The following is a 144,179-nucleotide window of genomic DNA, read 5'->3' on the forward strand; positions in this document are numbered from 1 at the left end:
TTTAATCTTTCTTAAATCCCACAGTAATATCTGCTGGCTAAAGGATTTAGTTACCATGAAATAATATTCAGCCACTACCTAACCTAAATGCAGCTATACACTAGGGCAATGTTACCCAGGATAGTTTCACTTGGATGAAATGGGAAGATTGTTCTCATTTACTAATTCAGTTAGAAGGCTGAGGAACATGAGATACATATAAATCTAATTTCTTCAGCATAACAATTTAGAAAGACTTTTGGTCTTTGAAGTTGAAAGATCTTTCTTATATTTCCTAATGTAAGTTGGTTATTGCAACACAATTTGCTTGGTCACCTTTTTTTTTGGGAAGGTATTTTTATAAGAACAAAAAAGAGCACATTCATAACATGACTACAACAGTGAAAACGGCCCATCAGTGGGGAAGGAGCTGTCCCAGTGTGCACCAAAGAAGATTTCACTGCAATTGTGGTTCCACGCCTTCAACTTGTTCTTGAAAACACAACATAAAGTACGAGAAAGTTGCGATGGGCTGTGATTTCCAGAGTTGCTGAGCTGCCCAGTGGGTGCAGCTTTGTGATGGACAGGGTAAAGTCGCTCTTTGAGTAAAGCACTATTCAAGCCAACTCCACCACCGACGGTCAAAACCAACACCAATGGTCAACAGGAAATTCCTGCTCACTTCAGTGAGATTTCTTTAAATCTCTAACTTATTAATTAGAAAATCTATTTTGACTACAGTTAACTGGAATATCTAATCAGTTAAGATTTCCTGTACAAGGGATGACTTAAAGCTGTCATTTGACGGTACCTTTTCTTGTAGCCCTTCAGCACCATCAGGCCTTAACAACTTTTCTTATTCTCCTGTGATTAAATGCAGCCCAATTAATTTAAGAAAACCAGTGCTGTCACTCTTTTGGGTTAGAAGGTTTGGGTTTTGCAAAAGATGACTGAAATGTAAAATGCCACTCAAAGCATAGTTTCATCTATTGCTAAAAGTCAAATGGAAGTTTACATTAGACTTAAAAATATATCAAAATAAAATATGAGTAAAAAAAATCTAAATGTTTCTGAAAGATAAAAATCTTCCTGGTGAAAAATTTCACTACTGGCAAGTTCTCATTTTTTCAACTGAAGTTTTCAGTCAAAAAGAATCGGTCAGATGTAGTGGTCACACTACCGGAGTATCCAACCATACAATCAGTGACTGCACATGACCAAGCCACGCTCACATGACAATTCTGTTAGGAATCAAAGCAGCTGGTCGGTATCCATCTTCGTTACGCTGAGATCATGTATCATCACCAAATAAGTGTTTTATTAGTTTAATATAAAGAAGGGTGACATCAGGAAAATATAAATGACTGCAAAATATTTGACAGTGACCCTCTGTGAACAGCACTTTAGTCCGAGAATGACTGAACCCCCTCCCTCAGTATTACAGTGCTGAGAATCTTCATGTTCTTGGAGGAGCCTTTTTTAGGTAAGGTATAAAACTCATGGACTCATCACTTGTGATAACTGAAGATTCCCTGATAACATATCTTTTTTATAAAAAGAGGCAGAAACAAATAGAGGAAAGCCCAAAAGAGTTTTTCTTAAAATTCCATGTTAAAAAAAAAAAACAAAAACAAACCCAAAAAATTTCCTTGGAAATCTTATTTGAAAACAAAACAGTGGCTGCCCATAGCTGTCTTCTAGAATGAGTAGGTGTAGTAGATAAAAAAAAGTGTATATTGGTAAATATACAACACATGATATATTTTGCAAAAGCAGTGATTTGAACCACATTCAGGTAAAAAAATAAAAGTTTGAATCAAAACATTAAGTGGCTTATAGCTACTGATTTTTTTCTTTTTACATTTTTCTATCATCTAGCATCGAGTAAAGCAGCCCATACATATCTCTTCGTTCTAGTACGTGTTGCCTTAGTGGATGTTTTTGAATCATTTTAGTGAGCTCTGGCATAAGACACTAAAGAAGTACAAAGAAAATATATTCCACACACAGTTCTATAACAAGAGTCCATATGCTGTGTCAGAAATGATGTTGGAGATAATGCCGACAGTCTTTTGGGTAATCTAAGAGAAAAGGTGAATGTGTACAGAGGTTAAATGGAATTAATAAAATGGACTAAGCTATTTCTGTCACATTAAAAATTGAATCTAGCTCATCTCAAAATGCCTTTTGGGCTATTGGATATAGATCTCCTGACAGCTGCAGATGTAGTCACAGCAGTATTAGAAAAATAGAGATTTTTTTCTTCCGAAGTTCAAGACCTGAGCACTGCCTAAAAAGGGAGACATGCCTTCGAGCACTGAACTTTTGATATTTTTCTGAGTTTAATGCATACCAACACTTGGAGTTCAAAGCATGGATTTAGTAACACAAGGAAAAAAATACATTAATTCCAACAGTGATTACATAACAATGCACAGTGCAATATAACTTTTACTTGGGAAACCTTGAAAATGCCTGGCTGCTGTTTTGTTTTTCTTTTCCTTTTGAGGTGGAAGTGGAGCAGGGAAAGAAAACGGTGTTATTCACAATCGTCTGAGACATTTCAAAGTTAGTAAACTTTTCTGATATGTGTAAAAATGGAGAAGGTAGCAACGTGAATGCCTTCAATAACAATATTCTGTGCTTCCACACTGAGATAGACGGCTATCCACCCAGCAATCCAGACAAACAGCCATCCATTTCATTTGGGCCCTCGTAGTGGTGCTCTGTGCAAGCTGGATGTTTTCTGGCTGGTGGCAGGTTCGACCTCAGACTATTTTAAGAAAGTTTCAAGGGTTCCCTACATTTCCCTCACCACCAGCTCACCTATGAATCCAGTTACTTTCACGCAGCTTTAGTGCATGTCGCTGGATTTGTTTTGTCTTTGCTTTCATCAGCTCAATCTTCAAGCAGACCGAACCCCTGGTCTAGTTCCCGGAGCAGCCACCTGAAGACTAGAGCTAGCAAGGAGAAAGGCATCAGCCCTCCTTTTCTTTCAATGGTGGTGCAGATTGTTAACAAATCGATAAGGCTTCATAAAAAAAAGTAACTGTTCCTTCAAACAAGAATTTGAGAAGATGCCGAGGGACCAAGGATAGACCCCTTCTTTCAAGAAAAAATGTCAGACGAAGGGCTGCTATGTCTGACTGCAGCCATCAGGTATTTCTATAGAAAAGAAAAGAATATGTACCAAAATTTTCATGTTCTTTACCCAGCCTGACCACCAACAAAGTTAGGTGTAGAGAACGGTGTTATAAGATAATGATAGCACCCTAATGGCCATCATGTGCTTAACATATCTAAAACATATGAGCAACTAACTAACAAATGTCATGTCATTACCGTTGTATCTGTAAATTGTCTTTAACTCGGAAAATTTTCATTAGCTTAGAATACAATAAACACATTCTTTTGTATTTTTAAGTTGAGCTTACAGTACTTGATGCTTGGAAAGCAGAAAAAACCCAAGGATTCTTTCTAGCGATAACTGAAGGAAAGTTTCACAACAGGGGTGTGCTATTCAGCCTTCCTTCTGGGCCTGGAAATATTATTGAGAAGACTCAGAAGAATGCAGTCTCTTCTTCCAGAAGTACTAGACTCAGTATTCTTTTTTCTATGGGTACAAATCCCTTCCTTCAGAAGAAATCAGTGAGAAAAGTTTACAAGTAACCTGGGATCAAACAGAGTCCTTATCTAAGGTAAGAAATGTTCTCAGGTCCTGGATTGCAGTCAAGTCCTGGTCTAGCTGAAGTTGATAGAAGTTTTATTGTTGATTTCAAGTGAACCTGTTAAAACTTAAAATTGTGTTAAGAAACAGTTACCATCTAAAATACGCTTAACATTTGACACAGGGGAGCTTCAAGGGAACTTGAACATGAAACAAACAGACCTTGGCTTCCAGCTGGACCACTGACCCTGCTGGCCACATTCACAGTTATAATCAGGTTCCTTTTTGCTTGTTTGGCAATGTAATGGGTCTTTGAAGTCTATATTTCCTCCCTGCATTTCTCTCCAAGTCACTAAAGACACAGGGCTCTGCTCCAACCTTGCCTCCAAGTGTCTCACATAAGGCCATTGCTGATGTTCCACATTCCTCTGGTTGTCAGCACCCACCTAGCAGAGGCCCCAGGGACCCAGATGTTGCAGCCAAAGGCTGACTGAGAGCCACTGGCTCTCCATTCTTCCCTTGGGATCTTTAATCTACTTTGGGGCTGGGAAAATAACCTCTCTTTGCCTCAGTTTCCTGACAAGTTAAAGGAGTACACTAGTGCGTGCAGTAGACCATGGGAAGACGAGCTGTGTGGAGCAAGATGTTCTGCATCAGCACCTTGGAAGTGGACTCCAGCTTCAGTCATTGGCCCTTACCTAGCCAACTATGCATTGCAGTGAAAAAGCCAGTAAAAAATATTTTCTGGCCCCAAAAAGAGACTATATTGTGCCCTGAAGAATATAACTTGATCTTCTAACTCTTTCTCACACTGTGGAGAGTCTAACAAATGTTAAGCCTAAAAGATATTTTTTTGTTGTTTATTATCTATCTACTCTTGCTTATTACCTTATCACTTATGGACTTATCATTATTTATTTTTCTCATTTATTATGCTTTTTATCTCAAGTGGATTTAAACTCCAAAAAAGATAGGAGATTCATATTTTCTCAGATAAAAACCCTGAATGCAAAAGTAGGCATTGAAACCTTTTGTTGAAATCTCTTCCTAGTTACTTATGTGTATGTACAGATATGATTACAAGCAAATTTTATCCGCACAGTTTTGGGAAGACTGAAATAAATAACCCTGGTCTTCACATGACCCTCATATTTCTATTTTCATATATTTAACAGTTACAAATGTGTACAGATTCTTATTAAAATGCAATTAGCTTTTCTAAATACCCATACATTTAGATATATTTACTTTCATATTGCAAAAAGGTATTGTACAATATGGTATCAAAAAGAAAACAATACATAGAATAGGAATATACTCCATCTCGATACTTCCTGTACTACAGAATTATTCTTTCCACAGGTTCTAGGCTTTGACAGTAATTTCAGGAACTTTTAATTTTTAATTCTTGAGCAATGAAACAAACTATAAACAGGGTTTTTTCCACTTATTTTCTAATTGTTTTTGACAAACTAAACCAAAACACTGTAACCTTAATGAATTCCTAGAACATGTTACTCATGGTTATTTTGAACCATAGCAGGGTTTTTGCCTCAGAATATTTTCTTATTAAGTTCCTATCTTATTATAGCCTCGATGTTAGAGGAACATTGTACATGATTTTAAGTAGCTAGAACAATGAGTGCTAAGACTTTGCTTGGAGTTAAGAATGTAAATGCTTTGCTGGACCAAAGCCACCATGTTTAACACTGAATCAGGTTTGCCATTACTTCTTCCTGGCAAAATGCAACTTAGTAGAAATGAAAAAATTTTGGTTTAGCAAATATAAATTAAAAAATGGTTGAGAAGAAGAAAAATTTCTAGTGTAAATATGCCACTGAGCATAGATACACACGGAGAGTAGGTTTTACTCTGTTGGTAGAAGACACGGGTTTAAATTATTTTTCTAGTTGGCTTGAATAAAAGATTTTGTTTCAAGTCACTCTGATTTGAAAAAAGTATGGGCTTTCAGTGTAGAATTTCTAAACTCCATGTTTAGAATAAGTGCCCTTCCCAGCAGGGTGCGGATTCTTCTCCCTCTCCCATGTTTTCCCTGAATTCCTTCTGTGCTGATACGAAAAGGTATTTCAAGGCCAATTTTCTGTGTGTGACAATGCAGATCTAGCCAGCAATTTGCAAAACCCAGCCCTCAGTAAGAGCACGATCCCTAGCAGGCAAACCACTCAAGAAACCTTGCAATACTATGGTAAGGTAAATAGTACAGTACGTAAGATAAACTTATTTTATTGTTTATTAAGAAACTGTTTCTCTTCAACCGTTCTTTTTCTTCTGTGGTGATAGACAGAGACCTGTCTGAAGGCAGCAAAGGAGGTCACTGAGTGATTCCATAGGTCAATGGGACTGTAAAAATATGAAGTACATGTGGAACCTTCTAAAGAATTTTGAAATCATTTCAGCTAAACTCATTTAAAAGTCAGAAAGTATGGGACAAGTCTAAAATATCTTTATCATACCAGGCTGTAAAATCTTCAGCACCATGTTTTCTTTGGACATCAGTTATTTGAGCCTAAAAATTTTCAGTTAAAATATATTGGATAACACTTCAGTTCCCTATCCTCAGAGCAGACACATCTGGTGACAAGAATGCCAGTCTCACTGGCAGTGGATAAGATAAGTGAAGTTTGCAGCTCACTGAAAATGTTGAAAAGGATTGATTTAATCTATTTTAGATGTAAAACACATTACAAATACAAAACCAAAAAACATTTTTTACGAACCAGAAAACCACTTTCAAGTACCTCCAATTTTAGCTTATTTCTAGTTGAAATGGTTTCAGAAGTCAAGAAAATATTTCAGTAAAAAGCCATCAACCCCCTTACACAATTCAAGATTCAGGGTGTACTATAGTTCAAAGCACGCTGCGGAACCAATTTAACAGCTTCGCAGAAGACACATTGGAAGCTGCAGATCGTATCGTCCTTTTCCGGTGTGAATCCTAACTGGCCACTGCTGATAGCTCTAAGCCATGGAACTTAATGATGGTATTCAGAAAACCTATTTTACGCAGTTATTTTTTACAAGATGTTGGCATTTAGCACTCAAAAACAGCAGCAAAGCAATATTGTGGCTTGACACTGTTTTGGTGGTAGCGATGATGTGGTAGGAAGTGGGTGTCAAGTTCCCTTGGTAACAAATAGAGGATAAATGACACACTCTGAATCACCAATGAATCATTAACAGAGTTCTGCTTCTGGTTTTTGGCTTTTATTTCCAGATTCTAAAATTACGAAAGTTTTAAGATGATGGATGAAGGTGAACACTTCACAGCATTCACCAGTGTGAGGTAAGGGTTAGACTGTTATTAGATCTCCTAACGCTGTGAAAACAGGAAGCTTTAACAACCAGCACTTACTTTTTCTTTCAGTTAATGTCATTTAGAGTCAAAGGGTGTCCAGGTTCTTTGTAGAACAACAGAGAGGATGAGGGTAGAAACATGAACTCTCAGTGGTCAGCAGCAGAACCACGAAGTTCAGCAGCGTCCAGGGAGGTCTGGATTTCGCTTAGAAAGTTTACAAGAACTCACACCCAGTAAGCACATGCTGTACTACACATTGTGCCGGAAAATGAACCACGGTACCTTGTACTGAGAATAAACGTACGGATTTTTGAAAACCAATCAAAATAAAGTGATAACAAATGCTAATTTGAGGAGCTCCCTCAAACTTAAGACATGATGCCACAAGTGAAAGTAAGCAACAGCAGGCTGTTAAAGGGAACAAGATTATCTACTTAGAGTATGTGTGTGTGCGTGTGAGTATACACATCCATATACAGGTTCCTTATGTGCATGTATAGTCATTATCATCAATATTACTGTTGAAATTGTTTTAAACAGAAGTTGTAAGAGCAATACCAGAGTTCAGACTGTCACTTCAGCATAGGTCTAATTACGTAAATTGAAATATTTACTACAAAGATATACATAAAGTTTATTCTGCATTGATTCTTAATTCCTGTGGGAGTTCATTCAGTATGACCTGGACCAGCTGAAGGTCTAGGCTCTGGTGCCTTGACAGACCGGTTGGAATTGGACAATGACTAGATCCACCTTGTCAGCAGCTTTACTCTCCACTGGTTTTGTCCGTTCAGTGTTATGTGACAAACTGCACTCATTGACTAAGCAGGACCAGAAAGAGCCTGGGAAAGTTTTAGTGCAGCAAGTGGAGAAATCTATTCTGCATGTTTTCCATCTGAACATTTCTAGATGTGGACATTTACAGCAATGTTTGGATATCTATTGCCAACTGTATTGGCTGTAGTTTTGTTTTCTGTTATTAAATAATTGCATTGAATCAGCAATATTCCAGCAAAACAACCTACCCAGACATCTGTGATGGTTGTTGCATACATTCCAATACTCCTGAGTTTATAGTACGATAAACAAATGATCCTGATAGAAAATTGCTTTAGGACTATCTAAAGCTATGACATAGTAACAGTGTAATGGCTATGGTGAAAACGAAGTGCACCTTATAGACTCATGATACTATATGCTCTGTATTAATGCTTGCATTTCTACTGAGAAAAATTTCCTCAGAAGAGAAGCACCATGCTGCATGTTGCACTGATTTATCTTTTTTGTCATCTAAGCTCTAATAACCCCTTTGTGAGATACTTAACTCTGGTTAAAAGAAAATTAACAAATTCAGAACTGGTTCTGGCTGCCATCCCAGGGCCCAATAAAGAGTAGGTTTAAATTAGTGCGTAGGCTATTATCTTGGGAGCAACACCACCACTACTTTTCTTGACTTTTGACTTTTCTGGTGCATGTTTTAAATTATAGAAACACATTCAACTGTGAAAGATCTTGTTGGGTCATTCCATATCGTTTTCTTTCTGAGCTGAATTCAATCATAAAAGTTTGCTTCCAGCAAAAGCTTTCAAAGCAAGGACATAATGTTCTTAACTATTACTCTCCTCTGTCTTATGAAATCATACATATATCCTGCCAACTTGGAAAACAATGTTTTTAAGAAAATTAGAGGCTTTTGATGTTTTTGCTGGAGCTAAGTAGCTGCTTCTTCCATACCTGTTACATTGAGTGGTGGTGAATAAATCTCTCCATAGAACCAGAGGTGAAAATTGAAGCCAAAAGCTTTAAAAATTTCTCCCACCTGTAAATGTGTGCTTGAATGTTGAGCTTGTGCAGTCAAAAGTATGATGTAATCCACATCACACCAGTTTGTGCTGCTGTCAGTAGTGATTAGTGAATCTTAACATGAGAACATGGTAAACTAGTGGCCCAGTTAGACCAAGATTGACTCTGACTCTGACTTGATACAAGTTTCTTGTCCACTCTGATTATTGTGGTATCAGACTTTAGCATAAAGCCTCCATAACCATAAAGGAAACCGAAGCCCATAGTTCTCTCTTGGCAAAGGCCCAGACATCTCTGTGCTTCAAATGACTGGACGTAAGTGCAGTTGTGTGTACTCAAAGGTTGAGCAAGGAAGGCTGACTATGGTCAGCTGATTATATTTTCACTGATTCCTGATACATGCCGCCAGCTACTCAGCGTAGCTTTATGTATGTCATGGGCTTCAGCCACCCTGGAGATTACACCAACGCAGCTTCATCAGGTGCTTTTCGTGGACTGCTGAGCTTAGTTGTCCCAAACGCAGGTAATTCCTCCATGTGTTACTAAATCTTCACAGAGCAGAACCCTGATAAAAAGGTGAATGATTTGTCCAACATTTTTTCAGTTCCTTATACCCTCGGTAGAAGAGCTAGATACCTGCCTAAAATTAAATGGAGAAGATTTCATAAATTGCCTGTGCATCCAAAAAGGTGGAAAGCATCTATGGTAGATGGACTGGGTTTTCCTCTCTTGGTCTCCAAAGATGTCTGTTGATTGTACGGGAATGAAGCGCCTGTATTGGTGGATTCCCCTTTCCTGCGGCAAGGTAAATAAAACTATGGCAAGGTAGCACTAAGATGAGACTTCAAGTTAGGAGACTGATTCACCGTAAAGATTTTTGCTGAAGCTGCACACAGTTAGTGGGAGTGATTGGCACCATCTTCCTCACCATGCTGGTAGCTCATCTGAACAAAGTTGGGGTGCACAGGTTTGCCCCAGTCTGTACCAAAGAAAAGTTTCACTGACTCTGGATCAATGGTGAGAAAAATTCTGTAAGTTTTGATGAACAATCCCAAACATACGTTTTCAGCATTTATGTGTTTTCAAATATAGTAAGTGCTTATACTGACATTTAAATTTCACAAGTACAAAGTTTCTGCTTTTACAGACTAATCTGATCCATTGCTAAAACAGACATAGTCTTCCTTTGTGATATTGTGCAATATTTTTTCTCAGATTTTTGGCTTCTACTTCCTTAGTTAAGGAACAAAATAAAAAGTATACCTTGGGAGTTCAGGAAGTTATTAAGAAGAGAAACTTATTCAGAAAAAGAACTTCTTGTTTCTTATAGATGCCAGACTCAGACAGAAGACTTTTTTTTTTTTTTTTTTTCCAGCCACAACATGCACCCTGGTTATTTGACTCATTATATTCCACTACAGAAATCATAACTGAACATTGTCCTTTTGTTTCTCTTCAAACAAAGTCCTGCCTCTGAATATACAGCCTTTTCCAGACAGACGATATTATTTTACAGTTGCAACCTCTACAGCGTCATCTGGACAGCTTCCCCTCAGGATTTCATCCATGTCACAGGTGGAGATCATTTGCTATGACTTCAAGGTTATTATTCTTTCTCTTTGCAGATTAGAGATAACAGATAAGCTATTATTGTCCCTGAGGTGAAATTATTCTCTCTTGTACTAGCAATGAGTCAGCAATGATGTGATGTATGTGATCATCTCACTGCATGAATTTTCAGGCAATTGTACACAGGGTGTTACCTTGTTTGCTGTGCATTATCTATTTCTTATTGAGTATGAGAATCTTCCTGGGTTGAACCACAACATAAATAAGGTAGTTTGGGAAGACAAAAAAAAAGATCAGCTTTTATGCACAGCAGGAAATAGTGTAATTCATTTTACCCAGGCTCTGTCGTATCCTTACCTTCTAGATTTGTTTTTTTTTGTAGGTATAGGATGCATGTCTGCTGTGCGTTTGACTCCCATCACTTTTTTAATATTCTTGATTCCTGGAAGCACCTGTACTCAGAAGGGTCCCACGGAGGCAAGCACAGCCCCCATGCCCAGCAACAACAGCGAGCAATCCAGTGCCTAAGAGGCTCCAGCTCTGGAGCCACTGAGATCTACGAGGCACCCTTCCTCTCTGTACTTGAATTTTTAGGGAAAATCACAGAGGAATATGTAACGGATCACCCAACTTTCAGATGTATCCATGAAAACCACATCATATGCTTTGTCATCCAGATAATGTTCCCTGATTTGGCTACACTTACTCTGCCCTGAGATGACTGGCTCTCTACCATCCTGTTTTTTTTCTCTGCTTCATTTTACACTTCAATTCTTACCCTCTTTCCTTCAACATCCTTCTATACTCTTTTATTTGATCTATTTTAGTTCTTTGTAGTCAATGAGGGAAACTAACATGAAAGTGCTGCCTTCACACAGCTCAAATATATAATTATCTTACCACTTCCTCTACCTTTGGTCTTCCCTTTCTATTTTCTTGATAAGATTTACAGGAAATCTATGTCTCTATTTGTATAGATGCTAGGCAAAATGATGCAGGGCTTTGTTCTTTATTGGCCCTGAGGCACTACCAAATAGTACTATAATATATGTTCTTAAATTAAGACCTATACTTTGATGACAGAGAAACTCACCAGCAGAAGACTTACTTTCTTCTTTCTGATTTCTACTTTCCTCCCAGATCAACATGCAAACTTTTAAACTAAGATTCTTCATCGAAACCATGGAGTTACATGTTTCACAGGCTGATCCTTAAACTTCATTTCAAGGCTGTTTTAGATCACCCATGTAATAAACCAAAACAGGAATCATCTGTTTTATCTTCATTTTGTAACATTGTTCACTGAAGAAAGAAGACAAGTGTGTTCAGCCAACGCTTTTTAAAGTATACTTATGTTTTAAAAAGTTGTGAATATAATAAATCAACACAGATGTCAGAGACAACTGTATTTCACATAGCTGCAACAGAATTTATCAGGGAAATAATAGCTAATAAGGGTTAGTTTTGTATTGTAAATGTAGCCCTTGAACGACACACTGCAATACTCCACTAAACCTTGGAAAAACTATAGTGCGTGCTGGCAGCAGTGGGAGGTTAGGGTGTTACATGAGAGAACGGGGAAGAAAATATAGCTGGAAGAAGAGCTGCAGGAAGGGGTGAAGGCGATCTCTGAGAAGTCACTTGTTGATTACACTGTGCAGGTGTTATATTGCCTGGCATACTAAAATCACAAGAAATGTTAGAGAGAAAAAAAAATAAAGAGGAGGAATGGCATTTCCACCAATCCTATGAAACAGCATAAGCACAGCTATTTAGGCCACGCTTTAATCTGAGTTATTTCAGTGTGAACAGAATTACCTGAGTTGACCGGTTTTCTCTGGAGTGAAAGAGCACAAAGGCAAAAAAAAAGACAGGCAGCAGCTGTGCCCAGCCGGTGCCTGCACTGAGCTGTCAGTGGGAAAGTCCTGGGCTTCACCAGGAGCTTCACTGAAAGTCTCAGACTGGTTTGCATAGTGAAATGGTAAAGTTTAGTTTCTCCTAATTTTCTCTTTACCCACCTGTTGAGTTATATCTCAGGTTCCCTTCTGAGATGTAAAAGAAAACAGAGGAACTGGAAAGATTTTTCTTAAGTCAGAGGGGTTTGGGGGTTTGTTGAGGGAGGAGATTAAGTTAAAACAATGTCACCTCTTACTGAGAGACTGTCATTGCTGATAATTTAGAAATAGCTGGAAAAAAAAAAATTCTTTTTTTTCATTCCCCCCCCTTAAGGTATCGTGCACTCGTGTCCCTTGGATACACTTGTAAAGCTTGTTGTCTTTTGTTATCAGTTCCCATTCTTTGTATTTCCCCTTCAGGGAAGAAAACTTCTCTTCACGTGAAGAGTCAGTCTTAAAACAACAGAAACAAAAAGCAGGTGGACTACTTATTTTAGATAAAAAGATATATCCCTGAAAGCAATTTGGTTTGTCTGTTTCTGTTGCTCATGTCAGGACCTATTTACTTCACCTGCAGGAGTAATCTGATCAGTTATTTCCACACTTTGGGCTGAAATTCTATCAAAAGATAAAAGCACAGATGTGTCTACTACAACTTGCACCTCAAACTTTGTAGTAGACTCAATAAAGCAGTGTGTGGATGTGTTCAGCTTTAAAAAGTAAATGTTTATCTCTTTGAGGACAAAAGTTCCAAATTTTCTTCCTAAATTAGGAAGAACATATTTACAAAATAGCTAATTAAAACCAAAATATACTCATAAAATTTCCTCTTAAGGATGAGGATTGATTAATTCTATTCCGGAAGACTGTAAAGACATAATCGTTATTTTCAGGTTCTTACTCCCAAGTAATTTTTTTTTGCCTTCAGTGAAAACATTCTCCTTTAATGTAAAATATAGACTGCTACTTTCTCATCGCAATACCTTAAATATATGACCTGATCAATGACTCGTTCCAAGCAGTACTTTTGTCACTGAGAAACACATTTCTGCGATGTTTTCTTTTTGTGCGCAGAACTTCCTGTGTGCGCAGAATCTCCTGCTTCTCATCATTCTGGAGACTCTGCAGACAAATTACCTGCCTTTCATCTTTCTGCTGGGGGGGGGGGGGGGGGGGACGGGGGGAGGAAAGATTGCTAGAGGAAAAAAAAAGGCTTAGTAAGAGTGTTTGTGTAACAGAGTTGGAATGTGAGACAAAGATAACAATTTCGGGAAGAAAGACTTTTAGAAGAGTAGAATGGAAAAGAAAGATGAGAAGATAAGTTACACTTTCTTTTACATTTACCTTTAAATTTTCTCCCCTACTTTATAAAATGCCCTCATTTTTATTTAATAAAATATACCATTTATTAAATGTGCATTTATTTAATATACTGTTGTTACTATTGACCTTCTGATGGATGAACAAGTCTTAGGGAAGAATTTTAATTTGGTTGGAGAAGAAGGAAGGGAACATACTAGTCTGTTTTTCCTTTCTTTTGAAGCAATGTTAGGAAGTAATGCTCAAGTAAATTAGAGAAGCGTGAAAATATGGCATAGGATCTAGTTCCTCTTCCTTGATACAAACAGGACTAGCCTTCTTATCAGACAGGATTATATAAGGAATTTCATAATAAAGTAGAGCAGATTCTGCCTGAATGATGCCCAAAAGAAGATCCAGGAACTTTAATTTCGCTTCATCCATCTCAGGGACTGCCAGACCTTGAACGTGACATTCTTAGACTAAAAGTTTCAGAGCGTTTCAGAATTTTCAGATCTCTGTCCCCCAACATTTTCAGAACATTTGCTTACAGTGGCTGTCCTGGAGTGAGAGAGAGAAATCCATCTCCTCTTCGGTGTTCCTGTGGATGGAATGCTGCTTCGTCAGTCTTGCAGGAAAATCTGTGAAGTTCGATACGCTCAAGTGTGCAGTGGAGTCTGATGGAGATTGATACTGCCATAGGAAGTGGATAATACTGGATGCTTCAAACTGGAGAGAATTGAACATGAGGTCCAGTATCTGTGTCCTAACCACAAGGCTGGGTAGTAGGCTGAGTGAGGTGGTGCTCTGGAGGTTGAAGGTGACTTACCTGTGCTGCCGAGAACCGAGGTGTCATGGGGTAAAAAGGAAAGCAGGTAAAAGACAGCCTAGTCTAATTGTTGGAGTATCCTGCTAAGGGACACAACTAAAATGCTGCAGCCAGGATTATGTATGCATTTATATTAGATCATCAATGAATAAATTCAAAACCAGTCCTGGAAGTAGGGGCTACAACACCAACCTTTTGCTGAAGCTACATCTGAAATAAGCACGTGAATTACACAGAATGATTTCCATCACTGTGTGTTTCTTAACAACTGTGTTATTTGAAATCTTAAACAAATGCTATAAACGTGTAAATATACATGTAAACACACATGAATGCAAACCCAGTGATTTTCTAACCAGTATCACCTGCTAAACCATTAAGTCTTCATTGGTTAAAAGAGGAGACAGTCTGATCGCTCTGTGCTTTATATTGCTGTAACTACTTCAAGTTTTCTTGATAAAACACTTGCCAGAAGCTTGTGGTTTGCTTCTATCTTAGAACTATATTGCTAGTTACTCATATTATTTGGTGATGTTTCCTTTTGACTGTCAGATTCCAGCATCCCTTACTTCTGTGATTCATTTTTACTAGAAGAAATCATCAACCCCCCTACAAAGTTGTTTAAAATCACTTGCCTGCATTATTAAGAAACACAGTTCCACAATATCACAGGACTTCCCAAATTCTTTCTTCAAATACTATGTCCTGAAGTTCCTTTAATGCTGTTCCCAGAAAGTGACTCATGATTCTTTATTAATTATGAAAGATGTTAACTTAATGACTGCACTAAAAATGTGTTTTTCTCTTCTCACCATAGCTTGAAGGAAATATCATTGCCAAGGCACTATCTCTAACACTGATCTCGTACTAGTAGTATACATGTAACCTTTTCATGATTGATTCTTCAGAGCATAGCCAAATGGGGTTTTTTAACATGTTAATGTAGACCTGATTTCGTTTCAATAGACTACATCTTTAATGGCATGAATAATGGTAGACATTTAAGGTTAAATATTAATTTAATTAAAAATGAAAACCTTCCTGATTGTAGGGTGGCCAGCATTTTGTTCTGTTCATGCATAAGTTTACTGCTGATATGGCACATTAGGCTTTTTATTATTATTGTTTTTACACTCTTATAATCTGAATAATGCTACACTGGAAGTAACCTGCTTTTGTGACTTTGATGGATAGGTTATGCCAGTGTCAGGAGGTAAATGGGAATATTCCAGTGTTAGCTTCAGATACATTCTCCTGGTATCATCAACGGCATGTCGGGAGAAAAATCTTGTGTTTGTATAGAGATGGTAAGTGGAGCAGTTCATATTCTTAGTTATGTTGTGCCCTCTGGCAAGCCTGCCAGGAGAGTGCTGTGCTTGTTTTGTGAAGAGAAACCTCCTCCACATTCCAGCTTGAGCATATCTATTGTTTTCAGACACAAACAGATGTGTTCCTTACCTAAGGGAAGCTCTCAAAAATATGGAAGTAAAACAGAAGAAACTGATGTGAAACCACAACAGTATTTGACCTGTCTGCATGCATTAATAATCCCAACTTTAGCTGAAGGCAGAGGTCTGTTGCATTCAGTGTTATTTATTTTCTTGGTTGCTGCCCTGCAGTATGTAAGAATAATAAAGGATACAAGTATTAACTTCATGTTTTTAATTTTAATTAGGATTTTGGTAAATGCACACATGCTTATTATATCATTCCTAGTCATTATAGGCAGGATAATTCATATTTGCTTCACAGGAGCTGGGGAAAGGAGGGTAAACATATGCTTTGCTCTGCCAAACCACCGTCTCTTCCACAGGCCAAAATCTCAAAACTTATGATGAGACCAAACTATAGATCCAGAACAGGCCTTTTTCTAATAATTCTGATAGGGTGGATGAATTTTATTCGCATGTATCTCTGCTGACTGCTAACAAAAAATATATATTTGTCAGCACTTGGATTTTTTTACTTCTGTACATTTACTTTCTGCAACATGCTGATCTGTCTTTTCTAACCTTAAACCAATGTCCGTAGGACGTTCAGAGATGTGTTAGACTTTAGCTGTCCGTGGGAGGCAAAATGATAACCCACAAGTGGGTCAGGTTTACAATGCCTTCAGGAAGGCAAGGCACGCCAAACTTGTGTAGCTACTGGGCGTGCACCTTCTCCCTTGAGTGCTACGTCTCTCTGCTCTCTCACCACCCTATGCCACGGTTACAACACGGACTGTATGATGAAATTAAAAAATGCTGATATTGAGTAACTACTACTAGTGCTGAGAAACAGTACCGTGTGTTGGAGAAGGACGGCAGGATGAGCGTATCAGCTAAGAGGAAAGAAGAGAAGTGTTGAACACAATGCTGGTACGAAGATAGAGATGAAATATCGGAGCGAGGGGCAGCACCGCCAGCACAGCACCGTACTGGAGCCAGCTCTAGGCACACTGGGAGAGCAGCACGTCACAGCAGTGCACTGGCCAACCCAGCATCTCTCCAGTACACCATGCTGCGCTGATGCTGGTGCTGCCTTCACTATCTGTGTCGTATTGCAGAGCAGATGCAGCTAGCCTGGGTTAGACACCTCCCTGCGAGGTAACATCCATTTTCAGAATTAACAGCTTGGATTGTAACAAGCCTTATTTAAAATCAAAGATGCCCAGAAACTCAGATTTTTAATTATTGTTTTTTAGTCCACAGATACCAGATGGTCAGAATAAAAGCTGGTTGTGATTCCCCACTCCTGGATGATGAAACTAGTGCTACAAGAAGTGAAAAATAAGAATCTAGAAAACAGTATGGCAAAAAGTGATGGAAGCATTCAAGAAATGGAAATTAATTTTATTTTTAAATCTTGTAAATTGCAAAGTATTCAATTTTAAAATTTAAGTGCAAGTAGCATCTCACTGCCAGAAAACTCAGTGAGACATAATTTAAAACATGAGACTAAATATAAACTAGAACTACCTGCAAAAAAGGATGACTAATGATTCAAACCCCTTTTACTCAGAGACAGAAGAATTTAATCAGTCTCATTCATAAGTAAACTGTAAAGTTTAATTTGTTCATAGAGCAAACAAGATTTCCTGTAGAAATTCTTAAGAATTATAGTTATCATGATAGACTGCTATCTTTGTTCTTTATTTGTTATTTCTGAATGTGCATTGTATTAAAACCTTGGTTTCCATGCTACTGCAGTGTGATTCATATCTTGTGGTTAAAAAGGCTGGCTTTTGTTTCCAAAATTTCTGCTGTGAGAAAACATCTGCTGAAATGTAGATAGTCTGTGGTGTGTGGATGAAATATGTATTCTTCATAACCTCCTCCAGTAAGAATAGACTCATCACAAGACATGTGACAACCCTATTCACACAGTTTCAGTTGAGTTGGCACATCACCCGCTAATTGTATGATCAAACATTTTTTCTATTTAGAGAGAATGTTTTCATGTGATATTTGCATGTGTATGATTTACATAATTTCCAGGTTGTTGATGTACACAGTGGTCTTGTTGCAGGACAGATTATTTCTATCATTTAAAATGATATAATCAAAATTATAATTCCATAAAATATAATAATTTCTATTACATAGAGCAAAAGCTCCTTACAATACCAAGAAACACTTGTTCAACTGGAAATCCAGCTTTAGACCCTAAGAGCAGAGAGTTTTTCCTATTCAGTTGCAGTTTATTGGGCTGTAATGGAAACCATCTAACATGTTACTACATGAGTACTCATTGACGTGAGTTACCTATTGCCGGTGGCATCCCCCAAGCTTCCAAATAGAGTTTGTATGTCTAGATCAGAAATCACATTTTTACATCCCTGTGCTTCTCTACCCCCTTTCTCAACTGAGGACAACTCCCAGAAGGAGTAGAAGATCCCCAGCCTTTGTTACATGCTCCATGATGTCTTCCAAGCAGACAACTTACCCTTCTCAATATTTGATGGCTTGGGCAATTCTCTCAGATAAGAAATGCAACCTCTTTCTCACCAAATTGGAGCCCCACCTCGTATTTCAAATCTCAAAGCAGCCTTGGACTGCACCACTTGCAGATCTCCTGGAAGTGCACCTGGGGGCAGACAGAAGCAGCTCTTCCTTGCTCTCTATGTAGATAAAAATGAGTTGTTTCCTTTGCAACCAGTAGAATTAGTACCACAGTTCAACACTATCTTTCTGGAGAAATGGTATTACTGTTCATACCACAGAGTGCTGGATACAGATGGGCTTCCTGGAACCCCTCTGTGGCTGAGACAACACTGTCATCGTGTATCGTAATGTGGAAGGGAACTGGAATCCCATAAAGTTTTGGTGTGAGAATTTTCATAGAATCATAGAATCATTTAGGTAGGAAAAGACCTTTAAGATCATTGAGTCCAGCTGCAAACCTAATACCACCAAACCCACCATTAAACCATATCCCTGAAAAAATAATATTCTGTGGTGGACAAGCAACTTGTGAGGATTTTGAAATTCAGGCTGCCTTCATTGGATCACTGTATATTTACGTATCTTCAGCAATTTCAAAATGTGTATATTTGGTGCAAACATAGGTAATGAAATCATTAATACACTGTTTTCTAGCATTTTTTAGCAGTTGTGTGAGGAAGGATTTTAAAGGGCCAAAACTTGCAGGGTTTTTTTATATGTCACAGTGTTTGATACCATCAACTGCTCAAACAGCTTCTATTACATTGTCAGTTAAGGGCTTTGCCAGACTTTTGGCTGAGTCAAGAATACCTCCAAAATGGTTTTATTCTCTATTTCAGTACTAATTTTGAGTTGCCAGTAAAATTTTGCCTAACAACAGCTATCACATAAGGAATAGTTTATATTTCACTCCTGTTTTCAGTGCATAAACAGTTCAGTACACTGACAGACCTACAGACAAAACTACCCCTCCAACGTGTTTTTTAGTTGTCATGTTGCAGCAAAATATCAACAAACAGGGAAGGATGAACTATCTGTTCACCCACAAAAAGCACAAGCACCATGTAGGAGCTCGTACCGCTGCTTTCTGTGTAACACCTGTTTTACAGAGGAATCCGAGCCTCCAGCTTTCACTGCGGTCAAGCAGTACTGCTGGAGCACACTCACCCTGCCAGAAATCCTGACTGCAGTGGTGCTGAAGAGGGTTGTTAATCTGGCAAAGAGAAAACTAGAAACTCGTTACAGAATGCCAGTGTGACTGTAAGACTTCTTACCAATAGAATTCTTCTTCTACATATGCATACAGTCTTTGGGGACGTACATTGCATCCTCTAAAGTATCGACACTTTATTTTAATGGCACAGATACAAATGGATTGCCTGGCTATCACATGGGAGGGTGGAAAACATAATGAATTGCTTTAAGATTCTCATTTGTTCCAGTGAAACCTGAGTGTTGTGGTTTTGATGATATTTTTAACTGCATTAAGGAAAGCACCAGGTATGCAGACTGGTAATGGGGGGCAGAAGAGGTTTGCTTCTCTGAAGTGGTTATAGTCTACAAAAACCTGTCAAGAATTTTCTGGTATTCTATACCTTCATTGGCTGTAGCTATTTAAGCTGTTAAATAACTATTAAGCTCTTTAGTTTACTTATTTAATCAAAAGGCATACAAAAAAAAATGTGATTCTTGCACAGAGAAAGTGAAAAGAAAGACAGGAGAAATGTGAAAATTTCTATTTAAAGACCATTATCTTCCTGCCACAAATTTTTCATTGGAAAACCAGCTGGCAGACGCTTAACTATTCCCTGACCATCTCTAAGAGTAAAATACCTCTCTGCAGCCTTGAGGAAAGACAATAACAAGATGAGCTATTTGCTGGAGATTGTGATAGTCCCAGTCAGTAACAGCCAGTACTGTATAAATCAACCCTTCTGCTGTGTCCATGCACTTTCTAAGTTTAAACAATACAAAGGCAGATCTTCGTGAACTCCATCCTTGTATTTAAGTGGTCCCTTCAAATTCTTCATGTGATCGAGGCTGAATGGATTCTCAGAAGGAAATAGAGTGCGTTAGCTCCTAGCACAGTTACAGATTCCCCTCTGTGTAAGAATTCCTCAGTAGTCGCTAAGGCTGGCATTTCATCTGCTTTGTTGGGTATCCCAAGCAACTCCCCTGCAACTGTCAAGAACAGAGGGATAATGCAGCAATGTTTGCATCAGACTTGACTCTAGATAACTAAGTACTTATCCAGTCAATATACATACGTAATTTCATACTTGACTTTCTGGTTTTCCTGTTTCTTCAGCCTCACACATTTAGTAGAAATTTCCCAGATACTTTTCACAATTGTCACCAAAACAACTGAGGCACATGCTCTCCCTGCTCCACATACCCTATAAAATACAATTGAAACTAGTATTTTCCCCAATATTATGTTAATGTCTTGCAACACAGGAAAAAGTTACACTTCTTTCACAAGAAAAGAGAAAAAATAGAGTGGCTGAAAACAGGCTTTTACTCATATTTAAATAAGATTTTAAAATCAGTGTTACAGACAGAGGTGACACATAGCATGCTCACTTGTCCACAGGAAAGCTCAACTTCATTGCTTAATTATTAAAACTAAACTGCAAACTGCACTCTAGATTTTAGGAAATAAAATATGTGCTCGTATATCCTGGCTGGTTCTTTAAAACACGTGAAAATGTAACCCCGCACCTAAGCAGTTAATGTAACAGATGTCTTATCTCCTCCTACACTGATTTTTTTCTTTGTCTGCTTCCTACTACTAAAAAGCAGAAATATGTATTATGTTTGGTAAGCAACGTGGTATTCAAAGACTGATGTAAGAACTATTTCATCATTGGTTACAACTTTCCCCGGTAGTGTTGTGCCATGATTTTCTCTATTTTTCTTTAGATTTCTCTCTTTTTTAGAGTTTGAAATGGAGCTCCCTTTCACGTAGCGTGCAGTAACATCATATAAGATTTCTTGATATTAGCCAGCACTAAAGGAGAGCTTTTAATTTGAGATGCTCGAAGAAAGCAGTCATGGATTGAAGTGGGTGTTCCCCTATTCTCTAACATTTTAATAAGCTGAGGTAAACTTTAGGATCATATATGCCTGTTACCTCAATGGGGTTGCTCTTGCATGGAAGTGATCAGATGCTCTCAAGAGGGAGCTTCCCTTGGACAGGAAAGGGACAGTCTGATTTGCAGAACATACACTGACTCTATGTGCAACTGTGACCTCATTCAAAGTCCTTTATGGAAATTGTGGCATTGGTGACATTTTAAGAACTCCTGTTTCCTTGATTGTCTCTCGTTTTTATACAGGACTGCTAACAGGCTGGTTATTCAGTTTTAAAATGTTCGGGTTTTTTTGGTAGACATGGGGGAAGTCATGGAGGAAAATGATTCATTCAGTTGCTCTGTGTGGGTGTGTGAGCCTATGGATTAAAAAAGCCACAGGAGTACAGAAAGATATAGTGGGAGGAGAAATTGCACTGAAGATTTTGTCAGCATCAGACGCAACGGGTGTAGTTTCAGATCCATATTTCTCTGTTTGGCTGTATCAGTGAGAACTTGGTATCAGAATAAAAACATGTTTTTTCAGTAGTGGTTTGATTTCTGTCATTTTATCTGATTAACAAATATAGTAACGTCCTGTCTATCAAGTGGTTTAACATCTCTGTGATATAAATGTCAAGATATGGCAGAAATTTTCACTTCTGAGCTGATATGCCTGAGTATTTAACTCTGCCAAAAATGGTAAGGGTACAACCCCTGTCTAAATTAGATAGATGAACAGATCAGGGGAGTAAGCCTTAAAGCATTATAGGCTGCCTTGGTCTGAAATATATCCAGCCAAATGCACACTGTGCAATGGCAGGGGTTGTATAAAAGCAAAAGTCATGTGTAGGGGGGTGTCAGACATCCTTTTAGAGATTCTTTAGAGCCCCCCCCAAAAATGTTTTGCTGCAGTATAGCAGATCTCAGTGTCAACACAGCAGCACTGAATGCAAATCTGCCTTAAAAGACTAAGGTTTGTGCTCACTATGCCTCCACTCAAGTATAAATTTTAAATTAACAATAATAACTCCACCACCCCCCTCTCCTGAATGCTGGTAGCACATGGGTTTTTAAACACAGTTTTAAAGGACATTTTAGAGACAAATGCTGCTCTTTCCTGCCAAGTCTGGCTAAATTGGGGGGGTGTGAATGTGAGCTATTCCTGATCCCTGACTCTGACAGAAGACAAGGGAAGAATTCCCTCGATACTGAGGTAAGCTTCTGGCTTATGAAGTGAGGTCTGAACTTGTCCTTCCCGAAGCCGATGAAGTCCCCAGCAGAGGGAGCTTGCCTGGGTGCTAGGGGAGAGAAACCAGGTTTCTGGACTGTGAAGGGTTCTGGCTGCAGGAAATATCTCGCAAACATCAGCTAAGGGTAGTTTCTTCTCTTTGTGAGGTGTGAACAGCCTCTTCACTTTCACCGGGGACTACAGTGGCTTTTGGTGCAAGCTAAATCTGACAACTTGAAAGCAGCAAAAAGCTTTGCTCTCTGAATCCTTTGACCTGGCTCTTAAGCTGCAATGTCCCAAGGCAAAATGCATTATTTCTTTGCCACTAGGAAATATTTACATCTCAAAGGTAGCTTGGAGGGCCTTCAACCTGGACAGAAGCTGTGGGTTTGGAAAATGGCTGAAGAAGACTGTCCTCCCACACTTGCCTTTTCATTTTTATGTTTCTTGCGTATGTGAAGCCACAGACTTATAGTCTGACAAAACAGAAACACCACCTTCTCTTTTTGTCAGATAGGTGGAATTCTGAGCTGAACATTAACACCCATTCAGTACAAACATGCAGGAGAACGTTAATGTGCTAATGCGCAGTGCCTGCTGATGAATGTGGTAGACCTTTCCATGAGAAGCTGACCAGACAGAGAAAACATGAGTGATTGTTTGGTTAAAACGCTAACACTAAAACCAGAGGCTAAGCTGAAGAAAGAACTGGAAGGCAAGAGGGTAAAGAACTTGCTCTTGCTAAAGGCCAAAGGAGCCTTACAGACTCCTTTGGCAGGCCACAGTTACATGTGCATCACCCTGTACAGAATGGCTGGGGAAGAAACCCAAAACCACTGTGGCCACAGGGTTTACAAAAGGGAGTCATGGACCTAGTCTCGTGCCCCAGGTCAAAGGTTCTCCAACAGAGATTAAGGAGCTCACAATTAAAAGCAGGTCAGAGTCCGTAAACTTTCAGTGCCTGCAGTTAGGGAAAATACAAGGTCATGTTTTCAATTTACAATTTGTTCCTTTGCAGTCTGGCATTGCTGATGATACTTAAGTAATGGTTCTTACAATAATTTACTCATCATGCTCAGATTTGGCTCAAGACTTCTTTGGTATTTGTATACATTTAGAGTCGCCCATGTCTAGAGTTTGTTAATTGCAGCTTTTGAATCTGTTCTCCTCAGCATTGCAGAGATCCTTTTATTTAAAATAACAGTAGGAATATAATAAACAAAGAGAGGGAAATAATCAAACACAACTGCCTTTAAGCTGGTCCACATCAAGTTCTATTGGATAACCCATCAAAATAAAAAACATTTAGAAAAGAGTGATTCTTTTATGGCAGTGAAAAGCAAATGTGTCCAACTTCTTATTGGAAAGATTAATCAAATTGCATCATGGTGCTGCCTTAATCCCATTAGCAGTTAAAGAACAATCATTTATTCACAGCTTTCTTTCATCTAACACTAGAAAAAGCCCTATATTAAACCATTATTCAGAGTCGCTATAATATTTTAGATCCCAATTCCATATTTCTCACTCGCACTGAAAATGGCGCATTTTAAGAACTGACAGGTTAACATTCATATTTCTAGCAAATTAAAAGCAATTTTTTTACTACTTGTCATGTAATTAATAATGTATTAATCATCTCAGTTGTTGTCTTTACTGAGAGAGATGTGTTTGTATCTTATCCGCACACTAAGGTTTTGGAAAATGATATTTAATTCTGCTCAGTCATATTCCTAGCAATGCCTCTTTTGTGGTTCACCCTTTTCCCAGGAGCCTCATAGTTTAGCTTTTCCATATTGTTATCAACACAGAATCTTTCTCAGTCCCCAGAAGGCTTGGTATTAAGCCACTTGTTTCCAGCTTGTTTCAAATCTTTGCCCACAATATCATTCTGTGCCATACAGAGCAGCTATTCACCAGATGCCAGATGCATGAAGTGCTCCTCAGTTGGCTCCTTTCCTCAAAATTACTGATTTCTATGCCAAACTAATTTCTAATTTTTGGACTTCATAGCTGCTGATTGTGCTGTTTCCTCAGGGCAGTTGTTACTGGAAACAGTCCCAGATGTCAGAGACGACTGTCACAAAACTTCTGAAAAAGTCTCGATATATTCTCTTTCTCATGTCTCATGGAACTTCTAAGGGTGAGCAACCAAACCTCAGCAGCAGTAGGTAATTGTGGAACCCAGAACTTGCTGAAGTGTCACTTTCATAATCTATGAGAGCATTTTTCCTCCAGACATTATTTAAACACATATGACAATGTAGGTATATTCCATGGGAATTAATTTTGCTTGCGTGACCTATTAGGCCTCTTGGCATTTTTTCTCAGAAGATGAAAACATGCATAAAACTACATCACAGTTTCAAAGTTGCTCCACGGCATGAGGTGTCTTACAGCTCAGTCTGAGGGCTATCCCCAGTTTTGTGAGCTGTAGAACTGAAGCGTACGAAGACAGGACTGCCTAGTTTAAAATGCTATACACTATTGAGTTTGGAGGACAAGTTTTATCGTGCAGGAAAAGATACGTTGCATATACCTGCTACAATACTGCCTCCAATCACATGGTTGTATGCTGTCTTCTTCCATAGCACTGTATGTTCATTCTGACCTCTCAAGAATTACGTAAGAAGGAAGATTTAAATTTTCTCAGACTATTGTAAATCCTAGAATTTTTTTTTTTTTTGCTTTGGAGTGAGTTAATTTTATTATATTTTTATATGTAATAATGACAGAAGTATCTTTGGTAGTGTACAGAACCACCTTCAAGCAGCGTGTTAATACTGCTTATCCATTCTCTAGGATTCGCCTTCTCTCTCGTTCTTCTTTAGGCCTATCGGAAGCCACTGTTTCTAACTACCTCATACCCTACAGCAGATGTTTTGCTGATCCTTTTCTCAGAGAAAGAAGAGAATGTAAAGAGAACTGTACTCCCCAGGAGCACAGTCTGATCCTTTTAAGGGCTTACTTTAAGCCTCCCATCTGAAAGATTCTGTGGGAAAGCACCTGAGTGGAGTGAATACTGATTTGCAGGGAGCTGCTTTCTCTGGAGAAGTGATGATTACAGCGAGACGGTGGGAAGCTAGTCGTCCCTCCCACTGTTCCAGTCACAGGAACAACATAGAAGCACAAAATAAAGGCCAGAATATCATATTTGACCACATTTATGTAGCGAAAAGCACACACAGAAGCCCCATAGGTGATTTACACACACACACCTGTGCTGCTATATCATAGAACAATCCCTAAAATAAAGATCAAGGTACAGGTTGTCAGGATAACCATTGTTCATTTTCCTTTCTGCATTTCATTTTACAGGAGATACTCTTCCTGTACTAAACATAGTTTAGATTATCTCAGATATCTTTTTTTTTTTTACTCTGCTGCAACCTCTGTCTGGTGACTATACCATACATTAGCATAGGGTTGGATTCTCTAATCTATAATCAGCCCTTCCTCTTTCTAACTACTACAATCAAATAAAGGTCCTTTAGTTTACACGCTGGCTATTCTGCTTTAGGGCCTGGCTTCCTCAATGCTAATGGGATGGTTACAGCAGTCCAGCCCTGCAAGATTAACTACATCCAACTGCTTTGGACACAGACGAGGAGAAAGAAAATTCAGCTTCCTCTTTGTATTGTTTCTTATCAAAAGACAGAATGCGCTTGGGTGGTGGTTCAAGAAATAATGTTGTCTGTTTTACACATCCCCTGGCATGACAGACAACTTAAATGACACACTAACTGAGACATTGCATCTGCTGGAGAAACTCCTGAGAGACTTCTGAAATCCATCCCAGTTTAGAAAAGTACAGGTCAAAATGTGGGTGTTGGGTTTTTTTTACTATTTTTCTTTTTTCCCCAAGGTAAATGCACATATGATCGGTGTTCCTGAGCGGAGATGCTGTCCTCATTCAGAGCTTTAGAAGGGTCTCCTGCAAAGCAAAAGCATTAAAGTTTTAGATTCTCAAAACTATAATAAAGATCATTAAACACAGATAGGCCTTAGCCATCGTTCTCGTTTTGTGTACCAGCTTCTTTGGTGCGAGTGTTTAGGTTAGGGTCAGTAGACATACAGGGATTTTCATATCTGGATTTGAATGTGCGCTGATCCCGAGTGTCTTTGAATAGCAGGTTTGGATCTCAGTCTTCCATCTTTTCCCATCTTTCCTATTTCTAAGCAGCTGTTTCATATTCCTGCACCAAAAAGAAAAAGGCCTTCTGGAACTGCTTAAGTTATAGTAGAAATCTTTTCAAAGTTAGGGAAAGACTGTGACCATAACTTAAAAGTGTATTGCTCACTTTCTATTTTGTACACACCAGCCACAGATATTTGTTGAGTTTCCTGTGAAACTAGTGGACTGGAATATCTTTGTTACTGGTTTTAACATTTTTATTTTATGTTAAGGAAAAAGGGAAGTAAACCTGAACTGAGAGGACTTCTCAGCACTACCAGTGTGTTTCTGTGTGGATTCTGTGTGAAAAAAGACAGAGAAATTCTGAGAATAAAGAAGTCTGACAAAGTCCAGGAAACACTTTACCTCACTACTCTTCCTCTTTTTTTTTTTTAAATCTTTGATTGGTTTCCCTTGTTTTGGTAAAAACATTAAAATGAACAAATGTATCAAGTTGAATGAAGGAATGACTGTTTATAACCACTTTTTTGTTTTTTTCTTTTCCACTCTCCTTTGCTAAGCAAAGCAGTTAAGACTAGCAGCATTTGTTCGACACTACAGCCTCTTCAGCTGAAATACAGAAGTATTATGATGGATATTAAAGAGAGGCAGGCAAAATTTTCCCTTTGAAGAAGAGATAATTCCACAGCATGATGGAAGCCTTTGCTTCTTTTGCTTTAATCCTCAAGAGAGCTGACGCCTTTATGTGTGCCATTACCCTTACACCCTTTCGTTGGCCTTAGGACTATATTCTGGTTCATGCCTTCATACAACATCTTCCCAACTGTCTGATGCAAAGAGGGATCCATCTCTCTGCTGCTCTGTCTAGAACAACCTTTAAGCTCAGTATTTCCCCCGTATGTTAGATTTAGTGGCCAGTTGCTATACAGGCAGCAAAAGGAGAGACAACTGGTGTCTTGCCTGGCGATGGGAAGTGGTTGAACTTGGTCACTCTGCCTAGTCAACTCAAAAGTTCTGCATGGGTTTCTTCTCTTGTGAAATGTGAGACTCCAGAAGTTTTCCTCAAAATAAGAGGTGATATAAGCCAAAAGTATTTTTCAAATGGCAATTCAGCAAGTTGCATAACCATGAAAACCATACGAAAGTATTTCACTTTTCTGCAGAATAATTCACACACACACGAAACTGTACAACTAGATCATGACACAAAATCCTGAAATGTCTAGGTCTGTTCACAGCTCTGGTATTTTCTATTGTATAAGACAAAGAAAGCAGGTTTTGTTGGTTGGGGTTTTTTTTAAAAAAAAAAAAAGAAAGCAAATGCCGCAGAAGATGCACTGGAATATAAAATATACCTTCATTTCTAATAAGCCAAAGTACTATGGCTACCTAGCATAAGGCAGCAAATTTTGTAACTGGTAATTGAAATAGTCCTACTGGAACTAATCTTTCGTAGTACGAGAGGAGATGGGACTCTCAATTTAAGTAAATTTAAGAAAACCTTTGAGGAAAAGAAATACAGATTCAAAAGATATTGTGAACGTATCTTAATAACAGCAGCTATACTCCAAAATAGGTGGCTAATTTAACCGCATGATATCAATGAAAATATTGACCCTCATGATTATACAAGGTTTAAAAATGTATTTATACATATAAGATCTTTCTTTGTTTTACATAAAAGGCTGGCTGCTTTTCACAGGAGATTTGCCAATATACACAGAAATCACCTTGGGTTTAAAAAAAAAAGGTAAACACACTTAATGATACTTTGTCTTTTTATATGCTGCATACCAGCTACAGATACAGCCTTCAGCATTACAATGAAAAGTATTGATGAGCTTTCTTCCTTCCCCCACCTCCCTCCCAGAAAGCATTATTACTGAGAAATTTTTACAGGTGGGAAGAGGGTAAGGAACTGCTTGAGGGTTTTTATTTTCAAGTCATAGATAACGTATTTTAATTAAAATATTTCTGAAACTGCATCGGAGTGTTCAGTGTGTGCAGAGTGCAGTACATACTGCGCTATGCTGTGGAGGCTTGCAAATGCATCCAGGCTTTGCAAATGTATTTTTAGTGCCTGGAAAGTTCTCTTGCACAAATAGTTTTGTGTCATGCCATGTGCTGACACCTTTGAAATCTTGCTTGGAGTAGTTTATAGCTTTGTCTAAATTGGGGTATTTGCGCATGACGGTTTATACGATGACGAATTGCTCTTCGCATGTACAGGACTCCATACAGTTGTTAGGTTTAGCACTGCTATATAAAGCATTAAGCTTATTACGCCCAAAAGAATTAAATTATGCTGAGGCAATTTGATTAGTTGTGTCCAAAGGAAGACACAACTGTAACGAGCGCAAACCTGGAAGTGAACATTGTTAACAGTAATAGCCTTAATTAAAGAAAAATATTTGCGTAACTATTTTCGTTAAATTTATTTTCCCTTTTATTTGGTCCATGTACTGTTCTAAAAACGTTATTTGACTTCCAGGTGATTCAAAGCATGAAAGTTGATTCAGCTTTCCAACCTTATTTCAGTGTTTATATGGAACACACACAAACTTGTGTTCAAGATCTGTATCAGAAATTCTGGATTTGTTGGATTTTTTTTCAAAATGCTGAATTATAGGCATTAATTTAAATATTCTTAATTTAAAAAAAAAAATTAAAAAATATTTAAATTAATTTAAATTTTCTTGAAACATCCAGGTCTGTGAATGAGTTGGTATATGAAAATTAAATAGCACCTACTCATTTCAGTCTGGCAAACAGACCATCATGAACAGAAGCTGGTTGATATTTCACAGAATCACAGAATCACAGAATGGTAGGAGTTGGCAGGGACCTCTGGAGATCACCTAGTCCAACTCCCCTGCCGAAGCAGGTCAGCCTTTCATTAGCATTATTTTCAATTGAAGAAAATAGAAAACCTAGATGCCTCGTGGTGGTCTGCTAAACACCGAAGAAGAGAGGAGACTACTGAAGCAGTGAGGCAACACACTGGGCATTTCGATAGATTCCTGCAGAAGCAGGTTGTTCAAAATCAGCACCTTGCCTTCAGAAGCAGGTAGGGATGCAGTGATGGCAAGCGATGTCTCATGGGCAGCCTCCACAGCACAGCTATTTTCAGCAAAACAGAATCTGATAAGCATTTTCATCTCAGCACAATTTAGCATATATATTCCTCCGTAAGTTTTAATTCCTCTTAAGAGGAATGATCCTATCAACATAAAGGGGTCATAAGGATTGCTGCATGATCAGATTAACCTCTCTTCTACTTCATTGCCTCCAAGCTTTAGATCAGTTCTGCTTGATTTTGGAAACAGCTTGTGTGCTGTTTCCAGGTTACTCTTTCCATTTTATTGTCATGATACTATATTTATTTATTACTATCTATTGCTTTATCTATTTATGTCAATAATTATTGGCCCATTCCTACCATACAGCCTGGTTCTCTGAGGATTACATATCAGCACTGTATTTTAAGGCTTTTCTATCTCTTCATTTTTGTAACTTTTCCTGTAACTAGCTGGTTGTACCATATACGTAACATGGATTTGCATTGGTATTAATAACAATCACTTTTCTCTTCACAAATCGAGGTGAATGAGCACCTGTTAATAATAGGGCTGTTTGCAGCATTTATGTTGAAAACTCAGAGCTGTCCGAACTTCACCTTAGGACTCAGGTTATATGGATTTATGAATCTTAGCTCACCCCTATAGAAGTCTTTTAATTCTTGCTATGGTGGTTGATAGGGTAGATGTGGATTTTGTACTGTGGTGGCCTTCTGAAGTCGCTTACAACAGCCCCTAAAATCCCGTGCTTTCTCACTGCCCCTGTTGAGCTTGAAATACCCAATTCCTGGGGAGAACTGAGAGGAGGTTGACTTTGTTTCCCTCCAAGGTGAAAATGCAGAATGAAAGTGAATAGACATGACTTAGGGTTTTGCCTAGTCAGGGTTTGTGCAGTGCGTTTATGGTTCAGGAGCTATTTATTAGTTATTTAAATTAACGTTGTTACTATTATCCATATGCTTGCTTGTGGCATAACAACTTTAGAGCAATGATTCTTTAAAAACATTTCCCTAGGAACCCTTCTCTTGCTTTGCATCGCTTTCCCACCCAGTCACAATAGCTCTTCAGGAGCAATTTGGCAGCTGGGCATCAATGTATTGCTACTCGGTGTCGGTTTTGGTTTTGTTATTACCTGTATTGTGTGTTCATGGTTTTATTCGTAATTGTAACATGATGTGTTAAGGAATGTAATGTATTCCATATTTGTTAGATTTAAGGCAGGATGTTCAGTTTAATTCTGGATTTTCAAGACTCAACTTCTCCAGATAATTCAAAGTTATTTATTGATTATTATGCAGAATATAAACTGATGCCTATTTATTTCAGCTTGACAGCTTCAAATGCAGTAGGTAACACATGAGAAGTGTGCCTGAGATTCCATTCAAAATCTGAGCCTGAATTGTGTTGGATTCATTGTGCATGGTGCTGTATGAACCCACAGTAAAAAGCAAACTCGCATCTAGTTGGAGTAGAGCTGGATCCAAGTAGTTTATTTATCATGTGTACAAGATTCACTTACTTCAGCAGATCTGCTGAGCACTAATCCTGACATTTTTTCAACTGACATTGGAAAAAAAAAAAAAAGATCGCAGTGCTTTTTAAAGTGTTTACTTTGGAAACTTTAACCCATGCCTAAATGAAAGTATTTTCTTTTGAAAAAGAAACTTGGAGATAAGGAAGTGTTCTTTTTTCTAGCCAGTCTGAATTATTGCTGTTTCACTTCAACACAAATCAATCATTTTTCTGATTCTCTCCCACTTATTTTTCCCCCTTAGAAAAAAAAATGTCTACATTATAAGAATAGGTCTCAACTTACACACTAAATCTGTAGTTTTCCATTGTGTTTACTAGTCAGTAATATTGATATGTTCTAATTTCAGCCTCTGCATTTGTTTACTAGCACAATAACAGTCACAGTAGGTAAAGCAGCATGTAAGCATTGCCATAAGAACTATTAAAAATAAAAGTATTTATTTTAATTATGTCTGATAGCGCTTTCCTTGTATTTAATTTAGACATCTTAAGCATTCATTCTTGAAGAATACAGTTTAATTTCAGTAAGAAAGTGATTAACGAGAATATTTCTACTTCTGGATTTTTTGCTTGTTTTGCTCTTCTTGCTTGTTTTCCCCGTGCCTTCAAAATAACCAAAGTTTTGTGTGCTTTCATGAATGTGTCTTTGTGCAGCGTACAGCTGCAGAAGAAACAAAGCACATTCTGATGAAGGGTGATTCAAAGGTATTTTCAATGACTAATTTGTTTAGCTTTGTACTGTTGCCTGCCTGTTCAAGAGCTAAGAGGTAGATAAAAGAAAGCGATAAAGGAAGAGTTAAAAAAGTGAGAAAGAAAGGTGAAATAATGGTACTGGTACAACCTCCCTATATCTCTTCACAGCTATAAAGAAAAGTGCTTGCACAGTGGGTATAGTGGGATACGAGTGCTTGGGAGGAATACAACATAGAAAAGTCAGTAATCCTCAGATCAGGGGAAACCAAAAACCTTAAGAATCCTTCAAACAGGAGGAAGTTTGAAAAGAAAGGAGAAACTATCAAAAATGTGTCATTGATATCTGTCCAAAACAACAAGGTGATTTTTTTGTTTGTTTTCTTTTCAGTGGTGGGATTTGCTCACAAAGAGGATTTATTTATTTATTTATTACTTTTCCCAAAGGCTTTTTACATTGCAAAAAGTAACATAAATTACTCTGTTTCTAAAGCCCTCTGTCAGCGCAAACATGCCATGACAGGTTCCCCCGAGGAAAGTCCTGCAGGGTCCAAATCCCAGCTGAAATTCCTGAGCGAGCCACGCTGAATGTTTGAGACTGTTACCTGATTGCTGGTCGGAGTGACGGGATTGCAGAATACCGACTTGAAAGGTACAAAAGCCTGAGGATCTGTACATCTGGCAGTACAGGTGGCTGCTCATCAAACCAAAGAGCACCACCGGGTTTTTTTTTCTGAATCTTATCACTCCTTAGAAAGGTATGATGAAATTGCAAAAGGACTCATCCTTGGTTAACTTTGGTTGACTTTCTATTCAGTCACATCTCTTCCTGGAGTGCTTTTAGACTACTGAGCTGGAGTAGTTTGTTTGAACCCTGCAGTTCAGCTACCCTGAGGCACAGCACATTGGCTTTGCTTCCTGTTGGTGTTTCTTCTTCCAGTGTAAACTCGAGTATAGGAAACAAGGGAAGAGAGAAAGTGACATTCAATTGCAGCTCACCTCATGCCACCGTAGGATGCAGCCACCACCTGCACTTGGGCTCAGGGACTAACAGCACCTGCAGTTTGGTTGAACTATTCATTTCAACAGAAGCCCTTGCAAAGCAGCATGCTGCTCAGAGTTGATGAGGAGAGCCACTTCTCTTGAATTGCAGTGATTTCTGGGAATAAGAGAGGCTGGCTATTAGATAACTCACATGGAAGCAGCAGTTTTCTAGAAATTAATATGGTTTTTCTTCCTGTATCACCATTGCAATAGTTTCAGTTACCAGAGAAGACAGGAATAGTATCACCAGCTTGCTGTCCTCATTATTTTCTCGAACAACAAGCTTGAAAAGAACTGATTTGTTTCCATCTGTGTGCCCCTCTACGTCTGTTAAGCTAAATAGATTGAAAGGATTGGGAAATACTACCAGAATAAACACTGTGATTTCTGTGCTTTTTATAGATGGAAATGACTTAGCTACTCAAAAATCATGTTTTCTTTCATAAAGAAAACACAGGTGAGCAAAAATATGGAGTACTGTTCAAAGCTTACTCTGTAAGTTATGTCATTCTTATCAAGTATTTCTGAAAACATTCAGTATCTCTGCTGTTTGGATACTCACAAATATATTATCAGTGTGAAAGAGGCTCAATCACATGAGCACAATATATCAAATATTACCAATATTGGCTGTTCTTACACCATGTGAATATCAAGAAACACCATTAAATATCTATTATTACAAATAGTAATTCAACAGCAAAAAGGCTATCACGTTCTTTCTTTTCCCTCCCCTGTGACATATTGTGGCTTAAACCAGAATTGCTTGTTCATTTGCAGAAAATTCTTCTGCTCTAAGTCTGCATATAGCTTGATGTTAGAAATTGCTGGTTTTCTGACTGTATGTTAGGCATATATAAATCTCTGTAGGATAGTTTGATGCATATATATATATATGTGTGTGTGTGTGTGTATCCTGCAGCTTATACTGCTTACGGACTGCAGTTGGAATAAACTTGGAGAGGATCACTGTAGGTTGTTCTAGCCACCATAAGCCTAAGCTATCCACAGCACCATCATCACGTTTAATGTCATTAATTATGTCTGTGTGAAATTACGTTATGATAGCAACTATTCATCTGCTTATGTGCATAGATGCTGAAGGAACAAACTCAGCAAAGTCAGAGCATCAATAACCATAGCACAAATAGAATGGCACAAACATACCTGAAATTACTGGACTTACTGTTATTTTCACCTGATAAAAGCAGTTCAGGTGACCCGCAGCCACGATTTTAAGGTAGCCGTATTTCCAACCATCAGGAACTGTAACATTTTAGGCCCAAATTTCTAAACTAGCAGTTTTCTTTATTCTGCTCTGCCTACAATGGAAAAACTTGAGATGAAAGGCAAAAAAAAACCCTCCACTGAGCTGTGTTTCTTCCATCTGTGTAGCTACAAAGGGAAGGAAAACAAGGGAAAACGCACGTAAGGTAACTACCAGGTTCTGCCCTGATCAAGATAACTGCCTCATTGTGTCCATTATACATGTTGTCATGACTTTAGTTCAAACCTTGGCGTTAAACAATGGAGACCACGAAATACGTATTTGCTGCATATTGAGAATGTTATGGGAATGACCTAAATATTTTATACAAGGGTAGCAATACATCTTGAACAAACATTATCTAGCCATAACATTCTGAAACATGGACTGCTGAAACAATTGTGGCTGGGGAGAGGCTCCTACAGGAAGACTAATATCCCAAAGTAAATTTGTTTTCAAGTCTCCTTTTAGAAAGGCTTTCTTTTTTCAGTTTACTGCAGAAGGACTGTGTGGTGGGAGAGGTGGAGGTTTCCCTGTGTATGCCCTTCCTGAAGGTTTCACTGAGGAAGAATTATTGTAAATTCACAAGATGCTCTGCAGAGCCAGAAGGCCACCAGAATACTCTACGGGAACAAGCTGAAGATGATTCCTGTATCTTTCCCTTTCTTTGTCCGTTTCTTGGACTGGCTAATTCTAGAACATGGGCGTAAAAGGCAACATCTACCTAGAAAATTAAGTAGAGACTAGATGTTTGCAATGACCCAGATACTGCAGCTTATACACACCTACACTGTTAAATTTGTAGAATTCCCTGTATGGCTCTCTGCCACTGTAACTACTGCCATGAAGAACTCTAAGAAAGTTCATTTAATGTAACAATATATTAATCATTATATCCTACAGTGACTTTCCTAAACGAACTATTAGGAAATAATAGCTTCCATGGTTCTATGAGCTACTAGTGGAACTCTGTGATTTCCCCTTTTGTCTTTTTTTTTTTCAGACTTTTTTTAATCACTTTTTTTTTGCTCACAAGTTTCTCCTTAGCCATTGACAGTTATCTCTTCAATAACCACCTCTTTTAACTATTGGCTTGTTTTTATTTCTGGATTTCCTTGTCTGCTCTGCTTATTCTCTCTCCTTTTCATCAGTTTTATCTTCCTGTTCAATTCTGGTTGCATTTCTTGGAATATAGTCTATGAATCCCACTTTTAGAGAGTAAGACATTAAAAGATCTATGACTCTGATAAAATGCCACAAGACTTTTTTGTTATTAAATGTCCCAAGATTGTATAGAGATGCTTAATTACTTTTAGCAGATAACAAATGCATAATTGCACCAAGAACAACATCATGTTCTCTTATTACTTAGCGTGCACAAGGCTATTTGCCAGATTTTCTGATCTGATGGAATTAAGGAACTGGATGAACTATTTATAACTATTTATATTTTTTTATATTTTTAGTAGGGATAGTAGTAATGTTTACTAGAAAACAGAAAATAGAAAAAAGAAAATGTAATAGAGTTGTTGCATTTCATTTAATAAGATAACTTCAATAACTGTAGTAAACTTCAGTAACTCCTGATTCTTTTAGGCTCGAGGTAGCAACAAGATCAGAAATTATTTCTTCCACCTTTGGAAAAATGCTTAAAACAAATGACAAATGTCTTGGGCCATTACACAGACCACAGGCCACCTTAAGCCAAGCCTGAAGATCAGCTGAAAGGTTCAGATAGACCAACTTGCAGCTGTTTCTTTCTTAACATAGACGAGATCACCTCACTCAATTTCTGTGCTTACTGTTTGGTTTCTTTTCAAATCCCATTCTACTTCAAAATACTGTCATGTGTTCCTTGAAAGGATTATCAACTACTTTTGAAGGACCATCTATTTAACATTTTTGTCAGTGACGTGGACAGTGGGATCAGTGCACCCTCAGCAAGTTCGCTGACAACATCAAGCTGTGTGGTGCGGTCGACATGCTGGAGGGAAGGGCTGTCCAGAGGGACCTTGAGGGCCTTGAGACATGGACCCATGCAAACTTCATGAAGTTCAACAAGGCCAAGTGCAAGGTCCTGCCCCTGGGTCGGGGCAATCCCAAGTGCAGATATAGGCTGGGAGATGAGTGGATTGAGAGCAGTCCTGTGGAGAAGGACTTGGGAGTGCTCGTGGATGAAAAGCTGAACATGAGCCAGCAGTGTGCGCTTGCAGCACGAAAGGCCAATCACGTCCTGGGCTGCATCAAGAGCAGCGTGGCCAGCGGTTCAAGGGAAGTGATTCTGTCCCTCTGTCTGCTCTGGTGAGACCCCACCTGCAGTTTTGTGTTCAGCTCTGGGGACCCTGGTCCAAGAAGGATGTGGACCTGCTCGAGCGGGTCCAGAGGAGGCCATGAAGATGCTCAGGGGGCTGGAGCACCTCCCCTATGAGGACAGGCTGAGAGAGTTGGGGTTGTTCAGCCTGGGGAAGAGAAGGCTCCAGGGAGACCTTACAGCGGCTTCCAGTGCTGAAACAGGGTTGCAGGAGAGATGAGGAGGGACTCTTCATCAGGGGGTGTGGGGATAGAATGAGGGGTAACGGTTTCAAACTGAGGGAGGGGAGATTCAAATTAGGTATTAGGCAGAAGCTCTTCCTTGTGAGGGCGGTGAGGCACAGGCTGCCCAGAGCAGCTCTGGCTGCCCCCTCCCTGGCAGTGCTCAAGGCCAGGCTGGATGGGGCTTGGAGCAACCTGCTCTGGTGGGAGGTGTCCTTGCCCATGGCAGGGGGGTTGGACTAGATGATCTTTATGGTCCCTTCCAGCCCAAACCATTCTGATTCCATGAACATGCTGCCCATTATTACAGAAATGTCGCCCTTAATTCTGTAACCTGAAAGAGCCCAGATCCGAACTTACCAAGTGTAGAGTCAGGGAATTCTTATAAGAGAAATTCTGGATGAAAAATCTGTGCTTGCTGGAGTCTTGCTGCCTCCAGGATGTCTCTTTTAGTAAGCCCTTCTTATGAAAGAAGCTGTGAACTGGCTCCAGATATACGCCCTCAGAAATAAACCAACAATATTTTATACTTCCAAAACGAGCAACTTCTAATCTCTGGCAGATCAACTAGATAGCAATTCAATTGACTATTTAGGGGAAATGATAAACTAAAGCTCCATGGTATCTTGGTGATGCAACCTATTGTAGCTATAGGGACGCAGGAAGAATGTTTGTGTGAAACACTCAAGAAGCCGTTCTGAACACTGTTGTGCTGAGATCACTGGAATTGCTAAGAGCACTGATGGTCATAAAAACTGGCACTGTGCCAGTTTTGAAGCTGTTTTTATCTACTGTTTTCTAGAAGATTAAAGACATACACTAAATTAAGCACTTTTTAAAAAAAATATCTTTTATTACAAAGAATGCTCATGGTAGTGGTTTTTTCCCACTTCAATGTTTTATTTGTTGGGGACATTACAAAATTACATATATAATATAGAATACACACTATAAATAAGGCAACTTCCTTTAGGAGAAACAGAAGAACAGCTCTTTTCACCAGATAGATAGTTTTCTAATTCAGTGTCTTCAATGATATTAGTGTAAACAGCAAAATATTTAAAGGACATTCTGAACTGAAAAAAAACCCACTCTAGACATTGGTCTGGGTTTCTTTGGGTATCTATAATACACAAACCTTTAAGAGACAGCTTCTGCATAGCTGAGATTGTTAAAACCTTACTTTTCAGACAGCACCTGAGGCTCTACATTGAAGCTGATGCTACAGAGCTAGTTGTGAAAATTAACGGGCAAGTCACTATAATTGAGGAGCTAAACGTTTATCTTGTGTACAGGGCACATTGGTTAGAAGGTTTGTAGAAGACTCATTACCAGCAAGTGTTAAATACTACAAGATACTCTGTGGGCCAGACTGAATTCAGAGAACCGGAGATAATGGGACTATAAAGATGATATGTAGCTAGCAACAGTTGTGGCTTGCTTAGGGAGACATGTAAACACAGTCTGGTTAGGACACTTAACAGGATAAATGTGGAAAAAAAAAGAAAGGATAAAGCAAATGGTGTGTGGGCAGCTTTCAGTACATGCATGTTCTTCTGTAATGCAGAGAAGAAATAACACACCGTGACTACTATTCGTAGCATGAAAGTGTCCAAGTGCTTCCTATAGCAAAGATACCCGCTCCTGTTACCCTTTCTCTGGTGTTACTATTTGCTCTATGTAATGTGGTAGCTCTCCAGATTCATGCTGGCTTTAATTCTCCAGAGACATTTGTTCCCCTACTTTCCTGCCCTAACAGACTCACTGTCCTCTCTCCTCTCTTCACTTCCTCAAGTGTCTCAGTCACAGCTGAAATCAAAGAAAACTTACTGTTGGAATGATGGAAAGTTGTGGTCACTCTGGATGCGAAAAGTTGTTACAGAAATTACAAAACCTACAAAAATTACAGTTGCTTGTTGAGAAACCATCTCTAGGAGTAAGCCCTGGATGGGTTACCCAGGCAGGCTGTAGTCTCCTTGTGACAGGATGCTGTAAACGACGGGTAAGGCAATTAGCCATTAGGAGTGACGGAGGTACAGCTCACTATGCTTTCGAGAACTATGGACTCAAAGCACAACCGCATTTTGTATCACGGCAATGAAAACATTTTGAATGGAACTCACACATACCGCATTTTTGTTCTCAGGCAGGCTGTTTCCTGAGTAGGTATTAAAATCGTGGTGTTTGGGCTTTTGTGGTTGTTTGTGCTTGTTTATTATTAAATACACACTATGTTCATGGAGATGTCTGTTTAATTATACAGATTTCATGCGGGTTTTAGCCTTGGCCTTTGGCATTCAGACATCTGTGTACCTATTTGCTATTTTTTCGTATTCTTCTCTATCTACACTTACTAAATTTGATAGGAAGTCCCATTAAAAAGAGAGAGAATCAAATGCCATTAATACCACACCTGCAGCTTGTCTTAGTCATGGAAATGTTTTATAAGGTTAAAATCAAAATTTATGACAACTAGCTATATTTATTCAAATTAGCTCAGGTTTGTTGGTACAGAAATTAAACTCTGGCATGGCAACTGCATTGTCACTTCTAATCTAGATAATTTTTTTTACTCATTAGTCTTACTTTGTGTATACCCTTTCCTCTTAATGAGAGCAGAAAGAGAATTTGCAGCCTACTGAGTTAGCCATCGTAATTGTAAGCTTGTTTCAGGCCCTCTCAAACCACAGGTTTTGTTAATATTATGAGCCAATTTAGCAACAAAGTCCTGTTAATAAATATAGTTCAGTAGTGTTTTTAAAGCAGAAGTAAAACGATCAGTTCTTTATGTGGTTGTTCTGTGTATAACAGCACAGGACAGAAGGTCTTGGTGCAGCAAGATCATATGTTGGTGCAGCTGGATCATATGCTGCCCACATTTGCTGATTGTCATGGTGATTTACTGTTGTGACCAAAACTTTCCTGCTTCTGCATACGAGTAATTGTAGGCTATTCGTAACATTTACGGCCAAAAGCATTGGAAATATACTCTAAGGTTATATAGTAAATTTAACGAGCTCCATGGAACTTCCTGGACATTAAAACTCAATCATCAGTAGTTTTAAATGGTTAGAATCATCCTTTACACGGTTTTGGCATGTTCCCACATCATTCCCAGGGGCAGGTCAGTGGCCATTTGGAGTCTGCATGCAGCCACCTTAGTTTGGAAACTAAGAAAACGTAATAGTATGGATCTGTTTCATTTTGTGCCAGTGAGCCTTGGTGGCAGGGAAGGATCCTGGGAACAGAAGGTATTTGTTGATCCCGATAGTTTGACTGTTAGAAACATTGTACAATATACGCAGAAACAGTATTTTTCTTTAAATAGGTTTGTAGCTGCAGACATAACTCTTTGCATATTCATGTAAGAAACACAAACTTACCCCTTCAACAAGGAAGGAGAGGAGAAGGAAGGAGTGGCAGTCGGTCATACAGGTGTCCAACTGCTGGTGTCCTGGTGAAGAGGCTCTACCAGCTGTTCCTGGCTTACCCTTGGGAAGGGCTGACTTGTTACCACAGATCACTTTATGGCTCTCAGTACTTGATTGGGAGTGGATTACATTGGATTAAAATAACAAGCGGCTCTTTTCAGGATGAAAACATGCTCATTGGGAATGATAATTTAAGACTATTTTAGCTATACAATAAAATTTACTTTTAATCCTTGTGCGGGAAGAGGGTTGCTGAATGTTTTAGGCAGTGAAGGTTAATTTAAGTTGCTTGCTGTACCTGTATAACTCTTCAGAACTCTTTTGGTTTAGATTAAGAGGAGAGTCCTGTAGAAATTCGTTCTCTTCTGCTCATTTATGTATGTGAGAGAAAACCTGAGAATAGTAAGAAATGTACAGATTTTTATACTTACTCTATAACGATATTGTTCTTTTATTCCTGTGCTTACAGGTGAAACATGCTTTTCATTTTAAATATCATAGGGATCTTTGCAGAATCATGTTCCTGCCTCACAGATGATGCTTATTAAGTTCTCAAATTTTCTCAGAGTGGAAAACTCTTGTCTCTAAATGTGGTTTTTTTGTCTACTCAGGTTTTGTTTCTGTCCCCTACTGGAACAATTAAGGCTTTAGATTTCATTTGATTAGTGCAATTCAATGAATTTAAAATAATTAAAATGCCATTATTAACAAAGACCATTCAGCACTAACCATTATGTGAGGATCATAGTCTACTTGCCCAAATATTAATTACATTTCATATTTTTCATCCTTTATATGGCTCTTCAACTCCTGGAAATGTTTCCCAAGTTAAATACTCAATAGAACACCAGATGTAATTTTAAACATTGGCATATCAGAAGCACCTGCAAGGGTAGTGGGAGCGGGGAGCCAGGTGTGGGGACAGGATAAGAGAAAAAGAATGTGCTGGCTCTGTTCTATATTGACAAAAATACAAATAGTAGGGGGAAAAAAAAGTTTCTTGTCAATCTAATTCTCACTAAAACTGTGTATGGTCTAACTAGTACCTGCAAATGGGGCTCCTGTAAGAAAAGTCATCATAAAGCCGTGTATTATTAGTTACATTACTGAGTTTCTTTTTTCTAGGTATAATTGTTTCTGTTTAAGTTTTAACAAGTGGGGCAGAATTTCCCTTAATATTCCTGGTGCCTCACAGTAAAATATTTTTGTGACCTTCCCAGTCGCTGAAGATTCAGTATATAGGCTGCTCACTGACTCTAATTCAAATTCCCTAGATGATTAGTTCCCTGAAATGAGTACGAAGAGAGTCACCTGAGTTACCATAGATCTTCTTTCGTAGCTGATCAAAGGTGCACGGAAAATAATGCCTAAATCAGTGGTGGTTCTGTATATCCCCCAAATTTGAGCTGGATAAATCACAATTTTAAATCACAATCCACTTTTCTCATCTGCAAGGAGGCAGAAAAGATTTCACAGATAACCAAACCAGTTTTCTTCTGTGTTATTTGCACTGGAAACAGCTAGAACAAGTCAGCACACAGAATTAAGTTGAGGGAAGTCAAATTTTGGCCATGGACAGAAAGAGTAGGATAAAGGCTAGAAATGAGTCAGAGATGACCCTAAGATAACAAGCAGTGTTTATCATTCCTATAAATTCCTCCCAAATTACAAGATTTGTGTTGGTCTCGTGGTGATCCTGTGAAACTCCAGCCCACTCAGGAATTTCTGTCTGTTTAATAAAAGTCCTTCTTCCAAACAGCTCCCACCTCGTGAAATGAGTGAGGGACCAGGAGATAGAGCTGTGGAGGGAACTGTGCAGGGCGGGAGAAGCAGAAATGGGGCAGAACGGATGCATGGGGCAAAAGAATATCGCTCATTTTGGAGTCAGGACAGCAGATGTGACTGCTGACAAGCAAGAGCTCTGGAAGCTTCAGATGATAACCCCAAAGCATGCCGGATAGAGAAGAAAGTGTTCATTAATACGGCACCTCACACGCGTCAGGGATAGGGAAAGGCACGGTTCACCAGATGCACAAACACATTTTTCTTAAAAACCTCGTCATTGGATGGCATCATGATTCATGACTAGAAAGGCAAAAGTGCTGGATTTGAGCAATGAGGAGAAAAGTGATTGCCAATTGTTCAAGGTAATTTATTAAGGGAAGGTGTGCTCTTTAGTTTAGAGCTAGTAATCCACCTGGGTAGTAGCCTAGAGATAAAATGAGAAGAGACTAGTTAGAGCTGTACAATACATATGAAAGTGATAAGTGATCTGCGTAGGAATGAAATCCTTTCAATTGTCCACATGGCATCAGCCACGGTTGTCTTTTGCAAGACCAAACACGTTGTTAAACCTGACAAAATATTACTTTAAGAAAGAATAATAATAAGCAGAAAATCCCAACAAAAAAAAAATTGGCTGTAAAGAAGACTCTAAGATTGCTGAATCACAGTTGTATAGTTTTTGTTTGTTTTACGCTGAATATGAAGCAAGATCTCTACTGTACCCAAATAATCAAATAGAAAACAAAATACTGAGACAATGGATTAGGCAAAGAGACAGGAAGAACATCAGGATAGGACAGACTTGCAAAAGCTGTGGATAATGTGATATAGAAATTTGTAGGTAACCGTCCGTAAAAGGCCCCAGTGACACTAAGAATCAAGGAAGTTCTTCGAGCAATCTGTGATTCTCTGTGTGCTGAGCATCTGAAATCTCTCATTTGTTGTTAAATAGGCGGCTGACCCATAGGAGTGTATTTCCAATAGCGGGCAGTGGATTACAAATATCCAGAAGATGTGGTTTCCGCCTAGCAGCATGAGCTTTCCTTACTCTCTATGTCCAAATTTGGGAGTTGAAGAGTAACCACAGTACCTCACTGGTGCCATGCAAGTTCTCACGGGGAACTGGGAGTTGAAGTCCACTATGGGAGGCTAAAGCCTACTTCCTTCTTCATGTAGCCCCCAGTAGATTTGGAGCTGGCGGATGGGACAGCGTAAGAATGGGTGTCTCTGACAGTATCTAAGTAACACAAGAAGTCAATAAATAGTTGAGAACTTGAGGTCCAGTGAAGAATAAGAATTGCTAGAGACTTTGTTCAATCTCAGCGAGGAAATAAAAGACAGACTGAAAGAAATTAAATTAAAAATTAGAAGAAGAGGAGCCTTAAACAATGCCTATAAGCTTTCAACACAAAGATAATGTAGCTGAAGAGAAGAATGAAAGCAGAGCAGCAATTTATGTTGTGTGTGGAGTGATCACAGCACACTTGTGTTAACTGAGGAAGAAGACAGCGACCAGGGAGAGGCTAGGGATGAAAAGAGTACTGAAAAGGGCTGGGAAGTTTAGGCTAGAAGAAACTGTGTGCTTGGATAGATGGATGGGTTCGGAGTGAAGAAACGCATTCATTTTCAGTCTCAGCCCTAAAATTTAAAGAAGAAATGGGCTGGAAAAGAGAAGGAAGTAAGACATGGTGCACAGTACCACACACTTTTTTTTCCAGAATGCTGGTAAGATCGTGTGAAGACAGAAGAGAGCGAAGAGGAAAGGGACCGAGGAGAGATAGAAGCTGGGGAACAGCTGACGTCCTCTACAAAGGTGTTTGGCCAGGAATGTGGCAGGAACGTGACTGCAAGGAACTGACCTCGTAAGGCATGAGGGTTTTTTACTCTATTTTTTCAAAAATTTTGTGGGCTGAAGACACATTTTTCAGCACGCCATTTGACCCCCTCCTGGCGTACTAACAAACACGCTAGCATCGTTAAGGTTTAGTCAAACTAATTTTCTCTGCATATTGCGGCTCCAGCGTACTTTGCATCTGGGATAGCTTCCCAGGCAATTAAACCCGAGCAATTAAGCTGGTAAACAAGCGCGCGTTATACTGCCTCATCCCAGCTGCGAGCGCCCGCGGAGGAGGCCCGGGCGGCGGGACGGCCCGTCCGCGGGAGGCGGCGGTGGCTGCCGGAGCGGGGCCGCGGCCCCTGCCCCGGGGGAAGCCGCTGTGCCGCGGGGGCCGGGCTCTGCACTATCCCGGGTTTTTACCGTGGGGTGATACCTGGGCCACCGCTCACCACCCGCGTCGGCGGAGCGGAGCAGGAGCCGGGGGCTCGGTAACCGAGCGAGGGAAGGGGCGAGCTCGCAGCCGGCGGCGCGGCCCGACGGGCCGGCCCCTGCGGACGGGCGGGCGGACACCAGCACCACGGACACTGCCTCAGCCCGCCGGCGGCCGGGAGCCCGCCCAGGGCGGGGGAGCGGAGCGAGGGGCCGGGGCTGAGCCCGCCGCTGTGGTCGCTCTCCGGCGGCGGGGGCTCGGCCGGGACGGGGAGAGAGGGGGAGAGCGGGGAGCTCTGCCGGGCTCTGGTCTCAGTCCTGACCCGTGTTTACACGGGGCGACTCCCGAGTTCAGTGTTGAGGCAAAATTTATTGCGGTTATTCCGGGGGAAGAGCTCTGCTGGGGCTGCTGCTGCTGCTGCGAAAGGAAGCGGAGGGAGAAAATGGGCGGGAGAGGCGGCGGGTCGGAAAGGCACCGGGGCTGCTCGGAAAGGCACCGGGGCTGCTCTTGGATCGTTTTATTTGTCAGCAGTTTGGTATCACCTCTTACTTTTTTTTTTTTTTTTTTTTTTTTGATGCTGCTCCTTTCCTTTAAAATACCAGTGTAATAAACTCAGGTATTTATCCCCAACGAGGTATGAACCCCGTCCTCGCCCGGTAAGCCCCCTCGGTGCTCAGCGAGCGGCAGCCTCGCCCCCCAGTGACCGACCTCCCTCCCGCCTCCCCGCAGCTGTCCCGCTGCCCTCGTCCTGGCTGGAGCCCGGTGCCTTCCCACTCCTCCCCCCGCGGGGGCTCCGACCCAGGGCTCACCCCCCACCCCGCCTATTATTTCTGGTGTCTTTTCGTGTCATTTTTCTTTCAAAACTGAACTCTGTGATTTTTCTTTTTCCCGCCCCCCCCCCCCCCCCCCCCCCCCGTTATTTTTTGTTATTCGGGCGCTTGGAGCTGATCTTCCTTCTCACTCGCCGCAGGAGCACCCCGCGCACCCCTCTCCAGCCACCACAGGCTCTGTGTGTGTGCGTGGGGGGGGGGTTTCCCCCCTCCGACCCCATCCCCGAGCCCCTCCGTCGCCGTCCCTCTCCCCCACCGCGGCGCCCCCTCCGCTGCCGCGCCGGTTCTCCCTCTCCTCGCGTGACCTTCCCAACATGGCGGCACGGCCGCCCCCCTCCTCCTCCTCCTCCTCCTCCCTCCGCCCCGCCGCCGCGAGGGGCCTCCTCAGCGAGGGGGCGGTGGCGGCTGTCAGCCGGGCGGGGCGGGACCCGGCCGGGGGAGCGCAGCGGCGGGAGGAGCGGGCGCGGGGCTGGGCCGGGCGGGGCGGTGCGGGCCGGCCCGGCGCCGCTCACACTGACAGGCGCTCGGCCAGCAGACGGCGGCCGCGCCGGGGTGCAGAGGCCGACGCGCACCCTCCCGCCGCCGCTGAGGGAACCGGCCGGGAGACGCGGGGTTGAGCGGCGCTGGAAAACCCCGGCCGCCCCCTTCTTCTCCCCCCACACCTGTGCCCTCTGGGGGGCGGCGAGTGGGTGTAGCCGCCGCCGATCACCTGGGATCCCCGCCCCGTAGCGCCTCCGCCTCCCGTCCTCGCCCGGCCGGGGAAGGCGCCACCGCCGCTGCGAGCGAGGGAGCGCGCTCCGGGCGGCCGCAGGCAGCAGGGCCGGGGCCCGCGGGCGAAGCGAGGGTCTGCGGCGCCGGTGGGGCTCGCTCCTTCCCGACAGCCGGGGCGAAGGCGGGCAGGAGGGCGGCGGCGGCGGCGGCCGCCGGCCGGTGAAGCCTGAGGCGCGGGGCGCTGGAGCCGCGGCAGGATGAACCCCAATGTCACCTACGCCAGTCGCAAGCGGCGGAAACCTGTGCAGAAAATGTAAGCGGCCCCGCGGGGCGGGAGGGGAGAGAGAGAGGCAGGGAGGGAGAGACCGACCGACCGATCGGCTTCCCGGCGGCTCGCCGTCCTGCCGCGCACCGCGCCGGGGAGGCCCGGCGGGGGCGGCCGGTGGCGCGGTGCGGTGCAGGGTCGCCCGGGAGAGGTGGTGCTTGGGGGTGCCGGCAGGATTTTTATTGGTTTTAGCTTTTTTTTAAAAAAAAGAAAAAAAAAGAAGGGGAGTGTCGGGGCGCGGAGGGTCGAGGCGGTGGCAGGAGGGAGCGGTGCCGGCAGCGCGGCGCAGCCGGCTGACCTAGATTGGGAGGCATCTGAGGTGACGGCTCCCGAGCGGTGGCTGCGCTCGCCCCGCCGCCGCCGCAGCGGGTCCCGCCGGTGGGTGCCGCACCGTCCCGGGCGGGCTCCATGGCTGCCGCGCTCCCGCCTGCGCGCAGGGCGCGCCCGCTCCGCGCCGCTCCGCACCGCGCTCAGGTGTCTCTGCGGGGAGCGCGGGGTCGGAGCTGGGAAAGGCTCGGCCGGTTCCCACCGTTTAGGGCTATTTTTAGGCCATCTGGGAGGGCTGAAACCAGCTTTAACCCTCCGGTGTTACGTTAGATGTTGTTATTTGTTCAGCTCCCAGCAAACCCAAATGCTGCGGACCTGTCGAAAGAGGGAAAAAACAAACAAACAAACAAGTCTGGCCGTATGGTGGCTTTTTGTTTATTAATTTATCTTTTTGAAACTCTGAGACCGGTTTAGTACCTGAGTAGTTTTGTATTGTGCACCTGCTGCAGGTTTGAGCCCTAGGCTTTGCATGCTCCGCCAAAAGGCCGGTCTCATCACAGTGACTTTTCAGGCTAGAGGAGATGCTTTACTTGCACTTTCAACTGAAAGTCAAGAATCTATAGGTCATAAAAAGTAGCAAAGCTAAACTACTGAGTTGCGAGAAAAATAAGCAAAACTCAAGAAATCCCCGCGTGTTTCTGCAGGGTACTTCTGTAGGCGTAAAATAACTGCCAAGCCTGCAGAGCATAAAAGGGGAGAATGACAAATATTTAATGAAATTCTATTGCGAATTTTATGTTTTTAGATTTGTAGCAGACAACTATCTTGGGGGCAGGGGAATTAGGTTGAGCACTCGCTTCTTTGTGGTTGGAGTTGGTAGAATGAGTATGTGTACATAGCTGGGTTTTCACCGTACAAATTAACACAGAAAGTCTAAAAATGCATTTTCTTTAAAAATTCCCTTGCTGTAAGATGCATTTGTTATGAAAAAAGCAGTGTTTGCTTTTTTGGCCATTCATTTCCAAATAAAAATGTAAAGGTACCTGATTAAATCACGCTGTGGATCTAGATTTTGAGAATGAAATGGAAGTATTCGTAGACTATTACTACCTAAAGGCAAATAATTCTGAAGTTGTGACTGTGAAAGGGCAAGGTGGTCTGCCTTGCTGGTAAGCTAGCTTGATGTCTGGCTTACTATTAAATGCTGGTTAGCCTTGGTTAGAGGATGTGAACCCTTCTCTTTTACACTGCTGTAGTATCTACATAACTAATCCTTTTCCATGTATCTCCTCTTTATGTAAGTTGGCTGAGCTCCTCTGATTAATTGAACTCAAAGCCTTTTTTTTTTTTTTTTAATTATTATTACTAATGGGAACCATTTACCTGTTGAGGGACTTTGCCCTTTAGGACCAAAGGGAGAAGTAAGTGTTTCTTCTTAAAATAGAAGTATTGATATTAAAGTAGTTTGCTAACCCATAATTTGAAGTGGAGGCTGGTTATTAACCCACTTTACTTGCATTGCTAGAAATTATTTTTATACGAGACAAACTTGTAAGTGTTCCACACGAGATGTGTTTCTTTTCTCCTCAAAATGGCTATGCTCTTTGATTACCCACCTCACAGAACATTGCTTGTGGGTCAGGGGGCTCCGATTTCTCACATAACTAATTACAGACCATACCTTTAGGCCAAAAAAAAAGTGAGAGAGGCAATAAGCTTTTGTAACTAATGGGAGGAGGGAGGGAAGATGTACTTGCTGCTGGTTAATAAAGATTTGACATTACTTTGATTTAAATCTGTTTGAAGCTGATATTTCCTCCCTCCAGTAGAATTCACAGCTAAAAAAAAAAAAAAAAAAAAGGGAGGGGGAGAAGTTTGGAACTAGTATCTTTTATAGAAAAGATTGTTTCTGTAGATAGTTCTTCTAATGTTTTATTTGCCATATATGTTACTCTGAATGGAGGATGACAACTGGTCACCTGTGGCATCAGGCAGCTAGTTTATAGAAATGGAAGAAGCCACTCGTATAGTGCCGTAGTTGCCATGGAAAAAAGATGAAGTAGAAAATATACTTCTTTCTTCAGGTGCAAATAACTCATTAAAACCATGATGGTAACTCAAAACTAGCTTAAGAAACATCCCCACTGCAACTCCCTGTTTTTATTATGTGCCGTGTAAAGAACTGAACTTGAGAGGGAATCTCAGGCTGTCGCCTGACAGTGCCGAGTGTTGATTTGTGCTTTTTTTGATTCAGTAGCGAATTTACCACAGCTGAAAAAGAAAAGCAATCGTGGGGGAACTTAATAGGCAACTGTTCCTGCCGTTCATCTTGTTATCTTGCCATCTGAAAAAGGAAAAGTCCACTAAACCGTGTGTGCTCCAGTCGCATGTAAGATGCTGCAGAAATTGCTTTCTTAAAACCTTGGAGCCTTTACGTTTCCTCCCCGTGTCGTGTTTGAACACTGTGAGTCCCCCTGGTGGCAGTGCGGCTGTGGGGGGCAATGGGTGGCCCCTGCTTTTTGTGTTTCTGGTTTTTAAAGTCTTGTCTCTACTGAGCTGCTGAGTTAACATACTAGTATTGTAGTAGGAAGGATAAAATGCAAATTTTACGGAAGGGGGGTTTACTGTAGATGGATTCTAGCACTAGGTGAAGGATATTCTATAAATGTAATTCTGCCTTGTAGTTTTTTTCTGCCTACTATCTCTGATTTGCCTTATTTTTCTTCTTTTTCTTTTTTTAGTTTTTGGATAGGAATTATTTTGCATAACTGTATAAATCTAATAGACAAGGAATGGGGTGGAGGGGGTGTCTAAATATTTCATAGTATGCAGGTGCAAAAAGCGTAATGGCATGTTTCTTTAGCAGATGAAATAAGAAATGGTATGGTGTTGTTCTGCGTTAGCTTAAATGTGTTTATGATATTAAGATGTTTGGTTGATCCTTAATTATGAGTAGACATAGTCATTTCAGAACGCAGTGCAGAGATATTTTAATTTAAAGAATGAAATGATTTATGTATTCTTTCAAGGCAAACAAACAAGAAGTGCTGGAACAAGCTTTCAAAATGGAAGTTCATCAGAAAAGAAAACTAATCATTAAAAGATTCCTTTGTGTAAAGCAGTATCTGCTACAAACAGCAGTTTGCACCTCTTATTTGAAATTGAGGCAATAAAACTGTTACACAGGTAGAATAAACTTATGTATAAATGATAACCTTGCCAGTCTTGGGGTACCTGTATGTTAAATGTAGACTGCTACTTAAAATTCACTGTGGGTTTTGTTGGTTGGGTTTTGGTCAATGGTTCTTGCACGAATATACTTTTTAGAAAGAGAATCTGCAGCAAATGGAGATAGACAAATGTAGGTAACATGGTCAGTAGGTAGGAACATACCTTTTTTTTCTCTTTCCAAAGAGCTTTGGCTTGTCATCTTAAACAGTAAGGAAATATTTTAAAACTGCATGTGAAACTCATTCCTGGTTGGTGTTCTGGCTGTGTCTGTTGCTCTGTTGGAGTCCTCCATACACCAAAACAACCTGAGCAAACTAAAACTGTTTACTACTGGAGTAAACTACAGTTTAACTACAGTTAAACTACAGTTTTTAAACTACAAGTACAACAAACAGTTGCCCAGCATCAGTCAAATAGCACGCCGCTGATTGAGGGTTTTTAGTAAAACCAATTTTATCCCTTCAGCAGCCTAAATCTTTGCTGGTTTCATTGCCTGCTGAAGGAGCCACTGGAAAGGGCTTCTCCCCCTTCTTCAAAATAGGCTGGCAACAACTTGTGATCGCAGAGGTTGATAGTCTGTGTTGTCATATCTGTTGCTTCCCAAGGAATCATCAGCTGAATTTTCAGTAGTCATAAATTTGGTGTGGGTAATAAAAGAGTAAATGCTTAGAAGTACTTTTCAATTGCTAAAGAAAATAGAGAATTTTGGAAGATGCCACCTACTGTAATGCTTGCTTAGTGGTAACTGATGTGTTTCATATCTTTGACCTACATTGGATTCAATAATCTATATAAGAATAATATATGTTATTGCATGTGCTATTAAATACAAGATGGAAAATGTACATAGCTGAAAAGATTAATTCCATTAACTAGGTGACACGTATGTTCTTCCTTATGTCTTTTTTTCTTAATCAATAAAACAGTTCTGATGAACTTCTAATTAGTTTTTTTAACAGAACTGGTTTTTTTTTTAATACGTTGCTGTATCTTTAATGCTGCTCTTGCACATTCTTTTATTTCCTGATTTCATTTCACACTTCAGCCTTGTTAAGAAGGTACCATGCTTTTCAGTGCTTGGTTGTTGGGTTTTTTCCTTCTCTTCAAAGTTTTTATTGTCGTATTATGAACAAAATAAATTTGTGCTTTCTTTTCATTTTCTCAAAGAACCACTTCAATTTCCCTTTAAAAAAATACAAATTAGCATGTAAATATTAAAACTTATTTTGGCCTTTTGATAATAATTAAGACTCAGGTACTGGTGCACTTTCTTTTTAATAATTTTGTGTGGTTAATGTCTGAAGGCACGCATGGTAAGCATGTGTAATGAAAACTTCTGATTAAGTAGTCTGTAGCAGACCTGTGAAAATAGCAGTCAGTTAATGTTATGATGGCAAATCCTTTAGAATTGTTAAAAAAAAATTAAGAGTGCTTGCTTGTCTTGCAGCTGTTGGGTGATAAGGATTGTAGCTCAGTTTGGAAGCACTGAGTGTACAGAGACCTCTGGCCTTTGATTAGGGAATTCAAATTTCCTGTGAAAGGTAAAAGATCAAGAACTGAAAGATCAGCTTAAAATCCATCCCCTCCTTTAGTCTTCTTCTTTTTTTTTTTTTCTCCTTTTAAATAAAACACATGCATGGATTTAATCTTGACATAGCGTGTAGTTTTCCTTGAAGATAATTTTCTACAACACAGCTCGGGCTGTCTTTAGCATCAAGGGTTTACGTAAGTGGATGGAAAATGGTTTAGCTAGCTACTTATGCCCCTGGCATTTCCGCCCTTGTTCCCTTCATCACTGAAGGATTCGTTTTTATATAACAGAATTTAGTTAGGTGACAAAGGGGAAAAATAGGGGAAAATCAGTATTTGATTTGGAGGAGGAGAACATGGTAAGAGTTATGCTGCAAATGCCGGTAACTTAATATCCAGAAATGTTGTATACTGCACTTAGAAAATCCTTATCCTTTGAACTAGTTCAAAGTAAGAAAAAGAAATCGTTAGGAGGTAAAGCAAAACCACTTAGATCCAGCTAACAACTTGACAAGGTAGCTGCACAGTTGCATATAGTTTCAACTAACTTGTCAAAATGCTTGTAGGAGTTATAAGCAGAGCAGAGGACAATTGTGAAAATAGAAAAGTCTGGTATTTACTACTCATTTATTTGGAAAAGATTGCGTGTTTTGGATGGTTTCCATGGAGACCTCCACTTTTCGGAAGCAGACCTCTTTGATTTGATAGTAGTGAGCTGTTCACTGATTGTTATAGAACTGTTACCTGCTTAAAATTTGGAATTTATTATTCTGTATCTACATTTATGGCAGTTTAATACATTAAAAATATTTATGAAGAAACTTTTAACGTTACTGGTAAAGTTTGGTGATTTTGAACTTTATTTTGTTAGGGTTATATTGAAATTGTGTGGATCGTATGGCTTGTACAAGTGAATATTCTGCCAGAACAAGAGAATGTGAATAAAGCTTTACTAAATTATTTTAAATTTAATATTCACTTGGGGATATGGTGAGCTGCAGGATCAAAGTCAGGGCTTGTGACCGAAGCACACACTTAACCAAATATTTAATTTGTCGTCCATGGCAGTTGATAATGAACCTATGTTTTTTTTTCAAGAGATAGTATTTTCATGTTTCTTGGTTGATCTGTTTTCCCCACTTTTCCAATATTTTTAGGATAAAACTCCATTAGAACTATGTGCTGGATAATCTTTACCCTGCAGAAAGCTTAACTTTATCCATCTGGGGAGTAAGTGGTTGCTGCTGATACATTATATTTCTGTGTGTTAACAACAGTTTTGTATTACAGCATCTTCAAGTTTCCAGGCTCCCTGTAAGGAACATGCCTCTTTAGTGTGCAAAAGGGCAGCCGTAGTGCTAGGGAACAGGCAGCCAGACTTAAGTGCAAGTTTTTGACAAGTGACACTTGAATAAGTAATGCCTGTAAAAAGAAGGGTTTGAATTTAAGCTAACATGAAGTGTAATTGAAACATAAAGTAAAAACAAGCTAAAAATAGGAACATCCACTCTATCACACTTATTTGACTGGAAATACAAAATTAAATTATTTTTCAATATGGTTTACTCAGAGCTTTTGCAATTTCTCGTTGTAAAATCAATATAAGGATGAAGCTTGGAAGCAGACTAAATGAAATACTGAAAAAATTAACTGCTGAAAGTCTTTATGCTCAGTATTTTTGTGAGTGATACATCTTGCAGAACCATCGTTCCTGTGAGAGCAGCGCAAATTGATAACTGCTGCAGGTCTCCAGTAGAATTGCAATACTGGAAAAGTGAGAATGAATCACTCTTTAATTAGAAAACTGCTTAATAAATATCATAAAATCTACTATGGCTTGTGCAGATAAATTCTTTGGTTTCAGTATTGGCTTGTAATGACGAATTGTAATTTAAATGAGTAGGGATTTAAACCTGTTCCTAGACTTCTCCGTAGGTGGGAAGGTGTGAATATCCAAGTATCTGGAATGGGAGCTCAGGGTGGATGTGAATGGAAAACAGCAAGTTTACAAAAACTTCATTATGTAATTCACAACAGAAGGCTTTTTGAATTGTACTTTGTAAGGTATAAAGGCATGCCTTGGTCATGCCGTACTCAAATGAAATGCCTTCAGCTGAGAGGTGACTTAAAGGGTGAGCTCAATCGTGTTTGCTACAGAGATATTACCTGCTGAGTGAGCTGTATCCATTGTTTTCTTGTGCAGTTTTGGATGGCTTGTTGTCTAGCAAGTTACTAAAACTTCTGTTGTATTCAGTTGACAGTAGCCTGTTCCAAACATTGACAAAAATTAAGTACAGTTGTGAAAAATTGTAATTAAAGTGAAAAAATGTATTCTCAAATGCGTCTGTACACAAATATTACTAAAAGTTACTGGATGATTTGTAATATGAACATTTGGGAGAATTCAAATGACATTTGAGTGAAAGTATTGGAAGCTTTTTCTAAAAAATGCAGAATCTCAAAGGTTTCGAGTGTTCATTATGTGTTCAAATAGCCATTGTAGCTCTAACTGCCTCATTTAACAGTGCGTGTGTTGGAGGGGGGGTTTAAACCATCTTGGATTATTTTTTTTCCAGTGGGGAACAGAAGTCACTTGGGAAAAACATTTTGCTTGTTAAAAGACAATTTGTACTGTTGGGTTTGGCAAATATTTACCTTCGTTTTGGGAAGGAACTTACACTTACATTGTGTTTGTTTTTTGCCACAGAGTAAAGCCATCTCCAGCTGAAGGAGTCAAGTCCAATCCATCCAAGAGACACAGGGACCGCTTGAATGCGGAGCTGGACCGCTTGGCTAGCCTTCTGCCTTTCCCTCAAGACGTTATCGCCAAATTGGATAAGCTGTCTGTGCTTAGGCTTAGCGTCAGTTACCTGAGAGCCAAAAGTTTTTTTGACGGTAAGGGTTGGGAATTCCTTTGTTTCTGGACTGCTTGTAAAATTCTGTTCATGCTGTATTTTCATTTCAACTGTTTAAGTGCTTAAAAGTGTGAAACTTATCTATATTTTAATGGAACATCCAGTTAGGTGGGTATATACAATGCAACTGTTTAAAGTAAGCTTTCCAGTTTATTGAAAACCAAATGTAACTACTTCTACATCACTTAAATCACCAGTCTTTCAAAGCTTTGCATTTGGAAGTAATATTGCCCTTAATGAGTCTTCCAGTCCTTTTCCTTAGACTTTCAAAGATACTTGAGAGATTTTATTTTTTTTTCCCCTCTGAAAATCGCCTTCATAAAACTATTACTGTTCAAAACAGGTCATAGGAGTTCCCGTCAGCTGTATGTTTTGCTTAACGATGCATCAAAAATGACTTTGTTTTGATATAAAGTGATTGCTAGTGTCCCTTCCTGTAGTTTATTGCGAAGGTGACTTGTAGAGAAATAGGGGCAAAGCTTTTCCTGTGTTCAAGCCCTGATTAAAGCAGGGCGTGAGGCATTAAGATGACAGCTACGGTTGTCCAGTTGTATGGGCAGGTTTTCACCGACCCCAGCCCTGGCAAGGGTAATACAGCGGTGCTCAGAGTAGTGATCAGGCCAGAAGCACATCTTCTCTTACACCATCTCAGAGCTGGCCAAGGGGTCCTGCCCTTCTCCTTCACTATCTGGGCTGTTCTGTAGGGTGAGATGTGATGGCTGGCTTCATGCCACTTTCTTCAAAGGCAGGAGTGGTCTGGTCCTTTTCATTGCTGGAATAAAGCAAGGAGCTTGTATTTAAATGATTTTCTTCTTTTTTTTATCGGTCAGTGAAGTTTTACAATATTATACTGAAAATGGGATTATGTTGATCAGCTGTAGCAAAGGAATCTTGCAATGGAGTTGATATTGAGTTGCAAGTTGTTGGTTTTTTTTTTTACTAATTTTTTTGACATTAAGGTGACCTCTGTCCTCATCAGCTTAAGATTGTGTTTCAGCCTCTTGATAGTGATTGTATACCATGGATGAAAGGACTGAAGAAACCTAACTGCCTAAGATCGTTCCATTTCTTTTCTGCAGGAATGCAGAACATTTATTTTCATTTGTTGTGTCTAGTGGCTTCAATTTAGTAATGTTGATAAATTTATATCCTGTGTTTTGTTGCTTGAAGAATATATGCAAGTGTCTTTGATTTCTGTGCTTGTTCAAGACAATTAGTATGGAATCTTTTCGGGGCTAGAGTTAGTAAAATATTTCTAGCAGGTTTTTTTGCAAATGAAAATATTTGTTCCCATGAAATGAAAGACTTGTCTTGGCACATCAGTTGCATCAAAGTCTTCGTGAGATGTTATCCCAGATTGACTGCCATAAAACAAATTATTTGGCTTATCTGTGCTTTCTTGGTGAATTGAAGTTCTAGTCTCAATGAAACTTTTGTAAAAATTACGTATTCTGAAACAAATACAAGATTGCATTTTTTTTTTGCCTTACTTGGGATGGAGTGATAATAGGAAACTTCCGTTTCTCATGCAATGGAAGTCCTTGATTTTGGTTTCTCCTCCTTTGAGTGCAAATTGTCAGTCCTGGAATAAAGGGCTTTAAGGCTATGATTTCTGTATAGGAAAAAAAATTCATGGCTTTAGCTGTGAAGACATAGCCAGAATCATTCACACTAAATTTTACATCAGTTGCTTGTTTCTGATTTGAACACAAAGGTAACTTTCAGGTGTTTAGAGTGGTGATGAATTAGATGTGTGTCAGTGACAGAGAAGTTCAATTGCAATCCGAAATGCAAATATAACTACCGTGGGTACAGAATTGAAGCAAACATAACCTGTGTTTTCAGCTCAGTAGCATGCTATGAGGCTGGTATCCACATCAGACAAACAGACACAGCTAATGCTGCCATACTAGACCACATCTGTAGAATACAGGGTATTTAATTGTGTTATAATGAAGTAGGTAGCAGAATTTTGAATTGCCTCTTAGGAAAGGACTTCTCAAGCAACAAGTAAGTACATCTACGAGGTGCATTACAGAATATTTTCCCTATAGTCTCCGTAAAGTAAAAAGCCTAGTGAATGTGAAAAGATAAGTAACTTGATGTTGCTTATCTTGCGCAAGACATTTTGAAGAGTGTAAGATGAAGGAAGTTTAATTTATACCCACAGATAGAATAGCTTCAGTAGAAGCTGTCTTAACAGTTTTTAGCAGAAAAAGGGTTTTGCTACTTCTTTTCAGGCCTTTGAACTGTAGGACTATAAATCGGGTTATCAATCAGTATCTGTCTGAAAGTGTTGAAAGGCTAACATCAATGATGAAGTGGAGATACACAAGAGTAACCAATCTGTGACTATGACAGATCCAGTACTGAAAGTAAGATCTTTTATAGTATTTTAATGTAGATAAATAGCATGGAATCTATTTCATTTGAAACGTACCCTCCAAGAGAGAAATTAGTGCTTTGAAGTACAGAATTAACAAAAATACCCTGGAAACCCCTAGGTTAGAGTCTCACGATCTGTCTATGCAGTGGTTCTCACAGAACTGTTTTTCTGAAGGAATGTTTTGTGTAGTTAATATGCAGAAAGCCCTCTAGAATAAATCTGACAAAGCAAGAGTGAGCGCTGATTGTCACCTTGAGTGCCTAGACTGAGCCAAGAGGTCCACTTTATTAACGCAGCATGCTGAAGTAAAGGGAAGCACTAAATGAATAACAGGATGCAAATGGGGGGGTGTGTAAATTCCTGCGGAAAGTAAAATATAAACGCGTAATCATATGATCTTGCTTGAAAGGAAACCCAAGTTTTTGCTGTAACAATAGATATTTTTTCAAAGAAAACACTTGCATTTTTCCAAGTTTAAATAATCCAGAGTGAATGTCTGTTTTCTGAAGGCGGAAGTCTGGGGGCGGGGAAGAATTGATTTGTGAAACATCTCAAGAAGTTACATCAATTTGAATAAATGTACATCACTTAGATGTCTACGAGGTTGTTTGTTGTTACTTTGAAAGCTAAGTGTATATATAAAAAAATAATAAATAAAAACAAACAAACAAAAAAGCATCTTCCCCTGCCTCCAGTCATTAAGATGGTACAGAATTGCCTCTGGAACTAAAGACATGAGTTTTCCCAGTAGTGTTGACTGAAATGTGATAGAGTTCTTCACGCTTACCATATTTCAGGTTGTAGGAAATAGGTGTACTTTTTTTTTTCCTCTTCCACAACCTCAAAACATCTTACTTTCTTCCGTTGGTGATTGTATTAAGCAGTTGCTTTTGATTGTTGTAGTTTGTTAATGAAGTCACTGTGCTGCTAAGTGATCCTTCTGTATTGCTACGCTAGTTTGGAGTGGTTAAGTTAGTCTCAAGCCCACATGGTGTCAGAAGGCTTTATGCATCCACACGTCAAGCACTCTGGCATGCTGTTATATGTATGCATTTGACCTTGTAGTCAAGAAGGAAATTTCAGTGGTGGCTTAAAATAATGTGTGTCAGTTGTGTTTCTTAATAAAGTCAAAGTTCTTGCGTGGTGAGTCAAAGCTAAGAAGTAATTTAAGCTGATGTCACTTCTCAGCTGCGCGGTGCTACCTGCCTGTGCCGAAGTGGATTAGCAGTCCTCAAAGTCAGGCAGGTTAGCTGAAATCACTGCTGGACTATTTATTTTGTGCGTGTAAGATACTTTCTGAAAGTGGCTTAAGGCAAGCTTTTTATTTTTATGAGGCTCGGATAAATCAGGCAGGTGTTTGCTGACAGTCAGTAAAGACAGACTTTCTATGTTGTCCTGGTATTATTTCACTCCGTTTTGATGCTAAGCGCCCGTGCTTGTGTGCATTCAGCAGTGAACAATGTAAAGTGGAAAATGGGACAACAGCTCTTTGTGTGAGTGCAAGTTAGTGTGAGTTCAGCATCTGGAGCACAACTGGACAATCATTTAGGCATAGCTTGTGTTCCCCATGCATACTAAAGGAAAAAGCCCTTTTGCCTCTAGCTTTGGTCCATATATAATAAATTGATAATCATTGAAATACTTTACTGCGGTAAGGAAGAACACTTCTAATGAGTCTTCTTGGGCTTTTGGTGAAGCAGTTAAAGAGAGAAAAGTAGACTTTGTATGATTGATCACTTTTTTAATGTTAGGGGTGTGATTTTTCTTTTTAAAGGTATACTGGGAATTAAGGAAAGGCTTGCGGAATCTAAAATGAAGTAGCTGTTCTCTGTGTGTGTATTGATACATTAGAAACAAAATTTAATATGTTGCTTACTAATTATCCTTTCATCTATTTCACTAAGAATTCCTGTGGTTTAAAGTATGTGGGGTTTTTTCCCTCTTGCTTATTGGAAGTTATTCTGCAATTACAGAAGAAAGTTTCTGCTCAAAATTAGTTTAGAATTGGTTTCTTATGTTGTATGCAAGTGATTCTGGCAAGCACAGCACTAACAAAATAATTAAGAATTTTTTCCAGTAAGTTTGCGTTGCCTAATTTTACTTTGTAATATAATTAACACACATTCCTTGGCATAACATAGCTTAAATTTGCAATGCACCCATTGTCATCACATAAAATATATTCTTTGGTAGAATGTATTTTTCCTGTGATGCCCGCTGTTATATCATACTGTATATTGGTGAGAACAGACTGCATGTGGTTCCTGCTCTGGAGAGTACAGCTTAAGATAAGATGTACAGACAGGAAAGAAAGGCAAAGTGGGAGACAATGTATTTGTTCTGTCGCACTGAGAAGGGCTGCAACATATCCACAGTCTAGGGGATATACAGATAGCCTTTCTGCCAAGTGTTAAGTGGTGGTCTGAAACAGAAACATGGAAGTACAAAACGACTGATTAAAACTCAACCCGTTAAGGCCAGGATAATACAGCAGATCCGGCCTGACTTGCTTTTATTTCAGACTGTTACTATATTTACCTGCCTTGTAAGCTAATGCAGCTTTCCTCACGTGTCTTTTGAGAGTGTGACTTCCCTTTCATGTTACCCTCTTTCCCTGCTCCTCCTGCTGCATGCACAGACACTCTGGAAAAGCTGAAGCCCTCCAGGCTAGAGCAGTGGAGTCAGGCTGCACTTACTGCTTTCAACTGTTTGTGTTGATGCCATATAGGAATTTACTGTTGCCAGCAGCTTCTGGTGGCCTTGACTAGTCTTACTTGATTGATCACTCCGTCTTGAGCTGGTTTTGTACTCCCAAGGTAGAAAACACCCCATAGTTTGAGAGAGATGGGTTTTTTTTTTTTTTAATGTGGATTTTGTAGAACACCATCTGATTTTGATGTGAGGAAGTTTAAATGGAGAATCAGTTACATCTCTTGGTGATTCTTCTAGCAGATACATCATCCTATTAAATGTTATTCAGATTTAAATTTGCTTGGTTTCCAGCCTTGGAGGTTATGTTGTTCTCTAATTAGCTTTTCTGTATTCGGTATTTCTACCATGCATATGAATTCATTTTCACAATTTTGAATGAGCTTCTTTGACTATTATCTGAGAGCTGGAGGGGGGAAAAAAAAACAAAACCAAGCCAACTGACTATATTTCCTTTCGTACCATCTTCCCCCTGGCCCCAATCCAAAAATATTACAAAATTTGAACCTTGGAACTGCACCATTATTTTGGTATCAGACTATCCTACCGTTCAAGTTATTTCCTAATCCATGCTTATTCTTCTACACTGCTGTATTTGTCTCCCCTGCCCGCCTCCCCCCCCTCTATCCCCCAAGATTCACACTGAGCACCGTGGCTGGCTGTTACAGGCTATTTTAGCCTGTATTTTATGTAACAGAACATAAGTAGGGATTTAGGCTTTGAAGTCCTCATTCTGATCCTCAGAAATGATAATTAGAGCTGTGTAGCTGTGACATCACCGTAAATCTCAAAATGTGTATGTTTTCATTGTTACATGCTCATTCTTAGCTTGCTCAGAAACAGTTTATTTTTAGGAGTGCTGTGTCACTAGGCGCATCACGTGGCTAGGCAGCCCTATACCCCTATGGATTGATACAGTTGACATTTCATATATGCCAAGCCAAACATCTAAAACTGAAAATTCTGTTTATATCACAAAGTAAGAGCTTAATATGTCAATATATTTGTAGGATAAAGAGGAGAAACTGGGAACAAATATGGATAGTTCATTTATTCTTCAGATTTTCTTTTCCTGAGGCACTATAGTATTTCAGTGATTACTGTTAGTGATTGTTAGAACTCCCTTTGCAAGGAAGGGGAAATAAAAGGTTCTCTTTTCTTCTCACAGGATCACAGAACGTTAGGGGTTGGAAGGGACCTCAAAAGATCATCTAGTCCAACCCCCCTGCCAGAGTAGGACCACCTAGAGTTCTCTGACCTCTATGTATTATCTAATAAAAGACATATTGAAAGTCAGTGTAGGACCCTCTTATGTTCCACAAAGCTATTGTAAAATTTTTTGAAAACCCTGTATCAGTATGCAGAGCATTTGTCTTCCCTTGTTAATAGGGAGGTTAGTTTTAAGCATACTGTTCTGGGCTTTGCTCTGGATACCTGTTGCAGTCAATATTCTCTTGTTTGCAAGATCAGAGCCTGAAATGTAATTTATCAATTGCTACCAATATGTTTTCTGAAGATTGACATTGTTAGGGTTAGTATGATGTTCAAACCCAGAACTGGTAGCACGGTAAAAAGCCTGGCCTCAGGAAGTACCGCTGCTTCTCTGACACTATTCCCGATCTTGTAATATTTGTTAACGTTTTTATTATAGTACCTGAAGATAATGAGATCTGGAGCTTTTTGGTTTTGTGGTACAAACCACAGTAACTGTTTGTCCCTCCTCCAACCAAAGACAGTTTGAGAGAAGGAGTATAATTAGAGGTAGCACCAGGCTCTCAACATCTGTCTTCCATGGGCTTCGTGATTCATCCATTTGAATTTTTGCAAATACAGTTTGCTTGACTACGACCTTAAAAATAAGTCCTGGTAATTTAAGACTTCAGTATGAATACACTTTAAAATGTGTACAAATAATCTATTCATACTGGAACAGTTTTTAATGCTGTGTGCGCCTGTATGACTCAGCAGTTTTCCTCCTGTATCTCCTTGTTGATAGGAGAAATGCCCCAGCTTTTCCTGTTTGACTTTATCTGTACTCTGATAAGGAAAGAAGAATTGCTTGTATGATTGAGCTCTGTGGATGTTTACAGTTCTAGCCAGTTTTAACACTGTTTATTCTTCCTGAGTAAACAAAAACTTTAGCTCTGTTAAAACAGTTTCTGCTCCGTACACACTTTGATAGAGCACTGCCTAGTTAAAGAATGATCGCTTTGTGAATCATTTTGGAAATCTAACTAGATAACTAGAAGCTAATTCTAGTTGCCAGAGCTTGGTAGTTGTAATGGATTAATTTTTTTTTGTTTTTAGGAAAGTCTGAGAAAGATAAAAGAAATAACCAATTTCAAAAGACCTCTTCAGTGTTTCAGATGCTGTATTGATAAATATTTCCTGGGAAAAGCCTCCCGGGAGTTCCTGCACCTCAGTGCAGTGATAGACTGTCCAAGCTGTATGTTTTAACAAGGGATTATGTTAATGATAAAATTTACCATAGTTATTCTAGAAACTTAAGTGAGGTAAACTGTAAGAACTAGAGCAGAGTTATTTGAAACTGCCTTAAGAAAATGTAGGTTTGCTGTTTGCCAGCTGTGACATTAAAGGGGACATACAAATAGGAATTAGTTGCCCTCAGTGATGCATGCTAAACTCTGCTTTTAATTGAACAAAGAGATGCTCATTTTTTTCCACTGAATAATTGCCTCTTGAAATTCAACCCATGTGCCTTTTGAATTGCTCACTTTGTGCGTGGCATCATATAACATCTAATAAGTTGAAAGACGTACATACTTGGCCCCTCAAGACAAATTTTAACTGATTGCATGAAGTAGGAATTTACTGGAGCAAGTCCGTGGCCTGGCTGGTCAAATATTCCGACTCCCCCCTCAGAGTCCTTTGTCATGTCTTCAGCGGTACAATTCCTGTGGGCCAGAATGAGACACTAGCTTTTTGTGCCAAAGGATTCGGTTTCAGTGAATTCATTTTTGCCACTTGGTGTCTACATCAGAGTTAAAAACCGAATGATGGTGTCTTTCCTTTATTGATTTTTTTTTCAATTTGGCACATAAATATTTTGCATGTTTGGAGGAAAAGAAAAGGGTAGCCCCCAGTCTCCTCCTTGCTTATATCATTTGGTGTTTGGTGTACTTTTATCGGACAATGGTAAGAAATGTGCCTAGAACAAGCCATCCCAGTCTTTCCTTCTTGCCCTCACAACTGCTCTTAATTTTGCTTTTATACCCTCATGCTCTGTATGGTGATATATGTAGTGTGTTACCAGAGACCAGGCTGTTGATTTGATGACATTAAAGGATGTTGAAATGCATCTGGTGTCATAGAGCGCACTGATATTGAAGGCTTTTGTTAGTAGCCTTTCTTGACTTATTTAATGGGAAACTTTGTAGACAGGTAGAGCCTAATATATATAATTTTGTGTTTTGTAGCTGGTCCTTCAGAAGGATAGCAATGAAAACAGGAATTCCTGGTCAGTATGCTAATCAGGTGTCAGAGATGCTGAGGAGTTATACCTAGCGATGTGGAAGGAAAAAAGTCGCCCCTCTTCATGCACCCCGTCAGCATTTGAAGGTAGAATGGAAAGCCTATTGCTCTCCTGCAGGAAGGGTTTGAGCTTCGTGGCTGTAAGAGGTTTTTAGGAATGTATCAGCCTGTGTATTTCTGAAGTGTCCCCCTTTCCTGTGCTCGTCTCGAGCCGTATGAGCTGACTGGGGGCCATCTGCTGGAACCATGGCAATTACTTACCATCAGTGTTAGAAGGGTCAGCTACCCTGAATTCCTCAGTGTGTTCTTGTAACATGGATGTACAGCACTGAGCTGACTACTGTGCTAGTTGAGTGAAGAAGTTCTTGCTCGCCTTTTATGCTGTGAGATTACTGGTGTTGTTCATCTCTAGACTAAGAGTAGATCAGGCCTGACAAACTTGACTGCCTTTTATGAAGGATGGCTGCTGGTTTTGTGGACAATCAGAGAGCGGTGGATACTGTTTCCCTTGACTTTAACAATGTCTTCATGTTGACTCCCATTGTTTTCGTGTCACCAGGCTGGTGAGTTAGGGTCTCTCCTGAGCATCCCTCCAGTTCTGTCCCAGGTGATCCATTCTGCTTCCCCTCTGTGTAGTACCATTGAGGTCTTGCTGTGTCGACCACAATGGCAACCTGTGAAGTGTAGGGGGTGATTAGAGGTTTCAGGAAGGGACGAGGGAGGATTTGTCTTTATAGACTGAGGCCGTGCATGTGGCTTTAACAGGATACGTCCGTCGGCCTTGACAGTGAAATAACCTGGGAATAACTCCCATATCCCAAGTAGAGAAAAGACAGTCTTGGGCTGGAATGGAAGCCACCCTCCAAAAGCCCACTTGACTCCCTTGCCAAGCTTCAGTCATTGCAGAGTCTTGTGTTTAAATTGCCAAGAAGTTTTGAATTGGCATAAAAAGACAACTTCATCTCTTTGGTGGAATGTATGTTTTTTCCCTCAATTTAAAAAGAGGTATTTCTGTTAGAAAGTGCTTATTCATTAATACCCTTATATAGCAAGGGTTGGACTTGAATGGACTTGTGAAGAAACCTTTCAAACCCACCTCCATACCCTTTTAGTGTAACAGTGGCAAAAGTCAACATCACACTTTACTAGTAGAATAATTAAACTGTCCTGTTTCATATGACTGTTTCTTTTTTTTTTTTTTTTTTAGCTAAAATCAGAGAGAAATTCCCTAGGCAAAAAATCTAGGAAGTTGTCATTGAGCCATCAGTTGGATGAAGGCAAAGTGAAGGCATTCTTTCAGTAGGAGAAAAAAAAAATACAGATTTGAGTTAATAATTGAGTACCAGATCCAAGTTTGAGTGAGATGAGTTCCTCACTGAAACTGATAGGAAGGAAAATGACTGTGAACTCTAAAGGGAATTTAAAAATCACTTTAGATTCCTAGACTTTATAATAAAAAAAATCAGTGTTGATGTATAAAATGAGAGAACAGTTATTTTGATAAGATTCTTTTTTCAGCGACGAGTTTAACCATTTGTTTCAGAATTAGTGATTTAATTAAAAAAAAAACCCCTATGGTACTAACTGTCGTTTTCTGCTTGGTACTAACCTGGTTTTTCTACAAATCAAAAATATAAGAAATGGATGATGATTTTTAAATATGTAATGTCTGATTAGCTTTATGCATATAAACTTTTCTGCATTGTTCTAACATATGGAAAAATAAAGGTTTAGGAAAAGAAAACTCCTGTTTTAGGAGCCAGAGGTTCAAAAAACTAAAAACGTGATAGGTAGGTACTCCAGTGCATCTAGGCTCAACTTCCCATAGATCTTGTTCCACGGGGAAGTGAATCACTTCACTTCCTTTTTTTGACTTTTCATCCCTCGCCTCAAAATTTAGCACCCTTTTTTCCTCCCCTTGTGTCTAAAGCAGCATCATGTTAATAGGTCTGATGGTAAGTTACAATTTACAAGTGTGTACCTCTCGCTGACTTTTTTCTGTAGAAGCAAGGAAGATGTACCCAGACAAGCAATTGAATGGGAGAGACCTCAGAAGAAATGCGGGTGTGCCAGGATATGGTTTTGGTGATTCAGCAGGTGACTGTGTCTCTGTGGTAGTTATGGAACAAGAGTTCATTGCCTCTTAGTCTTGAAACCACAAGCAGTACACGGTCTGGTATGTGGTTATTAAGCTTCAAAGCCCAAGTGAGAGCTGACAAATTTGAACAACTGCGTGCTTCCTGAGATTTACTTTTCTGTTTTAAAGTAAGCGTTAAAAGCAAAAGTAAAGTTATATTCCCTATGTGTGTTTAGTTCAGGATTATTTTTATAATTTTTTAAAATTCTGGCATCAGGTGACTAGGTACAGCTGGCTAGCAGTAAAAGCACTGCATGCTAATTGTTCTTCTGCTGCATTATAGCGATGTCATGTACAATCACTCTTCAGGGTTGTGTTTTCTCAACTCCAGGCTCTAATTTAAGTTGAGGGGAACTACCACTGATGTATTAGGAGCTCAGAAATTCCCAGACAGAATATAGATACCATTGATCCTCTTGGACAAAGACGTAATAGTTTATTCCTGATCCTACACTTCATGGTCCTGTAACCTTCTGCCTAGTACTTGCTCTCAAAAATATCTGCTTGCCTTTCAACTCCCATATAAATCTCGTTCTCTCTTCCTTTTACATTCTCCCAATGTGTGAGCCTGATGGGGGTATTCTGAGCAAAAGCACACACGTGCTTGTAGGCTTTAAGGGAATGAGCTTTTGTTGCATAGTGGTTGCGACAGCTTTTGACTTTTCTTTTTTTTTTTTTTCCCCTTCTTCTTTTTCCCCCCTTTATTTTTCTCCTCACTCCCCAGCTCAGGAGCACTGGCTCCTCATGCCTACCACACACATGAAATAACTTTGAAGTATCTTGCGTAGCACAGTTTGGGAACATCTGCTTTAGGTAGTGCAAGTGTTTGTGTGAACAAAGACTTGAGTCTTCCAAATGCGGTGACTGAACTCTCGTTTTTGGAGGCAGGCACATGTTGACTTAGTGTGGTGTTTCTGGAGTGATTAATTAACATGCTGTGAACTAAGTTCAGCATCACTCAGTACTTAAGGAAAAAAAAAAATACACAACTTGGTTGTTGGTTTTTCCTTCTACTTAAGAAAACATAGCAGTGTGTTGAGTACCACTTTGTGGCAACTGAAGATATGTCCCCCATTTAAGGGAGGCTACTGCATAAACACTTCACATTCCACACTTAATAATGCTGTTAGTCTTTCTTTAAAAAGCAACACTGAAAAGGATAAGAACGTACAAAAAACCCTGAGCTCACCTGTCCTCTGTAGCAGAGCTTGAGTTGGTTTTAATCTGTGTTGTGAACAATTCAGTGCTGTATAATGGTTTTTCAGATCTTTAACAGGAGCCTTTTTTTATTCTATTAATCTTCTAATGGTCTTAAGAGAAACACCAGTTTGCTTCAAGAAACAGTCCAGGGCTTGCTGAACTGCATTTTGGGAATGGGTCAAAAGAAAGTATCGTATGAAAGTTCAGGAAAATCTCATACACGGTCTGTGTAAACTTCAAGTTCTGGGTTAATGTGAACATTTTAAAACAGGTTTTTATGTTTTTATGGTATGTATGTTAGGCACACCTAGTAAAATCTAATGTCTTCATTCTGTAAAGTGCTTTTAAAACCACTAAGTGTGTTTCTTCAATGTCTAATTTCAGCCATGTTTAAGAATGCCATAGCTACTGTTAATGCTTTTAAAAAACACACTGACTCTATATGGGTGTGATATTGTAGGGAAAAGAATTCAGTTACTCTGCAACTTGCATTTTGCCCTAAGCATGCAGCAGGCTTTTTTGTATAAGCCAGTAGGGTTGATTATTGTCTGCCATGTAACCAACTTGATAAACTATCCCTCATCTGGTGTCTTGCATGGAGGACTAGGATATTATGCAAGGTGTTGAAAATGGAATTAATTCTACAGATGTGAGGGGAAAAAAAAAATCCAATTCATTACTTTTGGTCATAACTTTTCTGTAGGTGCTAATACAACTTTACTGTTTGGTAGCAGCAAATTTTATAGACGGTAACCAGCTGTGACTTCAGGAGCCGGGTTTAGCCAACAGTTTGTAGATTTGTTGGGGTGGGAGGAGAGAACAGACAGTAAGAGCTCAGGCATTAAACTGCTGATGCTCATCCTAGTTTTCCATTTTAGTGGGTCCAGCACTCAAAAATGTTGTTTTTTTTTGTACTTGTGTGACTTTTTTGGTACCTCAAAGTCAAGAGATCTCTGTCAAGAAATTTTTACGGATAAACTGATGATGTTATGAGATTTGTATATTTGAACTGAATTAGGAAGAGTTCATCAGAACACTGTCAACAGGCTTTCCAATTGCATTTAGTCTGATTTGTATATTTTGAAAACATTTCAAAACCAGCTCTTAAATTCGAGAGCAAAATAGACATTTGCTTCTCAAACCGTATCAGAAGAAAAGGTTACTAGGTGGTTTCAGTTCATGATAGGTTATGGTGTTTCTGTTGCTGTTTTAACATTTTTGCATTAGTGGTACAAAGAGAGACACCGATTGAGAAGATGTTTAAAAAAAAAAAAGTGGCTAATTGCCTGGACTTTTGAGTGCTATGTTGTGCAAGGTGGTTTCCTTCTTGGACACAGTTTCTGCTTGGCTTAATTGAAAGTGCTTGCAGTAGTGGGAACAGGTTTAAAAAAAAAAAATATCTTGTTTTGCTGAACAGGTCGAGTAAAGGTTAACTTGTGTAAATGATAAAAGGCCTTGATTGTAAAGAAAAAAAATATTTGGGAGAGTGGGCCTGTGTGAGCAAGCAGATCACCCTTCACCAAATGGATCTGAGCTGCCTACTCGTAAAATGTGATTTAGGGTATGTTGAGAATCAAAAGTTGGGACAAAATTTCAAGAAGTGATGAATGCATGAAATGGATCAGTTGTTGTATTTTTTACCTTTTCAACAACTGCTTTTCCAGTAAAATATAGACTGTAAAAACCAACCAACCAACCAAACAAAAAAAAAACCCCAACCAACCAAAAAACCCCAAACCAAAACTAAAAAAGGAAACCTCACTGGAATTTGAGCCAAGACTGGATAAAAGCAGAGGACACTTCTGTGAAATCATTAGGCTGTTGGTCAGAGAATTAAATCGGACAGACACCTGGTAAAAGAGCCAGAGAATTAAATGAGGCAGACACCTGGTAAAAGAGGGAGAAAGCTATAAAATCTGTGTATGCAAAAGAGAATTGTAAAAGCGTAGTTAGAATAAGAAGAACATTTTACATGAAGCAATAAGGAAGCTTGGAAAAAGATGGAGTGGTGGAATATTGTAATAACTATTATAAGCTATATAGGGAGAAAAAAATTCAAGCGAAGAGTTGGATTACTAATAATGTAAAAATGTAGTGAGCCTTGCACTTCTAACTTAAGAAAGTGTTAGAGATACTAATGACAGAAGAGGAAGTGCCTGAGCAGGTGAACTTTTAAAAATAATATGACATCAGACTCTACCTGTTATGTGTGCAAGAACACCGGAGGAATCTTATAAGCATTTTTCTTGCAGGGTTTGGATCCAGCTGAATTAGACCAAAACAGAAGAATGAGGAAAAAAAAACTTGCACAAAATGGGGAAACATGGCTCTGAGAGGAACCTTAGCAAGTGTTTCTATTCCATACCTCCCAACTTCAAATTACTGTGCTGTCATTCTGTATCACTTGCAACATCCATTCGCGTCTGTTTGTCTAGTGCAAACGAGATGTGTTTCTGGTGCTGCCATTTACTTACATTTCCGTTCATCAGTTGAAGCAACAGTGCTGAGGAGCAGCTTGTGTTGTGAAATGCATCTCCTGTCTGGAACAGTATGGCTCCAAGGAGTTGCTACGTTTATGTACAAAGACATGTTTTGGGGAGGGCTATTCCATTTTGCAGGTAGTGTCTCTCTCCATTAAAAGACAGAATGAAAATACCTGAAGTGCAAGAGCATGGACAGATTATTTGATGTCTTTTTGTGCCTTCCTCTTTAACTGAGGTCTCATACCTGACTGGTAGTGACTAACCTGCTGGTAAATGGCTAAGACTTTCCCTCATTTTTAGCCTTTCACCTTATTTTCCCAGTTTAAGCTCCTAAGCATCCTAGGAAGGAATATAGCTATGTTCATTTTTGCCTCTTCTCTCCCAGGAAACCCGTAGGTGAATTATTTTATAATCTCTTGGAGAGGATTTGTCTGACTAAGGAACATAAATGGAAATCATGAGGGAGGGAAGGCGATATCAGGTGGAAGGGGGCAGATTCAAATCATACGCTATTACATGGTTGTAACTGTTCAGAAAACATTTCTGCTTTAAACCTGTCTCAGAGAAAAATGCCTTTGCAGAATCTTTCAGTGCTGTTCAAAGTCAAGTGCTGCTTGAAACTTTATGGGATCTTATCTGTATGAAATTGTGCAGGAAGATCTGTCTCCCTTCTGATTTGGTAATGGCCCCCAAGTCTACAGTTGCTCTCTTCCGTAAAGTGCTACATTCCTGCCAGGATGAAAATAAAACATGGGAATTTACCCTGTATATAAATATGTTTAATACTTGAGGGATCTTTCAAGTATTCTTCAGCTGCATTAGCCAACCCTGTACCCCCAGCCATAGTAAAGTGAATGTCAAATTAGAGCCATATTAAATTAAGTGGAAGGTACAACAGACTTTTGGAGGAATTGCCTTAATTTAATTTATACCCCACCCTCCCCTTTAGCAAGCTACAGCAGTGAGAACAGAGTTATATTTCATATATTTCAGATACTTTCAGATTTTCTAACTCAGGGTTTCATAATGGCCCTGTCTGCTATGTGATTCTTGCAGGCATCCTTCTAGGGCTCCATGATCTCCCAGGTTCTCTGGGAAGGTACACGGTCCAGATTACAGCTTTCAGTGTTACCACCATGATATGACACAGGAGGATTTAACCTCCCGTAATAGGAAACTTAATGCTTAACAGAGGGTGTAGCTCATTTGGCAGCATTTCTGAGATGTCTGGGGAATCAGTTCTGTGTTTTAATAGCTTTATATTTTTGTTTGTGATTTCATCATTCCAGTCTGTAGGAACCAAAGCACTTCACTAAATGCTACCTTTTGTCCAAAATCAACTTACGAAATAACAAAATCCATATTATGGGATATTTACTATATTTAGACAGATATTAAGGCCACAAACTGAACTCTCTTCCTCTCGGGACATTGATAACAACCTTAACTGATTTACATTTAGATGATACTTGTGTAATTTCTGGTAACTCAAAAATAAAGCTCTACCTGGTAAATCGTGAGCTGATGCAGTAAGTTTGAATATAACATTGCTACAGCATCACCTTTTCCATGTACTTCTCTGAAAGTAAATGTTGCTGTCTCCTTCCTGAATGTGATAATGGACTGTGTATTTCTCGAACCGAATTTGAAGATGAATTGTCACCTGACTTAAAAGCTCTGTGTAAGGAAGTTACATGCATAAGATAAACGGAGCAGAGAGATGCAAGTAAGAAATAATTTTATGAAAGCTGATTATTTTTTGTATTTTTATGCCATGCAGCAATGAAAGTTGTAATAAGATGTGGTACTCAAATATGATTTTTAGTTTTATGAGCAGAGTGAATTGTTTCTAGCAGAAGCTCTTGCTGTTTTGATTGCAGAGTAAGTTGCTTTTGGGGAACAGGTTGGACGTCCAGTATTTTGCAACTTGTATTTATTCTGCAAAGCTGGCAGCTGTATATTTTTGTATGCATAGTCAGTGTAATACTGCCAAATGTTTGGAAAGAAATAGTAGATTTTTTGGCGCTAGGATCTAAGGATGGAAATGCCATTTGGTACATAAAAGCAGAAAGTTGTGAATTACTACAGTACTAACTAGACTAAACACACGTAGTTCCTTTCTTAGGAAATACATTACTGAACTCCATCTAGTTTGTTTATAATTCACCCTTGAATTATACCAGTTATGTTTGAGGAGAGAGGCAAGTATCAGTGATTTTCAGAACCTTCCATGCATGAAGAGCAGGAGAACAAATCCGATGCTATAGACACTACTTTTTTGAATAACTTCTTTTGTTGCTAAAGCTAGAAGTAGGCTAGGAAAGTTCACAGCGATATGATAACTTTTTGTCTGCCCTAGGAAGCCAGGCTGTCCTGAAGAAGGAATGCCTGGCAATTTCATTTCTGTCTTATGAGACTGAACAAGATCAGTTCCATCTTGGAGGTTCTGGATATGCTCTGTGCAAAACAGACCATGTCTACCCCACCCCACCTGCTATTTTAGCTTCGTCCCGGTCGGTACCTTCCTCTGCCCACACATTCGTATAGTCATCACCAGTAATATGCCTTTTTGATTCCCTTTTGCACTTGAACTTTTTGTGTTTAAAAATACCTGAGAGACCAGTCAGAAGTTACGCTTTTAGCAGGGTGATTTTTTTTTTTTTTTTTTTTTTTTTTGCTGAGTAGTTGATGCTCATGTACCACAAAACTGGAGACAGTACAGGCTCATTTTACTTTTCCTTTACATTGGTAAAATAACGTAAATCACTAACTTTTCCAAGAGCTTTGGACAGCCTAGCTGTTTTAATTGAATATATTTGTGTCAGAGAGAGTTAGGAGCTGTTTATGGACTACTAACATTTGTAGGGAGAAGATAGTCATAGTCATCTTCTGCTCTCTTTGATGAATGTAATGTTGGGTTCAGTGATATTTAATATTTGGCCATCACGTTTGCAAGTATCACTGAATGTGTGCAAAGGGGGCTTACAAAATTGGGAGTTTGGAGCTGATATTACTAAATATGTTTTATTAAACTTTATTTGGGCTTTGGGCTTGCGTCATTGATGCAAAACTCAGCTGCTAGCTGAAGCTGGGTGGCTGTGAGTGTTGAGTTGCAGTGGCCTCCTACTCACTGTATTAAGGACATAATTGTTTTACATGAGCACCACGCACCGTGAACTATCATAGTGTAAAGGCAAATATGTCCCCTGCTAATGCTACCCAAGTTGTAGAGCTAGTAAGGTCCACTTTTAGGTGGGAAAGTGAGCTGGGGGTGGTGGTTGGTGGCTGTCTTACATTCGCGAATCAAACCCTTCTGTTCTTTGAACTGTTGCGCTTGTTTCCCTCTTGTTGTGTTTTGTCACAAGAATGAGGATCACTCAACTTTATACTCATTTGGAATGTAGATATCTGAAACAGAACTGCAGAATTAATAAACTATATCCCAAATTTGTTTGTATGTAAGTGCTGTCAAACTCTTCTAAGAAGTTTTCATCTCTGTTGTAGAAACATTATTCTATTTCCTTTTATAAACTTAATGTGATGCACTAAATGTAAAGGTAAAATTAATTCCTGAAATTATGATTGGCAGTTTTGTTACAGAAACGGTGATGTGCAAGGCGGTGAGGGAGATACGTGTAGCTTTTGCCAAAAATTCTGACGTTGCTGTTCCTCCTTTTGTACTGTAAGGTCAGGGCGATAGTACGAAGCTGTGCCCGGAGTCAATCAGTACTCGTTTCTACAGAACATTTCATTGTAGCAGTATATTTAAAAAATAAAAATAAAAAAAATTGTCAGAATATGATGTAGTTTACAACCACTAATTGAAACAGTCTTGATGAGTTCGGAATCCTCCTGCAGAAAGGCCTGGGATGCAGGAAGCAAGTGGGATTCCTATCTGTAACAGTCACTGTCTGAATCCCGGGGAGAGCTCGGTGTCATCTTGTAATCTGTCCTCTATGTGTTTCCCTCGCTAACATATTAAAACTGATAGTAGTTTATCATTCTGTTTTATCAAAGCTAATATTTAATTAGATGGATTAATTTTAGAACTAAAGCAAATGTCTTTAGTTATAAAAATGGGAGTAAAACTAATTTTCTATTAAAAGATTAAACAGAGATGGTCAATAGTTGCAACTATGGATTGTTTTATATAAAACTATATCTTGTCATAAATGACAGTAGGCAAAGAAATTTATAAATGTTGCTGTTGATTCAAAAGGCCTAGTAAAGCGGATGGAGTTGATTGAGTGAAATTGTCAATAGAGTATTTCAAAGTATTTTTGCATTATTTTCTCTCATTTTAAAATGTTACACTAAATGCATATATTTCTGGAATTGTGTGGGTTTGTTTCTGGTGAATATGGTGAACAGAAATAGTTAATATAAATCTTTTTACCTCACAGTCAATTGTGCAAACAGAACTTGACACACATTTTAGGGAGGAACTGCTCGACTACCAAAAGTGCTTTGCTTTTCTTCCTGGCTAGATCCCAAATATTCTAAGCATATGGAACAATTTAGCAGAAAATACATAATTATCAAGCAGATCTGTCTTTGCCACCTTGAACATTATTTCTTGTGGCAGGGTAAGTGAAACCTCATGTTTAGCTTTTATTTCATTTTGAACTTCTGCTGTATTGGCAGAAGATTACAAAAAAAATTTTGATGGCACCATTAGAATACGAGTTGATTTGTGCTTACTCTAATATCAATCTGAATATACTTGATAAAGTCATGGCACAAACTTCTAACTGAAATTTTGAAGCAAAGAAACCAAAGTACGTTTATCTTGGTAAGAACCTGAACCTATGAAACTGTAAAAACAAGTTTAATATTCTGCAGGTGTTCACAAGCAAATGTATGCACATTATTACATTCAATAGAAATAAAGCTGCCATCAAATTTTGGCTCTAAGCTTGTTTCTGTTTTTCTTTTCTATGTGGAGGCCAAAATCAGTGAATGCTAATTCTTCATTGCAGTGTCCACTCTGTGGGCAGATATCTTTACCGATGTTGTAGCCTTGTATAAAAAACACTTTTTACATTGTAAGAAATGTGGTGTCAAGATTAATTCAGTATGCTCCCTATTTAATAACTTCTGATTTCTCTTAATTAACTCACTTGATCTAAAGACCTTTCAAAACTGAGTTTTCTGGACTAGGTTGTGCATTTCCCGTGGAGCATCCATCCCATGAGAGTGGAATGGCCCGGTCAGAGGGGGCAGAATCAGGGACTGTTCTTGTCTTCTGTGGTCAGCACTCCATCTAGGAACGTGCTTTCTGATTTTAGCTTTCAGGCTTGTGAAACTTTTTTATTTCCTTTCTTTATGATAGAAAGTTTTCCACAGGAAGAGTAGGTATTACCTGTACCCTCAGCTTTATGACTTACTTCTGCTGCAGTGGAAGAAAGGAGTGGGAACCACCTGTAGCAGCGGGGGGGATGAAACCTGGGTTTATAGCATATCCTAATACTGTAAAAAGGGGCTATGTAATTTTCTCCAGACATATAAAAGAATCAGCTGCCACCAGCTGTCAGAAGAACCTGTATTTATGCCATATGGGGGAGAGTCAGGAGAACCACCTAGTTTCTGGACCGTGCTTGGTGTCAGGGTGAAGTGGGTACCAAGCCATTCGTTCCTGTTCAGAGGGAAGTATGGCAGCTATACATGGGGGGGCTTCCTATGGTATTTAGATTGTGAGGTTTCTAATATAGTACCCCAAATTTCAGGTATCAGGTCCTTTACATGGATCTGGCCTTCTGGAGTTGAGTTGCACAGTGCTCTGGCCTACAGCCATATCAATCTCTATTACAATTGTCCGTGTTAAAACAGTATTTCCTATTATGTAACTGTTTTGAGAAGTCTGGGAGCCAGACAATAACTGTTCAAACCACCTACTAAAATGTTAAGAATGTTTTTCAGTTCAGTAGCTACGGTTAATAAATAGTGATGAAAAGTATTTTTATAAACTTGTAGTTGTTCTTGTTTCAGCTCTTCTGGTGGGACTTAAATACAGTGATGAGGGGGGCTGTTCTTGAAGTTGGACTAGTTATCTTTTGTTTCTTACTTCTGAAGATTTTCATGGAGTCTCCTGAAGCGGACTTGGAGATAGTATTGGATGATCTGCTCCCATAATGCATGGTTACTCCATTTATCAAATTTGGTGTAAAACTGAGATTATCGAAGATCTGAGAGAGAGAGATGTGGTTCGGTTTGTACAATCAAGTTAGAGTCTTAGAAATATATTTGGAACAGGTGCAGAGAAGGCCTAGAGAGTGTATGTTACAGGAGGTGACTCTGAATTAGTCATGTTTAGCATAGAAAAATGAAGGCTAGGGCTTATGATTGCTGTCTGTGAACATACCACGTAGGGTAACGCTGAGAAGGGAGAAGAGCTGTTGAAGTTAATGGGTTGTGTTGTTACAGGATGACATAGGAATAAGCTGGACGTGATAAAATGTGCACTGCAGATTTGAGGATCACTAGTAGCAAAATAAACCTTACTAGAATTTCAGAAAAAGAGGAGGGACTAAATATTTTTAAGATTTAGCTTGATATTTACTGTGGTGATGTGGTCCCTCGCAAGCCCTAAATTCTTAAAGCAGTTACTGATGAAAATATTGTGTTGTCTTTTTTTGTTAAGACATTGCACCTTCCAGCTTAGCTTTCTAATGGCCTTTCAGTGCAGTGAAGGTTGAATATGCTTCAAAAAGCATTTTGAGAGGAAATGGTAACTGCTTACGTAAAGCCTTTCAAATGTCAAAAGTTTCTTTAGAAATAAGAATATATGGAATTCCCAAACAAGAAAGGAATGTGTATGAAACAGTCAGTGAAATTGGACGTTCTTTCTGTGCATCTAGCAGAGTCTCATGTTTTCTGTAAAAACTGTGGAATAAAGGGATAGAAATCCCTTTTAAATTGTGGCATAGAATTATCAACTCCAGAGGTACAAGATACTGCAAGAACACATCATGGCCAGGTAGTGTCATAACTCTAGAAAGGTCTCTTGTGCTGTCAGATTCTCACAACAAGTTGTATTTCCAAATAGTTTGAAAACAGACACCACCACCCCCCCTACAAACAGAAAACAAACAAAAAAACCCCAAACCCTCAAAACCCCCAACCAAAAAACCTCTCTGCCAGTCCACATAAGTCATGTAGTTATTCTAAAGTGTGAAACTGCAACAAGAGACTGAAATATTGTATTAGAAGTCTGAGATACTGCCGCTCATATTTTGGGTTTGTGTGGTTGCCCTTCAGGGCAATCTTCTCAAGACAGGAGCCTTGTTTATGTGTATCAGTGGGTCAATTAAGTGGTGATGCTTAATGAATACTGTTTGAGTACCTATCTTAGTTTCTGAGGCAGTTCATTAACAGTAGAATGGAAATAGTGAAAACGCTGAGGCAATTTTATGTAGTTTTTGCTATGTTTTAATATTTGTGTAGATCTGCTGTCTTAAAATGCTCCATGACTGAAGCCATGGGGAAAGACAGCTGTCATTTTTGGAGACTGCTGCAGTTAAAACATCGTTCTTTTAGGGTATTTAACTGTGAAGTCTGTGATGTTTCTCCAAAATAACAACGGAAACCCAGTGTCTTGTCCAAATTCTGGCTCAGGAAGTTGCTATACATTTAGCCCATCGCAAATAAACTCGTTAGGTAAGATCTAATTCCTGCCCTGGTTACCTGCCGTTACCTATTCAGCTTTCCGTAGGAGAGCAAGGTTAAGGTTCGTTTCTTCTAAGAGGCTTTCTGCTCGTATAAAAATAATACCGGGGAGAGCTGGAGCTTTTTTCATCGAGGCTTTCCCATATTTCAGGTGCTAGAAAGAAGAGGTTTATGGCTTTCTTCTTCCTCCTGTTTCGTATTTACCCATGTAGTTGTGTGCTTAGCAGAACAATGGCTTGTCAGTCCAACACACTTAAAATATATCGCCCAGTTTTATTATAAATGAGTTCTATGATTGAAATTGTGGTTCAGTAAACACATAGCTTTGCATGCTGTAAAATGGCAAAGGAGTTCCTGACCTGTTTGTTCACCTTATGTAACTTTTAAGACATTTTTTTTAGAGTGGCTGATAGGCATTTGTGTGACTTACTACTAAATGGCCTATCTATAGAATTATTTTAATGATAAATTAAATGAAAATCTTCTATAGAAGATACATATTCAAATACATACTGTGTTCAAGTATTAATTAAATTAAAATACTACATTACAGTATTCCATGATAAGGTGTTTTATCAACAAAAGGTGAACAGAAAGGTTTTGAAACTTTTTTGAAAGTTTTTTTTCTGGAAAAAAAAAAAAGATTGTTTTCTTTTGCTTTGTTTTCAGTAGAACAGTAAACTCATTTACAGTCTCATAAATAATGTTGTAATTCAGAAATGTAATTTCTGGGAAATTCGCAGCTCCCTTTGAGTCTTGGCCAGTGAAATTTGATTGAAGTTTAGGTAGAAGAAAAGGTGATACTCCTGCCAAGTTTTTGTCTGCCTTATGATTTATGACTCTGAACATTGGAAACGTATCCTTGCCATGGACCTGGAAACCAAGTAGCACTGGTCTGAGCTCACAGACCTGTCAGTTTTGAAAGGGCAAGCAGCAGACTTCCTTATGCCAAAAATAGCTTTTGTGCTAAATTATTTAAGCATAGTATTTGGTCACAGATAAATGGAAGATGATATTTTGCACTTTGGATCTTTTTTGTATAGTGGGGGAAACCCAGGGTCATTTTAAAATTAGATGGGGTTTTTGGGTGAATCTGAAGTATCACACATTCAGAATCCATGGTGCTTGGCGCTGAGAAAAATGCGTTCTGTTCCTTCTGTATATTTGTTCTATATTGATTGCAATGAAGAGAATATTTTAGACTCCTGCAGCAGCTCAAGTAATGTGTACCACTTCTGCGCTTTTCTGTTGTCGAGTGTAAAATATGTATGAAGACATGTCTGAAGTGTAAGTACAGTGGGCCCTTGGGAAGTTCTGGAGCTGTACCTTGTGTAATTTCAGTCCAATGCTGACAAAATATTTACTGGTTTATTTTTGGTTTGTAAGTCTGTTTTCATCCATGGTCTGTGAAATGTCCAAGGATGATTTTTAATAGAACCTTAATATTGGAAAACTCTTTATCTTGATTATACCAGAAGTATAAATAGTTCTCTTTACTCTAGCAAAGCAACACAGCTTTGTTCTAGTAGTTACTTTGGTGGCAACGCTGAAAGGTTCCTAATAGTTACTATAGAAATCTTTTGTTGTATTAAGGCACTTTTAACCCTCAGAATCATCCACTTTGAGAGATTTAAATTTCCTTTTTCTGTTTTCTCTCTAGCCTAAGTATTTTGTGGCAAATCCTACATTTCTTCCTCTCTTAAAGACAATTTCTTGTATGCTCGAATGTTCTCACAGCTGGGTAGACTTGTGCTCTTTCTGCTGTGTCTGTATAGCTGATGAGTTTGCATTTTACTTGGTTTGAATTTAGGTTGAACTAGAAAGTACTGGATGACTGGAAATTGAGGGGTAGCCATGCGCAGAACTTGCATTGTGTGCAGCGCAGGTCTGTGGAACCGAGGGGCTCTGGTTTGAGTCACTGGCACAAAATCTGCATCGCAAACAAGACATGTGCCTGGAAATCTTGATTTCTAGAGATTTGTACACATCAGCAGGTGATCTGTAGCTGTACAGCAGTTAAATTATTGACTCTCAAAAGCCCAGGAAATTCCCAGAACCTGACCACTTACTTTTTACCCTTGTTATCTTGTCCTTTTTTAATTGGTGGAAAAAAATTTTTCAGGCTTTTTTTCCCGTCATCTTATTGGTTAAAAGTTGTTCTGGTAAGTGTTATTTCCCTCTCAGTCTCTCTTTTTTTTTTTTTTTTTTTTTTTTTTTCCTTCCTTCCTTCACCAGCCATAACCTCCTAATACTTCTTGGAAAGCATTCATGGTGGTATGGTTTACCCTCTTGTGACAAACTCCAGCTTCATGGAGTTTTCTCTCTTGAACCATGAATAGTTTCTTTGAGGCCAAATCAAGAACTACCTGTCTCCCATGGCTCATAGGTTCTTTCAATTGCTTTTCCTAGCTATGTAGACATGTTTATATGTCTCAGCATTAGCTGAAAATATGCTCATGAATCAAAGCTCCATGCCTTCTGAGGCTGAAGGTTGGTTGTAACTAATTTTTTAACCTTTGTTTGGCATTTGTTATGGAAATGCCAAAATATAGGCAGCTCCTGCATACGTTTTATTGGTCATTTTCTGCTTTAAAAGTAAAATATATTATTTAAAAGCAATTCCAGTATTGTTGTAACTTGTCATTCACATGCTTAAGAGGAAAAAGGTATCTGTTGTTACTAGTCACTCCCAAATGTACAATTTCACCCTTGTTTTGCTTATGTTTACAAAATGCAGTCATTCAGCTTCCATGACTAGCTTTGTAAATTGTCTTCTGCATATCTTGCTCCCAACTCTGTCAGAATAGCGATGTATTTTTTACATTTTTATTAATGTATCTACATTTTGGTGTTTTGAGAGTAATGGAAAATACATGTTGTTATCTATCCATCCATCCATCCACACTTTACTGTAATTTGCAATCTGTATTGTAAATTGTGATATGGCTCCCAAGGAAGCCTGACCTTAAATTGTTTCCTCTTCAGACGTGTAAGAAATAAAAGGGCTCATGCATATCACAGCTTTCAGATTTAATTGTTAATAGATGGCATAATAGTTGGAGGCAAAGATATTGGAATTATAAAATTAAAATGTGGAACTCTTCAGTATCAAAAACTTGTTAATATTGAAAAGAACAATGTGTCTACCATACATTTTGGGTTTGGTGGTTTTTTAGTACTTTAGTGTAAATACTTGCTCAGCTTTTAGTAGGATATAAATAAACAATATAAAGCTATCTTGAAAATTATTCAGAATTCATAAATGAAGGGATAGTAAATGCAAAACTTGAGTATGAGAAGTACAGTGAAAACTTTTTTCCCCTCATAACATGTTTTTACTTGTACGTGCAGCCTACACAGAAGTCTGTCTTACCTTTTTGTGTAACATAACTAAAATTTTAGAGATAGTTATGATAATTCTGAGTTGTATTTATTTTCTCTTGTATCTCTATGTACAGAGCAATCCTTAGCAAGTTTTATTAATGAAATGTACAGTTTATGCTATGTAGTAGAAGCGTAGCTATTTTAAAAATATGCAATCAATGCATGTTTTATCTTTATATAAAAAAAAAAAAATTAACTGCATTTTTTCCTCTGTGTTACTTAACTTTCATAAACATTTTTCCCTTTACAGTCTCAGATAGCAGGTGCAAAATGTCTCATGTAAACTTAAGGAGTGGAGACAGCTAAGGTTGCATATAGATATGTGTGTTTGTGTATATATATATATACGTAATATTTTCTCCCACTTAAAATGGGTCTTTTGCTCGTATAAACAGTTCAGTGTACGTTGATGATTTAGGCAAGAGTTTAATATTAAACTGGGTTTTCTCAGTAGTGCCCTCCTTGTCTTGTTTTGGCTGGTGAACTTTGTGTTGGAGGTTAGCATTTGTTGTTGAAGCGAGCAAGACCACCCCCTTCATGAGAACTGTTGTTTTTTAAAGTAATCTAGAACAGACTAGTTGAATTTATAACTCTACTGAAAAGGTTATGAAACAGTCTAAATTGGCTCTGACTGCAAACTTTGACCTGCTTGGCTGAATTGTGGGAACTGTGCCAAAATTTGATATAAAGCAGTTCTAGGAAGCTCTTTAAGATTAAATTCCAGGGCTGCATGACTGATGTGCTAACAATATACTTGTGATATTAGGCAAGTGTTACTTCAATACAGTTTTAGGCTTGAACAGATCATCTGCCTAAAAGTAAAAATTATCTCCAGCCTGATTTAAGTAATTTGGTGCATCTCAGTATGATTTTTAAAAGCCCAGGTAAAATTTGGTATCCTGATATTCCTTTCTTTGCACCTCTCTGTGGTGAGCTACTCTGGCTCCTTGAAAACTTTTTGCTATGTTTTTTCTTTGGGGAAGAAAAGGTAGGGAATAGAAATGGTCCAAACTGCAGAGTATCTTGGTATGTTTTTCATGAAGCTTTTCAGCCAGCAATTGCTGAATCGGTTTGTATTCAGCACTCTTATAACACGTGGCTGGTTTAGGTGAATTTTGAGATGGAAAGTCCATTTAATCATACATTTCTTCACTCCTTTAGTATTAATAAGAGACATTTGGTGTGGGAATACTCAGGTTTCAGTGGAGAATAATCTGTTTGGACTCCATGGCTGAGCACTAGCCAATGTGGTATATTTTCTTCATTTATGTCTGAAAAACTTCTTTATTCACTCAACACAGAAAAAGTTACCTTTATTTTTTTTTCTTGTTTATTTCATTCATTCTGATGCTTTGCAAAAATGCACTTTTTTTCAAATTAAGTAGTTTCTAGATTTGAGGAAAATAGTATAATAGAACTTGGTTTGGTTGAGTTGAGTATTGCCAGTGTTCTGATATGCACTGCTAGGGATGCTCATCTCTTGTTCTATGGCCAGACAACCAAATATTCCGTAAGACGGTAGTCATGTGCTAGTTAAAGGCATTTTTATTAGATTTCATTTTAACTGATACTCCTTTTGAATATTTATGCAAGTATTGTAGGTGAGTCACTTCTTTCATGGAGAGAACTGTAACAGTTTTTGAATGCCTCTCTGTATTACTCTAAGAAGTTTAACTGCCAACATTATTTTCTTAAAATAATAGTAAAGTGGACAACTCCAGTATTTGTGTGTTAAATCAGGCTTCTATATGAATGCCCATCAGAAAGCTGGCTGTATAGTTGCTGACATATGTCTTATGCTGAATTCTCTGCATCTCTGGTTACTTCACTAACTTTGCAGCAATTAATACAGGTAGTGCCCTCTCGAGTATGTCAGTAGAGTGTATTTGCCCTTGCTCTGTGGCAGTTTTGCAATTCTCTGCTGTTGTAATGTCTGGTAAACAGAGTAAGGAATCGCCATTTACAGGATTCCTGCTGAAGGTGGTCTGGTAGCACCAGATGGCTGCGAGGTCATTGATTTTGCAAGCTGAACTGGATGAAATGATGGAAATGGGACTTCAAAGCAGCTGGCTGTCAAGTGAGGAAATGATGGCAAAGGTTCTCGCTGAGAACAGGAGTGACAGCCTAGAAGGAAGAGGACACCAGTTGCTGTGGGTTGCACCTGGGGAAAGCGTATCTACCGAGTAGAAACCCTAGAGATCAAGTGTTTGTTTGAAGGTGAAAAAAACCCTTTTCATTCTGGTCTAGGGCCTCTCTTGGGAGACAGTATGGAGATTAAACGAGATGGTGGATAAACTTTTTTTTTTAAAATCCTTTTCCTCAGATTAGATTAACTTCTGGATATCTCAACAGATAGTTCATGAAATTAATCTGTCATGTATTATCAGTTGCTTCGGCTTGGTGCTTATAACTCATGTGGTTTAGGATATATCCCAAAGCTGGTTTTCATACTGAATGTTATTCCCTGAAAAGAAGGAGGAGTACTTAATACCTGTTGTCCTTAGGTATTGAAAATAAATTTTCAGTGAATACTGAACGTGGTTTTATAATGAAAGATGGCTTTTGGCAGTAGTTAGAACTCAATTGCTTGAATTCTGTTCCAGACCTGAAGTAGTTGTATGTCAAATAAATTTTTTTTTTCCAGACATGCTATTAGTCTAATAAAGTACACTACATCTCTGTGCAGATCTCTTATAACTTCCGTGTCACAGCTAGAACCAGAGATAAGCAGCTGGTAAATGCTGATGTTTGTGTTATGTATTTGTAGGTATAATGTAAAACTGACTATCTCTTACGTTTGCTGATTTGGGTGCTAAAGCATTTCACAACTGTAAAACAAATGTACCAGAAACTATAGTGTTGTTCTCTGTTTAGAAAAACCTGATTAAAGGTCACTATCTGGTTTAGTTGTCTTTGGGTTTTAGCTTTTACTTCAAATCGGGAAAGTCCGGGCAGTGAAAATGATGCTTGTTGCTGGACACAGGATTAAGTGACAATCATTAACCTACTTGGAAAGCAAGTGCTTACAATCTAGCCCTCTTGCTAAAATTGCATGGCAGATTATTTTTTTTTTTTACAGGTATAAACAACTTTGCTTTATTTTTGTTGCTTTAGAGTTATTTATGGGAAATTCTGAGAAGTAATTTTATTGTCTTTCTTGTATTTTACAATATATATACAGAGTTTTTCTATTTACTCTGTGGGAGTATTCATGTTTTAATTTCCTGTGGCTGAAAATGAAGAGGGGGTAGGCCAAAATGCGTTGTACTTAATTCAGAGATTCAAAGATTATAAAGCAATGAACTACTGAGTTTATATCGTCTGGCTACGTGAGTAACATAGACTATGAGAAGTAGCAGAATAGATGGCTGATTTTAAACTAGGTGATATTGACTGTAATATTACCTTTGTATATTACCTTTTTTTAGTTCTCCTTATATCATCCTCTGTTACTGTATCACTAGCATTGTGTGCTGTGACTAAGTCTTTTCAGAATTACTGCTTTGCAAGATGGCCCTCCCGTACTGTAAGGCCACTTGTTGTTGGGATCTGGTAGCCCTCAACTTGGCTGCATTGAACCACACGTGGCAAGTTTGCATCCAGGTAGCCGGGGTTGCTCAGTGTCAGGGACCTGTGTCGTCTCTGTTTGTTACTCTCATAGCATTTGTGTCAACACGAAATCTTACTAGTACTTTTTTTTTTGATGTTTGCTTGAAGAGTATGGCTAAAGAATTTTAATCACACAGGGCTGGTAATTACCATACCTTCGTTATATTAGCAATGTAAACCTTGCAGGTTACATGTATAATTTCTTTTATGGAAGCTTGCACTTGGTTTGAATACTGTTTTTTCTTTTTTTAGTACTACATTCTTTTAAATATTTATTATTCAAAGTTCTATGTCGTCAATTCTGTTGTGTTATCACTCCAGCAGGAAATTCAACAAGCTGTTTTTAAAGTCTTGACTAAAATTTATCACATCTTGTTGACCGAAATTATCCATATTCAGTCTGTTCAGCTCTGTTGGACTAAAAGGACTTTCATCATGAAATGTGAACATCTCACTTGTTATTCTTAGAAGTATTAAATAGAAATATTTGGTCATCTTTCCTGTTTTTCTTTTCTACATTATTATTTATATTTGTATCACTTCCACCTAACAAGAAGACAATTTTGTTGTTGCAGTTCTTTGCTTCTAGCTGATTTGAGTTTTGACTTTTGTGAAATTGGCTTTTTCTAGTACCAGCTAAACAAAATTTAGGTTTTGTTTAATAAAGGGAATTTAGTTTTTATGAAATCAGTGGAAGACCACACCGACCTAAGCAACATCTGATCTTCAGTTTTGATGCCCCTTTATTAATCGAGAAGAGGGATGATGATCATTTTCCTTACTGTAAATGGAACAGTTAACCTTTTTCCAACTTAGTCTTTAAAGTCTTGAGGGTGTTTTAGAGCTACCACTTAGTGATGCATCTTCAGTCTTGGAGCGTGAAGTCCCCTGTAGTGCAGTCTCTTCACCCTACTTATGGATGTTGAGGGAGAAACTCCAGTGACTTGGGTGGCTTCTAGCAGACCTGTGATTTATCTGTCAGAACAAAGGTAAATTTGGGTTGGTTTGTTTTTTCAGGAGTTGTACACACCCAGTGATGCATACAGCTGTAATTTCCACTGTCTTCCTTTTTTTTTTTTTTTAACACAGACTGTCAGCAGTTTTCCATCTGTCTCAGTTTACAGCAGCTTGATTTCATCCAAGTTCCAATTTCTGTGAAAGGTGTAGGTTCCAATTCAGCAAAATATGTAACTACATGTGTACCTGTTGTACACTTTGAAAGTTAGGAGGAATTTAGCCATACCAGTGCCTAGGTTGTGTTTGAGCTCTAGAGCTCTGTTAATTGATAGGTGCAGAGCAGAACATCATTCACTAGTCAACCACCTGTAATTTCTCCCCCTCATTTATTATTTGCATATTATAAATGAAAAAAACCCCACTGTGTGTAATTATATCTGGTATTTTTCAGACAGGCATGTGTGATTAGCTATCTTTACTTGCAACTTCCAAAGCTTTCTTAATAATAATACGATATAAATTACAAGGATATTAAGTTTTCTTCTACTGCCAGCAGACCTCAGGGGTTTTTAGTGAATGTTCTAGATATCCTTTTAAAATAATGCTTAGGAAAAAAATATTGCTACATCTTCCACTCACTTGAATTTAAAGTGAATTTGCAGTGGCAACTCTGTGTGGCCTATTACAGGACTTTCCGACTATCTGGTAGGAAGAAGAGCATTAAGGTTTTAATTTCAAAGCAAACCCTCAGATAAATTCCTGACTGATTAATCGGTTAATGTCGGTTTAGAACATGTTTTTCCTCTGCGGTGCCTTTGAGGGATATTTTAATGAAAACTGTCTGGATTGGAAGTTGTTAGCTGCAGTGATAGCTGAAAAAAAAACCCTGAAAGGCACAATTTATCTTTCAGTTAATATACTTAGTGGAAAATATCATATAACCTAGTTGAAAAGTGAGTGAACAGGAGTTCTTCAGGCTTCTTGACTAAAGTTCCTAGCAGCTGAAGAATGAAGGTTTTCAGCAGGTTGAAAAATCATTTGGGATTTAGGGTGAATATTTCATTGTTCTGAGACAAAACGTTGGTATTTTACAGAAGTGCGGTTGCTTTTATACGTTTACCTTTTCAGCTTAGAAATTTTGGGGTTGGGGGTGGTGGTGATGTTTAGCTTTATGGTAAAGATTTAAGGTAATAATACTCAAGTAAATTTAAGCTGTTTAGACACTGCAGGCCCACTCAGACTAATTTCAGAATTGGAAACTTTTTTTTTTCTTTTTAGCTCTATGTGGAAAGTAGATAAATTCTGAGTTATGGACAATCTTTGAGTATCTAGTTTTACTTGACAGCATACTGTTTGTTAGAAGACACCTTCAGGTGCTTTGCAGCAAGTTGTTTTGATTCTTCACATCTCATTCATTGAGTAATTTTTTTCTTTCAATTGGATATATTGGTGACCTGACTAATGATGATTCATGGTTGTAGTATTTTATCTGAAATTGGAAAGTTTGCTTAATTGTTTAAATGGTTCTATTGTGAAAGTGTTATAGTTTAGAAAGCAGATGGGTGACGGATTTGGAGTCTCTAAACGTAAGGAAAAAATCTGACACTGAACAGAAATCTTTCATTAGATTGACTTTATAAGCATTTTTAAACTAATTTTATCTTACACAAAATAGCACATCATCACATAAATTTCCAGTGAGCCTTTCAAAAATTGCTGAACTTTTTTCTTTTTTTTTCCTAGTTGCATTAAAATCTTCTAACTCTACAAGACCAGAAAGAAATGGCATTCAAGAAAACTGTAGAACAGGAAAATGTGGAGAAGGGATGCAGATCCTGGAAGGAGAACTCTTACTGCAGGTATGTTTTGCAGTGGATGTATTATGCAAAGTTTTAAATTAAAAAAAAAATAAAATATATATATATTATATTAACATACCAGTTATTCACTGATAAGACTGAAAAAGGAAGTTTTCTTATTGCTAAATTCTTCCCTTATTTTCTTCAGGCTAATGTTATATGGCTCTTGCACTTTTCTCAGGTGGTGGTAGTGACTTTGAAGAGCAGGTGCTAGACTACAGGATCCTCTTAACTCTGAGTCATTTCAGAAAGTTTTCTTATCCGATCTCTGTGCATCTCTTGTTAATAAAGATAGTAATATAAATAAACAGTCTTCATAAAGGTCAGATGGTTTAGTTATCTATTGTAAACTCGATGACTAACTGTCTAAAAAACCCAATTCCTCTTGAAAAGACCTTGGGCTTGCTGGAATATCTTGCTTTCTCAGTGGTTTGAAAGAACTCAGAGTTCACAGTATAGCTTCAGGACAAATTTTAAAGTACTTTCAATAACTTTTAGCAGTGTGAACTAATGGAAAATATGAATGAAAAATAGGGTTTTTTAAATTATATAGTCTGGTTTATAGTCTGTTGTAATGTCCTAGAGTGTCAAAGCACATGAAGTATAACAATATCATACTAGGTCCAGCTTAAACTCAAGAAATGACTAATACAAGTATTTCAATGTTCTAATTAGTTTCACAAAATAGATTTTTACTGTGACCTGCAGCTTCATTTGAAATTATGTTGACAACTTACCTTGCGCGTAGGGTTCACACTGATGTATCTACCAGTGGTAAATCATTAGGTCAGTCAGAGTCAATGGTTTGCTTAGAAGAAAAATAATTTAACTGTTCAAAGGGTAGAAATGAAAGCAGGTTCTAAGAATCCCACAAAACAATTACTGTGAACTAATGCTAGTTGAAAATTTCTTCCTGACCAACTAAAAAACTAGGACACGTATGTAGTTTTCTAACGTTAATAAAGTATGACACAGAACTGTTATGGAGCTACTGCAGGCAAACAGCTTTCTTATAAACAGAAATTATCTAAAAAGGTACAGTATATGGTTGATATTGGAGGCATCTATTTGATGTGAAATTTAGTTATTTTTTTATGACATCTGAGTGGAAGTTATGTGAGGGAACTGCTATAGCAAACTGTTTTCCAGTATGGAAATGAAATAGGTGTTATACGTTTTCCTGTAAATTCTGTCCCCTTTGGGAAGTAAATGAACTGAACTTCTGAAATGAATTTCTTTTGTAAATATTTAGATGTTAAAAAAAAAATATGAGAATGAGCATGCAGGTAGAGTTTTTTTGGGGAATGTAAGAAAAGATGAGTGATGAAAATGGGAATTTTCTGGAAAATACTGAGCATCAGTAAAATGTAAATATTGGTAAAATCCTTCCCTTCTGCCTAAGCTCCAAAGTCTTTTATGTCACATGGGTTTCCATAAATTATAACTGATGATGAACATTTTCATTTTATTCTCTATCTGGTTTTTGCAAAGGTGGTATGAATATATACCATATTGTTTATATTTGTTTTTATTCGTTCCTTAGATATTTTTTCTTGTTTCCTAACAAGCAGAAAATTGTGTCTTTAACTTCCAACATAGAAACTGTCTTACCAGTTCAGTATACAGTGGAAGTAGAGATGTACCTTCCTTAATTTTAAGCTATATCTCCTTTAAAATTATTAAAATTATTTCTACTTCTTTAGATACATAATCTATTACAGTCTAAGCAAGTTTAAGATGCAAAGTGCAAGTCAAATGATGACCTCTAAGAAATTTTTAAAACATCTTAATTCTCACCAGAAATGAACAGTTTTGTAATTGCCTTTGTATTAGGAATATTGAGACTATTTTTGTAGAAGCACAAATTTTATCATCAGTGTTCCAGAATAATAAACTCACTGAGAGATTTCATTATGCCTTTACAGATAATTAATTTAGGATTGCATTTTGCTCATACCTGCATCAGAACCCATCTCCCATTTTTTGGTATATCCTGGATACCTGCATGTTTTAAGGAACTTCCAGTAATTAGTTGCATTAGATTTTTGGGCAAGCAACTTGCACTTTACAGCATTTTTGGCTTACAGAAGGTAGCTGGTTTCTGCAGTGACAATCCTGTTTCAAGGTGAACTGCGTACCAGAGCCGCTGTGAAATGCGATTGAATTCCTGGTACAGGAGCTGTACATAGCTTTGTATGAAACAGAGCAGAATAACCAATTCTAACATGTGAGCCAGAATTAGATACTGTGCAGCTTGCAGACTTTTTAGATCAACCACTTGAGGTGAGATGCCCTGCAGAATAGGTCAGCAGAGGACACAAACACCTGCCACTGCGGCATTCTGCTCCCTTGGAATTACTGTGAACTTCATCAAAACCAAGTTCTATGTAACTGAACATGATTTCCTGGATTGGCTATGCTATTGCATTTCAGATTATTATTCTTTTTTTTTTTCTTTAGCTCATACTGTGTTCAGTTCACTAAACTTATATAAGAAGTTTTTATAGAGCTTACAACTGTTTATGAGAATAGATTAAGAAATGTCTACATGTTAGATAGGAGCGGTTCACAGCAATTGAAGACTAGTCATTTAATCAGATATTTAACTTGACTTAATTAGATAGTATTAGTAAAAGAATAAGAAATAGTAAAACTGTATCTGCAAAGTGTGGAAAAGCGACTATGGTGGTTACTATGGTGGGGGGCTGTGGGAGTTAGTTTGTAGAAGACTGATGCTGGTTTATAATAAAAATATATTATTATGTTGTTACAGTAAGATATAGGATATTCACTTTATATTTTCTATGTTACAATATTTTTGCATAATAAAGAGATCTTTTAAAAAGCGTTTTGAGTATGCTGGCCAAATTTGACTTTGAATGGCACAATATACTTAATGCAGTCCCTCGAGACAGCCTTTTGTTAAATCTTGACTGAAATCCATGGAAGTAAATCAGCACCTTTCAGATGAGTTGCCAAGTCACAAATGTACTGTTTGCTATCACAACAATTGCCATGAACCGTATTGATTGGGAGTTCAGATAAATGCCCTTTGCGTGACTTTGAGTAAGGAGCCGCTTAGTCTGCAGCTTCGTGGAGGGGGAAATCTCTTCAAAAACATTGTTTACTTGCAACAGTCCACTTGTGCAGAGGCTTTCTATTTTAAGTAAGCTATAAAATGTTTTCTTGGACTATATAGGGGATCTTGATCGCTTGATTTCCTGTCCACTTAGACCCGTCTGCACTATGAATAGAACGGATTTTGGGAATGGATTTGTGACATGGCTCCCGTTCGTGCTGCGGGCAGCTGGGTGTACTGAAGGCTTGAGCCGCACAACCATAGTGTACTATAGTTGCTATTAGATAATGATAGGGTTTTTGCATGCTTCACATTTTATTGGGGGACTAGGGTATAGGTAGACTTACAGCCACAGTAATTATCTGTAATTTTGTCTCTGAAGCTGACAGATTGGTGTGTTTCCTCCCCAGGCATTAAATGGTTTTGTATTGGTTGTTACGGCCGATGCTCTGGTTTTTTACGTCTCTTCTACTATCCAGGACTACCTGGGGTTCCAACAAGTAAGTTTATTTTTCCTCTGTTTTTTTGGGGCAGAGGTTTTGCTTAATTTCAGAGGGCATCAGTGTTCATATTTAGGGCCTGATAGTTTGTGTAATAAAAATCTCAGTTAGATACTTTGGGTTGGATTACTCTGAAACCATATTACTTTTGTATCAACTTACATAGCTGAAATGGGACCTCAGGCCAAGCACAACAGGAATATAATTTCCAAAGCTGAGTTAGGCAAGATAGGAAATTTTCACACTTAATTAGTCTTTACTGGAACAACTGTTTGAAATTTATGCTGTGGTGTTACCCAGTTTATGATGCTGAGTGAGACATAATTCAATGGGAAGGTAATTATTTTAATAGAAACCTTTCATACAAAATTAGCTCCATATGCCTTGAGGTTTTGAGTATCAACTGAGTGATTTTAGTATTTTTAGAATTTAAGTGTTCTCTCACTCGTATTTACTTATTTCAAAGCAAGCGTTTGTTATTTACAATTTATGGTGCAGATCACGAATGGCTGACTTCCTTGGGCCTGCAAGCCAGGTACCAAAGTAATAAAGACCAAGACCTAGTGGGCACATGTTACCTTCCCTAGAGAGCTCCTGGGATCATTTTGTCTTAGGATGATAGAAGCTTAGTTATAGTTATCAGTTCATATCTTTGGCTACTGGATGATGATAGATTCAGTTGTTGTCTAAAAAGAGGGAGAAACCCTGCTTGGTCTGCAGTTTTAGCTAACTGATAAGAGATTGGGGAATGTTTATGTAAAACAAAATATTCTAAACAAAACAGGGTTTACAGATTCTTTTGGTGTTGGGGAATGAAGAAAAAAGCTTGGAAAACAAATCAGGCATGAAATTTATAGTAATGCAAATAAATCAAGTGTGTGACATAGAAGTTTAAGACTTAGTTACAAAAATTAGCATTTCTGGCAATTTGTTCTGGAAAATACTGATTATTTTATAAAATTATCAAAGAAGAATTTGAGCTAAGCTGCTGCTTTTGCCAGCTCATCTTAATTTCTTTAGATCTATGTTTTATTTTAAATATTTTCTGTTTATATAATGATTGGGTTTTTGATCCATGCAGAAAACAGGCAGTTTACCTCCTCTCAATTGACTGAGGCTTTTCTTTAATATTTTGGGTGGTTTTTCTCCCCTTAATTTCTTTCAACCACTGATCCTGGCTGTTGTAGCTTTGCTATTTAGATCACACTCCTAACCACACCGTTGGTGGTGATGTGAGAACTTAATAATTACAGGTTTTAATGCATCCTTAAGGAGTGACAAAGCTTTCAGGCAAACAAAACCAATGTTCATAATCTACTTGGCTTAGTTTGGGAAGTCGTTTAGTTCAGGGTCTTTGGCTTCTTTTGTATTCCTGTAGCACCTAGAATGGGTCAGGTCCAAGTACCAGCTGGCAAGTACTTTATTTACTGGTATGTAAAATTAAATTATTTGGACAAAACCTGAGCATAATAGTTCCAGGCTTGCTTAAATAAAAGCAAGGAAAAAAAATACTTGGCATAATGTTGTGGTTTTTTTCCTAAGGTAATATTTTTTATTATTATTTTTCATGTTTGCAGTCATGGGTGCGACTGAATTCTCTGTGCTGCTAAAAATTTGTTTTGTCAAGTTTTGCCACGTGCATGCAAACGTATGTTTTTATCCCTGGACAAAATGGGTTTCGCTATATCCATAGCAGTGTTGTCGACCAGACAACTGGTACCACATTGTAGTATAAGTTTCTTATTCTCTCCCACCTTTTTCCTTTCTGCGTGTAGTCTGATATTATACACCAGAGTGTATTTGAATTGATTCACACAGAAGACAGACCTGAGTTTCAACGACAGCTACATTGGGCATTAAATCCTGCCCAGTCTGCAGATTCTGGACCAAGTGTACAAGGTAAGAATGCAGCCAACTTACGTGTTTGCCTGTCTGATTAGTTGGTGTTTTCTTAAATTTGTGTATGTAAAAAAGTTTTTGAGATTCTCTTACATGACCAAAGGCAGGAATAACATCTTTTGAACTTATTTGAATTTTGTGGATATGTTTAGCCAACATGAATTTTGGGAATCACTGTTTTTTTGGACTTTAAATAAGCACTGCTATTCATAGCACAGCACTATTAAAATACTAATTATGCTTCAAATTGGAAGACTTTAATTTGAAGCAATAAATGACTGTCTCACTTGTCTGATCACTTGTCCTGTGGTAAATAGCAAAGCAGGTAGTCCTGCGTGCTTGTGCTGCAAACAGGGCAGTTAAAAGTGGAGAGTTTCTTTTAGTGACATAAGAAGCAAAGAAGTGAGATTTTTTTTTTTTCCTGTGTTCACCCTGAATTACACATCTGATCTTTGATCACTGTTTACATGAGAAAGTGATTTCTCTGAAGTAATGATCTCTCTTTTACATCTGCTACTCCTGGTTACAGATTATGACACCAAATTTATTAGCTTAGGAAGGCCAGCAGATAATTGAATACGCCAGCTTCTTTAAGATTTTCAGGCTGGTAGATCCATTCCATGACTAAGCATGTGTTAGTTACAGCGTTAATACATGGAATAGTGCATTCCTGGCCATGGAAGAGTTTTGGTTTTCCATATCTCTCACTGTTATATACAGGCTGTCACATAGACCAGAACTTTTCTTGGGAATAAAAGAGGAGGAGGAATAAAAGATGGAGTAGATGAGCCTTTAAGACCAAATAGTATGCTTGGTCAGAGCATCAGATTGTCACATGTTGTTGACCGATGCTTAAATGACCTGCTATGTTGAGAAACAACTAAGGAGAAACATGTTGCTTATATATTGGGACAAGAGCTGTGTAGGTACAGATAGTTACATGTAATACGGGAAGTGTATGCCTGCCTCGTACTGACAATAAAACTCTTGAGACAGCTGTAATTCTCCCTTTTGCACAGCAGTTGTTTAAGCACATAAAGCTCTCTGTTACTCTAAGTTACTTGATCATAGATTATTTTTTTAATCCAGGAAAAGTCTATGTTACTTGTTAATAAAGCTACCATTCATAAAGCGACTTGATTTAAAACTCTTAACAATTTCATATTTAGCATTTTATAGTACGGAAATGCCATGATTTGATAGAGAAATAAAAAGCAGCCAATGTTATTTATTTATTTGGCTCACAACTCAGTATATTTCCATTTTTCATTTAGTGGTCAACACTGATGTATCTATGCATCACAGTCCAGTTGAAAACACAACTAGTTGATATTGCAATTTGGTACAGCAAACAGCTGCCGGCACTCAGAAACCAGGTTTTTATGTGGTGGCTTGCTGTTTTGCTTTAGAGTGAAGTGCGGTTCTATAGTGCTTGAGCAAGTGCATATGGAATTACAAAAGGTTGTGTTTGAAGGGTACGATGCCAGGTTGACTTGGCATCAGATTTGACTGAATGACGGGAAGTGCTGAGCAGGATTACAAACAATTGTTTGTTTTGTACCTCGTGTTCCTAGCTGACTAAAAGCTGCTAGTTATTTTTGGGCCTCAAGTAGCGTAAAATGTTTGGACGTTGAGGATTTTTAAACTGAATTCAGATTTATAACAAAAGATAAGCATATGATCATAAGGAACCCCTCTGTTTTTGCCAATTTAATCAATTTCCTTTTTAATACATTCAGCTAGCATTATGTAGATATTTATAGATATATTATAATTGTGCTCAGGCTTAAGCACAGACTGCAGCCTAAGTCTGGGAACTAATTCTCCTTCAGTTAGCCTGGACTGGTTGCTTCTCACTCAATACTGTGGTATGCCTCTAAACCACTGGTTTCCTCAGCTGTGTGCTTCCCAGGCACTCTTCCCAGTCCTGTCCTGTTCCTAGAGAAGTTTGCAAAATCCTGATTTTTTTCGATTCCAAATATCTGCTTCGGGGCCTTAATTCTGGATTATCTTTTAAAGTGCTCTTGCTGCACAGACATGTATGGTCTTGAGCTTAAAGAGAAAGAAAAGGATTTCATGCACAGCATGTTCTGCACATCACTCCGTGGTGTTGATGAGATCCAGTGTGAGCTTCATGAGGGTTACATGTTCTAACCCCTGTAGTGTTAACTGGTAGATTTGCTCCAGGCATTGTGGATGCTTTGTGAGACTCTGCCTTCTTACAGTAAGTCACTTCTTCAAAATCCTGGCACTAAAACCTCTCTGCATCCTGTCTGCCTGGGAAAGTGCAGCAGTATTACTTTCACAAACGTAGGAGGCTGGGGCTTGAAGCCCATTCCCTCCTGTTTTGGGTCCTGTTCCGCTCCTTTTGTGAGCTACAGACTGTGTTGCTTCTTCCACCAAAACCTTGTTCACTTTTACCCATTTTGCTAGTGAAGTTGACAGACACTTGAGAGAACCCAGATAAGACACCTGCATTCAAATTCCAGCTCTGTATTTACCAAAAGAATAACACTGAGTTGCTCCAGTGATAGAAATGCTGGAGGGCATGCCTACCAGTGCCAAGGATGCCAACAGAAAGCCTCGCACTGCCTATTGGATAGTCAGTAGGCACTCCTCTGCCAGAAGATTTATCTGAGTTGGAGGACTTAATCGGAGCCCTTCAAGAAACCTGCTACTGATGATTAAAGTCTTTCCCTACATCACCTCCAAGAAGTTACCCACAGCCTGGTTAATCTCCATGAAAGAATCAGCTGAACAAACACACGCAGGGCCTTTAAGGCACTACTCTGTGCTGGCAAGCAGCTCTTGCAGTCATCTCTTCTGACGGTAGCCAAGTGTTCATACCAGTTTTCTTTTGGCCTTACAAGCATTCTTGTTGGATTTATATGGCCTTAGGTTGCAAGACCTCTTGGTGAGCCATCAGCAATCTCGTTTGACTCCAGTTGAATCCCTTGAATTGATAGGTGATTAAATTGTTGTGGCTTTTGGTCATGATTTGTTTTCCTTTGGGATTGATTCACCATTGCACAAACCACCTAGCCTATCTATAAGTTTTTCCAGCTGTCCAAGAGAGAATTGTGTTCCAGAGAATGTAATGTGGTGTATGATTAAGTGACATGTTACTAGCTGGCACCTTTCTCAGTAGTAGCTGGTCTTGCAGGAATAAAGTTGTGGCAATAGAAAAGGAACACAACTATTGGGATTGTTTGGAGCAAAAAAGAAGGTATTTTAGTGGCTTGTTTGATGATACTTGTGAAGCACAAATATTGATATATGCAGTATATTAACAATTTTGAGGAGACCTCGAGTAATGTTAATGCACGGATTCTCAAGGTTGTCAGAGTTGGCATTTTTGAAAGATGAGCTGGGATTTGTAAGCTCTTTCTTTGATGCCTTTTCTTAATCACCATTGCTTCTTCAGAGAGCATTTAACCCGTTTCAGCACCTCTTTGAGAAGCACTGCCTCAGAAGTGTTGAAAATTCTCACTGGCAATTAAAAGTAAATACTCTGCAGCAGTAGCAAGTAAGGAAGTAAGTTTGTTTTTCATAGAATCATAGAATGGTTTGTGTTGGAAGGGACCTCAAAGATCGTCTAGTTCCAACTCCCCTACCACAACAGGGACACCTCCCACTAGACCAGGTTGCTCAAGGCTCCATCCAGCCTGCCTTTGAGCACTGCCAGGGATGGGGTATCCACAACTTCCTTAGGCAACCTGTTCCAGTGTCCCACCACCCTCAGGGTGAAGAACTTCTTTCTTGTATCTAGTCTAAACCTGCCCTATCCCAGCTTCCAACCGTTACCCCTCATCCTGTCACTACATGCCCTTGCAAAAAGCCCCTCTTCACCTTTCCTATAGCCCCCTTTCAGCACTGGAAGGACGCTATAAGGTCTCCTCGGAGCCTTCTCTTTTTCCAGGCTGAACAACCCCAACTCTCTGTCTTTCTTCATAGGAAAGGTGTTCCAACCCTCTGACCATCTTGGTAGCCCTCCTCTGGACTCGCTCCAACAGCTCCACGTCTGTGGTGGGGACCCCAGAGCTGGGGGCAGCATTCCAGGTGGGGTCTCACAAGGGCAGAGTAGAGGGGCAGAATCACCTCCCTCGGCCTGCTGGCCACACATCTTTTGATGCAGCCCAGGATACAGTTGGCTTTTGGGGCTGCAAGCGCACACTGTTGGCTCATGTTCACCCTGTCATCTTTTGTCTGTTGAGAACCAACCATATCACAAGTGTCAGAATTTTTTATTTTCCAATATTGAAGTTGGGTCGTGACTATCTTGGACTACAAGTATCTGAGTTTCTGTACCTATGGGATCAACTCATAATGGTGGCTTTGGCCAATGCACAGTGCTGCAGATGGCTGTAATTTCAGATTATCCCTTTTCATACACACTATCAGCTAGGGCTCTTTTTCCTCCATACCTTGAAGTTTGTTCAGCAAACTTTGACCTTACATAGCTTTTTTTTTTTTCCTTAAAAGAACTGCTATCTCCTGATTTTTATCTGAAAAGCTGGATAACTCAGCATTCTTGTTGGATTTATATGGCCTTAGGTTGCAAGACCTCTTGGTGAGCCATCAGCAATCTCGTTTGACTCCAGTTGAATCCCTTGAATTGATAGGTGATTAAATTGTTGTGGCTTTTGGTCATGATTTGTTTTCCTTTGGGATTGATTCACCATTGCACAAACCACCTAGCCTATCTATAAGTTTTTCCAGCTGTCCAGGAGAGAATTGTGTTCCAGAGAATATAATGTGGTGTATGATTAAGTGACATGCTCTCCCTGACTTCATCTCCAAGTCTGGAAGGTCAATATTGGTTCTTTCTTAAAATCTGTATTCTTCTTTAGTCTGTGCATGACAATCAGTTCTCTTGGAGCTTATGGATTGTTTTCTAAATTGCAGAGAACGTAGCACTCTAAAGTAGCATTTTACACTGTTTTTTCTTAATTTTCTGCATATATGAATTCCTAGGGAATGACCAGTTTGTGGGGTTTTATGTGTATTATAAACAAGATGACTTTGCTAAATTTGCTGTGAGCAGAAATGCTTTGGTGTATCTCTATATGTAGTCTCATGCAGAACATATGTATTCTATGAGGAGTTTATTGATTTACCTTCTGTTTTTACTTTACATTCCAAATGTTTGTCTATTTTCTAACTGCCACTTAGCAGCAAATGCCTGTCCTGAAGTGGCAGAAGAATACCATGTTGTTAGCTTAGTTGTCAGTCATGTTTTTGAGTCTCTTTTTTTTTTTTTTTTTTAATATGAACAAATAAACAAAACCCACAAAACACAAGTGTTCCAGGTTTCTCTGGAGAGGTAACTATGGTGTTTTCTTGATCAGCACAGCCCAGAAATATTTTCATGATTTAGTAGGGGTTTTTTGCATCCATTAGAGAAAGTACTCACACTGATTTATTGTGGTGGTTCCCTAAAGATGCTTCTCTTTATTTATTGCTGTAGCTTTCACCTGGAAAGGAATAGTTTCACAATTTGATACCATTTACTGAGCTTTTGAATATTTTGTTCCTACACTTTCTATGCCTTTTGCAGATCCTGCTGCAGCAGAAACGTGGCTGTGCTCTCTGCTCAGAACTCTGCTCTCGGCAACTGATTCAGAATCTAGATTGTTGATGAACACAGTGAATAAATGAAAAAAAAAAAACCAATCAAACAAAAACCCAAAACAAAACACCACTTAAAAAAAAACCCCTACATGCAGTTTTCAAAGACCATAGCCTGTAAAACATAATCCCATCAGAAGAACTGATACTTAACCTAGTGTTATAATCAGTATAGGTTCTAAGGATGTTTCCAGTTTACATTGTTCATGCTCAGGTCATGACCTAGCGCTTTGTTTATGAGACGGAAGGTGATTTGTTATAGATAGCCTTCACTAGGTGTTCTTCTAAAAATAATCCTTATAAATAATCCTTTCCTGTAGGAGATAATGGCTTTTCACAGCCAGCAACCTATTATAACCCAGACCAACTTCCTCCAGAGAATTCTTCCTTTATGGAAAGGAATTTCATCTGCAGGTTACGATGCCTCCTGGATAATTCATCTGGGTTCCTGGTGAGTATGGAGTTATGTCAAAACTTCCACATATGCTTGCAAGTTGGAAATCTGCATTATCCTTACAGTATGTACAGCAACTTACTTTATTTGTTAAGTCTCCATAGATATCTGACCTGCTTGAACCAGTCTGTTTCAGTTAGTGATGCTAAATGTGTCCCCTTCAACATGTTGTTCCAACGGGTACAAGTTCCCTCATTTCTCACAGCTCAGTTTCCTCAGTGAAATACGAATCAGCATCTGCTTTCGTAAAGTACTGTGTGATTTGCGGGTAAAAAAACATTACAGAGATTATTTTCTGTTGGGTGTCTTGAGATGCAATAAGTCATAATAAGTAACGGAACATAGTTTTCCCTTACTTGGAAAAGTCTGTGCTTGCCCTTTTTTATCCATTTTTTTGTTTGTTGATGCTGTAGATTTTAAAAGAAATACGGGTTTATCATCCTTTCAAATAGAATTGTTTATATAGGATTTTGCAATTGTACACATTTGCATACTTTATACTAGTGACTGACAGAAAACCAAGAGAAATAATGTTACATTAATTGTATGTATGTATAATGCCATGTTCGTTAGAGTATTAGGAGATCCAACTGGCATTTGCCATTATATGTTCGGGGTGTTTGGTTTTTTTTTTTTGTTTTTTTTTTTTTTTTTGCAAAACAACCTTCCCATTAATTCTTTTTTCCAGTGAGTTTATTAGTAGATCTCAAGGTGACACGCTCAGGACTGTAACAGTATTCTGTACTTGTTAGCTAACTTTTGTGTATGCCGTGCTAGAAAGCTTGAAACTGATGGGTCTTAGGAAAAAAATAAATAATAAAAAAAGTTCAGATCATAACAAAAATACCTTACTGTTAAATACCTCCAACATATAACAATTACTGTTCTCCTCATCCCAAGGCTATGAATTTTCAAGGACGGTTAAAGTTTCTCCATGGACAAAACAAGAAAGGGAAGGATGGTGCTACATTGTCCCCTCAGCTCGCTCTGTTCGCCGTAGCTACTCCCCTGCAGCCACCATCTATCCTTGAGATACGAACCAAAAACTTCATCTTCAGAACTAAACACAAACTGGATTTCACACCTACTGGCTGTGATGCAAAGTAGGTGTAAATTATTCTGCATAATGGTCTAATAATTTGCTGATGAGAGAGGTTTCAAGTATGTGTTTGAAATATAAAACTGGCTTCTGTTTCAGTCAATACTGATGATTGTTTAGGAATTGTTAGGACTTTTGTCTTCAGCCATGCTAGTAAGTAAAGAGAAATGGGGTTGTCATAGTGTGTTTCCTTGAAAGGGTGTATTGCTTTCTGACTCTCAATCATAACCCACATGCCCACCAAACCTCCCCACCCCACCCCCCGCCCAAAACCCAAAAACAAAACTAAAAAAAAAACCACAAAAGGCAGAATACTAATTGACTAGGGAAGAAGAAAAGTTTAATGTTTAAATCTGTTTGAAATTTGGTTTTGATAGAACTGACAGAACAAGTGTTTCATTTTGTTCTACGTGCATGTTTTTTCCTTCAGTTCAAATAACATTTCCACTGTCTTTTACATTTATTTACTTCAAAATAAACAAATGAAGTCCTTTTTTATGCTATGACTTTTGCCCATTTCCAAACCATTCTTTTCCTTACATAAAAACTGGAAACACTATTGCATTACTAGATCAAGGTAACGTAACTATGCATCAACACGGCAAGAAGACCGTTAAGATGATGCTTTATCAAAAGAAAAGCCTCTGGCCTCCTTCCTTTCTTTTCCCCTCTCTTGTTTTTGACTGATAATGCTTTCAGCTTTCAGACTAATTTTCAGTGGAATCTCCCATATGGATTTCCATGCCTACTTATTAGGATAATGTGGAGTCAAATTACTCTGAGTTCTGTCTAATGATAAACCAAGATATTTTTTGTGTTCTGTAAGCTGATTATGCCTAAAAATTAACATTTTGTTAACACAGGCTTTTCTTTCCTCTGTTTGATTTTTTTTTTTTTCATTATGCTTCACTTGAAACCTTCAATTTTTGTCATGTTTTACACTTTTGCATATATTATTCCTCATCCCTACTTTTTCCTCCCCCCCCCTCACCTTACCTTTGAATCTTGGTCTATCAGGTATTTCATAGTGGTCACACCAATGCTGTTAAGTTCTTCATCTCCCTGACCTCTAGTAAAGTACTCTAATTTTAGCTGTTGGGGTCAAACATGACTCTATTGCCAGTACTCTTGTGGTGCATATCTTAGAAAGCTTAAATGCAGGCGCAGGGATCCCAAACCACTCAATAGCAAAAGGGTGTAGTTCTGAGGTATGCCCTGTTTTGAATTTTAAGCTACTGAAAATACTAATTTAGGGAAGAAGTTTTAGATAACTAACGTTAAGCCCCTACTTAACTCCACATGCAAGCACCTGTAGATAAGTGCTATGAAATAGGGCTAAGCAAACAGTGTCTTTCACTGCAACAAATGGGAGCTGCCTGCTCTAATTATCTTCAAAAGTATGGAACTGAAAGTCCAGCTGGACTGTAGACACAATCTTTTTTTAATGATAATTTTATCAAGCTGTTCCTAGTCACTGAAGGCAACTTGGGGGACTAGTAAAAAATTTTATGATTTGTTGACTGTAGTTTTTATTAGAACTGTCATGCTTCCGCATAGTATTGATATTGCAACAAAAAGTAGTTAGCACTTGCGTCTGAAATGTTCTAGCCGTGATTAACTTCCTTGGTATTCGTTCTGTGAGCTGGTTCGTCAGCAGTGTTGCAATTTCTTGTTTTTACCTTCCAGAGGAAAGCTTGTCCTGGGATACACCGAAGCAGAGCTGTGCATGAGAGGAACAGGATACCAGTTTATTCATGCAGCTGATATGCTTTATTGTGCCGAAAATCATGTCCGAAGTAAGCTTCGTTCCGTAAGAAAGGCTTAAGAGTCAAAGCATGGAGTATATTCATACTGAAAAAATAAGATGAAGTACTCTTTTTTTCTTTTTCTTTTTTTTTTTTTTAAAAAAAAGGTGGTCATTAGCAAAAAGAATACTAATCATTTCACATGATCTTTCCCTCCCTATAAAAACTTACACTGGATGAAGAAATATTTAGCGTTCCTATCTAGACCTGTTTAGATTATATATCCCAGCTTCTGTCACATCTTGCTCTTCTCACTTCTTTCTCTGCTCAACCCAACTTCTGCTATTTCAACAACTTCCTTTGGGCAAAGGGACTATTTCAAAGTTAGCTTTCCTGTTAGGAAGGTAAATAAAGCATTTTCTTTTGATACCAGTGTAAGATTTTTTAACAGAAATTAATCTCTGATTTAGCACGTTAGTGTCCTGTACATTTCAGGTTTTGATTCGTGGCAGCTTGGTTGGATTTGAGTAACAACTTAAGGAGAGAATTAGAATGTTTTAAGCTGAGGAGATAAGTGTCAGCTATTTGATATGTAACTATTTAGTGGGCTTCTTTCTTTACTTTTTTGTTAGCTGCAACACATTTGCCTTTGGAAGTTACAGAAACATCTTCAGGATATTTTGTTACCGCTGCTTTTCTACAGACTTAGCTTGAAAAGTTGTTTTTTCTTTTGTTCCCTTAGATACCTATGTTAAGCAGGCTTTCTGTTTCAGGTGTAGCTCAGACACTGTTGCCTATCAGTGGTTTTGTTTGGTAAAGAGTAAGAAAGAAAACATTTCCAGAATAGAATGCCGTGAAACTTCAGTTTGAAACTTTGTTTTAAAACTGGTTTTGCTCCATCTCTGATGCTAAGATAAAAAAGAAGTCTTGTAGAAAAGCTTATTTTTGGTTAGGATACTTAAACTTTCCTAATATTTTGTTATTTAACTTTTCTGTCTAGAAATGAAGTGTTTCAGCAATGTACAACAGAAATGTAGTATGTTTATAAGCATTGCGAGAGAAGTGAGAGTGGGAGTGAAAAATAATGGATTTTGAAGTACCTCTGCGTTAATGAGTCAAAATGTGAAAGAACTGGATTTGGTGCTAATGTGTTTTCTTAATTAATAGTCCCTCTTCAGATGTAGAAGAAGCTTGGGCTTTTGTCATTTAGATGTTCTACTATTTATTAATTTCTGCTATTGCAGAAATGATGGTGAAGCTCCATACAGGATGTGGCCTTACAATTTCTTGGAGTTTTGGCTTTTATTTTACCAGCAAATGAAAGTAGACATCTCTTAAGTGTTTGATCATCCTAGTTTGCTAGGAATACATTAGTGCCACCCAGAAATGGGTGATTGAGGACACGAGACTTGTAAAATTGCTCTGCAAATGGGATTACATTCATGACATGCCAGATTTTGCTATTTTTGTTCACTGGACAGTAAACAGTATGCTTACTCTTTAACCCTAGTGATGAAGACAGGTGAGAGTGGAATGACTGTATTTAGGCTTCTAACCAAAGAAAATCGATGGGCCTGGGTACAGGCAAATGCACGTCTTGTCTACAAAAACGGAAGACCAGATTACATCATTGCCACGCAAAGACCTCTTACGTAAGTCTTCATCGCATAAAGCAGTACACTTCAAAAACTGACAACTTTTGGGCTTGTTTATATTCAGAAAGCAATTCTTTCTTTTTAAATAAACCCCCTTTAAATCCGGAACTCCAAAAAGAAAACCTTTTTCAGTTTGCTAACAAACGTTGAAACAAATTCTAATATTTCAGTACTTAGGTGGCATAGTTAGTTATGTGTAAAACTTCAGACATTTTGATTTCATGTAAAGAATAAGAGCAGCGGTGCAAGCACCAAGTTATTCCATCCAACGTATTTTTAATTCAGTATCCCCATTAGCAAAAAAAAAAAAAAGAAATCCAGCTGCAGTTGGGTAGAGGAAACAACAGATAACATGAGGAAATTAAGTTCTTTCTGGTGCTGAACTAAATTCTACATAATATGGAATTCAGCATTATTATACAGGTTAAATAGTTTTTGTGAAGGAGTGAGTAAAAGGGAGAAAGGGGTACTTCAGTATGGAGGTATTCATTTACTTGCTATGCCAAGAAAAACATCATGTATAGAACAAACCCCACTTATTTTCATTTCAGCTCATAATGCACAGAAAATGGTGTATGTTATCTAGATTTAATTACAAATGTAATATATAAAGGTGGTATTACAGTCACAAGCTCCTTATTTCATAATCTGCCTCTTGGTTTAACTCAGCCAAGTTGAGCTGGAATAGCTAGGAATTTGAAAAATGCCTACAAATAGAATAGTTCATTTTTAAAATTTTCATTCCAGGGCACAGAAAGATTACAGTAACTGTTCAGTGCTGCAGTATTGTGCCATATATCTGATTTATTTTCAGAGATGAAGAAGGGGCAGAACATCTACGGAAGCGTAACATGAAGCTGCCCTTCATGTTCGCCACTGGTGAGGCTGTGTTATATGAGGTATCCTTCCCGATGTCGAGCCTTATGGAGCCCTCTCAGCTGAAGAATAAGAGCACGGCAGGAAAAGGAGCCAAAGCAACGCTACACAATGATTCCGTGGATCCAAACTCCCTCCTAGGTGCCATGTTAAGGCAAGATGAGTCTGTGTATCTCTGCCCTCCGGCGTCACATAAACTTTCCTTTGAGCGGAACTTGTTTGCGGACAGCAGGGATGATCTGGGTGGTGTTGTCGGCAGTGGCTGGACGGATAATCTCCTGCCTGCTGGAAATCACAACGTTCTCAAACGGGAGCTGATGGAGTGTTCCCAGGATAGTACTGTTCCGCTTCCTGAAGACAGTGCAGCACTCTTCCAAGATAGCAAAACCAGCGATCTGTACAGCATCATGAAAAATCTGGGTATTGACTTTGAAGATCTAAAGTGTATTCAGCAGGACGAGGAGTTTTTTAAAACTGAATTATCGGGTGTGGATGATATTGGGGACATCGACATAACTGATGAAATCCTGACTTATGTTCAGGATTCCTTAAATAAGACCGACTTCTTATATTCAGGCTGTAACCAGCAGCAGCCCCTGGTCCAGAATGAAGGCTGCTTGGTACAGCAAGAGTTAGAACCACACCAGCTTCACCAGCACCAGAAACAGCTCGTGGAGCAGCAGCAGCAGCAGCAGCAGCTCTGCCAAAAGATGAAGCATATGCAAGTCAATGGGATGTTCACAAATTGGAGCTCTGACGCCAGCATGCCCCTTAGCTGCTCCCAGCAGCAGCCCCAGCAATACGTATTCCCTGGCATGCATGCCACTACATCCGAGCTCCCTTACAAATCAGAAGTAAACGCTTCCCCTTATGCGTGTCGGCAAGACTTTCTTCCTTACAAGCAACCCACAGCGGTGATGCCACAGCTTTCTAATTTTGCTCAAATGGATTTCCCTGTAGCAGGTTTTGACCGATCGACCTATTCCGCTTCTTCCAACTTGGAGGATTTTCTCAGTTGCTTGCAGCAAGTCCCTGAAAATCATGAGTGTGGGATAAACTCTGAGTCGGTTATGCTAACTCCTCAAACGTGCTATGCAGGGGCTGTTTCCATGTACCAGTGCACGCAAGAAGCGCAGCCCGGCTGCGTGGATCAAATGCAGTATGATCCTGTGATGGCAAGTCAGCAAACCTTGTCGAACAAGGTAAGGTAAACAGCATTGCTGCGTTGCTTGCATTTTGGATCGTGTTTTCATTGCTACCAGGATGCAAAGTTTGTCCTAGTTGAATCACTGCGTTCAAAACCGATGGGTCAGCAGGGTGTGAATGTCCTTGCTTTATTTGCTCATTAGATTGGAGAGAGTTGCCATTGGGTCAAGTTTTTCCATACACATATCCACAGCCTGGTAGCTGTCTTTGGCAGTATTAAAGCAAGAGTAAGTGAACTAGTCTGTGGCACCTACCAGTAATTTTCCTAGTAGGAGTGAAGAAAAAAGCAGATTGGTCAAAATCTTGGAATTTGCTTATATACGTTTTTTACAGGACTGGAACGATGTCAGTAGTATTGTCTGGCACATTCATTTTGAGGAAATACCTTGTAAGGATCCAGAAAAATAGCTTGTTTTTAGAATGTTATTGTTCTCTAGCTACTTGGATTCTTTGATTTCAGGATTGCTTAAAGTATCAGATTATAATATCACATAAATAGCATGAAATATTATGAACTGTTGCATTTCTACACACAGTGATTCTGTGAACGTATTTTTATATGTTGCCATAAGGGAAAGTCAGCTTGGTCCTCCAGCTGCTAAATTGTGTGCTGAAGACAAAAGAGCAGGGAAAAGTTAATTCACAGTGATAAGTTGGACCTTTTTTCACATTGTGCTAAGGAGGATGCACAATAAAATCCATAGAAGAGAGGGCCTGGCTGTATCACAGACTACAGTTTTAAGCCTAAGTTTCTTCACAGGTAATATTAATTTAGAAATTAAAAAAAATCAGTTACTAAGGCAGTTTCTGGTTCTGAATAACTTTTGTTGAAGTACTGTAAATTGTACCATTTATTTCTGTTAATGCTGCTCAAGTACAGAGCCACAATTCTTTTTTTTACCTCAGTGAGTTAATGTTCTAAAGTACATGCACAAGCATTTACAGAATTAAAGTATTAATTGGCATTTAACCTACACAAGACAGAGGTGAAGAATGCAAGTAGAACATACCCGGTAGTTTGGTATGCTTAATACAAGCACGAAAAATATCCTTTTTAAAACTGCTTCCCTAGTGGAAAAAATATAACTGCAGAATTGCAGAAATTTAGCTAAAATGTGGGACAGTTCAGCAAGATGAATAGCTTCTGCCTGAGTGCCCAGGGGCTGAAATAGCTTGAAGTGACTTGGACAAACCGTAGTGCACAAGCTTTGCTGTATGTTGCCTGGCTGTGGTCAGTGTTATTAGTCCGTCCTGCTGCTTGATAATAGGGTTGCGAAGCAGTTCCAGGGTCATCCAAGTTCGCCCCTATAATAGTATAGAATCGTTCTTTTCACAAAATCTATACTGGTGTGATGCATCACTTTCGAACAGCCCATGCACAAGCAGTCCCATTTCTTTCTTTTTAATAGTTGGTTTCAAATACATTTATTTTGTAGATTATTTTGTTGCTGTGCTACTTCAATCATTTTGTTATGCCCCCTTTTTGTTACTGACTTCCTTACTTTTTCATCTCATCTGTTTGTAAAAAGTTTAACGACTGATGGCTAAGCATCTCTGAATGCAATAAATGAATACGACTATTCGTATTTACCAGAGTTCTGTGCCACAATAATAATATTGCTTTTAGCGTTGAAAAATGAACAAAGGCCACTTTGTGAGAAGTTATCCTCACTTAAGTTGTTCAGAGGCAAATTCAGCCCCCCTTGTTCTGCTATACCTATGGTGTGTGGGCCTGGGTGGAGCCTGGTGCAGAGCTGATGTTACCCTTGTGCACGTCAGCTCCTGTTTACCGCTGAAGAGAACCGCTGAACATTTGTCCAAATGAGCTTAAAAGAGGAGCACGCTTCGGGATGAGATAAGGGAGGATTATTCCCCCAACCCCTTTTGTAAGAGTGATCCTAGTTAACCAACTGGGTGCAGTGGGGGGTGGGAGGAGACGGCGTGTTCCTAAACCAAATAGCATTGACTTTTGCAGCCCATAATGCTATATATGTTCACAGGAAAATAAACATCTCTTGTACCAGACTGTACTCAGTCTTGACTTCTAGTCACATCTGCCAATTAGTGTTTTTAGATTGAGGGCAAAGTAAAGCTCTGTGTAAACCAAAGTTATGCTGAGAAACATTTTGGTGTAGAAACATTTTTTTTTACCTAGAAATGTCATTGCTCCAGAGGAAGATAACCCTATATTTATATATGCTTATATTACAGAGATTGTGTTTAGTTTTTGGTCAGAAAAGTTAAGAACTTTAAGATGCATGAGCCCATGGGAATTAGTAAAAGTCAGAAGCATAGCTGCTGCACTTGAAGTAATCTTGTAAAATATCACCTATGCCAAAGCCATGATGGCAAATAATACACATTTCTTTATTGTAAATAAGGAGAATGTATCACTGCTTATGATAATAAAGTTAAGGTTTGATTTTATGACAGTTGGTAACTTTAGTAATGATGTGACTAAGCAGATAGGATACTACTGTCTGAGCCTATGTTCACACGGCTGGACCAAAGTAGGGCAGTCTTTGTGGCTGGATTTAGCACACTGACCTCCCTGCCAGTGGCTGGAGTCTGGAGAGAGGACAGACGTTGCCACACAAGCCGTGGTTGCTATCCTTTCCTCAGCCTTCTAACTCCCATCGATTTCTGCGTGGAAAGACTAGGGGATTAGAAAGCCAGAAGGGTCTATTGTGGTCATCGGCCTTGACCTTCTGCCTAACTTGTAATTGTGGTAGGATCATAGCCAGTGTAGTCTAAAACCACTTTCAGTGATGGAGAAGGGCAGAAGAGCCTTAGATAATTTGATTGCTTGTTTAAGGTCAATATTCCTTTATTAAGCAGGAGAAACCTCGCTAAATTCTAATTCTGTTCAGAACTTGCTTAGAAATTTTAACAAGTGTGCTCATCTTGTTAATGAAGAATATTGAAATAATCTGCTTCTGTCAGAAGTAATCCTAGTTTACAATACTGTAGCTGTCTAAAAGTACAGCAACTTTGATTAAAAATATCATTCACATGGCTATAGGCTTGTTGTTAAAAATTTAGAACTGCACAGTTACGCAAATTTCAATGTTTGCGTAGAAGGCAAAAAAAAGTTTCTAAAACCCAGCGTATTTCAATAGATGAATGAATGAATGTATAATAATGTGTGTTCTTAAGGACAAACTTTGATTGAATCAGTACTTACAATACAAGCCACTCCCAAAGAGATAAGGGAAACGTTTAAAATACCTTGTGTTTTCTTTGCATCACTGAAGGGAGTATTTTGTAGATAAAATGACTTTTCCATACCATGACAGGAAGCATTACATCAGATGATTAAGATAATCGTAGGAACAATTATGTCGAGGCTGATGAAAGCCATTCGTTGCTCTGACTTGGCGTTGTCAATACGAAGGCTGTTTGTCAAAAAAGCCCACCCGACGGCAGCTCGGCCTGTGGGCCGCCCGCGGGACACTTCGGCTCACTGACAGGACTGCATGTGCGTTCCTGGAAGAGCTGTGAAGTCTGGATCCCATTGCAGACATGGAAATATGTAAATAGGTTGCTTTTAAAATGGAACAGCTGGATGTGGAAATTAGGAGCGCTGTGTCAGACTGTGCTTTCTACAGATGGAAACTTGCATTATGCTTTAGATATTAGCGGTATTTCTTAGCCAGAAGTAGGACTCTGACAGACTTCAGCAGGGGTAGGTTTCACTGACGATTCAGACACTACTTTAATGCAAATTAACTCCACATCATTCATCATGGAAAAAAAAAAAAGTTTTAAAGCTATTAATTGTATTTTAAGATTGTTTCATCCAGTCTTTAGGAGGATTTTTAAAAACTTACAAATGAATTGGTTTCCCATACTAACCATTTGTATTGTCTGTTTTCCTGCCAGTTCCAAAACGGTTTCAATGGAGGAAATGTAAATGAAGCATATCCCTCTCAGTTAGATGTGATCAGCAATGCACAGACTGCCACACATCTTCAGCCTCTTCATCATCCGACAGAACCCAGATCCTTCTCAGATTTGGCATCTAGTGGATTTATGTGATTCAGGTCTAGAGCTCCATCTGTGATTTTGTCTGGGCGTCGGGCTGCTCTGAGGAAAAGCTTGATAAGTCTGTCTTTGAGCATCGGACTGTAACAGCTAAATTACATTTTGAGAATGAGGTTGGTTGCACTATTTACTGGTGGATATGTAATCCAAGACCTGGCTTTTTAGAGTGACAGGTGGAATTAAAATTTCTGACTGAAAGTATGCATGTCCTGTTTTCCATCAGATTGACCGTGTCATTGCAGTATGGATTACGTATGTGCTACAGACTATGTCGTGCTATACAACATAAGATAAGGCAAATGGTTTTGTTATTTAGAAATTAATTGGGCACTTTACAAATAGTATCAATGGCACAAGGAAGATGATTTCACACGTGGATTATTTCCAGACTTTATTTTTAAAAAAAACTATTAAAAAGCTCTGAATTCATGAGACTCAAAAGCACTTAATTTTAATGCATAGTAAGCTCTTTAATCACTTATTTTATATTTAAATCCTTTTGTTTTAAGTCTCCATTTCTAGCACTTTAATAGAAGGCTTAATACAAGGGTATGATATGCAACTTCAGGTTTTCTATGAAGCAGACCCCTTGCATTCCTCTTTTTCTTGTCAACCTCAAGTGCCTCACAGTTTAGCTACCTTGTTTCTGATGGGAGCTCATTTTAGCAAAACTCACTATAAATGTCATCCGTATTATGTGAACTTTTATCTAACATCTGCAGTGCTACTGGCTGTATTTCCCCCCCCCCCCCCCCCCCCAAGATAATTTGTTTAGAGAATGATTTCTTTATCTGTGGATTTGTTACACTATTATCAGGAGTTATTAGTGTTCTGAATTTAGTTCAGCTAAAGAGTATTGCTTTATTCTATACTGCTTTTCTGCTTTCTTCAGGTAATACAGGGTATATTAAAAAGCAGATTTTGCTGAGGGGGAGGAGCAGATCCTCAGGATTAGTTTTAGATTATTAATGCTGAAAAACATGTGCCTTATCTTGTGTTAAAACGCTCATAATGCTCTTTAGAAATAATACAAGGCTGCTCTATGCAAATATTTTCATTAAAATGGATATTGAAAAGGATTGCATTTTAAATAAGGGGGAAAGGAGTCTCAATAGTGATTGGTATTGACGTTTACTTTGACGGCAGTTTTCAATGTTCATAACGGGGAAAGGGTCGGGTTTGGTTTAAACTTTATCCCTAGCAAATTGCACTGCAAAGTACAGAGAGGTTATTCTTTTTATGTGTGTGTGTTGATCCATTTGAAAAGCTTTGTGCAAAATATGAAACTGGGAAAAGAAAAAAGTCATTAGAGAGATTCTCCTTGTAATAGAGTTGGGGTTTTTTTGGTTTTTGTGTTTTTTTTTTTTTTCAGGAAAAAAACCCCCACATCCACGAAAACCTTCTGGGTTTTTGTTTTGTTTTTATCTGAGAGGATTGTTAGAATTGCAGACACCAATGTTTGGTGCAAAATAATAATCTATGTGAAAAATACAGAAATGTGTATATGTTCAAAATATTCCATACTCTTGTGTGTTGTATAGTTCATATATCATAAAATGTCTTTGTAAAATATTTTAAAACAGTTAATTTTAAAGTGTTACATCATTGTATGTTAAGAACAGTTTTAGTACATTTGTTATATATAATATAAAATGGCAATTTAGCCAGTTTGCTTAAAACAGGCAAAAGAAAATTGGCTCCCTCCAGATGGTTGTTAATATTGTTTAATACATGGACAATCACCTAAAATTGGAATCCTTTCGTAGCTGAAACATGCTTTCTTTGAAGAGCAGCACGTTTTCTTCCATTCTGTATGCTATGATATGCTAGGCCAAACTTCTAATTCAGTTACAACTTTTCAGATTAATAACTTCAGCATTTCTTTTAAGTGAAATTACGATATATGAAAGGGACATTAAGGAATAATCTACTAATTCAGGAAAAGCCCATAAAGATATTGTGGGTTGTATTACAAGGTTGCTTTTTTTTTTTTTAAGGTTTCAGATTTTGTTTTCAGCACAAGACATCAGTTACAGTTTTAATTAATATCATTTGAATTAATTTGTGATTCTGTCACTTTTTCATTGAAGGTCTTGTTTTAAACCAATATCTGAAACGTCTTCCATATCTAGCTAGTGTATCATGTTTGCATTTGAACTTGAAAATTAGAGAAATGCTGTAAAACCGGAAGGTTCAAAGGGATAATGTATATTTCACATCTTACAAACCAGTATATATCCTGTTTATGAATTTAGTTAAACCAAATACATGTTGTCCTATCACTAAGTGCCAAGGATGCAGTACTACAACTGTGCTGTCCTACTTACTGTAAACAAATTAGTTGTTTATATGCATATCAGTGTATTTTGTGCATTATCTTATGCGTACAACATTGACTGTATTAGTGCACTCTTGATCTGCACCAAACTGTACCTACAGTGCACAGGTGTTTCTGAATTTGATCTCTATTAGCCCTTCAGGTCTGTTGTAAGTAAGATTATAACCCAGTGTTAGTCAGTATTACTATCCATTTTTGTACAAATTTTCTTAGCTTGTTTTTCTTTCCAGTTCTTAGCTCTCCTCTGCTATGCCTGCACATACCATGCAATACACCTCTTGCATTAAGGTATGATTTTGTAGCGCTCTTACTCGTCTCCAGTAAAGTTTGTAAGACATAATATATGGTAATAAAATAATCACTTGAATGTAGCTGAAATGTATGTTCTTTTACTGCAAAAATGTTTGATTTCAGCAGTATACAAAAAAATACGTTATCGTACAGTTACTGATATCTCTTGAGAGCTCGTCATCTAATAGTTTACAAAATTATTGTTATTTACATCACTGTGGACTTTGCACTTCTCTGAATATTAGATGCAAATACAATGTATATAACTTAAAGTGGTGAACAAATGTGTATTTGTCCATGGAATTAGTATTTTATACTTGCATGAAAATAAGTTTATAAATAAACTTTGTAAATAGCAAGCCACAATTAGCAGTTGGAAGGCTTCTATATTCATTGCTTAGTGACAGTAAATTCACAGTTGGACAGTATGGAGGCAGGAATAGATTTCTGTGCAGGTGCTGCTAAAATAAGAAGCATTTTCTGTTTTGAGATTTGTAGCTGGCCATTGGTAACCTATTTATTGTTAATTGCTCGTTCATAACTACTGATCTGAAGTTAGGAAAACAATTCTTTTAGTTTATTTCTAATTACTGATATTACTGTTTCCTGTGTGCTATATTGGCTTGGCATGCTAATCTTTTAAAATCAGTTACATTCAGTTGTAATGCTGAATCAAGTGTTTCACTGTAATCCCCTATGCAGTTTACCAAACTTAGAGTAGTTCTTTGGTTTAGTCACATGATGGACAAGAATGCAATTGGTTTCAACTACACTATTATCTTGTAGTGTATTAAGACACGTCTTATCCAGAATCAGTACTAGGCTATGAACTCTGTACGTAGGTCCTCTTGTTTACTGTTCTTGCACAGCACAAAAAGACAAGCCGGGATACAAGAGTAATTCAACAAGGCTGCAAATCTATTAAGTAACATCTGGAAATAATCAGGCAATAGTATAAGCAACACAGGCCATCCTGTTTTTGTAGCCCGTTGCGTTTGTTCAAAGGACACCCTCAAGCCACACACCAACCTGTTCCCAGCAGTGTAAGACCTCACTGTCCAGTTCTGTTTGAAGGAGGGAGGTACTTTCTTCTGGACTAAGCCATTTGCTTTCCTTAAGGAATTCCACTTCCATTTCTAATTCAACATGACAGTTACAGCCCTGGGAGTACCTAACCTGCAGTAGGCCGCTGCGTCATAAGCTCAGGCAGTTTGTTGGTGGAAGACATCGTCTTACTCAAGGCTCGGTCTGAGGGAGGCTTTCCCAAAGAGCTCTTTTGGAGATGCATTTTCCTAGTGAAGAACCATGTTTCCCACTCACACACTTAAACTAAGAGCTGTTTTGGTCACCTGAGAACTGGCTTATTAAATTAGGTTAAAGTCATTATCTAGAATAAAAGCCTGATTCCGCTTCTAATATTTTTATTCTGTGCATTGGTTAAGTTGGCAAATTATCTTCCTGCCTTCTTCCCTCTCTGCCTAGGCATCCTTCCTGGCAAGCTGACACTTCTAGTGCTAAATCACTAATAGGAGACCAAAACAACTTTAGACATCCAGAATACAGATTAATAGCTAAAACTAATACTGGAACTCCACCCATTGTATTCTCTGCATAATGTGAACATTTAATGATTTCCAGCATGGGCCACCGTTCACTTTTCCCACTTTCCTCCAGTGAGTAACATTTGCTTTGATTTCTTACCAGGGAATCTGAGCCAGCTCTCCAGAAAAACATTCATTCTTCCTCTCAAGCAAGTTGTGGTGCATCGATTTTTGTGGTGAACCCACATTTTATAAATTCTCTTATCTCTTGAAGTTGATCTTCCTGACAAGTAAAAAAGGTCCATATACTAGTAAGGCATCAGCAGCTAAGTGCAAAACTTTCAAAGATTCAACCAAAGATGTGATCGGTCTATGGGATAATGAGGTTTTTTCTTTATAACCTAACCTTTCTAGCTGAGGTCTGGTAGGCAATGTTATTAGCATTAAACAAAGCTATATAAAATTTAGTTTCCAAAGCAGCCAGTCTTTGAAAAAGGGAAAGGTTCCTCAACATAAAAGTTACTGTGATTTTTTTTTTTTTATGATTTATGCTGAAGCCAACAGGCTCTTATATTTCTTGAGTCCAGCCTGACTGCAAAAAAAGTATAAGTAATATTGAGAAATTATTAACTTGAACAGATTTTATTTTACACTCTTCTGAAGGTTGTGTGTGATCATAACTGACTGTCTGAAATGCACACAAATAAGTTTGATAAGTTTCATTGTTAAAAAAAATAAATATAAAACCAGAAGAGGAAGCCTGAGGGATATGAGGACTAATTAGAATCCTTCATACTGCGTAATAATAATAATACTCAATGTAACAATTCCTCCTGTATTTACAGAATGACAAGGGAAAAGAGAAAAAGTTTTGATCAGATTTTCCCCTTTTTACTGACTATGGACATGAAGACTTTCCTCAACATGGAGTAGTAGGCATCTGTTGGTGGGCGATACGAGCCACGGGAACTTGGCTTCTTGCTAATAAAACTAGGAGCTGAATTAGAAGAAACTATTGCGTTTGGTTTGTGACACTAGTCAGTGAAGTTTTGAGAGGGAAGTGCAAGAAGAGAAAGGATGGTCTCACACTTAATGTACTTGAAAGATGTCTCAGGGTATTTGCATTCTTTTCTGATTTCTGAATCCTCGTCCATACTTCTTTAAAGAGCAAAATTGCAACCTTCGGAGCCTCTACTCAGCTGCCAACTATTGATTCTTCCATAACCACTCAGATCCTGGCAACACTGAGCTACTTGGCTACCAAGCCCTCAAGAAGTTGCATACCAGGTGTTTCCTGCATCTCTGTGGGGCCCGAACCAGTAAGTGGTTTCGCAACATACTGAACAAATTCGTCCAACAGAAAGCAGCCAGAAGGTCTTCTGTCAAAATGAACTAATGGCCAAGCAAAACACACAAGTTAGCTCCATCCTCTACCTTGTTTGGAGTTAGGATGTGAATGAAAATCAAGGTCTCTAAAGTGGTTCGTAGGATATCCTGAAATGAAACAAACCCTCCTCTTAAATTGTTCCACTTGGAACAAATATTTTGTGAATAACTGAGAAAGTGGGAGAGCAAGGGCTATATCTGTTAGTTTAGGAGCTAGGACATGCACTCGGACAACTGGATTCTTCAGTAGGAGGTGCTGGGTGTTCAGGGCAGTCTGTGGCCCAGTAATTAGGGCACTCGTTCTGCTCTTCATCAGCATCTTCTTCATTCATTTGAGGGGAGAAGTGTCATCAATCCTGGACGACGATTTAAATGTAAAAGCCCCAAAATAAAATTAAAAAAATAAATAAAAAAACTAAAAAACCCACCCCCTTGTCCTGACCTTCATACTCGGTTTTTACATCTGCAGTAGATGAAGGATCTCTGTAGCTGATCACTGTGGGTGGTCTTATCAGAGAAGTTACTCCCTTTGATTTTTAGCTGTCTATGCTGCCATATATGTGGTTTTTTTAAAGCACGTATGTTCTCATCAACATTATAGTCATCAGCGTCTCCGAGGCTTGTTTCTACAGAAGCTACAACTAGCTCTTCCACATTATAAATGGAACTGTAGAGAAGAGGAGAATGACTTTCTACCAGTAGAACTTCAAATACAACGCTAAGAGCTGGTCAGGGCTTCACAGTAGTGCTGACCGTTATAGAAAATAGTCCTTTGCTTGCAGAAGTCCCTAAAATTACTGGACAAGATGGTATAGCATGTGTGAGTCCATGGTGGGTGGTGGTAGCATTGCTGTGTAACATGCACATGCACGCACCCAGAGCAGCCTGTGATCATGAAGGCACATGATCATGTGCCAAAGAATGTTTTAATTACACTGGCATCTAATCAAACCTTGAAAGGCTAATAAGAGCCTGTGACACCTCATTCAATATAAAGAAGGATCTGCATTAAACTTCAGACCTAGACTTATAATCAGCACATAAACTTTTATGTACTTAGCTTTATGGCTCAAGTCTACTTTCAGTTCTTAATAAAATAAATCAAAGGAAATTTTCAGGCGAAGAAAAGTTTTGCTAACTTAGTGCTTTGATTTTAATATTGCTAGGTAAAACAACAATGGCAGGAACTTCAGACCAAGGATATTATTGTTAAGCAGCAGAAATATGGAAATGATCAGTTAAAAGAATGTAGATAAACCTCTTTAACATGCTTCTAAACTCTTGCTTTTCCCCTCAGATATACCTGTGCGAAGTCACAGTCACCAACTTTGTTCTATTCCCTCCTTGTTTTGCAGACATCTAAAACCGGCATTTAAAATGTTTCCTGCTACAGATGAGAAAGCTACAGATTTTCTAATTCAGCTGTGACTGCAAAACTTGTGGAAGTTCAGAGTGCTTTGAAGTCAGCGTGACAGTTGCTCTCTAATGATAAAATTTGTACAAAAGCAAAATGTGGCGAAGATCCAGATCTGAGTGGATGCACCACTGGAACGTTTTTCATTGCTTTTATTTATTTTTAGAAGTAGGGTACCTGTGTATTAAAGGACACACTTGCCTGCCTTCTCTCAGGAGTCATATAATCCTCAGATAAAACCTGCTCCAGTAGATGCCAGCAGAATAAAATCCATTTAAGCTTATCATTTAGGTGCTATCGCTGTGGTTTGCAGCCTCTGCTGCTTCCTAGTGAAGACAGCCGCGTAGCTTCTGCAGAAAGGGCCGAAGTATAGTATGGAGAGTCTGTTCAAATCGCTTGGGCAGGTAGCTCCGAGATGGCAAAGGCAGACCATGAGTTTACGTAGCCTGTGGGAGTCTGTGTATCAAGCACGGTTACTTCAGGGCTGGACCAGTTGCCCATTTCCTCAGGAACAAGGTAGCCAGGTTCCTGCTGCCATGCTGCGCAATAGCTGAAGTCACTAACAGGACATGCAAAGGACAAACATGGCTCAGAATTGATTCCAAGGCTCTTAATTCCTTTATAAGCGCTGCGGGGAGATCCATATTGCTAAGTACTGCTCACACCACGGGGCCCAGAGGCAACTGTAAGCTCCTAGACCAGACTTGTCTGGGACAATTGTGGAAAAACTGGTGACTCCCTTTTATGCAATAGCCTCATGGTTCTAGTACAACCCTTCTCCCGGGGCTTGACTGGCAGCAGGAAGGACTGCGTTCAAATGCAAAGCATCACAGCAAGCACGCCAGTTGAGCTTGCACCCAGGAACTTGGACTAGCTGATCTGAATGACTTGATGCTCAAAATGAGCTGACTTCCCTGCTTGCAAACAGGGATCACTCAACAGTTGTTATTTAAACAGTGGGGGAAGAAAATTCCAACAAGTTGGGTAAACAGGATGATTTATAACTCCTGATGCCTAAAGCAAATACCAAACTATTTTAGAGTCTGTTTTCCTCTGATGTGGCAACCGTTGGGTCAACTCTTGTCCACTTTGCAGTATTACTTAAGTAGCAGCCCTCAATTGATAAAACCTGTTGGGTAACATGACCCAGTTTGAACAGCTGCTAAGCTGCTGGTGTGATCTGCTTTTTGTAGCTTTGCCACGCTTCTTTGCAACTTAGAATCGTAGAATCATTAAGGTTGGAAAAGACCTCTAAGATCATCAAGTCCAACTTCTCACTGCTCTCCGTGCCTTGCTCTGCCAGCCACTCTCTTTACCGTGGCACGTTGGTGAGTGGTGCCTGCTCCGGCAACTCAGAGCGGGTAGCACTGAAAATAGCACAGAGATCTGATGTGATTGTGTGTGTCAGCTTAAACAGCTTTTCCTACTTTGAAGCATACGGGAATTTTTGCATAATAGTCCTTTATGAAACTTTAGTGGAGGGGTTGATTTTTTTTTTTTAGGCCTTGGCCATCAGTCTCAGTCTTACAGACCCTGTCTTGGGTCTGTCCCTCGTCATCGCCGTTCCTCCTCTGCCCCCTGCATGCTGGGAACAGGGACCTCGCCCCAGTGCCAGACTCAAGTTCAGCGCTCCCATTGCCAGTCGCTCTGAGTCATGTCTCCCCTCCAAGCAGTCTTTCTCAACTTTTTGGCCCGTCAGTCTTCATGTGGACCTGAGTCAATTGTTCTGCCCGGGAGGAACCAAGCTGCTGCCAGCAGTGAGAGGTAGGTAGCAATTCCCTGGCTAAGATAAACATACCCAGCCAGGTATTACAGCCCACTCATGTTCCCTCGTCACTCCCCACGTTAAGGGAATAGAACCTCTACATACTTCTTCCACCCATTGCCTCTTTGAAGCCTTTTATAACTTTCTAGTTGTAACCCAAAATTTGAGAAGCGCTACTTTAAAAATAGCATGCAACAAATGATGAAGGACCTCCTTCCATCCCTCAAGAGCCAGTATTTGACCTCTCATTTACCATACTATATTTTTAGTAGTATAATTTCAGATACAATTATCTACACTCAGCTTCTTAAATTATGCATGAAATGCTTTTTCAGAGCCACATTAACAACTAGCTGCTCAGCTTGCTGGAATTAGAAACCAGATATGTTGTTTTATTTACAATATAAAATCAGACTGTGGTTTTGGTGTAGATTGCTATAATAAAGAGGAAAGGTCCCTTTGGTGTTCTTTAATTTATGACACACTGTAAAATGTCCAGGCACATTTTGCCTAGTAGCAGAAGGGGGAAAAATAGTAACTCTTGGCTGGAGATTAAAAACGTCTCACCCACCGTGCATATATTTTGAGATCCTGCGCATTTGGGAGCAAATCAGCTACTTATCTGCTTCTGGGATCATACTTATTTGTAACCACAGTGCAGGCTCTGTGGCTTTTAAGATTCTATTTTTTTTTTGTTAGTCTTCCTAAATAAAATCATTTATATCAGATGAATGCCAGTACAGTGCCATTGAGATCAAATTAAAGAGATCTTTAGGCTAACATTTTTGGCCTTGCAGGATAAATTGCATCCTGTTCTGATTTTTCTGATTCCTAATGTCTCAAAACAGCTTTTTAGGCACATTAGAAACTTAAAAAAGTCAACTGCTGTGAATTGCAGCTATATTGTTCTCATTACCCTGCTCATGTAAAGTCTTCTAACTGTTCTGCTGGAGTTATTTCCTGGGAAGCTGCATAAACAAGCTATGACCTATGGCTTTCTATACCTTGTGATCAGACTCTTTAATCTCTGCTTATCAGTCAGGAACCTTCAAGATTGCTATTTCACAGCAAAGCCTTTAGTAGAAGTACATCACCTGGTTAATCAACTGCATCAGTAAACAGAAATATTACTAGTGAATCACAGAATGATGCAAAGACCTCTTACATCATCTCTCTCCTCTCACCGACAGAACAGGATTCCTCGTGGTATAAAAGCTTCATCTGTCTGACTAGGGCAACTGTGGTGAAAATCTCATTCGCTCAAGAGCACTGTCAGCCTGTACAAGCTCTCTCTGGGAGAAAGATTTACCTTTATTCATCCTATCTTTTCCTGCTCTTCATTTCTTCCTACTAGTCTCTTTATGTAGGTATCCCAAGATACTGCCTCCTGGACAGCCACACAATAAAATATTTCTTGACAATCACCCTCAGTCACTTTGTAGCTGAACGGTATGTATTCAGGAACTGGTATTTCCATACAATGCGCAATAAAATCGGTAAAAGTAAAAGACCGATCCAGCAGAAGTAGCAGGTGACCAGATACTATTTTTTTTCTTGAAAAGAAAGCAAGTTCTTCAACGAAAATTGATCTTTTCCCTTGTAATACAAGACCATTTTTATTACTGTCTTTCCAAAATACATTTGTTTTAGCAAGCTGGAGTTTTTTGAGTGTTTTTGTGTTGTTTTTTTCTGAAACCGAATACAGCCCGTTATGTCACTGCTGGACAAAGAGACATTAGTTAAATAAATTGTTCATGGTATTCAAGACATACATACATGGGAAAATATCTTGCCTCCTCCTTTATACAAGGAAATTCCTTGTGCATGCCAGGTTTGTATTGGTTTGGTTTTGCTGAATGTGATATTGAAAACCCATGTCCAACGTCCTATCCGGTGTCTCTTTCTCCATCACTAAGAATTCTTTCTTTTCTTCGCAGTGTGAAGGCAGTGACAGTCTGCATTTCCCAAACAATACAGATAAAAAGGAAAGGGAGAACCGTTCTGACAGAAGAGACAGGGAGCTCTTAGATAAAATTGCGAAAGATAGACCAAAATATTAAGGAAGATTTGGGGAGTAACAGGAGATCCAGTGATGGTCCCCTGGGAGTTAGTTAGAGGTGCCGTGGTGTAGGGCACTCAGACCCAGTCTGAGCTAGCTTGCACTCTGTGAACAATCTATATGGCTTAATGGATTTCTCCCATCTTTTATTCATGACTCTGCTTAGTCCATGACTGGGGCCTTTCATTCTATGGGAAAAACCTGTGTGCACAGCCCAAGAGTGGATAGTTGCCTCTGTGTGTTTTAAAGGGCTCATAGTTGCCTGCCAAATTGCTTTTCTTTTTAGTTTCTTGTATTTTCGAAAATCGTACCAAACCTTTGGAAGTGACTTACCCAAACATTTCAAAATCCATCCAGAAGAATTGGAAAGGGAAGGTGTTTACTCCCTAGCTGACAGCCTTCAGGTGCATATCTCAGCCTGCAGCAGGTCTTCTCTGCTATCATCAAGATGCTCTTGTAGCAGCTGAACGCACATCGTCCTTTGCTCATGATAGCTGAGATTCTTCACAAAAATTACATTAAAATCCTATATTTGCCACTTCTAAATATTTCTGGCAGTGCTTTGTGGAATCCTTTTGGCCTGTGGGAAAAACAAACAAACAAGCAAACAAACAGATAGGTATAGTTTACCCACTGACTCTGTCTTCCCCTCCCGTTCCTGCGGGGTCTGTACCCTCATGGTTCTTCTTTACCTGGAGGCCCAGTCACAGTGGATTTAGTTCAGCCTGCAAAGTAAGAAAATTAGCTTGTTTAAAGCTGACAGGTGAGTTTAGAGTGGCCTACCTTACTTAGAAACTGCGCGCCTCAGGAAAGAGATCACTTCTGCCTATCCATGTAGAAAAATACAGACCATATTTGTGAAAATAACTGTACTCTTCACATGCACCTAAAACAGTTCTGGCAGTCTCTGGCTCTGAGTTTCACCTCTGGGTTTCCTAATTTTGCTCCCATCATGGCAGTAATTGTTACTGCCTCTGAGGCTGGAGAGGATTGTCATTCATGCAAAACAGAGAAAAGCTCTTATGCCCATTTTAAAAATGAATATGGATCAAGCTGAGAAGACACTGACTGTTGGGGTGGGGGTTTCAACCTTAGTTTTCTGGTCTGTGCTACAACCCTTTTGGCACCAAAGTAGAGAAGTTAGAAAAGAACGACAGTAGAACAAAACCAAGGCTCTTTCCACATCTCAGTCCTGCTGCTACTTGACCTGTTAGACAGATATTTTTCATAAATGATGATAAACTATTGGAAGAGTTTGAGACGATAGAAAGAATTTTGTGCTTTATTTTCTAAACACCTTTGGAAGATTATCTTTTCTACAGGGGGAGAAATCAGCTTTCGTGTTTTTCGTCCTTTCCACTTCTTTTTCCTCAGCCACTCAGCCTCTCCTCAGCATCTGTGTCGTTTCAAAGAATGTAATCCCTGCTGTTCACCGAGAAACTGAAACTTTTGCTGTATTAGCAATCTACTGACACAGTCTTACTGGTATGCATCTTTTCCTTCTTGCTCAGCGATAATGTCATCATCCATTTTTCTCTTAACTCTGAGGAATGAAGAGTGACTATTTGAAATACTTCACTGTTGCAAAGGGAAAGGATCTGTTACCAGATGTAATGCTAGATGTAGCTTTCTTCTGTATTTCGCAGAATATCAAGAGCATGACTAAGATAGAAGATCAAGATCAGCCATTTAATTACTCGGGGTATACATAGCTAGAGGTTACACCAATAAATCTTCAAATTCCCAACTCGTAAATTCGATCTCCTACCCACATCAATGAATGACACACTGGAAGATATTCAGGGACCTAAACACAGGCATCTAATGCCATTTTAGCTGTAGGCTATCCAAAGCATCTACAGGAGCAGTCTCACGAGCTTTTACTGCAGCAGCTGGTAGGCCAGAACAGATTGATGCCTACGCCAGGCATATGAATCACTGCCACATTGGGGCATCCTCACATTGTTGAGGAACATTTAGGAGGGAAAAAATTAATAAAAGAATTACATCCCTTTTACGTTCTGACATGAACAACATAAGGATTTGTTTAGCACGTTAATAGGCAAACAGTTTGAATTCCCTACAGTCTCACAGATCTGGAAAGTAGGAGGGCAAAACTGAATTTAGTAACATCTTATCTTTCTAATCCATCACCAGCTCGTAGTCCTTCTATGCTCATAACTGCTTAACGTTGTACTGATAAAACTTTTTAAAATTTAAAAAAGTTAATTTTATCACCAAAGCATCTGGAATGCAGAAGCAACTTGCACTTTTATGTGCCGAAAACTGCCGACCTCATTTCACTGAAGGAAATGCAGCGATTTTGTCCAAATGTGACCGCATGATAGCACATCAGTTCTGGCCTCTGGTGCTCGACCTTCAATATAAAACCATTCTGATCAATTATCCAACACATTCATCTAGCTTGCATCCTGCTTGTAAGTGTTCTGTGAGCAAAAGACCTTGGGAATCGTCCATTTGCTGCTGCTAGTGGCATCTTGCCTGTTTCCCTCTCTCTGACAGGGGATAAGAAGTCGACCAGAAAGCTTTTACAGTGACATGGTGCAGGCTGTTTGCCAGTACCACTGGGTGTTGCAGCGATCGGCCCAGGCTGCCTTAGGCACACACGAAAGCCAGATATAGTGAACATAGCACGTCAGCTCTGCTGGAGCTGCTGGCACTCAGCTCAGTTTTCTATGCTAATTCTTCTTCCTCCAGGTCTCTGGCCTGGTGAGGGAGGAAGAACATTTCTGAAGAGATTTTTTTTTTGAAGCAAAGACTTCTAAAGCTGATTGTGATCCCTCAAGCATATGCTTTGCATGTATCTGGGTAGCATCAGCTAGCTGGAACAGTGCTGGATATTTTTCATGGATGATGCATCCACTTCTCCAATAGAAGCTCTGCCATAACTGTTCCCTTCTTATCTCCTGTTTCTCATTCTGGAGAGTCTTTCTGTTTGCAGATGAGGTAATGGGCCAAAGACAAGCTTGCTGACCAGGCCAAAAATTCTGTGGACAGTTCTGCACAGTTTTACAAACTGGCTGATCTGTGACTCAAAAACTCAGAGAACTGTGTGGAAAGGCTCGCCTGGGACATATGCACAATGTAAGCCCTCACATTAGCTGTTGTAAGTGATTAAATCATTCAGACTACCTATCCAAGAGAACATTTTACTCTAAAGAAAATTAAAATATGAGCAGAGAGGTTCCAGGTGGTGTACTGAGACTCTGCAACTCCCCCATGATATGAACGAGGCTGAGAACCCCTACCACTAACCAAGGTCTGGGCTCATAGGGGAATCAGGCAGTTTTATCTAGGTATATACAAACACACGCACACAGAGGAATCAAATTCCTACTGAAATCATCTTGCTGGAATAAGCGTAGTAAGAGTCGCCAAAAAATAGTATTGTGTTTTATAGGATCCTAATCTTTAGAAAACCTTTCTGTCACTTCTTCCAATAAACCTGCTCCTTTTATAGACTTGCTCCTGGCCAAACGTGTGTATTGTCAATAAAAGAAGTATTTTATTTTTTAAAACACATGCAATTTACCTGATGCTTTAAATTGCCTTTGAAAAAGTTTTGCTTCAAAGAAGTGCATAATAATTATCCCACACCCACGAAGTGAATAATAACTTCACTTTCTCTGAACAGCAGTGGTACAGCATTTTTCTTTGGCTTTATGCCAAATGCAGAGGCATTCATTAAGGTTTTACTGCATTTTTTTAAAACACGATCTGATTTACCCGAAATATCAACATGATCTTTGCCAGAAATGTCATTTACTTACATTTTTTTTGTATGACGCAGTTTCTTGGGATCCTACACACAGAATGACTGTCCTCTGAAGTTCATGCAGCCACTGATCACGTGTGCCAGACTCTCAACATCACAGATCTATTCTGACCTTCGGGTCCTGACAGATGTTAGGTAGGGCCAGGTCTTCAGACTCCTTCTGTCTGTTCAGTGTAACGATAGCATAGTATTTTGCTTTCACCCCCTTGACTCACTTAGCAGTCTTTCCCCATTGTTTCGACTAGTTTTGTGAAAGCCTACTCTTCTATTTGAAGCTATGTTTATCATGATTTATTACACTTATTTGGATTCTGCTGTCTGCTGAGAGCCACTGACTTATGCTGAGGAAGAAAATAATATATACAACGTCACAAAGATCTACCATAATTTTGTTTGGTTTCATAGCCTTCTTTTAGATACCAAAAAGGGAACCAGAAATGTATGGTCACTTCCTCTGCCTAGTGCAGTGGAAGAAGTGTGCATTGTCCATAAAATGGAAAAAGTGAAGGTCTAGGGTATAACATGATCCTTATGGGTTCCTTCCAACTTGAGATATTCTATGATTCTATGATCTCCTGCACCAACCTCATTGTCAGTCCCAGGCCTTTCTGGTCTGAGCAGGGAGAATAAGTGGGCTCCCACAGAGGAGTTTACTTCAGATTTTTTTTACTGCCTTTGCAGGAGCGGAGTTCATTCCGAAGTGAGACGTTCACCTCCTCCCATAATTATGACTAAGTCTTGATGGAAATGAGGAACCTGCAGTCCTGGTTGCTCTCTTGTGAAGCACTGTGTCATGTAATGGGGCTGACACAAAGCACTGGAGATTACCCCAGTGATAAAATGTAATTACTTTCTAGTTCCCCACTTAAATATGAGGCCCTTTAATTAATGTTGAGTCGAAAAAAATATTTTCATGTTCCCTGTGTGCAGGCCTCAGCATCTGAGACCATTTTACTGAGCGTTTGAAACTTCTTTTGATTTACAGATTCATGGATGAATCAGAACGATCCATGCCAGCTAGTCTGCATGGTCATAACTTAGTGTTGTCTTGACTCATATGATCAAAAAAGTGCAACAGAAACAACAGCAGCGTGAAAGGGTGAGGAGTCAGCACCAGGTGAAGACATCTAATTTTAGAATCCACATGCGAGCTTGGTGTATTTCAATTATTATTGTCAGCAAAGATCTCGACCTACAGTCAGTGAAGTCTGGAGAGTGATTCAGATATTGGAGTCTGGTCTAGTGTAAACAGAACGGCTCTCCGCTACCGGTTGAGGAGGACTTCTGGGTCACCAGAGCTAGCCCTTCAGCATCAAAGAAATCTGGTCATATCATCCCCTCCACAAAGTTGTCAAGCACCATTGAATTTTTCTGATGGCTGGGACAAATTTTCTACTTACTGGCCTAATCATGGCCAATCAATGACAATTTATCCTCCAAAGCAGGGGAATCCATATCACAAAGTGACAGAATGACAGGACTTAAGGGCTTGCCCCTCACATCATGCAATCACTTAGGTCCAGCTCCATACTGTTTTGACTGCTACAGGAGTTTCAGGCTCTGATCTGACAGTTTTTTTCTGGATGACGTCCTGCTGCAATACTATCGCCTTGTACTGCATGGAGCAACCAAGCATTCTTCATCAAAGCTGTGGAAAACTGCTGTTGACTGTATTTACATTCACTACTTTGCAGAATCACAGAATGGTAGGGGTTGGAAGGGACCTCTGGAGATCACCTAATCCCCCACCAAAGCAGGTTCACCTAGAGCAGGTCACACAGGAACGTATCCAGGCGGATTTTGAATGGCTCCAGAGCAGGAGACTCCACAACCTCCCTGGGCAGCCTGCTTCAGTGTTCTGTCACCCTCAGAGTAAAGAAGTTCCTCCTCAGTTACTTCATCCTTTGGACTTTCTTTGTGCTGGCCAGCGACCATCATAACCACATATATCACTCTATGCTGTAGATAATGTTTGCACAATGATACAGCTTGTGGAACATTATGCCATCATCACATTTATTCTGCTTTTCTGAAAGTTCGAGATAGTTAGATTTGCTTCTGTGACAAAGCATGTTACTGACTTCTTTTCCAAAACACTTGCAAGCTCTGTGCTTTTGGGGGGTTTTATTTCACTCTGGAAGTCCTGTTCCAGAAAGCAACGTCACATCCACTTTTTCTAAGCGCAGCTACTTGTAAAGCCCAGCAAATGTTTTCTGCCTTAATCTATTATTGAAAATCTGAAGTTCTGCTAATTTTTTCCTGAATGTTCTAGGTAATAACTTCCTCGTAAAAAAAAAAGGCACAGGACGTGTCCTGCAGCTTTCATGTTGCAGGAGGTCAATATCTCTTCCCAATATAATACAGTATCTCTAAAATAAGAACAAAATGAAAGTTTTGAATCAATTTTTTCAGTGACAGCTGAAGATAGCCAGCTATCAAAACGGAGAATAAATAAACGGAAGATGACCAAGACAGTTCTGAAACAAACTCTCAAAATGCATTTTTACAGTTATTCTATTTCATTCTCTCTGTGCTTTCATACCTTGAAATATTATAGCAGTTGTTATATTCTCAAAGAAGTTAGTTGAAGAATGGTTCACAGTCCATTTATTGTTATTCTGTACAGAGATGTGATGAAATCAATGTACTCTGCACCACAGGCATAATATAAAGCAGATGTTTTTTTCCTCAAGCAATGAGTACATTAGAATCCAAACTATAATACAATGTATATAGTGCTTCTAGATTAAAGCTCTTGCATGCCAGATTTGTAGCTTTGATTCTCTCTGATTTTAGCGCTTAGTAGGATTTATTCCAGTGATTTTGCCCTTGGGCCAAAATGAATCAGCTTTTATCTGGGATGATCATATATTGGCTAAGCCCTGTAGCTTTTCTTTTAATAAACATGTAACTTTAACCTACCATTACACGTACATAAAACATTACAAATCAAGCTTGCACACAACACTATAGCCAAACCAGAATCCATTAGAGTTCAAAATGGAGTTCATTTGCAGAATGAACACTTCTAATGTGTGTCCTTTTAATTTCTCTGATTGCCTTCTAGTCAGCTTGCTTATAATCAAATCCATTCTTGCCCAAGCTTAAGCTTATTTGTGGGCACCATAAAAAAAAAGCATCTTTGGGCTCTTGCCTTCAGAGCAAAAAGTCTTCAGAGAGTTGCACTTTCTGACTAGAAAGTGACATTGTCACTGTGCAAAGTGGCTCTTTGATTTTCTCATCTTCCTTAGCGGGATGAGCAGCAACTTTCAAAAAATATTTCTGTATCTATTTGGCTTATTTTCTTAAGCCTCTTTGTTTTTCAAGACTTTCAGGGCTTTCCTTATACTCTAAAAGGTTAAATTTCCCGAATCTGGAGTAATAATTATTCTTTTCCCCACTCTCACAAAATACATATTGTACTTTGAAAACAGTCAAGCAGATCCTCTTGTCCAATATATCCTTTTACCACTGCTCAAGAGCAAAAGCAAAAATCTGTCTCTAAGGCTCCTGCCTGTGATACTTGCAAGAGACATATCAGTTACAGAGTTAACTTCCATATCAGTTAACTTCCTACGCTCCATTCTTTTCAGTCCTCAGTGCACATGATGTGACAGGGACACAAAAACAAGAAGGCAAGTTGCCAGTCCACTCGAGAACATTTTGGTTTTCTCAGCGCATGGGAATTTCCTGCAGGTTCATATTCAGGCTGTAACTGGAGGGCAGAGGGTCATAAGCAGTCCTTGCCACCAGTGATGTTTTCAGTGATTCTTTGAAAGCTTTCCAAGATCTCTGGAAATACGGGTGGGTTTTGATTGGGAAGATATTTACAGAATCTGAAGCTAGAAGAGAGTAGATGAGTATCAGGCATGCAGGCCAATCTGCTGTCCAAAAATTTAACTGGTGAGTTCCAGGACAATTAGAAAATAATTCCCTCTCACGCCAAATTGATTTTATGTGTCTGTCTAGAGTACTTGAAGAGGCAGGAGAGGTCTGACCTGAGATATCTCTGTGGCATTACCTATATGCTCCAGTTTCACAAATTTGGCTCAGTAACTCAGCTATTGCCTGAGCAGTCCCACAGAGAAGCTCTCAGTAGGAGGAATAACATCTAGATAGGGCTGAGTGATTCAAGACGAAGTGAACAAATGGTTTCCGCCAGCCTACCGTGTTGAAGGCTGTATTTTACTCAGCCAAGAGTCCTGTGCCTGTTTGCACAGCTCCTGCCCTCCCACCGGCCGTCCCTCTCTTTGCCAGCAGTTTTGCAGATCTACTCAGATTCACTACAGGGTGCTATTTCCACAGCTAGAACATCAGCTCCTCAACAAGGCCACCTCAAGCACCGTGCAACATAGTAAGAGAGAAATACTGTCATTCATACAAATAGATTAGAGGGGGTTTCCCTCCTGCCTTTTTCTCCTACATGCAAAGCAGAGGCTACTCATCATTTCCTGTCAGTCTTGCAGCTCTGAGGTTTGTATCAACTTAGAGAAAAATCATTTACACTAATGAAGAAAGAAGGCAAAGCTTTCTCTCTAAGTTTAATGCAGACTTTTTCCTGACAGGTTCAAATTCAGAAACAACCAGTATAAGGTTCTCACTGAGTGTTAATGTAATGCACTTATAAAAGACCAACCAACAGAAATAGTGCAGAAGGTGAAGATAAAGCAGAGTCTTCCTACGCTCCCCGGTTTCATGTTAAGATCATTCAGCATGTGACTTACAGTACATTTCCTGTAAAGGTGCTCAGCACGTCTGTAGCAGGTCTTAACAGGTCAAATACAAAAGAAAAATTATTTGAAACAATTTGTATATTTTACGTGTCAATTTAGCATGGGTGACTTTAACGCTGTCTGTGCTTCAGATGTTCTCCCAGACCTGTCCTCCAGCAGAATATTTCTAGGGGTGAGAAGTAAATGCACAGTTCCAAATGCTGAACTCCTGCTCTGTGTGCTGGGACTGCCTGCAAAGCCCCTGACAACAGTGAGAGATTTACTGGTCTGTGCAACTGAAACTGCTGCTTCACTTCACTTAGAAAACAGAAGACTTCAGAAGATCTTTATCAAGGAAAACAAAAAACTTTCAGTTACTACTGACCTGGGCTGCTTCAAGCCAGCTATAGAAAGATGAAAGATGCTGTCTTGCAGTACTTCTCTACGGAACCCTTCCAGTCTTTTTTAGTGCTGGATTGAAATATGATCATTTTTAATCACCATATTGTTAGAACTTGTTCACCCTGCCACAATTAATGCAATGAGAATGCATCTGCACAGTAAATTGTTTGATCATTATTTCATTTTAAATGGGGGATATAAAATTACTGCAGTGCAGAAACTCCCTTTTTTTTTATTGAAGAGCTCATTGTTCTTTGTGAGATTAACTATGACTCTCCCATATTTTTGCCAACATTTCCTTCTCCAGTTGGAACAGTGTTTTTTGTGACTGGTAGGAATTTTATTAACCTACACTGAGCATTTGGCTTCAAAGGAGTAATAAAAAAATAAGATGAATGACTGACATCTGCCTGCACTAATAAATCCCATGTCTAATGCTATTTTACCTAGAAAAGTATTATCTTCCTAATGTATGGAATTTACTCCTTCACAGAAAGAAGATCACCCTTTTTCTTTTTTAGAATCTCAGGTGGAATAAAACGTAGGATTATGTATTCCAGTCTTGTTCTGGTTTTTTGTTCCCACGTACAATTTGTTTCCAGACAATTAGAAATATGACTTTTGGACAAAATTATCTGTTTAGTACAAACCTATACCAGAAACGATAGAAAATAAAAGTTTTTGCTACTTTTGAAAATTTCAACAGCTGTTTAAATCAGTTCAATCCTCCTTGCCACAAAGGAATTTTTTTTTAGGAAGAAAAAAAATAAGAAGGGAGATAAGTATGAAATACAGCTCTCAATATGGGAAGAAAAAGAAGTGATGGAAAACATGCTTGTTACAGAGGTTACATTTGAGAACATGATGGTACAATTGCCTGGAAGTGGTAGGGCATGGTCCTTCTCTCACTTGTACTCACATAAATCAAAGATAACGGCTGTGTAATCAAGGATATTAGAGAGAGGAATAAAGTTCAAGTGACATTAGCCAATGTTATGTTATAGGTATATATGCATACACGTATATAAATATATTTACATATTCTCCGTTGTCATTTTGCCTAAAAATGTTCACGGGGGTATTTTTCATTTTAATCCATTTTTACCCCATTTTTCATTTTTTCATTTACAGGCAGTGTAACAATTCCATGGGGCAGTAAGAGTTTCATTTGGAAATATGCTGTGGTTTAGTGCCGAGTTCATTTTCTTTTTGTTTAAATTTGCTTTTCATTGTTTTACTATGTAGTTAAACATGTATTTGGATTACAGTACAGTTTAGTTATGGTGGCTTCTACGTTCAGGGAAAACAAGGATAAATAAAACTCAAAATAAAATAAAACCATATGCCAAGTACGAATGCTTTGAACCTTTGCAACAACAGAGGAAGTGAAATGTGAATACTTTCCTGTGAAAACATTTGGGGAAAGTATGAAATCTGGGAACTGGCTGGGTTCTGCGCCCTGTTTGTTTACCAGAGCAAACACATAATTGCGCCAGGTTACGCAATCCACTGTCGCACATTACCTGCGGTCCCTCCACAGAGGAGGCTTTCAGGAAGGAAATGCTTAATAAAGAAAAGAGAAAATAAATCCCCAAAGTCTGCAGTTTCCACATAAAATCAGCCTTTCTTGTGGAAACTGGGGCTCGCTCCGCAGCTCTGGGGAAGAGCAGCGTTTGGGACTAGGAGATCATGGAGGGATCCTGACTGCAGCCTTGGAGAAAATTGGGAGATGTTTGGGGATTAACCTGAGGCAGATCAGATGTAGGTGTGGTGTGTGGCTGGAGCCAGGAAAGGCCTTGGGGAGGGACACTGGGAGGAAAGGTCAGGTTTGGACAGGGTCCTCGCAGGGAGAACTGGGACTGGCCAGGGTGGGACCAGACTTGCAAGTCAGAAGAAGAGGTTAAATTTAGTGACTCGATGAAGGGCTGGAGGTAACAAAAGGTGAAATAAAGGAATATAAGCAGACAGAGAGGCGAAGACCCCTTTTAAAAAAGGGAAGGGACAGTTCTGTGCACCGGTTAATGCAATCTAAGTGGGTCGGATGCAACCAGACCCCGGATTCAAGCTAGGGGTCTCGAGCAGAATTTGGGCAGTGACTGCAAAATTGAGACACCGAATACCACTGCACAGCTGCCACATAAGCCTGCAGGCACCCAAACACCAGAGATGGTTTTCCTCTTTCACTTCAGTTCCCCAGGGCCAGGGTTCACATCTCAGCACGTTCCCAGAATGGACCCATTTCTGACAGGGCCGAGCAGCTGGGAGCTGGGGAATCAGGCATTCATCTGCCTAAATCCCTGAAGGGGCATGATCGGAGAGGCATTTGCAAAGCACGCTGAATGCATTCACGGCGGCCACCTTCCTTTAAACACTGCCATGAGCAGAGAAACCCCTATGCAACACTCATGAGGTTAGAGCTCTTGCCCTGGCTGCAGAAGAGCACCTTTGTTTCCCCAGCAGCTATCTTCAGGATCTGGGAACCGAGCCTAGACCTACACTTATCTTTCCTACTCGGGCCAGCAAGCAGGCTATGGTTCCTGGAAGAGGTGTTGGAAATAAGTTTGCAACCAGTTTGTAGGAGTATGTGGGCCCCACCTAGACTAGTATAAGGTACAGATCTGGGGAAATCACACGGCTGCACCGCGGCAGAGACAGGGAGGAGGACCCTCTTGTGAAAGAGGGGGTGACCCAGCCCTGCAGCATGGCCTGCAAGCGCTGCTGCGGGGTCAGCCTCTCTCCAGGCTTCCAGCTGTACTGGCTCCCATCACCAGGTGTCTGCTGGCCCACAGGCTGCCAGGGAGCCTCGGTGCAGACACTGGGGTGCTGGTGGATAGATTAACATAAAAAAGGAGACCCTTAGTAAGTCAGAGCGTAGTTGTGTTGGCAGGGGCAGACCTTGGCAGCAAAGGTAAAGGTGTGGTTGTGAGCCCTACCTGCTGTTATGTCCCATGCAAGCCAATTCCTATTGCTATGTATTTTTGCAGTAAAAGCACCAAATAAACCTGACTGACACTTTACACGATGTTGATTTATAGCTTTACCCTCTAAGACTCATTTGCTTTATTATCTCTTCTTTATTGATTTTACTCCCCTCAGTGGCATACCATAGATGAGAGCACCCTAATGTTTATTACACCCACATATCTTTATCATACGTCAATGCATGGCTACAGTAACAGAAGGCAATAACAAAGGAATAATGTCATAACAACCACTGTGTGTACAGTCGCTGTGATAGCTGCTTGATTATTAAGTACACACTTTACTTAACCACATATAAAATGCCCTCTGTATTCCTCATGTGTTGTAGTCTTTAAAACCTGTATCCTCACCCAAAACGATGATACCTCAAGCTATGCATTTCTGGCCATGTCTCCACCGCACTTGGATCAGGCTTTCTTCATGGAGGTTCCTCTCCCTGTACCGTGTGCCTGCAGACGTGACCCCAGGCATACCTGGAGCCCGTAATCTGGGATGCCTGCCCCAGCCTGCTTGGGGGTGAGGAGGCTGCCAGGCACAGCCAGGTAAGCTGCCTGCGAGACATGGCTGCGGCAGGAGGAGGCTGGCACCTGGGCACCACTCAGCCCCTGCCTACTCCCATGACTATCTTGGAGATAGTATTTTTCCACTAGAAAAATATTTCCCAACTTCCTCTCAGCTCACACGTTGGACTATGAGAATGGGAGCCCATTCTCTTTGACAAGTGCTTTAATAAGTTAGTCATTTATTTCCTTATACTTTCACGAGTCTTTCTGTCCTGAGATAAAAGTGAACAAAGAACTTTTTTATCCCTTTTAAAAGCTGTCAGTTGTTTCTTGGTCAAGCTGCTGTTCCACTCATAGTGATAAAGAAGTGGGAGGAAAAGAGGATGAAAAAGGCACTGAGATGGGCGTCAATGGCAGCCCACCATTTTATTTGTAAAGGGGGTGAAACACAGAAATCTGTGAAACATCCCTCAAACTCAGTTTGTGTATCTCAAGTCAGGGATTACCACTGGGACCATGCTGGGAAATGAAGAGGTCTAGCCCATGGAGATCTGACAGAGTTCAGAGTTCTGCTATAACCTTTGGAATGAAACATCTTATTTTTCCTCTAGTAATCCTTGGAATCTCACCACACTTGGATTAATTTTTGGCTAAATAGACAAAGAGTCTCCCCATCATCACCCAGCACACCGAGTGCAAGATAAATGCCGATTTAAAGACACGAGAGGCAGTTAGAATACAACTGTAAGAGCTGAAAGTACTGGTGAGATCAACATACACTATCCATCAACACCCCAGTGACAACCCCAGGCCACCCTCTGGGTCTCCAGGCAAAGCAGGACTCTGGTACAACTCTGATGGCCCCAGTGTCCATACGTGTAAAGCTACTCAACAGCCTTCCCAGCCCCAAGTAAGTCTTAAACTCCAGCTCCATCCTGACACTTATTGCTCACCGTAACTCTCTATATATTCATTGCCCTGAAAAAATAACCTGAGCCATGTGCCATAGGCGCTGTGATCCTTCCTCAGTATAAAACTTGGTTTTGTTGTCGCTGTTGCAATCCCATCAGAATCAGCTCCCCACCGCACACTCCTCATGTCATTTCCCCTTGAATTCCTTTGCTCTATTCACCTCTCTCTTCATTTACTGCTTCTGTATGTGTCTTGGCATCGGACACTACACACAATAAAAAAGGATTGCAGAATTTCATTCTCTTTTATTTATTCAATAAATCTTAGAAAGCGATATCTTTTTATAGACAGAAAACCTTCTTTAAGAAAAGGTAAAAGAAACACTCGTTTAGTTACTAACTAGGGAATCAAAAACTGTAAAAATAATGCATAAAACCCAGCAGCTTCTGGGGTGGTATAATACATTATTATTGATTTTATTATAGTATAATACATAACTCTCCTGATAGCATAAGAGTGAACTCAAATTAAACCAGCTGAGAGTCTACCTACACTTTTTAAGGGGCTTTAAAAAGGTACATAAAACTAACTATATGAGATGTCTGTTATCCATTGACAAAACAAAAATACAGTGAAAGTGTACGCCTGTGAGAAACACTCTACATGCTCTGCAGACAGCTTCCAAACCACAATATCTTAGCAGCTTTCTTTTTCCAAAACAAAAAGCAATAAACTATATAATGCACTGTTACACTGCCAAAATATTTTTAACCATTATGGTTAGATAAGCACAAACACATCCAAAACGAATAAGGTTTTGTTGGGTTTTTTTTCTGTGTATGTGATTTAGAACAAACGTATTCATTTTTGTCTTATCCACAGGGTAGAAAAATTACTAACGCTATAATACACCACAAGTAGGGTTTACAGCCAAAAACTTAGCCTATTGTATTGCAACTAAACTAGTTCCGTTTTGGTTATTAGGCTTTGTTTTGTGGGGTTTTTTCATCTCAAGAAAAATAATAGGGCTAGCCAGCTGCTCACTTGAGGCATGTCAATGATTTATTACTTGTTTTTAAAGTAAATGGAAAGAGAGAGGTGTCAGTTCAATGTGAAACGTAATCTGAAGTAAGAGTGTGCGTGTTATCCATTTTGCTTTTTGCCAAGCGCGATCTAAAAATGTGTCTAAAACGTTGCTGGTGCCTATTTGTTCTTTCAGTCAGTAACACAGACCAGACCGGTTCATGGGATGCTCCTGCTAGCAACCCGAGTCGAGGGGAAATCCTCTGTGATAGCTGGCCTGAGCTGACACATATAATTAACCAGAGGCAACTTGACTGTGGCATTTATTCCCAGTTCTACATTTGCACCTTGGACATAACCACACTGATATGTCTGAGGATTTCTAACCATCACCTGTGACCGAGCGGAGCTGGGTGCTCAGCTTGCCCTCATCTGGTGAATGTTATATTAATAATTTCTTTGTAATCTGGACCAGAACTCCAAGTTAATGCTTTGTAATTATTAGTTACAACCAAAAAAGTTCCCTTTTTATGGAAAAGTGTGAGCTGAATAATCCCATCAGTTTACATATGGCATCCTATTAAACCTCACCAAGAAAATTAATGCAATAAGCAACACATTGCGCAGCTTGTCCGCCTCAAAAGTTACTGTGCTATACCGCAGCAGGAAGACTCCTTTCACGCTCCTTTCTGCCGTCACCAAACTTATTCTCCCACCAAAGACATTTTTCCCCTTTGCTTTAGGTCACCATGTTTGATTGAAAGGTTGCCTGACTTTGAGCTTCACCAAGCAGTTGCTCTTCTTGGTTGCCCAGGATTTGAGGGAGCAACGGAAAGAGCTACTCAGTACTTTTAATCTTGTTCATCCATGGGCACTGCTAGCAACCACCAAATTCAAATATTGACAGCTAATTGACCTTACAGGTCCCAATGCCCCGGCCAACACAGCGAAGGAGAATGCTGGTTTAGAGTTGTGAATGATATCACAAACTGGCATGCAGGACTCTGTTGCAGACAGTAATATGCAAGGTAGAAACACCACAGCTTGATTTTCAAAAATTAGCTAACATTAATATTAAGAAAAACCTTTTTTTTTTTTCTATACCCCAAATACAGGATTGCACAGTGCCAAGTTTTCAACTGAAAGCAACACTTTAAGGAGAAGCTTGAGGATGCAGCAAGGGCATGTCAAATGAAAAAGGAAAATTTAAGGCCTTTCTATGATGCTCTCCCTCAATTTTAAACTACTGTTTCTCTTATTCCCATCTCTTCCTGAGGTTTTGTTGAGGCAGTTCTTGGTGGATGGGAAGAACTTCAGTAACATGTTCTAATACTCATTTTAGTAACCATTATGCCACTACTGGGGTGGCAGAAGCGGACTCGTGCACCCACGGACCATTACCTTGAGTTTGCATCTTCTCAGGTGCCCCTGCTGCATGATCTATTAAGACAGCATGATGCGAAACGAGGAACTTTTCACTGACACAGGTTAATGCTTCATACTGCATTTTTGTTAATGGGTTGTGGCTGGACATCCCAGAAAGACAGTGCTACATACAGGTCATGCGCTTCGCACATTCCTCCCTACAACAGAGGTCTCTGGGCAAAACTTAACTAATAGTCAGCATGACATTTCTGGAAGGAGGTAGCTCTGTAACAAAACATCTTTCAGTCATAACATAAATAAGCTTTAGGAGCTTTAGGTGTCTACATTCCATCGCAAGCTGGGTCTCTAATTCCCCTAAGTTCTTCAAAAATCCTAGGCTTTGTTCATGCAATAATCAACATCATCTCTGTCCTTCAAAAATTTGCAACAAACTAAGCCCCTTAATTCTGGAATTAGCTCTCACTAATGCAAACGAAGACACTAGGGAACCTAATCAAATTTAAATCTGGGCCATGTGATAAATCCACAAGTTTATCAGAAGATTGCTTCTGGAATAATTTCTTAGTAATTGAATCCAGCTATTAGCAGTAGGCATTAATTTCCCATGAAAATGATCTGAGCTTATAAGCCAAAATGACGGTTTTTAAGAACAAGCTAAACATGGTTCCAATAAATTTTATGTTCTTTTATATTGCTTGATCTCAGACTTGGTATTGCAAGTCCTAGAAATATCTACACATTTAAAGCTCTTTCTTCAATATTAAAGCATGGCAAAATTCAAAGTATACTTTAAATTTTTATTTATTTAATCCTTCTTCTAATTTCTTAAAAACAAGAAATTGTATTTATGAGCCCAAGAAACTGTTACACATTGGGCACCTACATTAACATCCTCTAAATTACTGTGTTATGAATTTCTAATGTTGATGTTTGCCAGCTGGACAAGCCGAGACCTTGCCTTCCATTATCTTACAGTGAAACCCACAAGCACAAGCTCACAATGTGGAGCCCAATGAGGGATTTCAGAAAGCCCTAATTGACATAGTTTAGTAATCCAGTTCACTTCTTCCCGGCAAATCCATAAATTCCTTGGGAAAACACCTGGCAATATGTCCAAAACTAGTTACCTATTGCATTTAGAATGGAGTTGTGAATGCTGTGGAATAGAAATATTCGTAGCCCTGTGCTCGCTCACACAGTTTTGGTGCATGACACCTTTCACACAATCTACCTACTATATGTGTCAAGTGCTTTATCAATGTGAAAAAACTTCCCTAGGGATGTGGCAGAATCTCATGTATCCTTGGCAGACTAGGCAGGTTTTCTTATTCTGGAATTGCTGATGTGAGAGACATTATATGAACTGAAAAAATGGAGACTTGCTGACATAAAAAGATAGGGAAATTAAGAAAAAAATCTATTGTTTGTGCAGGCTTCCGTGTGATGACACTTCAAAGACAATGGAAAAAACACTTAGAGATCAGGCCAGGTTTAATATTGCCTTTTCTGTTCAGGAAGATCTGCTGAAGAGGTTTGACTCCCTGAACATGGAAGAGAACTCCAGATTTCTGAAGCACAGAAAAATGAATGATTTACCACAGGTAGCTATGACTCCACAGAGACTCTGCCTTCTCTTTTTGGTAGTGGACAATATGCTATATGCAAATAAAACGAAATAGACATAAAGATATTGAAAACAATGCAAACAAGTATAGACAGCATATTCTTGTTCTTAAGTTTATCCTAAGGCTCCAGGTGACAAAACCAGGGAAACATCTGTTTCAAAAACATTAAAATTATCATGAATTCTGCTCAAGCATCAACCTGCACCATGTTTCTATCGAAAGCAGAAAAAAGTCAGAGAGAGGTCACAGTCACTGCTTATTTATTTACTTGTGCATTTTTGGAGGTAAGGAGGATGAAGGGAAAGGGATTGTGAAAAAAAAGGAGCAAAGAATGATAACACACGAAAGAAGTGAAGGGGTAGTTAACTTGATATTAAAAGGACGAGAGGCTGGGTTTAGAGAAAGACTGTAAAGACACCATGGGCTAGAGGAATTTTTTCTGTTCCTGAAGTTTGTGGGATTTCCTGTCCAAGTTCTACATCTTCCCATGGATCGCTGGCAGTTTTCTGCAATTAGCTGCGATTTGTTCCTCTCCACATCTGGTACAGTTTCTAACTCCTGATTGAAGAGCATCAATGATTTTAGCCTTTCTGGTGGGTCAGGACTGCATTTCTGCTGCATCCCACCTAAATGAGTGGGAATTCAGAGAGCCCACATGCTCTCGTGGAGTGCAGCTGGGGTGAGAAATAAACAGATGTGCAGCAGACAACAAGGAGGTGTTTGCTACACAGATCAAACTACTTGGAAGTGTCATTACTAACTCCAAATTATTATGACCCTTTGGTATAAGAGAGGTAGGCTTTGACAAGTATTTGAGGTACCATTTTGCGAAGAGTTTAAGTGTGTGTTGGACTTCTGATGCTGAAGTCTCATTTGAATCAATAGGATTTAAGTGTATGGCACAGGCATTGTGTGGTGTGTGGTGAATATTTCGCAAACGTTGTTGGTTCTGTCCTATAGAAGGGCTAGCACAGGGAAAAGTATGCTCCAACTGTACAGAGCATGGGTATCCTTGAGTTTCTCTTTTGAGATTTGCTTTCACGGACACAGACATCAAACATAATATAATCAAGCATACATGTTACAACACATGATAAAACTCTGTGCAAATGGAAATGAAACATGATTTCCAATAAAGAGTGTGCTTTTGGAAAAGGTCTTTATGCTGTGTGAGAAGTGCCGTGTGACAGTTTTATATATTCCTACAAACCGTCATTTCCTAGTGGCAGTCATGGACTGAAGGTCTATAGAGTTTTTTCATGCTTTCAGAGAGATGAAATATTTTCATTGTTGAAACTTCTGGGTGCCATAATGTCTTTAGAAAAGCCTCTCAAAAATTATTTTCCACTTGGTGGCAAATATATCATGAAGGCTCTGCGACCAGCTAACAGTGATCCTGCTGTTGCTGAAGAGGAACAGCTGCATGACACACAGATGATCTGACCCCAGTTTAAGGTGCAGACGAGCATTCCTGTGCGAAAGGAGCATAGGCCACCCATACCAGACAGGCTTGAGGGGATGGGGGCGTGCATTAAGCAAAATTCAAGTCCCTACTTCACATTTAGAAAGTATTTTTCTATCTTGTCTCGTGATGGATGTGTCTTCAACCTCCCCAACTTCTGCCCAAGCCCCATCCCCAGGAGTCACTCTTCCTTAAACCTTTCAGCCATAAACCAGCTCTAACCTTGTCACTGTTTATACCCCTGTGGCGTAATCTTGCTTATCTGTGTCCTATCACAATCTTCAAACGCCTCTTGTGATGCCACAGTGTAAGAAGAGGGTCAGAAGCTGTTTCCATGGACAGGCTATGGCAGACGGTCTTGCTAGGAGCAGGACTGAATGGGACAGACTAATCCCAGGGCACTCAAACACATGGGGCCTATGCAGCCATTTAAACAGCTTGAGCTTTAGGCCAGCTTTGTGTCAACATTTCATTTTTCTCGTAGAACAGATGCTTGTTTTATGTTGTATCTTCCATATTCTCTCAGTATCGAGCATTTCGCAATTAACTCCATCCATGACAAATAAAACCTGACAGAATTCAGTGCATGGGAGACAGATGTAAATGAGCAGCATTGCTTTGACCAGCTGTATCTGGCTGAACCTCAGCAGCAAGCTGTCAAAGTCTGCCATTAAAAGAAAAAAAAAAAAAACAAAAAACCAAACAAAAAACCAAAACCAAACCCTCACATCTTGTGAGCCGGTGTGTGTGTGTGCGCTGCAGAGGCCCGTGCTAGAACAGCAATCATGCTAAACGGGGAAGGAGAGAGCTTGTGATGGAGCAGCTGCTGCAACACAGCGCAGCTTCATTTAGCTTTTCCCCCTCCCACAGCAAATGCTAAATCTACCCTGCTAAAGAGGACTTCAAACCATGAAGATATTCCCCCCTAGAAGAGGATTATAAAGCCCTGTGATGAGCCTGGAATGAAATTAAAAATAGCCTGTGAAATGAATGTGCTTTTCTTAGTCTGCTTCGGGAGGTTTCATGAAGGAGGCTTTGCTTCTCAAAGCAGTACGTGTAACCCCTCACGGATAGATCCCAAGTTGTCCGCTGTGTAACAAATGTGGATGGCTGTTCAAAAGGAATGTGGTCGCCTTGTCTGGGGTCTTTTTTTTGTGGTGCTGGGGCAAGGGGAGCGTATGTGTGCATGTGAGTATGTGTGTAGGAAAAGGAGGGCTCAGCCAGTCGATCAGATTTCATTAGGTTTCTAACTGCCAGCTTTGGGCTAGTGGTTTTGGAATATTACTTGGGATCTTTTCAAGTATTTTCAGCTTTGAAAGGCAAGTTGTTGTAGTTTCTAATTAAAAGAGAGGAAAAAAAGGCCCCTTTGTCAGTTAATAAATAATGGTCATTGACACTTGAGTTCAAAAAAACAGGAAACTCTGGAGCTTTCCTTTCTCCCATCTTGGCTAAGGGCTCCTGGCAAAGAGGCAGTGTCCCCAGCAGAGGACCACCTGCAGCTCGGGAGCAGCCAAGTTCTCAGGCTGAGATAGAGGAATTCTATACATGACCATGATGTCCACTTCCACTCCAGGCCATCTTGAGACCAGATGCATCTCGACTTTCAAGATACAGAAGTAGAGGGTGCCAGATTTACAGTATAAAACACCTTCTTTTAGCATTACTCAGTCTGTGGGATCCCTGGCTGCTTATTTTATCCCTCGTAATATTAGAAAAGAGTATGGATCCTGCCAAGTTTAATAGTTTCATGTAGAGCACTGACAAATGACCTTAGATGGTAAATTCCCTGGGAGCTCACTTATGCCTGCAAAGCACCATGCACACTCCTGCTGAAGTATATATAACATAGTCTCAAGGACAGGGAGAAGATATGCTTAACATTTCTCTCAGTTCTTGCCTCATTCCTGTCGCTTATTCCATCATGTAGTGAATCATGCTATCCATCCACTGATGCCAATAAGCAGGACGAATTTTCAAGTATCTCTGAGCACAGACTACCTTACTTTGTGGCAACATAGTTGGTGCAGGTACATTTTTAAGCATGCCTGCCACAATTTTGTTCGCAAAAGTGTGGCAGCTATGTAGATCCAAAGTTAAATTGTTAAGTCAAGCTGTTAAGTGAGATAAATTGCCCCATAGATGTTCTTATCACTTCCTAGTGCCTGCAGAAGAAGCCTAGGCCATCAGCTTATATAGAGCGACTGTTACGTACGTGCCTAAAGTCTTTGAGATGAATCCAGCCCCTCTCCCTAAGTTACTACGGAAAATTCTTACCTTGCATAAGAGCATCAAAATTATTTCATCTAGCTATTTCAGTATCTTCAGAAAGTTTGGAAAACAGTAATACCTTCATATATTCTCCAGATACATGGAGTTTGAGATCCTACATACTTGACACTGCTAAACTGAAACTGCAGATAGAATTCATCCTTGGTTTAATCAAGGGAATAGGAAGCTGATAGGACTTGTATCTGTTATGCTAGTGCTATACACTGTGCTAGAACTCGCTATATGTACGTGTCTGGAAGTTTTATGTGTAGACATCCGCAGAGACTACAGATGAAATTAAAACCTAGCACTAAAATTAACCATGGCTAGAGAGAGCACCACACTTACTGTTCTTCCTGTGGCTTGGGTGAGATGACCAGGAACAGCTAAGCTGAGCCTTGTACGTCAGTATGAGAAAGGTGGGTTAGTAAAAGTTTCTTTGGTCTTTCAGACACTTTTCTTCTCTCTTCTGTTTCTGTGATAATGATCCAAAAAATTTTGGAAGGGTCCCTTCATAGAGGTTTTACATGACATCAGCTTTTCCTGTGACCAGCTCAAAAAACAACTGTAAGAGGTATATATGGAAACAATAAAGACATACTGGTTTTTATGGAAGTATAATGCCATCTGAATAAAATCCACCATCTATGGAAACTTTCATTAAAATCATAACTCCGAAAGACTCAGTACTAGTAATGCCACAAAAAGAACCCCTTGTTTTCTAATTTCAGTGAGAGTCCTGTAACGTCAGGGTTATCACAGAAAAAAAGAGCTGTTCACAAACACATCAGAGAGAAGCCTGTGTGTCAAAATAATGAAGGACAGATGTCATCTCAGGGAAGACGCTGATCTTAAGATTTTTTGCAATGTATGTTCCAGAATAGGTGTTTTATGCATCATATGCCATTCCAAATATACATACTTTTATTTTTTCATTATATGCAGTAACATGACTGTACTTTACAGGGAATACAGAAATTCGTTGGCAAGAGCAAGCTCTCCATCGGTTGCTGACAATGTGATAAACTGTTCCTGCTCTTTTTCCTCTGTCTGAACATCTTTCAGCTCCCTGTACCCAGTCCTCCACCAGTCCCAGAGCACATCTGCAGCAGTTGGGAGAGTGAAGAGAAAGTCTTTGCACCTGATTGACAGGGGGAAGAAAGGAGGTTTCAGGGTCCTCTGTGGTCAAAGGGTGACCTGGGGGGAACTTGTTGCACACCACTGCCAGGAGAATCACAGTCTCAGCTATGTGGAGAAATTGAGTACTATGGATGGAATCTAGTCCTGGCTCTGAAGGGTTACACTTGTGAGTGGAAGAGGCTCTGACAATTCCTAGGAGAGCTGAAAAGTAATTGTAAAAGAGCCCCAACCCTCATGCACCTGTGGTGTCTGTCCACTGTGATTAAACTACTCTTTTGTATCTTGACACATGGAAAATTAAGCTCAATTTATTAGAATTATCTCAGTGTATGTACAAAAATATGGCTGCTGAATAAGTGGCCTTTAGAAATCCTGGAATAGCCTGTAAAGAATTAAATGTCCTTTGAGAAATAAACTCAATATTAAGGTAATATTAATTCAACAAAGGGGCAACAGCATAAATGGTAAAGTTCTGGGTAAGGATTTGGCTATAAAGCAAGAAGAAATAGTCAGCTTTCAACATGGGAAGTGATTATTCATGTCTATTTTTTAATAAGCTGAGAAAAACCACTACAGTGTAAAAAATTAGATGTCCCAGTGTAATGTAGATCAGAATGAAATGTACTCCTGGAACGGTCAAACTGAGGATCAAAGACAACTTGCATTCATTCTAGAGGACTAACTTGTTTATTTTTTCTGATGTTTTCAATTATGTTACTGAAGAAAAAGTTTTTGGTTTAATTGCATTGAGTAACAGAATGCCCACTGTGCTTTTAAGTGAAGAATTAATCTGGGTCTCATAAACCATTATCTTTGGTGCTTTTCAGTGCCCAGACCTGTTAAAAACACAGCTGCTACATATCTTCTACTGACAATTTTTTAATTTTTTTTTTTTTTTTTGTACTGGTGGGGGACCCTGTGAAAGGGTCTTTAAAACATTTAGAAGGGTTTTAGATAACTAAGTTACATAGCATGGCTATCATGTAAGCACTCACCGCCTACATGATAAGTACACTGCGTTTGATAGGTAATACCTTGTACCTACTGTAATTGCTTGTTCTTGCAGATTGCAGAGTAATCCAGAAAGAATTCTATAGTCGCCCTGCATTAACAGAAAACAGGAGAGGTTGCAATGTGTACATTCCTTCTCTGATAACGTAGGCATAACCAAAAAAAATTAAGTAGGTGTGCCACAGACCTGCTTATTTCCCACAATACGGGCTGGTTGTTTCAAAGCAAAGACATCAGACACATTAGTGTGGAGAGCAGCCCGGGAGTAGTACAGCAGGTTCAGGCAGGTACAGGTAATAGCGAAACATATTTACTGCATTTCAGGTGCACCAGCTGAAAGCTGAATGTTGACACGACCCAGTCCCTTTCAAGGCTATTGCAGAACAGGGCTGAAATATATTTTGGCCTGAACAAGGTATCTCAATTTTAATAGTTTCTGGGGGTTTATCTGTGGTTTTTTAACATATGTTCTTTTATCAGTTCGTTTGTTTAATTTTTATGTGGTACTTTATCGAACATTAATCTTTCTACGTAAGTAATTTCTCTTAGTTTTTCTGGTTATATAAGCAAAATTCTGAAATTTGCCTATGGAAGAAACACAGGTTATTCAAGGAGGAGGAATCATTGTTAGCTTTGTTGGCTGACATTGTACCATTATCGACTTTAAAAGTTCCAAGTTGGATTCTCGGAAAGATTAGGTGTAACCCCCATTCTTAATGATTCTTAATTTATTAATTAGAAAAGGTTAGTTTCAAGTATCCCTTGACAATAGCCTTCCTGTGACATATTCACACACCATAAAACAAACATAGATCAGGAAGCAAAATAAAAAAGCCTATGCGCTATAAGCACAGATGAAATCCAATAAGCAGGTCAGCTGCAAGAAATAGTTCAATTAATTGCATGTTTACAATACACTCCATCCCAAAACATTTTTTTGCTTCGAAGGACGACTGACAATTGTATTCAAAGAAAGAAACTTCTTCACTCATACTTGCAGTAGGCACACAAACCAAAACATTCACGGACACTTGGCAGTGCCTGACCTTGCAGCTGTGCCATGAACAGCACGCTACTTTTGCCAGCTCTTATTTCGCTTGTGACCACCACAAAAGATGCAAGGCACGCTGCCATAACTGATGGGTCAGCAAAGTGTTTTGAGAATAGCTTAGCTGCACTGGTTCCAGTATACTGCTGGGCTTCTGCCGTACTATGGCGAGGAGATTCACTGGGGCAAGACACGTTGCTCTCTCTCTTCAAATAAAGGGAATGAGCAATAGCAAACGAAGTGGGGAGGTAATATCCTGACAGGGTTTACTGGGGTGAGATGAAGCTTCTGCTTGGTGCACAGCCTAGGAGACCATACTTCCTTATAGGAACATCAAGGGATGGGAACAGGAGACCAAAATGTGAACAACAATTCTGAGGAACCCAAACTATTTTCATTAGTATTTGTCAAGTGCAAGAGGTTCTGGAAGTCTAACTTCACTTCATTTCTTAAAACCAGGCCTTTTAAAATGAAAATGTTGCAAGTGTACCAACCTGATAGCGGTTAGTCGCAGTAGTGCTCACAATTACCTCGTACCTCAAATCTTGGCCAAGGGTTTCTGTTTGCACAGAAAAAGGCTGGCAGTACCCATCGCTCTCGCTTCAGCCTAAGCCTCTCAGGTTGTTCTCCATGTGTTTCACCTTTCTAACTGCCATCTTTTTACAAGGTCCCCTGCTTTCATTCTTTCCGTATGTTTTCTACTCGGCTTTTGCACAATGGCCTGATGCTGCAGGGCTGGGTGCTGCCCCAGGTGCTGTCAGAGAGAGGGGAGGGCTGTACCCCACCTGGTGCCACCCCCTGGCCCTGGGGCTCCCAGCGCTTTCCCCCTCCGGGCGCTCTACCCCACTGAGGAGGCGGTGTCACTCTTGCTGTCCCTGCAGCCTCCAGAGAGCC

General features: G+C 39.3%; 1 protein-coding gene across 1 annotated transcript; it reads left to right on the top strand.

Annotated features, from left to right (window-relative positions):
- Positions 1–46,144: 46,144 nt before the first annotated feature.
- Positions 46,145–108,215, top strand: AHR (aryl hydrocarbon receptor). Its single transcript, XM_086468132.1, has 11 exons — positions 46,145–46,200; positions 53,948–54,135; positions 85,921–86,036; positions 89,526–89,615; positions 91,391–91,514; positions 97,463–97,593; positions 98,497–98,699; positions 100,382–100,491; positions 101,951–102,092; positions 102,910–104,173; positions 108,060–108,215. Exons 1-11 carry the CDS (start codon positions 46,145–46,147, stop codon positions 108,213–108,215), a joined length of 2,580 nt encoding a protein of 859 aa, XP_086324258.1.
- Positions 108,216–144,179: the final 35,964 nt, after the last annotated feature.

The sequence above is a fragment of the Leptosomus discolor genome, chromosome 7 (assembly GCF_034619465.1).
Source record: "Leptosomus discolor isolate bLepDis1 chromosome 7, bLepDis1.hap2, whole genome shotgun sequence".
NCBI lineage: Eukaryota > Metazoa > Chordata > Aves > Leptosomiformes > Leptosomidae > Leptosomus > Leptosomus discolor.

Bases quoted from the DNA above. Each gene is read 5' to 3' on its own strand.
- AHR (XM_086468132.1), top strand. From the start codon at position 46,145: ATGAACCCCAATGTCACCTACGCCAGTCGCAAGCGGCGGAAACCTGTG. The intron at 46,201-53,947 runs GTAAGCGGCCCC...TTTTTGCCACAG, and splicing joins CGGAAACCTGTGCAGAAAAT to AGTAAAGCCATCTCCAGCTG. The intron at 86,037-89,525 runs GTATGTTTTGCA...TTTCCTCCCCAG, and splicing joins AAGGAGAACTCTTACTGCAG to GCATTAAATGGTTTTGTATT.